At 49.6% G+C, this 144,179-nt stretch overlaps 1 protein-coding gene and 1 long non-coding RNA gene across 2 annotated transcripts; one reads left to right on the plus strand and one right to left on the minus strand.

The window, feature by feature from the left end:
* Positions 1-26,807: 26,807 nt before the first annotated feature.
* On the plus strand, positions 26,808-61,359 carry ctsz (cathepsin Z). The gene is made up of 6 exons (XM_086005194.1): positions 26,808-27,033; positions 52,872-53,035; positions 53,627-53,806; positions 55,170-55,320; positions 58,131-58,296; positions 60,961-61,359. Exons 1-6 carry the CDS (start codon positions 26,918-26,920, stop codon positions 61,072-61,074), a joined length of 891 nt encoding a protein of 296 aa, XP_085861320.1. The 5' UTR covers positions 26,808-26,917; the 3' UTR covers positions 61,075-61,359.
* Positions 61,360-83,515: 22,156 nt separating this feature from the next.
* LOC147108534 (uncharacterized) lies at positions 83,516-100,295 on the minus strand. Its single transcript, XR_015080722.1, has 2 exons — positions 99,887-100,295; positions 83,516-83,997 (listed from the first exon to the last, which is right to left on the minus strand). It is a non-coding gene; the product is annotated as an uncharacterized LOC147108534 (long non-coding RNA).
* Positions 100,296-144,179: the final 43,884 nt, after the last annotated feature.

The raw sequence follows: 144,179 nt of genomic DNA on the forward strand, positions 1-144,179 counted from the left end.
GAAAAGCAAAGGGGAGGAAGAAAGATGCAGCTACCTACTCCTGTGGATCGGAGAAAAAGGGAGAGACATTTTTAACACATGGTCTCTCACCGCGGTGTAAGATTTGCAAAATTTCTGCATCTCCCCGAAGGTTATTAATAAAAGGGACCCTGCATGGACATTTTAAATTAAAAAGGGTACCCAAGATGGCGTCCGTGCCGCATGGCAGAAAGCCTGTGGGATTCCAAAATGGATTCTGCAGCACAGACAGCTTGGGAGAAATCGAAACTAAGGATGCAGGTTTTCTGTGAAGAGAAACTTTGTATTTTGGAACGAGACAGGACTCTGAATTATGCATTAGACTGAATTGGAGACGGATCTAATTGCAGTTTAGGCCTATAGTTAAGGCCATCAAACAGTCTGCATACATTATCGGAAACAGATTAACACAGCCATCGAGGTTGGACAAGCCCATCAAGGAACTTTCAGGACAATACAAGTCAATTATCGGGCTGGTAGATGTGATTACTGGCCATCTAAAAACCGTTAGTATGAATTGCTACCATTATTTTAAACTAGCCCGCCAAGTTTAAGACAAAGAACTAACCTGATTTGGCGCGAAGATAAGGGTTTTCGACGAAGGTATAATTGAAGGCCCCGGGTAGCATTGAGTGGGGGCAGCTAGTTCGTTCATTCGGAGGAGGTCCGTAGAGTTCGTTAGTTGGTGTGCTGGTGCTGCTCCTCGGGCCCCTCGCCCTTGTGGCTGCCGCTCTTTCCCCGTCCCGCGCTTACCTCCTGGCCTTTGCCCGTGCCCTTTTCCCACTCCATCTGGAACTGCCCCGGCACCGGGTCGGGTGGACACGGACAGATTCAGGTCAGGCGAGGCGGGACACGACGAGAGGAGAAGGGAAAACCACCGAGGGGCAGACCAGCTGGAGGAGACCAAACGAGGGGAGGCTTCGAATCATCTGGTCTTCAGCCTCGGCCGACCTTCGAATATCTGCACACTAACTCAAACTGGCAGCTGTCGACGAAGAATCATCCCTGCAAGGTAAAGTACCCAAACAGAGACTTTGACTTTGGGGTACTCGAACCTGGACAACGCTCTTGCAGCACCCGGAGACCACGTGACGACGGCAGGCTCCAGAGAGCACCAAGAGCGAACCCCGAACACCACCGCTGTTTTGAATTGAGCAAACCCCGTTTTTGATTGGTGAGCATAGATTCTGACCCCTCATAGCTTAATCTAGTTAGTTATAAGGGGTGGGATAAGTATAAGGGGATTGTTAAGATAGTTGTTTTCCCTCGATGTGCCGTGTGTTCCCCATTCCCTGTATAAGTGCATTTGCCTGTAATGTTATAGTGGTAACTTCTTTTAAGACTGTATTAATTTTTCCTGTTCAATAAAATCTTGGTTTTTGCTTGCATCCAAACCACCTGTCTACTCGAGTTTTCTGTATCACTGCCTGTACCTAAGTCCGGTGTCTAGAACCCAGGGGCGTGGGAGCGATTCGAACCGCTCACAAACAGTCAGGGGCATAACTGACTGGGCGCACGTGCCACACCCGCCACCCCCTACAGAAATGGTGACCGTGGCAGGACACCGGCATCAGGGTTGTGATATGGTAGACAATGGTTCGGATGAGCGAACCGTTATGGAGGAAAGGATTTCTGATTATGTATTTAGCAAGGTGAATATCACTAAGAAGTGGATCACCGCTCTGTTAAAGGCTGGGCGTCCGGTAGATGCAGCAGCCAAGTGGACAGAGGGAAAGGAACACAAGAGGTCCTTAGAGAAGGCAGTTTGGCTGATGTGCTTTGAAAAGCAGATCCAGCTGCTGGACGGGCTCATTGCCGCACAGGCAATCGAGTTAAGGGAGTCAGCCCTGGAGATCCAGGATAAGGCTCTCGCAGGGGAAAAGTTGTTAGTAGCTTTGCAGGCTTTGAACCAAGAAAGAGTGCATCTAGTGAGAGAACACAAGGCCCAGTTGGAATACCTATGGTGCCAAGTCACCGAGGCCAAGGGAAATGAGTCACGGTTGCGGGAGAAAAACGCCCGCATGGCAAGGCAGGTTAGGGAACAGGAAGAGAAAGTGCAGGAGGTAAAAGCCGCTTACAAGCTAGCGAATGAACAGGGGTTTGAGGAGGCAGACCACGGCCCCTGTAAAGAGAGGATAGAAAATCTGAGTCGGGCCCTCCGGAAGGCAAAAGGCATGGTATGCCTCATAAGCCCAAGGGCAGGTCAGGCAGATTTTATGGGGAACGGGGGAGAACAGTTCCAATGTCACCGGTAGTGCCTAGGGATGACCCGGTTGAGAGAGAGGAGATCTCACGACCACCACCCATAGCGGCAAGTTTCAGCGAGGTTTGGCAGCAAGGGGGGGTGGAACCCAGAGTGGAGCCAGAGGTGGAGGTGGAGGTAGAGCAACCCCTGCCCGAAAAGTCGGAACTGGAACCGATGTGCCCAGCATAGCATCGGAGGTTCGGCCCACCCGCCAATGGCGAAGACGAGGGACCCCTCCAAAACCAGTTCGTATTACATAGAAACATAGAAGATAGGAGCAGGAGTAGGCCATTCGGCCCTTCGAGCCTGCTCCGCCATTCAATGAGATCATGGCTGATCATCCAAATTCAGTACCCTGTCCCTGCCTTCTCCCCATATCCCTTGATCCCTTTAGCCTATCCCTTGATCCCTTTAGCCTTAAGAAATATATCCAAATCTTTCTTGAATATATTTAATGAACTGGCCTCCACCGCCCTCTGTGGCAGAGAATTCCATAGGTTCACCACTCTCTGGGTGAAGAAATTCCTCCTCATTTCAGTCCTAAATGGCTTACCCCTTATCCTTAGACTATGACCCCTGGCTCTGGACTCCCCGGCCATCAGAAACATCCTTCCTGCATCTAGTCTGTCCAGGCCTGACAGAATTTTATAGGTTTTGATGAGAACCCCTCTCAATCTTCTAAACTCCAGTGAGTATAAGCCCAATCGACACAATCTCTCCTCATACGTCATTCCTGCCATCCCAGGTATCAGCCTGGTGAATCTTCGCTGCACTCCTTCCATGGCAAGAACGTCCTTCCTCAGGTAAGGCGACCAAAACTGCACACAATACTCAAGGTGCGGTCTCACCAAGGCCCTGTACAACTGTAGCAAGACATCTTTGTTCCTGTACTCGAACCCTCTTGCTACAAAGGCCAACATACCATTTGCCTTCTTAACCGCCTGCTGCACCTGCATGCTTACCTTCAGCGACTGGTGCACAAGAACACCCAGGTCTCTTTGCACTTCCCCTTCTCCCAATCTATTGCCATTCAAATAGTAATCTGCCTTCCTGTTTTTGCCACCAAAGTGGATAACCTCACATTTATCCACATTATAGTGCATTTGCCATGTTTCTGCCCAATCACCCAACCTGTCCAAATCGTACTGGAGTTTCACGACATCCTCCTCACAGCTTACCCTCCCACCCAGCTTTGTGTCATCTGCAAATTTGGAGATATTACATCCAATTCCCTCGTCCAGATCATTAATATATATTGTGAACAGCTGGGGTCCTAGGACCGATCCTTGCGGGACCCCACTAGTCACTGCCTGCCACTCGGAAAACGACCCGTTTATTCCAACTCTTTGCTTTCTGTCCGCCAACCAGTTCTCTATCCAAGTCAATACCTTGCCCCCAATCTCATGTGCCTTAATTTTGCACGCTAATCTCTTATGTGGGACCTTATGGAATGCCTTCTGAAAGTCCAAATACACCACATCCACTGGTTCTCCCTTATCTATTTTACCAGTTACATCCTCAAAAAATTCCAGTAGATTAGTCAAGCATGATTTAGCTTTTGTAAATCCATGTTGACTTTGTCTGATCCTGTCACTGCTTTCCAAGTGTTCTGCTATTACATCTTTTATAATAGACTCTAACATTTTCCCCACTATCGATGTCAGGCTATAATTCCCCGCTTTTTCTCAACCACCTTTTTTGAATAGTGGGGTAACATTAGCTACCCTCCAATCCATGGGTACTATTCCAGAGTCTATCGAGTTCTGGAAGATGACCAGCAATGCATCTACTATTTCTAGGGCCACTTCCTTAAGTACCCTGGGATGTAGATTATCAGGCCCTGGGGATTTATCGGCCTTCATTCTCATCAATTTTCCTAACACCATTTCCCTACAAATACTGATTTCTTTCAGTTCCACCCTTTCATCAGGCCCTATGTTCCCCGGCACCTCTGGGAGGTTATTTGTGTCCTCCTTTGTGAAGACAGAACCAAAGTATGAATTTAGTTGGTCTGCCATTTCTTTGTTTCCCATTATAAATTCCCCTGATTCTGACTGCAAGGGACCTACGCTTGACTTCACCAATCTTTTTCTCTTCACATATCTATAAAAGCTTTTACAGTCAATTTTTATGTTCCCTGCAAGCTTACTCTCATATTCTATTTTCCCTTTCTTAATTAATCCCTTTGTCCTCCTTTGTTGAATCCTAAACTGCTCCCAATCCTCAGGATTATTGCTTTTTCTGGTCAATTTATATGTCGTCTCCTTGGATATTATGCTATCCCTAATTTCCCTTGTTAGCCACGGCTGAGTCACCTTTTTTGTTTTATTTTTATGCCAAACTGGGATGAACAAATTCTGTAGCTCATCCATTCAGTCTTTGAATGTTTGCCATTGCCTATCCACCGTCAACCCTTTGAGTGCCATTCCCCAATCAATCCTACCCAACTCGCTCCTCAGACCATCGTAGTTTCCTTTATTTAAATTGAGGACCCTAGTCTCTGAGTCAACTACTTCATTCTCCATCTTAATGAAGAATTTGATCATATTATGATCGCTCCAACCCAAGGGGCCTCGTACAACAAGATTGCTAATTAATCCTTTCTCGTTACATAATACCCAGTCTAAGATGGCCTGATCTCTGGTTGGTTCTTCGACATATTGGTCCAGGAAACCATCCCGTAAACACTCCAGGAATTCCTCCTCCACAGTATTGTTACTAATTTGGTTGGCCCAATCTATATGTAGATTAAAGTCACCCATGATGACTGCTGTGCCCTTATTGCACGCTTCTTTAATTTCCCTTTTCATGCCATCCCCAACCTCCGCCTTACTGTTGGGAGGTCTATATACCACTCCCACTAATGTTTTTTTCCCCTTAGTATTTCTCAATTCTACCCATACAGATTCCACATCATCAGAGCTAATATCCTTCATTACAATTGTATTAATCCCTTCTTTAACCAGTAATGCTACCCCACCTCCCTTTCCTTTTTGCCTATCTTTCCTGAATATCGAATACCCCTGGATGTTGAGTTCCCAGTCTTGGCCATCCTTGAGCCACGTTTCCGTAATCCCAACCAAATCATATTCGTTTACCTCTATTTGCGCAGCCAATTCGTCCACCTTATTACAAATGCTCCTCGCATTAAGACACAAAGCCTTCAGGCTTGTTTTTTTAATGCTCTTAGACCTATTAGAATGATTATTTACTGTGGCCACGTTTGATTTAAACCGTTGATTTCTCTGACTGCTACTTTTGTTTTTCTCCTTCCTATCTTTTGCTTTTATCCTTGTTTCCCTTTCCTCTGTCTCCCTGCTCAGGTTCCCAACCCCCTGCCATTTTAGTTTAACACCCTTTAACACCCAACAGCTTAGAGTTATTGTCAACCATATCACGAAGCTTTCCGCCAAGGGAGACCCCTCGATCGACTTCAGGGAAATAGAGCAGACCACCAGCGTCAGCGACTGCGATGACGCTGAGAAGACCAAGATGCTGCTATTCTCCCTGGAGAGTAATCTCCGCCAATCCCTCTCTGAAGAGTGTAAGAGGGGACAGAGCGGTTACGAGGAGCTTAGAGACGCGGTTCTGGAGACCATGGGTATGGATGAGGGAAGTCCTTTCTCCCGCGTGGAGAAGACGGTACAGCTCTCAGGGGAGACCCCGCAGGCTTTTGCGGGCCGGTGTACCGGAAAGCCTGCCCGGGGATGCGGGACCGGGGATTCCTGAATGGGGATTCTCTGATGCATTGGCTCCGTTGCCTGGTGGCGAACAGCTTGCCACAGATCCGGGCCAAGGCAGAAGCCTGGTTCGACTCCAAAGATCCCCAGACCACAGAGATCATGGTAATTAGGCAGCTCACTCTGGCCTATAAAAACGGTAGGGGAGCTGATGCACACCCACCCAAGGGTAAGCTGCATGAGGTCGAACCCGGACTGGGTAGGAAAGAGTGGCACCAGGAAGGGAGTAACCCCCCCAGCACAAAGACCAATTGTTATGGGTGTGGGAAGGATGGCCACTGGCGGAAGGAGTGTAAGAACCCTTGGAAGGATGACAAGGGAAAGCATCCCACAGCCCCAGCCCAAAAGGTGGGGATAGGGACCCCTTCCGCAGAGGTCGAGTCGCTTTTGGACGCCATGAGGTCCTTGCTGACTGGCCAGGGGAGAGTAGCAGCCGCCACCGGTGCTCTCACCCCGTCAGCCCCATCCAACCCACAGCCGTGACTAGAGCCAGCGCAGCCTGTGTATCTGTGTTCGCTCCGATATGATGAGTGGAGGAGACCCATGTTGGAGATGGAGGTGGAAAAGGTAGCGGGGACCTATCTGTTGGACACGGGGGCATCGCGCACCGTGATCTACTCAGCTAACCCCACCACCTCACCTCTCTCCAGCCGGGTCCCATACAGTATGTAATGAAATCTGTTTGTCTTGATCTGTATTCGTTTTGCACTCATGTATATTACCCTCCCCCACTGTGTATAGTTTCACTTCCGCTTTCCCGACTAACCTGGGAGGTTCCAGGTCTTGGCTCTTGGCTCCGCCCCTGACTTCTCTTACATAAAGATCCCAGGATCTGTATGACTCATTCCTGTGAACCAGTCGGCGTGTTGAGATGTTAGCGCTGATCTTAGTGATTAAAAGCCAACTTGTTTAAGTCTATAACTTCTAGTTTTGTGGTTATTGAAGACCCATCAATTTTAATCACTAAAGAATATTAGGATGGATCGACTCCTAAAACCAGAGCGTCTGGACTTGGATCCACATTCTGCTGAAGCATCAAATCAATTTGGACACTGGCTCAAATGCTTCGAACTCTTCGCGGGGGCCTCATCCGCTAGCGAGGTAGATAAACTGAGTCTACTGACTACTCGCGTAAGTCATCGGATTTATTCGTTCATCCGGGACGCCACCTCTTACACGGAGGCCATCACTATCCTGAAGGCCCAATACCAGAGGCCGGTAAACGAAGTGTACGCCAGACAGCTGCTGGCTACATGCAGGCAGCGACCAGAGGAATCAATGGACGATTTCTTACAGGGCCTAAAGGACCTGGTCCGGGACTGTAACTGCAAGGCTGTGACGGCCAACGCGTACTCTGATGAATTGGTCCGCGATTCCTTCATCACGGGCCTCAAATCGAATTATATCCGGCAGAGACTGCTGGAGAAGGGGGTCCTGGACTTAAAAAAGGCAGTGGCCACTGCGCGATCGCTGGACGTGGCCCAGAGAAACTCTGACTCTTATTCTTCCGGCCATGCGGCCTTCACCGCCTCGTGCGCGCCGAGGGGGCCGCCATCTTGGAATCAGCCATCTTCCCCATCCAGGTCTCAGACCAGCTCTACGCCGCCGGAGTCCCCACACAGAAGTTTACCCAGGAGTCCTACTACAGCGGCAATGTCTCGAGGCCCGAAATGCTACTTCTGCGGCCAGGCCAAGCACCCCAGACAACGATGCCCAGCGAAGGACGCTACATGCTTCAAATGTAAGAAAAAGGGGCATTTTAGCAAAGTCTGCAGGGGGAATCCGATTTCCAACTCCGTCACCGCCATGTGCGTGCTGTGCGGGCCGCCATCTTGGGATCCGCCATCTTTTCCCGACTCAACGGCCGCCCAGGGCCCAACAGTGGCTTCGATCACGGTGGATCAATCCAGGCCACACCCGTTGACAAAATCCATGATGGACATACAGGTAAACGGGAATTTAACGAAATGTTTAATTGACTGTGGGAGTACTGAGAGTTTTATCCACCCTAGCCTGGTACGGCGGCACTCATTAACGGTAACCCCTACACGGAGCAGAATTGCTATGGCTGCTAAGCCCCACACTTCGGACATTTTGGGCTACTGTGTGGTAACACTGACTGTAAAAGGCACGGACTACAAGGATTTTAAACTCCTCGTGATGCCAGAACTCTGTGTTAATGTAATCTTGGGCCTGGACTTCCAGTGCCACCACGAAAGTGTCACGCTAGCATATGGCGGGTCCCAGCCGCCACTCACAGTCTGTGGCCTATCAACCTTAAAAATCAGCCCGCCCTCTTTATTCGCTAATCTCGCTCCGAACTGTAGGCCCATAGCGACCAAAAGTAGACGGTACAGTCTGGAAGACAGACACTTTATCAAGGCGGAAGTGGACAGACTCCTGCGGGAAGGCACTATTGAATGCAGTACCAGCCCGTGGCGTGCCCAAGTAGTCATAGTTAAAAATAGCGAAAAGAAACGGATGGTAATTGACTACAGCCAGACTGTTAATATTTATACCCAGCTGGACGCCTACCCTTTACCCCGCATATCAGAAATGGTCAACCAGATCGCGCAATACCGAGTCTTCTCGACTATCGACCTCAAATCCGCGTATCACCAGCTCCCCATTAGAACGGAGGACCGCCCATACACTGCCTTCGAGGCGAACGGGCGCCTCTACCATTTTCTCAGAGTGCCCTTCGGGGTAACAAATGGGGTCTCGGTCTTCCAACGTGAGATGGACCGCATGGTTGACGAGAATAAACTACAAGCTACCTACCCCTATCTGGACAATGTCACTATCTGCGGGCACAACCAGCAAGACCACGATCTAAATCTTGCGAGATTTTTTAAAACTGCCCTAAAGCTGAATCTAACCTACAATGAAGACAAATGTGTCTTCAACACAACCCGTCTCTGTATCCTCGGCTGTGTGGTGGAAGATGGGGTAATTGGACTGGACCCTGACCGATTACGCCCCCTAAAGGAACTGCCCCTGCCACACAATCCCAAAGCTTTACAAAGGTGCCTGGGATTTTTTTCGTATTATGCCCAATGGGTGCCCAATTACTCTGATAAGGCCCAACCCCTCATTAAATCGACATCCTTCCCACTATCAGCTGAAGCTCGGGAGGCTTTCACCAGTATTAAACAGGACATTGAAAGGGCTGCAGTGTGTGCAGTGGATGAATGCATTCCCTTTCAAGTCAAAAGCGATGCGTCAGACTTTGCCTTAGCTGCGACCCTCAATCAGGCTGGGAGACCTGTGGCCTTCTTCTCCCGAACCCTTCAGGGACCTGAAATCAGGCACTCTTCTGTCAAGAAGGAGGCACAGGCTATAGTGGAGGCAGTGCGGCACTGGAGACACTACCTAGCTGGCAAACGTTTCACCCTGCTCACCGACCAGCGGTCGGTGGTTTTCATGTTTAATAACAAAGGGGGAAAATCAAGAATGACAAAATACTCAGGTGGAGGATCGAACTATCCACATTCGACTATGATATTGTGTACAGGCCGGGAGCCCTTAATGAACCCCCAGACGCCCTATCGGGAATGTGTGCCAGCATTCATACGGACAAATTACAGGGTCTCCACAACGACCTCTGTCACCCAGGGGTCACCCGACTATACCATTTTATAAAGTCCCACAATCTGCCCCATTCCATCGAGGAGGTCAGGGCAATGACCAGAGCCTGCCGCATCTGTGCGGAATGCAAGCCTCGTTTCTACAGGCCTGACCGTGCATACCTTATCAAAGCCACACGGCCATTCGAGCGCCTAAGTCTGGACTTCAAGGGACCCCTTCCCTCTGCCAACCGTAACGTATACTTCCTCAATATCATTGATGAATATTCCCGCTTCCCCTTCGCCATTCCCTGCCCAGACATGACCAGTGCCACGGTCATCAAGTGTCTCTGTAATCTATTCTGCATGTTTGGCATGCCGAACTACATACACAGCGATAGGGGGACGTCATTCATGAGTGACGAGCTGCGCCAGTTCTTGCTCTCGAAGGGGATAGCCACCAGCAGAACCACTAGCTACAACCCCCGGGGTAATGGGCAAGTGGAAAGGGAGAATGCTACTGTTTGGAAGGCTGTCACGTTAGCCTTAAAGTCAAAAGGCCTTCCGACCTCCCGCTGGCAGGAAGTCCTCCCAGATGTGCTCCACTCCATAAGGTCTCTGTTATGTACTGCCACTAACGCTACCCCTCACGAAAAGATGTTCGTTTTCCCCCGGAAATCCACCTCGGGCATATCTCTACCCGCGTGGTTGACGTCTCCGAGGACAGTACTATTGCGGAAGCACGTGAGAGGCCATAAAACGGACCCCCTTGTGGAAAAGGTACAGCTCCTCCATGCAAACCCTCAGTACGCCTATATCGAATACTCTGACGGGCGAGAGGACACTGTTTCCATAAAAGACCTCGCTCCCTCGGGGAGCGGAGAGAACGATGGGGGACTACCCGATGAAGACCTACACTACAAAGAGACAGGACGCCCAGAGGTATCAATACCCAACTTTAACCTGGAGGACACTGCAGATAACCTGGAAGACACTGCGGAGGCCCGGACAGCGGAGGAACCAAAATCCACTCCCCTAGAGGCACCCCAACCGGCTTTGCGCCGATCACTGAGAACTGCAAAACCTCCTGACAGACTCACTTATACCAACTTTTAAGAAACATCACCCCGATGGACTAAATCTATAGAAGGGGTGAATGTAATGAAATCTGTTTGTCTTGATCCTGTATTCGTTTTGCACTCATGTATATTACCCTCCCCCACTGTGTATAGTTTCACTTCCTCTTTCCCGACTAACCTGGGAGGTTCCAGGTCTTGGCTCTTGGCTCCGCCCCTGACTTCTCTTACAAAAAGATCCCAGGATCTGTATGACTCATTCCTGTGAACCAGTCGGCGTGTTGAGATGTTAGCTCTGATCTTAGTGATTAAAAGCCAACTTGTTTAAGTCTATAACTTCTAGTTTTGTGGTTATTGAAGGCCCATCACAGTATATCGGGGTTCACGGGTAAGGAACAGGCTGGCTCAGTCTCCATCCTGCTCGACGTTCGGATAGGACCGCTCCGCTCCAAGTGGACGTGTGTCCTGATGAATTGGGGAGTGGAGGGTGGAAGAGGGGTCCTGGGGGCCGACTTTATCGTAGGTCACGGGATCCTGGTGGATTTGAGGAATCACTGCCTCTGGGGGGCAGGAAAAGTAAAGAACGGTGAGATCGTAGTTATCCCGGGTAAGGAAGGGAAGGGGACCCTCTGCACCATGAAGCCCAAAGAGGATTATAACCTCGGGCTCATGGTCAGCAACACCCCACCAGAGTTCCAAGCATTTGTGCAGGCCCACCTGGCCACATTTGCCACGCACAAACACGACTGCGGGAGGGTCACAGGGTTTGAGGTCAGAGTAGACGGGGGCCCCATGGCCCGACCACAGAAACAGTATAACTTCCCCAGGGAAGCAGAGCCGGATATGGAAGCAGCCATGTCCTCGTTAGTACAGCAGGGAGTTCTGAGGCCGATAGCCACCCATGTAAACTCTCCGTTGTGGCTGGTTAGAAAACCGGACAATTCCTGGAGGGTCACGGTGGACTATCGGGTGCTCAATAGTAACATCCCAGCCTGTGCACCCACAGTGGCAGCAGTTGCCGACCTGAAAGGGAGTATTCCAGCATCCGCGGCCACTTTCACGGTGCTGGATATTTCCAACGGGTTTTGGTCCATCCCTGTAAGGAGGGAGGATCAGTACAAGTTTGCCTTTACATTTAAAGGGCAACAGTACACGTGGAACTGCTTGCCTCAGGGCTTCCATAACAGCCCCAGCATCTTCCATCAGTGCATGGCAGACAGTTTGAAGGACTTTAGTCAGCCCGGACAGTTGGTACAATATGTGGATGACCTGCTCCTGTTCACTGATTCGAAAGAGGAGCATAGCCCGCTATTGGCCGAACTACTGGAGCTGTTAGGACAGAAGGGTTTCAAAGTGAATCCCAAGAAGGCGCAGATCGGCCAGCAGGAGGTGAAATTCCTCGGTCTGACCGTGCGCGCCGGAGAAAGGGCCGGAGGTAAGACCGTCCTGGTGAGAAAGGAGAAAAGACAGCCTCTAGAAGGTCCGTCCGGGGCAGCGGGCGAGCCTTCAGCACAGGTTTTAAAACAGGCGGCTAGTTATATCAACCAGTGCAAGCTGTTTCAGCCTGAAAGGGGAAAACAGCCAGTTGGGGTAAGGTCTGAGGATAGAGATCCTCAGCCTGCAGCACGAGCGAGTTCACAGACTACACAAGCAGGCGCTGTGGCTTGCTTGAAGGGAGGGGCCATCCAGCCCATCGATTGGGACACGCCCCCACTCTTCTGGGATCCAGACGAGGGGGAGGGACTTGAGGGCAAAAACCCCGCCCCTAACCCAGGTGTAGAGAGGGAGGGACCTGAGGTCGAAAACCCCGCCCCGGACCCAGCCATGGGACCCGGGGGCGGAGACTCTCAGCTCGCAGCAGCAGGCTGTGAAAAGTTACCTGCCCCCAGCACAGGTTCGGGAGGGGTCAAGCCCGGGGGAGCAGCAGTTCAGGTAAAAGGCCCAGCGGCCAAGACAGCCCCACCCGCCAAAGCCCCCAGAAGATCCCCGCGGACGCCCCAGCCGAGAAAGCCATGGTCACCAGCCCTCCAGTTCCCAAGGGCTGCCCCTCGAGCTAGGCAGAGGTCCTCAGCCAGCAGCCTCAGGCTGCGAGGGACCAACCGTGAAGGACGGTGCGGTCATGCCGGGGGTAGCGGCGAGCCGCAGTCCGACCAGGGATTAGCCTGGCCGCCCGGAGACGGGTGGCAGTTGTATATAATTTAGTCTAAGTTTAAGTTTTGAGTAAGGTGTAATTATTTAGCTTAAGTCTGGGTGTTTAGCTTAGGTTAAATAAGGTGATGGGTAGTTTATGTAAGTAGTCTGTTAAGAGTGTATATTTGGGTCAAGGTTGCGCGACCTGACCATGCCTCACCAAGCCAGAGAATCTCTTCGGGACCTGGCTGCATGTTTTTACATCTTTTTGCAGAAAGATTTTCGGGATGGAATGGATCGTGATCCTATTCGCCCTGATTGGGATGAGTGCGGAGAGGAGGGGCGACGTCCAGGACTCCCACCTCTATGGGTGTTCGGGAGACACGGCGCCCCTGGCGATCGACGGGAGCAGCGAACGGGATGCGGAGGAAACCGCCATCTACTTCCACAAGGGAAGGTGGCCAGGATGGTTGGGGTCCAATTCATCTCAGTACTCCAGCCAAACCGGATTCACGTATGGGGAAGCCTCCCTCCTGTGCCCCCGGGTACGAGTCGTTACTACGAGGGTCAGCGTCACCGTTGGAAAGCGAATATGTTTGACGTGTAAAGGACACATTCCACTGGATGGATGGTGGTGGCTCAGGAAGTTGAGCAAGGACATGAGGAACCCCGAAGTCGAGTGGGAGCGGTTGGGAAACAACACCCATCGGACAATTATCGGGACTCATGGAGGACTAAGCGTGTGTTGGGACAAATGGTGGGAACCGGACCAAGGGATTTATATCTGTATGCGGGGGTCAGAGACGGTCTGCCCCGCAGGCATATCCATTGTTTTCCACCAGCAGTGGCAAGACACCGGGGAGGGGATAAGGTGGGATACCAGCCTGAAGGTGTGTGCGGTCCCATACACCCAGATCCCAGACAATGCCACTGAGCTTGTGCCCTGCCCATGGCGCAGGCGGCGAGGTTCTCCAGGGAAGGTTGCCCCACCGCCACCAAGGGACCAGGGAATGGGTTGGTATTAGTACCCACCGATCAGGTGCTGTACCAGGGGGTACACTACGTGGTAGCCTCTGTGATTTTAAATCTCACGGAGGTACATTTACCGGAGTGGTGCCCCAAAGAAACAGAGCAGTTATACCAGGCCCTATTAAGGACATGTTCAAGAAGTTTTACGAGTTCGATTTTGCCCACGTGGACAAGACCGAACTCTACACCACACACCGAGAATTTTTCGGTAACCCAGGGAGACAAAGAAGGGGTGTATGGAATGATGTTTTTACTGTGTTTAATACTGGGTCCTCTGTCATCAACAGCTTGGATGACATAGAGCTGCAGGCCCAGATAAACGGTTTAAAAACACAATTAAAAAGGATATTACTGGATGAGAACAAGGTAGTGGGCTCGGAGTTGCATGAGGACCAGGCCATGACGGTCCATTTAAAGGAGATCATAGCCGAGTTGGTAAAGCACGCAAAGACGGTAAATGCTCTCATAAGGGAGGGCAGAAATGCTTCTGACCAGGCTGCGCAGAATGAAGTGTGCGTGTTATACGGGGCGTGGTTACTGGGCGAAGGCCGCAGTAATCTGGAGGATTTAAAACAGGGTTTAGTCCCCTCCTGGATTAGCAACAAGCACCTCGCAGCCCTCCACCCTTTTGAGAACGCATTGAGCCCGTGCCAACTCCGGCTAGCCTCCGAAGCCTATCCAGTCCCCGTGGATTGTGGGCGGTCCAACCACACAATCATGGGAGTAGTAGTTAGGATGCCGGTCATGGGTAGGGCAGCCCGACCCGCGCCGGTATACAGGGTTGAGAACATTGGAGTCATTCAAGGGGATGCACACATTCGTTTCACAGCGGTCCCGCCTTACGTCATTAAGTGGGAGCACGCTATGACAGGTATTGACCTCTCAGGGTGCCGGAGCCAGCGAGCACACATAATCCTGTGTCCCCAGCACTTGAATGCCTTTTCAAGACCACAGTGTGGGTTCAGAGCTGCTGACGCGAAGCCTATAAATTGTACCATGGAGGCAATGGCACAAGGCCATGTTCCCCCGCAGGTAGCATATATAGGGGGTGGGACATATTGTGTCACCACCGGCGCGTCCCACTACCAGCATGGACAGCATAGCTGGTGTCCGGTCAGTGACAGCAGTTTCTGTTTTAAACCCAGGGCAGAAGTTCAAGTGGCCCAGGAGCGAATTGTCCCCATTCCCGAACCCTCCACTGTTCGCCTCACTGTGAAGGAGAATTTTACGAACTTGCAAAAGTACATAGCGCACTTTGGCTATGAAATTCCCCCTCTCCCTGAACATTTGACCAAAATTCTAAAAGCCGTTATAGTTTCACAGAAACATTTTTACACTCTCGAGCAGAAAACAGTAGAGATAGGGACTAAGATATTGGATATTGTGACTCCACCCTGGTAGAACCTTTTCAATAATATAGAGGTCCCTTCGTGGATCAGACTGGCTTCCCACATTCTCATGGTTTGCCAGTTAGGGATAGTGCTGTATTTAGTTTGCATTCAGTGTAAGGGAAAAGGTCGGTGGTCAGAATTCCGAAACCAGAGCTTTTGGAAAGAACATTATGTAAAGGTGGAGGAAGATACGCCAGTTTAAGTCTTTTTCCCTGTATTTCAATTAAAGAATTGTTGTTTCTTTGTGTTTGTTTTTTTTATTGAAGGTTTTCTTTTATTGTCTGTGCTGCGACGCAGTTTAATAAAGATATGTGTACCAAGTGGTGCAGGGGTGTTAGACCCCCTCCATGCTTGGATGTGTGTGTAAAGTCTGTAATTTTACTCTCTGTATGCTGATGTACACTACATTTTCGCGGAATGGGAAGTGCATGTGTCGTGGGTATGTTAGATAGATAATTACAGGGGAAGATTGACTATGGAGGGTCAGAAAAATTTTGCTCACTTTAAAGTATGATACATCAAGCAAATTTTAGTATCACAGGGAGGACTGTAAGATTTGCAAAATTTCTGCATCTCCCCGAAGGTTATTATTAATAAAAGGGACCCTGCATGGACATTTTAAATTAAAAAGGGTACCCAAGATGGCATCCGTGCCGCATGGCAGAAAGCCTGTGGGATTCCAAAATGGATTCTGCAGCGCAGACAGCTTGGGAGAAATCGAAACTAAGGCTGCAGGTTTTCTGTGAAGAGAAACTTTGTGTTTTGGAACGAGACAGGACTCTGAATTATGCATTAGACTGAATTGGAGATGGATCTAATTGCAGTTTAGGCCTATAGTTAAGGCCATCAAACAGTCTGCATACATTATCGGAAACAGATTAACACAGCCATCGAGGTTGGACAAGCCCATCAAGGAACTTTCAGGACAATACAAGTCAATTATCGGGCCGGTAGATGCGATTACCGGCCATCTAAAAACCGTTAGTATGAATTGCTACCATTATTTTAAACTAGCCCGCCAAGTTTAAGACAAAGAACTAACCTGATTTGGCGCAAAGATAAGGGTTTTCGACAAAGGTATAATTGAAGGCCCCGGGTAGCATTGAGTGGGGGCAGCTAGCTCGTTCGTTCATTCGTAGGTCCGTAGAGTTCGTTAGTTGGTGTGCTGGTGCTGCTCCTCGGGCCCCTCGCCCTCGTGGCTGCCGCTCTTTCCCCGTCCCGTGCTTACCTCCTGGCCTTTGACCGTGCCCTTTTCCCACTCCATCTGGAACTGCCCCAGCACCGGGTCGGGCGGACACGGACAGATTCAGGCCAGGCGAGGTGGGACGCGACGAGAGGAGAAGGGAAAACCACCGAGGGGCAGACCAGCTGGAGGAGACCAAATGAGGGGAGTCTTCGAATCATCGGGCCTCCAGCCTCGGCCAACCTTCGAATATCTGCACACTAACTCAAACTGGCAGCTGTCAACGAAGAATCATCCCTGCAAGGTAAAGTACCCAAACAGAGACTTTTGACTTTGGGGTACTCGAACCTGGACAATGCCCTTGCAGCACCCGGAGACCACGTGACGACGGCAGGCTCCAGAGAGCACCAAGAGCGAACCCCAAACCCCACTGCTGTTTTGAGTTGAGCAAACCCCGTTTTTGATTGGTGAGCATAGATTCTGACCCCTCATAGCTTAATCTAGTTAGGTATAGGGGATGGGATAAGTATAAGGGGATTGTTAAGATAGTTGTTTTCCCTCGATGTGCCGTGTGTTCCCCATTCCCTGTATAAGTGCATTTGCCTGTAATGTTATAGTGGTAACTTCTTTTAAGAATGTATTAATTTTTCCTGTTCAATAAAATCTTGGTTTTTGCTTGCATCCAAACCACCTGTCTACTCGAGTTTTCTGTATTGCTGCCTGTACCTAAGTCCGGTGTCTAGAACCCAGGGGCATGGGAGCGATTCGAACCGCTCACAAACAGTCAGGGGCATAACTGACTGGGCGCACGCGCCACCCCCTACAGCGGATGAAGCAAAGGTACTGAAAAGTTATTTTGACCATTTTGAAACATATGTGATGCCCAAGACAAATACGATATTCGCTAGGTACAAGTTTCAGGAGAAAGTACAAGGAGCTAGTGAGTCATTTGAACAGTTCGTGACTGAGTTAAAACTGCTGGTAAATGACTGTGAATATGCAGAAGATAAAGATGAGATGGTCAGAGACTGCATCCTGTTTGGAATACATTCAGCTAAAGTGAGAGAGAAACTTTTGAATGTTGGGTCCGGGCTAACGCTGGACAAATCTATGGACATAGCTAGATCGCACGAGATAGCCCAAGCACAGTTGAAAACCATAACCTGTGCCACGAGCAGCTCGAGTGAACAGACAGTGCACGCAGTTAATAGACACACACCAAAGAACACCGCCCAGAGAGTGTGTTTCAGAACAGAAAGAACAGAGAGAGTTCTAAAAATGGGCGACACCGACATAAAACGCTTCAAAAACTGTGGATATTGTGGAAACAACTGGCATGGAGAAAAGGAGTACTGCCCTGCCAAAGGAAGGCAATGTGCTAAATGTGGTAAACAGAACCACTTTGCTAAAGTTTGCAGGACTGTTTTTGGAAAAAACAGTACACACAGTGAGTGACAGCCAAATGCCAGATAGAGAGCCAAATGCAGAGGAACTGTTTATTGATTCTGCGTCACAGAAAAAACAGATTTCAGAGACTGAGCAAGCCTTTGCTGATATTGAGATTGGAAAACAGGGCACAGAGCTTAGGTTTAAACTAGACACTGGAGCTCAGGTTAATGTAATTCCTCTGAGTGAATATCACAGCTTGAAGGATGAGTGTGAGCTACAGCCCACCTCATGCAGACTGACCAGCTATGGGGGTGAGCAGCTCATTGTAAAAGGCACATGCGTGATGAAATGCAAGTACAAAGAAAGCGACATGATGTTGGATTTTTACATTGTTGACACTCGAGCATCTCCAGTGCTAGGTCTAAAGGCATGTTTAGACATGGACTTCATCAAGCTAGTGCTATCATTGACAGCACCAGTTGAGAAGCAGACAATCATGGAGGAGTTTGCTGACGTTTTCAAAGGAATCGGACTATTCCCAGGTGAATGCATTATTCACCTTGACCCAGCAGCAACCCCTGTGGTTTGCCCACCGAGAAGGATACCCCTTGCTCTATGTAGTCACCTGAAGGAGGAGCTGCAGAGCATGGAGAATACAGAAATCATCGTCCAGGAAACAGAACCGACAGAGTGGGTCAACGCGTTAGTAGTGGTTGAGAAACTACGTACAGGCAAGCTCAGAGTCTGTCTCAACCCCAGAGATTTGAACAAGGCTATCGAATGCCCTCACTACCCTCTACCAACGCTAGATGACATCACACCCAAGCTAGTGGGAGCACGTTACTTCAGTGTAATGGACGCACGATCAGGATACTGGACTATCAAGCTCACGGAAGAGTCATCTAAGCTAACAATGTTCAACACACCATTTGGACGCTACCGATTTCTGCGTTTACCATTTGGTCTTATCTCAGCTCAGGATGAATTCCAGCGGAAGATCGACAAAACCTACGAAGGCCCCGACAGAGTAGTCGCAATCGTAGATGACATCCTCATCTATGGCAGGAATAGAGAGGAACATGACAGGAACCTCCGTGCGATGCTACAAAGATCACGGGAGAAAGGTATCCAGCTCAACCCCGAGAAAAGCATAATCGGATCCACCGAGATCAGTTATTTCGGGCATCGCCTCTCAACTGATGGCATTAAGCCGGAGCCAGAGAAAATCTCCGCCATCAAGAAGATGGAGCCGCCGAAGAACCGAGCAGAGCTAGAGACAGTACTAGGCATGGTTAACTACTTAGCCAAGTTTGCCCCGAGCCTCTCCGAAATCAACGCACCCATGCGTCAGTTGCTCAAACAATCCAATGAGTTCCTGTGGGACAAACAACATGACACAGCATTTCAGAAAATGAAAGACCTAATCACCAGAGAACCAGGACCAGTTCTTGCCTACTTCGACCCCAACAAAGAGCTCAGACTACAAGTGGACGCGTCAAAGTACGGACTAGGTGCAGCATTACTGCAAGAAGGAAAGCCCATCGGCTACGCTTACAGATCTCTCACAGACAGTGAAATCAACTATGTTCAAATCGAGAAAGAGCTATATGCAATTCTGTTTGGATGTAAGCATTTCCACCAGTACGTCTATGGCCGACAAGTCATTGTGGAATCCGACCACAAGCCCCTCGAGTCAATCATGAGGAAACCACTAGCCGCAGCCCCACCAAGGCTACAGAGAATGATCCTTCAGCTACAGAAGTACGACTTCACAATCATTCACCGTCCAGACAAAGACACTCCTGTCGCAGACACACTCTCCAGAAAGTCTTTTAGCTACCAGGACAGCAGCCTCAGTGAAGGCATGGATGTGCAGGTGCACATGGTGTACAACAACTTACCTGTGAGTGACTCAAAACTGAAGGAGATCCGAACAGCAACAGAGAAAGATGCACAACTCACACTGCTGAGCAAAGTCATACATAAAGGATGGCCTGAGGAAAGGAGGAAATGCCCTCAGAGCATATGTGAATTCTGGAACCACAGAGACGAACTGTCACAAATCAACGGAATCATCTTCAAAGGGGAGAAAATCATCATTCCTACCAGTCTCAGAGAAGAGATGTTGACAAAAATTCATGCTGGACATATGGGCATGGAAAAATGCAAACAAAGAGCACGTGACATTATGTTTTGGCCCGGAATGTGCAAACACATTGAGGACATTGTCGGAAAATGTTCCATTTGTCTAGAACGCCGCCCATCAAATGTCAAAGAGCCCATGATACCTCACTGTATCCCAGACAGGCCCTGACAGGTCACGGCAACGGATCTGTTCACATGGAACAACGAGGACTACATAGTGACTACAGTAGATTTTTTGAACTGGTCAAGCTTCACAGCACCACATCTGCAGCTGTGATCCACAAGGTAAAGGCAGCCTTTGCCAGGCATGGCATGGTAGAGACTTTAGTCTCAGACAATGGCCCCCAATACAAATCAAAAGAGTTCGATTCATTTGCCAAGGCATGGGATTTCACACGTCACGTCAAGCCCACATTACCCTCAAAGTAATGGCCTTGCTGAAAAAACTGTCCAGATTGCAAAAACACTCATGGACAAAGACAAAGCGGACAAAAGAGACCCCTACATCAGTCTCCTTGAGTACCGCAACACTCCGGTTGACAACTTCAAGTCACCAGCACAGCTGTTGATGAGCCACAGACTTCGCTCAATCCTTCCAAGCACCAACCAGCAGCTGCAGCCAGAGGTCGTCAGTTGCAAGCAAGTGCATGCAAAACGTGTACAGAGACAGCAACACCAAAAGAGATACTATGACAGGTCAGCTAGACTACTGCCGCCGCTGCACAATGGAGAATCTGTCAGAATCCAGGAGCATGACTACTGGAAGCCAGCAGTCATCATCCAGCCAGCTGACACTGAGCGATCGTATCACGTTCACACCCCAGAAGGACAGGTGTACCGCCGCAATCGCAGGCACCTCATGAACACCAAGGAACAACACCGTCATTCCGACGAGAGGATCAGTTCAACAGAGTGTGATGAACAGAGCAATAGACAAAACACATCATACTTACCTGAACCTAAACCTGAACCTGATTTGTTGACCGATTCAGGAGCATGCTCAGTTTCATACCACACAAGGTTGGGACGAGAGGTCAAGCCTAGAGTTATCCTTGACTTGTGAACTGTCAAAGGGTGTAGGCGGATTGCTGCCCTACAAAAAAACTGTACATCGTTATTGAAATGTTGAGATGTTTTCAGTGCTAGTTAAATGCTGAGTTTACTGATATGTTTATGCTACTGAGAACATTAGGTAGAAGAAAGGTTTAAAAGTAATGCATAACATTTTTCTTTAAAAGGGGATGTAACATTTGCATATTGAATTCTCATTGGCCTGCAGGCATCTGTAAGGAATACCTGTTATATTCACATGTGATCACATGCTGAGTTGTCATTGGCCTGCAGGCATCTGTAAGGACTGCTATTGTTTAGAAGACCCAGGCTAGGGGTCCTAACTCCATCTTGTCCCCACTGTGCTGTATGATTGAGATCACAGACCTGATGCTTCATAAAAGAGTTTAAACTGCAATACTCCGTTGTCCTGCAATTTATTATTTTTGTACAAAGTGTGCAAAACAAGACAACTGTGATTTCATCTGACTTGTATTCTATTGTTTTGGCGATAAGAGTTTCCATCAGTGTAACTTTGCTAGTGCTTGTTCCTGTCATTCCTCATTTCCTACGGAGTGTGGAAAAGCAAATAGAATGTTGCTTAAATCTGAGATTTGATTTCAGTAGGTCAAATCAGAAAGGTAGTAGCAATGTAACGTATCCCTCTTTTACTGAAGTCACTGATTCATGACAAAGCACCAGTCCACAGACACTGGCAGCTCTCTGGTACCTTGTCATTGGCCCATCTTTTCATGTGTGAACGCAGGCAGTTAGTGTTGTAGGCTGTTCAGTATTGGTGGGCATCACAGCCGAGCTCGGTCCTCACACCATGTGCACTTCACAGCGGATTCACAGATAGTTTTTGGTAGTGGGAGCCATGCTAATTGTTTCCTCTTCCTCTTATGCAGGGGCACTGAGGCCAATTGTAGTTCACCTACTACCAGCCCAGCTGCATACAGGGGCTCAAACATGTGACCTGGAATAAATGCTGGAAATACTCCGCAGATCAGGCAGCATCTGTGGAGAGAGAGACCGAGTTAATGTTTCAGATCGATGACCTTTCATCAGAACTGTATGGCTCAGTAACACACCAAAGGACTAATTTACCTGTTGAAACAACAGGAGGATCTCCCGCCATCAAATTTATCGCATTGGAAGATTTAGGTCCTGGTCGCAGCGACAAGAAGACAGAATCTGACAATTTCAAGAAGGAACAGAGCAGGAAGGTGAATTGCATTTCTACCATTTGAAGTACCAACAGGAAGAGGCCGAGTTTGATCATTAACAGAAGCATTATTTTGAAGAAGAGCAGGGAAGTTCTCCCCGGTGTCCTGGACAATATTTATCCCTAAACCAACTTCACTAAAACAGATTATCTGGTCATTATCACGTTGCGGTTTGTGGGATCTTGCTTTGTGCAAATTGGCTGCCTACATTAAGAACAGTGACTACACTTCAAAAGTACTTCAATGGCTGTAAAGTGCTTTGCAAAAACCTGAGGTTGTGAAATGCACTATAGAAATGCCAATCTTTCTTTCTTTCAGAAGTAGGGATATGGAGGAGGAGGGGATATGTGGAAGAGAGGGAGGGACAGCAACTTTCATTTAATATAACACCTTTATCATAGAAAAATGTTCCAAGGTGCTTCAGAGAGGCTTAATCAAAAATAGACGTCAAGAGGAGGGGGCGACCAAAAGCTTGATCAAAGAGGTGGGTTTTAAGGAGGAGAGTGAGGAGGACAGGTGGTAGGGTATAGGGAAGGAATTCTAGAGCGTGGGGTCTAAGTAATGGTGGGTCAAAGGGAGGGGGAGAGGGAGGGGTTGCACAAGAGGCCAGAGTCTGGGAAATGTAGATTTTGTGAGGGGTTGCAGCTCTGGAGGAGGTTACAGAGATAGGGAGGGGCGAGGCCATGAAATGATTTAAACACAAGGATCAGAATTTGAGGAGTTTGGGGACAGGGAGCCAGTGTAGGTCAGCGTGGATAGGAGTGGGGAATGAGCATGATTTGTGTGGGATAGAACTTGGGCAGCAAAGTTTTTGATGAGCTGAAGTTTATGGAGGATTGGGGACCAACCAGAAGAGCAATGGAGCAGTCAAGTCTGGAGATGACAAAGACAATGAAGGCAGATTTGAACTGTTACATACAGTAGGAATAGCAGTGATGTAGGTGTTAGGTGTCCTTACACATCTGCTACTGGTACCACGGGATCCTTTTGTCAGCCTGTGTCAAATGGTGCATTTTTTCAAACTCCTGTCCATCTTCCATCCGCCATGATATACTGTAGCTGTCAATTTGCTCAATCACTCTTTTGCCGCCATCTTTGATGGCCTTGGCTCCAGTAAAATTTTTACTCTCTTCTATCCTGGTTATTGCCCCTGGTATGGCCCCCAACTTCACTCCCTCATGTCCAATGAGCACAAACCTGAGCATATCTGGTGCACAACAGGTTGAGCCATCTGTCACCAGATCTGGCTGGACCACATCAAGCATCATCAGGCCTCAGTCTCCTCTACCAAAACCACCCACCACTCCATGTTCCTGGAGAACAATGCTAACTTCTGCAACAAACGTAAAACACTGAAGGTGCTAGAAATCTGGATTAAAAACAGAAAATGCTGGAAACACTCAGCAGGTCAGGCAGCATCTGTGAAGAGAGATCTTTCATCAGAACTAGAAGATGTTAGAGACGAACAGCTTTTAAGCAAGGACATTGCCAGGGAAAAGATGGGGGGGGGGTGGTGGCAAGGAAGAACAAAAGGGAAGGTCTGTGATAGGGTGTAGGGCAGCAGTGATTAAATGACAAAAGGGATGATGGTACAAGGCAAAAGGAGGTGATAATGGGACAAACATTGTAACAAAAAATGGGTCCAGAGGAGGTATAAATAGCAGAGGGAGGGAAGCATGGAATATCTGTCAAAGTGGAGAAGGATCCCGTGGCTTGGAAATGTGGCGGAAGAAAGTCCAGGGGTTGCGGCCCACCTCATCAGTCATGTACCGATAACGCCTGCTGCTTTTCTCTACTCTCAACCATCTTCTTAAACCCTCTCCCCCTGCCCCCTCCACCCTCACACATGGCAATTGCGAGAAGCTCCTGGATTTCTTTGTCACTAAAATTGAGACCACCTGTTCAACTGCTTCTGCTGTTTTCTCCCTTTCCCCTTGTTCACCAAGGTAAATCTCCCTGCAGACTCCCTCCTGCCCAGTCTCTCTCTCTAGTTTCTCTCCTATGTCGACTCATGCCTTGTTTGAGTTCCTCTTATCCATGAAACCACCCACCACTCCATGTTCCTGGAGAACAATGCTAACTCCTGCAACAAACGTAAAACACTGAGGATGCTAGAAATCTGGATTAAAAACAGAAAATGCTGGAAACACTCAGCAGGTCAGGCAGCATCTGTGGAGAGAGATCTTTCATCAGAACTGGAAGATGTTAGAGACGAACAGCTTTTAAGCAAGGACATTGCCAGGGAAAAGATGGGGGGGGGGGGCAAGGAAGAACAAAAGGGAAGTGTCATAAATCGCAACTTCTACAAGAAGTAACTCAGGAAGTACTACTGAACGGCCAGCTGAGGGCGCCGTCCAAGGAGTATAAATACTTGGGCATGGGCCCAACTTGACCAGAGACAATCTGGAAACAGGAAGCTAGTGACTACTAACTAGACCTCCATGTTTTGTTACAAGTTGATTAAAGCCTTGCTTTATGTACAACCAAGTGTGTAGTGAGTCTTTATTACGTCAGGAAGGTCTGCTCCCTTGACCCCTCACTGCCACTAAATTGATGACCACTCAACTTCTCCCTGCACCCCGTTAGTTGGCATTGTAAATGCTTTTCTCTCATCAGATACTATGCCCCTCCCTTTCAAAACTGCCATCATCTTCTCCCCTCCTCAAGAAACCCATGTTTAACCCCTCTGTTCTTGCAAAGTACCGCCCCATCTCCAAACTCCCTTTCCTTTTCAATGTCCTTGAACATGTTGTTGCCACCCAGATCCGTGCCCAGCATTCCACACAATTCCACGTTTGAACTTCTCCAATCAGGTTTCTGCCCCTGCCACAGTACTGAAATGGCCCTAATCAAAGTCACAACGGCATCCTGTCCCTCCTCCACTTCCTCGAACTCCCTCCAGCCTTTGGGATAGTCACCCGCACCATCCTCCTCCAACGCCTCTCCTCCATTATCCAGCTTAGTGGAATTGCCCTGGGTTGGTTCCACTCTTACCTATCTGATCATAGCCAGAGCATATCCAGCAATTGCTTCTGTTCCCACCCCCAATCTTCTTCTTCTCTTAGGCAGTCCCTCGGAACCGAGGATGACTTGCTTCCACATTAAAAATGAGTTCGCAGGTGACTGATGAGTCCAATGCGGGACCTACAGTCTCTGTCACAGGTGGGGCAGACGGTGGTTGAAGTGACAGGTGGGTGAGGTGCTTGGATTGCCATGCGCTCCTTGCGCTGCCTGCGCTTGGCTTCCGCTAGCTCCCGGCGAAGAGACCCGAGGTGTTCGGCGCCTTCTCGGATGCTTCTCCTCCACTTTGTGCGGTCTTGGGCCAGGGATTCCCAGGTGTCGATGGGGATGTTACACTTTTTCAAGGAGGCTTTGAGGGTGTCCTTGAAGCGTTTCCTCTGCCCACCTGGGGCTCTCTTGCCGTGCCGGAGTTCCGAGTAGAGTGCTTGTTTTCAATGCTCTTTTCATGGCCCCCATCCTCCACCCACTGTAAACTTTACATGAAGATAACTAAAGCCTGGATAAGAGTTTGGTGGATTGGGGGTGAGGTAAGGACAGAGGTGGGGTGGGCAGGGAGATTGCAGAGGTTGAAGTAGGTGATCTTGGTGGTATATACAAGATGGGGTTTGAAACTCAGCTCAGAGTTGAATAGGAGACTGAGGTTCTGGACTGTTAGGTTCAGCATAAGCAAGCAGTCAAGGAGGGGAATGGAGTTGAAGAGAAGATCATAGAGTTTTATGGTAGGAGCCAAATAAGATGTCATTACTCTTCTCAGTGACCGTCAACAGGATAGAATCACTGGGGCGGGTGAATCAGGATCTGTGGGCACAAATGCCCTCCCCCCCCCCAGCTCTTTATATGTGGTTGTGTCTGGGATAGCCAGCTGGTGATGGTATTGTAAACATGGTAAAGAACCAAAACACACATAATACGAGTCATTTTGCGAGGCTCCCAGGTGGACCCTTGTTAGACAAGGGCATGGGTCATGAAATTGCCCTATTGTGTTCGAGCTTCACCTCTGACATGCATTTCCATCTAGTGAGGCTCATTGCTGGACTCGGAGCTCACATGTAAATGCCAGCCATGGCTCAGCAGCAGCACTCTGCCCTCCGAGGCAGAGGATAGTGGCTTCAAGCCCTGCTCCAGGACTGGCGCACAGAACCTAGGCTGACACCCCAGCGCAGTACTGGGGGAGCGCCGTGTTATCGGAGGTGCCATCTTTCCGATGAGACGTTGAACCGCGGCCCGGTCTGCCCTCTCAGTTGGATGTAAAGGGTCCCAGGGCACTATTGGAAGAAGAGCGGGGGAGTTCTCCCCAGTGTCCTGGCCGATATTTTTCCCTCAGCCAACATCACTGAAACAGATTATGGTATATGTTCATTCAGCTCACTGCTGTTTGTGGGATCTTGCTGACAGCAATGTGGCGGCCACGTTTCCCTGTGTTACATTTCGAAAGTAAATCATTGACTGTGAATCGCTTTGGGACGTCTTGAGGAGTTTAAATGAGTCAGTACACCTAGTGTGGATTTTGCATTGTCACTCTCACATGACATTGTGGGGGAGGGGAGGGGGGATGAAGAATCAAATAATTTCATTCTCCTCCCACCTAAAACAAAACGCTAAGCACTTCTCTTTTCTCTTTCGGCCGGGCGGTTGTAATTGGTGCTCGCGGTGTCCTCGCCGCCAGGGTGTTGGGACCTGCCCAAGTTACTGAGCCTTCGGTTTCACCATGTCGCGCTCGCTGGTCGCCCTGTGCTTCCTGAGCTGTGCTTCGGCCGCCCTCCACTTCAGAGGCAGCCAGCCCTGCCACAAGACAGTGCCCGGCAGAATATTTCAAGGAGTCAGGTAAGCAGGAGAAGGGAAGTGGAGCCCGGGGATTAACCAGCAAGCTGGGATCTGCCTGCGCAGGGATTTCACCAGCCAGCCTTTTGGATGATGTTGTCGCCTTTTAATGTGAAAGCACAATCTGGGCTGGATGGGTCAGTAACTCTTCCCTCACCCTGCTAACCCCCTGGGTCAGAGAGAGTGAGAGTCCCGCTGCAATCTCACCCTTTAGTGTCCAGTTCCAATCTAGGGCGCGACTGATCGTTTAAAGCAGAGCTCCTGCATTCAATACCATCACTGACTTCCTACACATGACTTCCTGTTTGTTTTAATCGGGTTGTTTTTGTTCCTGGGACATGGTTTGTGGATTTATAAACATCCAGTGCGAAGCCCGAGTCTGGTGCAGGCTACAGCCGGCGCTGGGGTCGCTCTTCCTCTATTCTAAGATCTCCAGGGTAGGAGCACACTTTATGTAACGGGTTGTCCGGTCTCTTGGTTGTCGGGTCGGTGTGAGACCGATTCCCTTTGTATTGGACAGTGATTGTCCCCCCACCCCGCAAATAGCTATTGAACAGGAAGCTGTGAACGTTTAGTACCCAGGGGAGGAGGAAACAGGAACTTAAAAGGGTAATGTCAGGGGATTTCTGAGGGTGATTGACTCGCACTGAACTGGTTAAGGTCAGTGATAATCCAGCACACTCTGTCCTGACTGGCCTCCTTTGCTTCCCCTCCTTCAGCTTCAGGGGCAGAGCCTACATTCTGCATTCCCTACCCCCACGCTCCCCAATCTCCCATCTCCTTCAGAAGATCCCTCCGAACATACCTCTTTCATCATGAGTTTGGTCACCTCCCACTAACTCTCCTCCTGCCCCTGCTCGTAAGAACATAAGCATTAGGAGCAGGAGTGCCTGCTCCACCATTCAGTGAGATCATGGCTGATCTTCTACCTCAACTCCACCTTCCCACACTATCCCCATATCCCTTGATTCCCTTAATATCCAAAAATCTATCGATTTCTGTCTTGAATATACTCAACGACTGAGCATCCACAGCTCTCTGGGGTAGAGAATTCCAAAGATTCACAATCCTTTAAGTGAAGCCATTTGGCCCCTTGAGCCTGCTCCACCATTTAATAAGATCATGGCTGATCTAATCTTGGCCTCAACTCCACTTCCCTGCCCGCTCCCCATAATCCTTGACTCCCTTATCATTAAAAAATCTGTCTATCTCCACCTTAAATATATTCACTGACTCCGCCTCCACAGCTCTCTGGGGAAGAGAATTCCAAAGATTCACGACCCTCTTGAGAGAAAAAATTCCCCCTCATTTCCGATTTTAAAAGGGTGCCCCCTTATTCTGAAATTATGCCCCATAGTTCTAGATTCCCCCACGAGGGGAAACATCCTCTCTGCATCTACCCTGTCAAGCCCCTTCAGAATCTTATATGTTTCAATAAGATCCCCTCTCATTCTTCTAAACTCTAATGAGTATAGGCCCAACCTGCTCAACCTTTCTTCATAAGACAACCCCTTCATCTCCGGAATCAACCTCGTGAACCTTCTCTGAACTGCCTCCAATGCAAGTATATCCCTCCTTAAATAAGGAGACCAAAATTGTACGCAGTACTCCAGGTGTGGCCTCACCAACGCCCTGAACAGTTGTAACAGGACTTCCCTACTTTTATACTCCATTCCCTTTGCAATAAAGGCCAACATTCCATTTGCCTTCCTAATTACTTGCTGTACCTGCATGCTAACTTTTTGTGATTCATGTACAAGGACCCCCAGATCCCTCTGTACCTCAGCATTTTGTAATCTCTCCCCATTTAAATAATAATTTGCTTTTTATTTTTCCTACCAAAGTGGATAACCTCGCATTTTCCCACATTAAACTCCATCTGCCAGATTTTTGCCCACTCACTTAGCCTATCTATATCCCTTTAGAGATTCTTTGCGTCCTCCATACAATTTGCTTTCCCACCTATCTTTGTATCATCAGCAAATTTGGCTACATTACACTCAGTCCCTTCATCCAAGTCATTAATGTAGATTGTAAATAGTTGAGGCCCCAGCACTGATCCCTGCGGCACCCCACTAGTTACAGTTTGCCAATCTGAAAATGACCCATTTATCCCAACTCTCTGTTTTCTGTTAGTTAGCCAATCCTCTATCCATGCTAATATATTACCCCCAACCCTGTGAGCTCTTATCTTGTGTAGTAACCTTTTATGTGGCACCTTATCGAATGCCTTCTGGAAATCCAAATACATGACATCTACTGGTTCTCCTTTATCCACCCTGCTTGTTACATCCTCAAAGAACTCCAGAAAATTTGTCAAACGTGATTTCCCTTTCATAAAACCATGCTGACTCTACTTGACTATATTATGATTTTCTAAATGTCCTGCTATCACTTCCTTAATGATGGACTCTAGCATTTTCCCAATGACAGATGTTAGGCTAACTGGTCGATTGTTGCCTGCTTTCTGTCTCCCTCCTTTCTTAAATAGAGGCGTTACATTTGCGGTTTTCCAGTCCGCTGTGACCTCTCCAGAATCCAGGGAATTTTGGTTAATTACAGCCAATGCATCCACTATCTCTGCAGCCACCTCTTTTAAGACCCTAGGATGCAGGCCATCGGGTCCAGGGGACTTGTCCACCTTTAGTCCCATTAGTTTGCCTAGTACTTTCTCTCTAGTGATAGTGATTGTTTTAAGTTCCCCCCCCCCCCACCCCAATAGCCCTTTGGTTATCCATTATTGGGATGCTTTTAGTGTCTTCTACCGTGAAGACCGATACAAAATATTTGTTCAAAGTCTCTGCCATTTCCCTGTTTCCCATTATTAATTCCCCAGACTCATCCTCTAGGGGACCAATGTTTACTTTTGCTACTCTCTTCCTTTTTATATATCTGTAGAAGCTCTTACTGTCTGTTTTTATATTTCTTGCTAGCTTACTATTTCTTACTAAGCTATCTTCTCTCTATCATTTTTTTAGTCGTCCTTTGCTGGTTTTTAAAAATTTCCCAATCCTTTGGCCTTTCACTATTCTTTGCAACATTGTATGCTTTTGTTTTCAATTTGATACCATCCTTTACTTCCTTAGTTAGCCACGGATGGTTCATCCTTTTCTTAGAGTCTTTCTTTCTCACTGGAATATATCTTTGCTGAGAGTTGTGAAATATCTCCTTAAATGTTTGCCACTGCTTTTCTGCAGTCTTACCCTGTTACATATTTTCCCAGTCCACTTTAACCAAGTCGGCCTGCATACCTTTGTAATTACCTTTGTTTAAGTTCAGGACACTAGTTTGAGACCTAGCTTTCTCACCCTCAAACTGAATTTGAAATTCCACCATGCGATGATCACTCTTCCCAAGAGGATCCTTCACTTCGAAATCATTAATTAATCCAACCTCATTACACATTACCAGATCTAAAATAGTCTTCTCCCTGGTTGGTTCCACAACATATTGTTCCAAGAAACCATCCCTATACACTCTAAGAACTCTTCCTCAAATCTACCTTTGCCAATTTGCTTTGTCCAATCACTGTGAAAATTAAAATCTCCCATGATTATAGCGTACCTTTCTTACAAGCCTGTATTATTTCTTGATTTATTCTCTGTCCTACAGTGTGGCTACTGTTTGGGGGCCTGTAGACCACTACCACCAGTGACTTTTTACCCTTATTATTTCTTATCTCCACCCAAACTAATTCTACGTCTTGATCTTCTAGACCAATATCATTTCTCATTACTGCACTGATCTCATCCCTTATTAGCAGAGCTACACCACCTCCTTTTCCTTTCTGCCCATCCTTACGAAATGGCAAAAACCCCTGAATATTCAGTTCCCAGCCTTGGTCACCTTGCAACCAGTTCTCTGTAATGGCTATCAGATCATACCCATTTATTTCTATTTGTGCTGTCAACTCATCTATCTTGTTACAAATGCTGCATGAGTTCAGATATAGAGCTTCTAAGTTTGTCTTTTTACCATTTTTCCCTTCTCTGACCCCTCTTTCTGATGCACTCTTATGTGTATACGCTCTGTCCCTTCCTGTCACATTCTGATTATCATTACCCCTATCGCTACCCTGCACTTTTGCCTTCTCATTTTTCTTTGACTTTTTAAATTTCCGCTCACGTATCCCTCCCCCCCACTATTTAGTTTAAAGCCCCATCTACAGCCCTAGTTATTCGATTCGCCAGGACACTGGTCCCAGCCTGGTTCAAATGAAGCCCGTCCCGACGGAACAGTCATTGAGTATATTCAAGACAGACCAATAGATTTTTGAATATTAGAGGAATCAAGGGATATGGGGATAGTGCAGGAAAGAGGAGATGAGGTAGAAGATCAGCTATGATCTTATTGAATGGTGGAGCAGGCTCGAAGGGCCAAATGGCCGAATCCTGCTCCTATTTCTTATGTTCTTATGTGACTCACAGTGGGTCAGAGAAGCAGATGAGGTAACAGAAGGTCAGTAGTGGACAGTTTGGATTGGATAGATGAGGGACCAGTGGTCAGTGAATTAGAGAGCCTAATGCTGAAGAAAATAAAGATACTGGGCTGAATCAAAGTTAAACAAAGTGTCAAGGGACGAAAGGTAAGAATGGTTACAACAAAGTTGTGTTTACATAGTGCCTTCACAGATGAGAAAAATGTACACCAAGCACAAATGGGGGAGTTAGGAGAGGGGACCACAGGAACGGTTGAATAGATGGGTTTTGTGAAGGCTTTTAAAGGAGGAGAGAGAGGAAGTGAGGCAAAGTGGTTTAGAGAGGGAGTTGCAGAGAGCAGGGTTGAGACAGCTGAAGGATGAAGAGGCTACTGTAACAAAGAGATATCTCGCCTGGCCCTCGCTGCAAGTGCAGATAGGGATACAGAGGACAAGGTTGGCAAGGAGCCAGTGGGAGAAAGGCAAAACAAGGAAGGCATCTGTGAGCTGACAGGAATACTACACTCAGCTTCCTGATCGATAAGCGAGAAAGGAAGGGTTAGCATTAGAGGGTGTTGCTCGGAATGGAGAAGGGTTGAAGTGGAGTACCCCAGGGGGTCAGTGTTGAGAACTTTTGCTCTGGGTATGTTTAGATGATTTGAACTTGAGTATGGGGAGCACATTATTGAAACTTGCTGAAGACACTGAAATGAAGAGGGCTGTAAATGACTTCAGGAGGATATAAGACAGGTTAGTACCAGGCCAAACCAAATTGTTTGCAACCTCTGCATTCTATTTGACCCTGAGCTGAGTTTTGGACTCATGTCCTCTCCATCACAAAGACCACCTACTTCCACCTCCGTCTTCGCCCCTGCTGTAGCCCATCTGAGGCTGAAACCCTCATCCATTCTTTTGTTACCTCCAGACTCAACTATTCCATTACTCTCCCAGCCGGCATCCTAGCTTCCACCCTCCATAAACTTCAGCTCATCCAAACTCGGCTGCCCGTATCCTAACTCATACCAAGTCCCCATCACCCTTCACCCTGTGCTCGCTGACCTACATTGGCTCCTAGTCCACCAACGCTTCGATAAAAAAATTCCCATCCTGGCGTTCAAATTTCTGCAGGGCCTCACCCACCCTATCTCTGTAACCTCCTACAACCCTCAGAGATCTCTGCACTCCTCCAACTCTGGCCTCTTGTGCAGCCCCAATTCCTTTGCTCCACCATCAGTGGCCGTGCCTTCAGCTGCCAAGGCCCTAAGCTCTGGAATTCCCTTCTCAAAACTCCCCGCCTCTCTACCTCTCTTTCCTCATTTAAGACGCTCCTTAAAACCTACCTCTTTGGCCAAGCTTTGGGTCACATCTTCACGTGTGGCTCTGCTTCAACTTTTGTCAGATTACTGTCCTGTGAAGTGTCTTGGGACGTTTTACAACATTAAACTTTATATAAAGGCAAGTTGCTATTGTTGTAAAATGGGCAGGCTTGGGCTGATAAGTGGCAAGTAACATTCGTGCCACAGAAGTGCCAGGCAATGACTATCTCCAACAAGCGAGAGTCTAACCACCGCCCCTTGACATTCAATGACATCACCATCATCAAATCCCCTACCATCTGTTGTATCCGTGTGTTAATGAAGACCCGGAAAGCAGGAGTTGATTTAACAAGTGTTTACTGAACAAAGTCTGGAGGTGAACTAAACTATACAAGACGCTATACAGGCTTATATACCCGAGTGGTCACTACCGGTACTACAGTACACAGGGGCTTCAAAAAAACATGGTTCCTCTTAAAGGTACATACACCACAATTCCTCCCCTTTTAGATAAATAGTACATAATATTTTAAGTAATCATTAATTAACATTTTTACAAGAACAATAATCTGCACATTTGCTGAAGTTAATCAATTACAAATTCAGTCTCTCTGGAGGCATCCTGACTCGATCCGGATAACGCCTCGGTGGGGTAGTAGGTTTCGATGGTGTAGTAGGTTCTTTTGGCAAGGTCGATTCGGCTTGAATGCCAGTGTCGGGTTCATCTGGTTCCAGTATCACCAGATCGGAGGTAGATACTATGGGTATCTCTGCTACATCATTAGGCGTATAGAGTTGTGGTGTAGGTTGTCCCTTTTCAGATGACTCTATGATCTGGTCAGCATGGCGCCTTATTATGCTTTCTCCAATGTCCACGGTATACATCAGCGGTCCTAGTCGTGTGCAAATAGTTCCAGGCTGCCATTTCTCGGTACGGTAGTCCCGGGCCAAAACTTGTTGACCTATCTGGAAGGTTCTAGTTGGCCTTTCATTCATGCCTTGAAATTGCCGGTTCTCTACGTCCCTTCTGATGTTTGGCTTGATCAAATCCAGCCAGCATCTTAGTCTTCTATTGAAAAACATCATGGCGGGGGTTTGGTTTGTAACCACATGTGTTGCATTCCTGTATGCAAACAAGAAGTTATCTACCTTATGTTGTAGATTTATGTCTTCATTACCCATGGCCTTTATGGCCTTCTTGAAGGTCTGGACAAACCTTTCAGCTAATCCATTGGTGGCGGGATGGTATGGGGCGGACGTGTAGTGCTTAACCCCATTGTTTTTTAAGAACTTCCTGAATTCTTCGGATACAAATTGCGGTCCATTATCAGAACAGACCTGTTCAGGCAGCCCATTCCTGGCGAATATGGTCCTTAATACTGTGATGGTTTTTTCCGCGGTGGTGGAGGACATCTTTATTACCTCCGGCCACTTGGAGTGTGCATCAACCGCGATTAAGAACATTGGCCTAGAAATTCAGTTGGCTGCGCCAGCCGTTAGCGCCTTAGGAGGAGCAGATCTCGAGCGCTAGGCGCTTAGCGCCCGGGCGCAGCGCGATCTGCGCCTCGCCCCAACTTCAGTAGACATTTAGCGCCGGCGCAAAGTCTTTGCGCGCGCTCAGCTGCGCACGCAGATCATGACGTCATTTCGTCATGCAACGCCTTTTGTGCGCCCGGAACCGGAACTTCACTCGCGCCGCCCCATTGTGCGCCGGGCGGCCCTAACGACTGTTGAGTGGAACGGTACACAGCCGAGGCGGGCCGCGGGGAGCGCAAATTAAAGGGCACTTACCCTGCACTATAAAGAGCAGCCATTTTGCAGCATTCACTCTTGTGCAACGGATTTTTGGAGAGAGACCAAGGAAGAGAGCTTACTGCTTTGGCCCAACAGGTATTTTTGGCTTCAGGCCAGAGCTTAGCAATTCTCTTTGCCTTCATTGAGATCTCAGTGTTTGCCAGCATATTATGGGGGCTGCATTGGGTGCCAACGCTGAGTTTCAGCCTTATGTCGGAAGGGCTTACAGACGCCGTGAGAGAGTGGCAGCCCTGGCTAGACGCAGAGGGGGCAACAGGCGTCGCCAAGTGAGGCCTTACCCACCCAGGGTATACCGCCAGCAGTTCTCCTATCTCAACATGTCTGCCGCGCAGTGTGTTAGGAGGCTGCGATTCAGAAGGGAGGTGGTTGCAGACATCTGCCAGCTGCTTCACAGAGATCTGCGTCCACAGCTGATGCGCAGGACGTCTCTGTCGGTGGCAGTGAAGGTGACGGTGGCTCTCAACTTCTATGCCACCGGCTCCTTCCAATCCGCTGCTGGGGACATCGCTAACATCTCCCAGTTCGCCGTGCATTGCTGCATCCGCCAGGTGACCAATGCCCTTTTCAGAAGGAGACGTCAATTCATCTCCTTCCCCATGACCCTGGACAAGCAGCAGCAGCGTGCAGTGGGATTTGCAAGAATAGCGGGCTTCCCCATGGTGCAGGGCGCCATTGACTGCACGCATGTGGCTTTGCGGGCACCTCTGGAGCATGCCGAGGATTACCGCAACCAGAAGGGCTACCATTCCCTCAACGTACAGCTGGTGTGTGACCACAGGCAGCGCATCCTAGCTGTCAATGCCCGCTTTCCAGGCAGCAGCCACGATGCCTTTATCCTGCGACAGACAACTGTGGCTGACATGTTCCAGGCACAGCCTCACCCAAGAGGATGGTTTATCGGGGACAAAGGCTATCCTTTGTGTACCTGGCTCATGACCCCGCTCCGCGCGCCCACGACCCCTGCTGAAGAGGCATACAACGAGAGCCATCAAGCGAACAGGAACCTCATCGAACAAACAATCGGCGTCCTGAAGCAACGGTTCCGCTGTCTGGATCACTCCGGGGGAGCCCTCCAGTATTCGCAGGAGCGAGTCTCCCAATTCGTCGTCGTTTGCTGCATGCTGCACAACCTGGCTATCCACGGGACTCAGGCACTGCCACCTCACGTTGGACCACCACCTCAGGAGGAGGAGCAGGAGGAGCATGAGGAGGAGGAGTACCAGCCCAGGAGGGAGGCAGAAGGTCCAAGGGCCGCCCGTCGGCGGCTTATTGAACGTCACTTCTAGGCCCCCTGTCAGGGAATGGCTTGTGCCAATGAAAGAACATGATTGCAGCCGCTCCGCAAGCCCTCAGCCGGTTAAGGCAACAAACACTTCAAAGATCAAACATGGACAATGTGAATAAATAAAATTGTTTATTGTACAAACTCAGGGCCCTTCCCACATGAAAACCAAAAACACACGAAACCCCCAAAAAACACTCACACACATGACTCACTCCCACAACCTGGGGAGGATTAACAAAAGATGTAAACAAAAATGGCCTTCATCCTCGGCCTTCACAAAACACCCATTCCAAAAAACAAAACATTTGGACACACCCTCTACTTTGTGGCCCGCGAGGGCGATGCCTTCTGCAAACTTTGGCGGCCCCTGCACGCCCTGCTACTCCTCCTCAAAGTGAGGCCAGTGGCTGCTGCAAGGCTGGGGGAAGGCTCCTGAGGGGCACATGTCGTGATGGCAGATGCCCTTGGGGGTCGGCCTAGACGAGGTCTGGCCGTCGAGGGGCCGGCTGGTGAATGCTGCAGCTGAGGCTGGGCAGCATCAGTCGCTGCAGCAGCTCGTGGCAGCTCCACTGGGGGAGTGGCAGTGGCGGCTGGAGGAATGGGGGCAAGCTGGCGGATGGCAGGCGCTCGCTGGTCGCCTGAGACACTGGCACTCGCCCGGGCCAGCACTGCAACATGCGCAGCAATCTGCCGAGGGACAGACCGCTGTGCTGCTGCAGCGCGCCGGGTGCCCTGGCGATGCCTGGCTGACACAGCGAGTGTGGCAGCAGTGAGTGCCCGTGTTGCCCTGTTCTGTGACCGCATCAGAGCAGCCAGTGACTGCACGGCACCACTGATCACCTGGCCAGTCGCTGCCTGAGCTGCCCCAAATTCCGCCAAACTGGTGGCCTGTGAGGCCCCGAATTCGGTCACACTCCGAGCCAGGGACTCGATGGCCTCAGGCATCCGTGCCACTACCCCCATGAGCTCCGTGTGCCGGCGCTCCGAGTCCGCGGACATGTCCTCGAGGCGGCGCATCTCCTCGGCGTTGACCGTCTCCGGACTGGAGGCCGGACTCTCCCTCTGGGGAGAAGGCCGCCGAGCTGGCCGACCCTTCCTGCGTTGCTGGATGCCGCTGGGCCCAGCAATTGGACTCCCCTCCGACCCTTCCCCCCTCTGGGGAGAAGGCCGCTGAGCTTCCACCCCCCTCCCACGTTTCTGCAGGCCGCTGGTCCCAGGAGCTACACTCCCCTCCGACACTTCCCCCAGGCTCCCCTCCAGGGAAGACGTCTCCCCTACATTGGCATGGCTTGCCGCGGCTGAGGGTTCCCCTGATGGGCTGCCTTCCTCTTGCTCCTCCTCCTCCTCCTCTTCTGAGGGGCTATCACTGGCAACTTCAGGGACCTCCTCCTCACCATCTGAAAGCAGGAAGGCACAAGAGTAGCTTTAGAGTGAGGAGAGGGCATCAGCGAGGGATGCATGAGTGGTGGCATTCAGCGCATTGGTCGGACAGTGGCAAAGGATGTAGATCTGATGCGCAAGTGGGACGAGAGAGGTCCAAAAGGTGATGTCCTTACCATTGGTGCCCAGAACAGGGTCAGCATCTCCAGATGCAACGGGGCCAATCACCCGGGCACCCATGATGCGCTCCACGCGCTGTTGCAGCTCGTTGAGCGGCTGGATCTGGGGTCCGCCTCCCCCGGTCTCAGTCCGGCTCCTCTTATTATTGGCCAGCTTGGCCTGCAAGAGAAAGGACGGCCTCTAAGTACAGTGTGTAGCCCTGATCTTGTGTGCACTGCCTCCCATGGTGGAATAGCCTGGCCAGTGTGTAGCCCTGATCTTGTGTGCACTGCCTCCCATGGTCGAATAGCCTGGCCAGTGTGTTAAGTGCACAATGTGCAATTGATGTTCATGACTGTCCCATAGCTGCTGCATGAGGGCTGGCCATTAGGGCTTTCAGGTCCCTTTGCCCATAATGTGAGGTGCACATGCAAGGATGAGGAGGACACTGGAAAGGGTACTCACCCTGACAATCCTGGTGAGGTCATTTAGCTTTTTGCGGCATTGTACAGCGCTCCTGGGGACCTCACTGTTGGATGTCACCCTGGTGGCAACATGCCTCCAGGCTTTCCGGTAGACGCGGGCCGCCGGCTTCTTCCCATTGTCCGGAAACAAAATATGGCGTCTCTTCTCCACAGCACCAACCAGCACCCTCAGATCATGCTCTGAGAAGCGCTGCGCTCGTTCACGGGCCTTCTCCATCCTTTCAGGCGCTATTTGGGTCCAGCAGCAGTGTTCAGGCCTAGCTGGAGGGCTGCAGTGTCCAGGGCGTGGCAGCAGACCAACTCGACCCTTCCCCCTTAAGAGCTGGCCGGCGCCAGGGTGTCTGCTGTCAATCAAGAAATGGCCACACCTGCGCTGCGCCCGGCCTCGGCGGTATCGCTCAGCACCTCCGGCTTAGCGCCTAAAGAGAGCCGTGCATCGCCAGTTTTAGCGCTCGAACAAACTCTTAGGGCGAAGCTAATGAATATCGGCGAAGTGGCCTCGAATTTGCGCCGGGCGCAAACTTTAGCGGCCGCCCGACTTTACCGCCCCAAAAGTGGCTATAATGAATTTCTAGGCCATTGAGTCCATAAATGGACCAGCAAAGTCGATATGTACCCTTTGCCAGGGAGATGAGGGCCACTCCCATGGATGTAGAGGGGCTTGTGGTGGGGCGTTTTGGACCTTCTGGCATCCTAGACAGCTCTTGGTCATTTCTTCGATGTCTCCATCGATACCTGGCCACCACACAAATGCTCTGGCTAAGTTCTTCATTTTCACTCCACCCAGATGCCCCTCGTGAAGCTCCTTTAGCACTTTATCCTGGAGTTTGGGTGGAATCACCACTCTGGATCCACACATCAAGGTTCCTCGGCACACTGACAGCTGTTCTCTTCTTTGCGAGAATGCTGGTAACAGTGGTTCGCCATGTGCTGGCCATCCCTTCACCGTTAAATCGTAGACTCGTGAGAGAGTCGGGTCATTTCTCGTTTCCTTTTCAATGGTAGAATTTGTCACTAGTAGACATTCAACTATGGTCGAGTGGAACATTTCCACTGGGTCCACTGTAGGTGCCTCTTCTACCGTTGGCAACGGTAGACGCGATAAACCGTCAGCATTCCCATGCTGTTTTGTTCCTTTGTATTCTATGTCATATTGATGTGCCCCTAGGAAAAGGGACCACCTCTGTAGCCTTTGCGCTGTCATAATGGGAACGCCCTTTTTAGGGTTGAATATGGAGACGAGGGGTTGATGGTCAGTCAACAAGGTAAATTTTTGTCCGTGTAGGTAATGGTTGAATTTCTTCACCCCCCACACCAGGCTGAGTGCCTCCCTGTCGATCTGGGCACAGTTACGCTCAGCTGAGTTCAATGAGCGTGACGCAAAATCTATCGGCCGCTCCGAGCCATCAGGGAATTTATGCGATAATACCGCTCCCACGCCGTAAGGGGATGCATCGCACGCCAGTCTGATTGGCAGTGATGGGTTGTAATGAGCCAACACTTCCTTGGACGTGATCAAGCCTTTGCATTTATGGAAGGCACGTTTACAGTCTTCGCTCCATTTCCAAATTACTCCCGTTTGTAGCAGTGCGTTAAGAGGGTGCAGAACCGTTGACAAGTTCGGTAAAAATTTATGATAGTAATTTATTAATCCTAGGAACGACCTTAATTGTGAGACATTTTCAGGTGCTGGGGCTTTTACGACCGCTTCAATTTTTTCAGGTGATTTATGCAACCCTTCTTCGTTAATGACATGGCCACAATATGATATTTGTTTCTGGAAAAATTCGCACTTGGGGCGATTTGCTCGTAGGCCCCGTTCTCTCAGCCTCGTGAGCACCTGCTCCAAATTGGCATGGTGCTCGTTGTCATTTTCTCCTGTTAAAAGGATGTCGTCTAGGTAGCATTGAGTCCCTGGAATCCCTTGCAGTACTTGCTCCATAGCTCTTTGCCAGGTAGCTGGAGCTGATGCTACTCCGAAAACTAGCCGATTGTACTGATACAGGCCTTTGTGTGTGTTTATCGTGAGATACTTTTTAGAGGTCTCCTCAACCTCCATCTGTAGATATGCCTGTGCCAAGTCAATTTTGGTGAAACGTTTCCCTCCGGATAGTGAGGCGAAAATATCTTCTATCCTTGGAAGAGGATACTGTACCGTATGAAGAACCGGGTTTACAGTCACCTTGAAGTCCCCACAGATGCGAATTTTTCTCTGTTCTTCAGATTTATCATTATTCAACGTTTTCTTCATGACCGGGACGATGGGTATTGCCCACTCGCTCCAATCTACCTTGGATAACACGCCTGCTTTTTCCAAATTCTCCAGCTCTGCCTCGACTGCTGGACGAATTGCGTATGGCACCGGCCTTGCCTTAAAAAACTTGGGAATTGCCGCATCTTCTACTTTTATTGAGGCGGTGGCGCCTTTCAGGGTTCCTAGTTCCTGTTGAAACACTTCTTTGGCGTTAGCCAAGATTTCTTTTAATCGTCCAGGGATGATGTCATCATCATTTTTTTTCTTACTGGTCACCGTCAGTGCCTGAATGGAGTGCCAGTCCAAACGTATCTTTCTGATCCATTCACGTCCCAACAATGGTGGACCACCATCTTGCAGAACGTATAAATACAACTTCTGTATTTCCTTGCCGTTGTATACAACAGGCACCCTTATTTTCCCTCTGGGGTATACTTTCTGCCCCGTATATGTCTTCAAGATAATGGATGTGTCTTTCAAAGGTATATGCGGAAATAGCCGCTCGTAATCCCGTCGACTTATGACGGTCAGAGCTGATCCTGTATCTAGCTCCATTTTAACTGGGGACCCCGCTATTGTGAGGGTAACCCAAATGGTCTGGTAATCTTCTTTGGCAATTACATTATGTAATTTGAGACAGCTTAGTCTCTTGTTTCCGGAGTCGCTATCGCTCTTCTGGTCTTCAGAGCTACTGTCCGTCATCATTTGTACTTTCCTGTACTTTTCCTTATTGACCTTTTTACTGTCAGCGGATTTTTTTCCAGATCGGCATACACGTGCAATGTGTCCCATCTTTCCGCATTGCCTGCATGCTTTGTCCTTGAACCAGCAGTCCCTCTGGTCATGGGTGGATCTGCCGCAGCGATAACATCTCTCGAAACCCCGTGTCATTTCATGGGTGCCGAAGTCCTGTGGCTTTTGCTGTATCTCTGCAGCTCCTCTTGCTGCTGCTTCGTATGATACAGCCACACTGAAAGCCTTGTCCAGTGTCAAATCTTTCTCAGAAAGTAGTCTTTTCTGTGTTCCTTTGCTTAGGAGACCACAGATGAATTTGTCTCATAGAGAATCCGCCAGTCCTGCCCCGAATTGGCAGTGCTTAGACAGCTTTCGTAATTCAGTGAGGTAATCAGCGTTACTTTCATTCTTGTGCTGATTCCTCCTGAAGAATTTGAATCGTTCCGCTATCAGCAGCGGTGTTGGGTTTAAGTGCTCCTGTAGGGTATCAACAATCTCCTTAAAATTCTTGTCCATCGGTTTGGCTGGAGTGGTCAAGTTTCGTAACAGCCCGTATGTCCTTGCGCCCATCAGATTTAGAAGTACCGATGCCTTTTTATCATCCGCTACTTCATTCGCCTTGCAATATACCTCCACTCTTTCCACATATGTGGTCCAATCCTCTATATCACTATCGAAAGCAGTAATATTGCCAGTCTTAGGCATCCTGAAAGTCAAAAATGGCGCCTCCCGCGCTTTCTCTTCTTCCCTGTCGAGTCAAGATGGCGCCTCCCGCGCTTTCCACCGCTGCCGCTGCTGCCAACGCTGTTCTCCGCGGTTTTTTAATTACATATATATTTTTTAAACAGTTTCTCCGTCACTCCGTCGGACTCTCTGGGACTTTCCCCTCCCTTTGCTTGGTCCGAACGCCGACCTGCTTTGCAGCGCCGGCCGTGTCCTGAGTGCTCCACCCTCTGTCTTGGTTTGCTTCTGCCTTACGACTCGCTGACCGGCCCCGCTGCAGAGCTACCCAATCGAGCCGCAGCCCGCCGCCCAGGAAGGATTAGTGCAGTACCAGCCACCAGCCCATTTAGCTGGTGAAACCACAGTTTTTTGGGGGGTTTTTTTCTTCGACCTTCGTCTGAGGAATCGATCTCCTTGAGGTGCTGCCGAATTGCAGGTAAGTTCATTTCTAACTCGTCGCCACTGTTGTATCCGTGTGTTAATGAAGACCCGGAAAGCAGGAGTTGATTTAACAAGTGTTTACTGAACAAAGTCTGGAGGTGAACTAAACTATACAAGACACTATACAGGCTTATATACCCGAGTGGTTACTACCGGTACTACAGTACACAGGGGCTTCAAAAAAACATGGTTCCTCTTAAAGGTACATACACCACACCATCAACATCCTGGAGGTGACCATTGACCAGAAACTTACCTGGACCAGCCACATAAATACTGTGGCAACAAGAGCAGGTCAGAGGCTGGGAATTCTGCAGCGAGTGTCTCACCTCCTGACTCCCCAAAGCCTTTCTACCATCTACAAGGCACAAGTAAGGAGTGTGATGGAATGCTCTCCACTTGCCTGGATGAGAGCAGCTCCAACAACACTCAAGAAGCTCGACACCGTCCAGGACAAAGCAGCCCGCTTGCTTGACACCCCATCCACCACCTTAAACATTCACTCACTCCACCACTGGCGTACCATGGCTGCAGTGTGTACCATCTATAAGATGCACTGCAGCAACTCACCAAGGCTTCTTCGGCAGCACCTCCCAAACCCGTGACCTCTTCCACCTAGAAGGACAAGGGCAGCAGGCATATGGGAACACCACCACCTCCAAGTTCCCCTCCAAGTCACACACCATCCTGACTTAGAAGTATATCGCTGATCCTTCATCGTCGCTGGGTCAAAATCCTGGAACTCCCTCCCTAACAGCACTGTGAGAGTACCATCACCACATGGACTGCAGCAGTTCAAGAAGGCGGCTCACCACCACCTTCTCAAGGGTAATTAGGGATGGGCAATAAATGCTGGCCTTGCCAGCGACGTCCACATCCCATAAAAACAAATGTAAAAAAAAGACGGGTCTCAGATGCAACAGGAGGAATATGTGGTAATATATTATTGGAAAAAAACAAGGAGTGTAAACTTAGTGGAAAGAAGCTGAAGAGCATGGATGAACAGAGAGACAGACCTAGGGGTTCAAATGCATAACTCATGAAAGTGTGAGTATCGGCAGATAAAGTCATAAAGAAGGCCAGTGGCATTTTAGGTTTTGTGAACAGAGACAGAGAATGCCCGAGGAAAGAGGTAATGATAAATTTATACTAGGCAATGGTTAGGCCAGAGTTCGAGCTCTGTGTGCTGTTTTGGGTGTCCTGTTATAGAAAGGACATTAAAACCACAGGGAGCGTACAGCATCGATTCAGCAGGATGATGTCAGGGATGGGAAACTATAGTTATGAGCAGTGACTTGAGATACTGGGACTATTCCACTGGAGCAAAGAAGATTAAAAGGAGATTTAAAGGATTTTGATTGATGGGGAGAATAGGGAAAGACTCTTTCATCAGGTTGGGCAGTCAGTAATGAGGGACCATCAGTTGAAAATCATCAGAAAGAGAGGGATTAGGAGAAATCTCTATGCAGATTTATCAAGAGTGTGGAATACTTTCGCACAGGGAGGAATTGAGGCAAAGACCATTGCATCTTATGAACACTGACACCCCCCAGGGACCCCCTGCAAACACTGACACACTCCCAGGGACCCCCTGCAAACACTGACACCCCCCCAGAGACCCCCTGCAAACACTGACACCCCTCAGCGACCCCCTGCAAACACTGACACCCCTCAGAGACCCCCTGCAAACACTGACACCCCCCAGAAACCCCCTGTAAACACTGACACCCCCCAGAGACCCCCTGCAAACACTGACACCCCCCAGAGACCCCCTGCAAACACTGACACCCCCAGAGACCCCCTGCAAACACTGACACCCCCCAGAGACCCCCTGCAAACACTGACACACTCTGGGGGGGAAACTACCATTGACATAGAAACATAGAAAAATAGAAACAGGAGTAGGCCATTCGGCCCTTCGAGCCTGCTCCGCCATTCAATATGATCATGGCTGATCCTCTATCTCAATACCATATTCCCGCTCTCTCCCCATACCCCTTGATGCCTTTTGTGTCTAGAAATCTATCTATCTCCTTCTTAAATATATTCAGTGACTTGGCCTCCACAGCCTTCTGTGGTAGAGAATTCCACAGGTTCACCACCCTCAGTGAAGAAATTTCTCCTCATCTCAGTCCTAAATGTCCTACCCTGTATCCTGAGACTGTGACCCCTCATTCTAGACCCCCCAGCCAGGGGAAACATCCTCCCTGCATCCAATCTGTCTAGCCCTGTCAGAATTTTATACGTTTCAGTGAGATCCCCTCTCATTCTTCTAAACTCTAGTCATTCTTCTAAACTCTAGAAGACAGTCCAATAGACAGTATAAGTTAGTGAAAAGAAACAGCCCGATTGCAGGAAATGGCCCTGATTTTGCGGTAGGAATGACGGTGAGGCTATCAGCGTCACCATTATTAAGGAGTAAATCGGACAGAAACTTCTGGCGTCCGCGCATACGCAGTTAAACACGGAAATCAGGAAATTGCTGTCCTCCTGAAGCTTCGTCAAGAGTCTCAGTATTGAAACACATGCAACGGCATGAAGTTGCGGTACTTACCCACTAGATTCCCACTAAACGCGTCAGAAAAAGTTAGGGCTTGTCCATTCTAGTGTAAGTGAATTTGTAACGGCGTGATAAGCCTTAATTACTGTAAACAACTTCCCTGGCACTGAAAATTTACTTTTACAAGTGTGGAGTCTCATTGTTGGAGATTTTTTTTAATGTAATTTTTTTTTAAAACTTTGTTTCTTTTATCTCTCTCCCTTAATCCTGTCTTTCTTTCCCTCTGTTTATTTCGCTTTCTGTACCTGATTTTACATTAAATTAACTATTGTAACTGACACTTCCTGGTTCAGACTCTGCGTGTCTCAGTAAGGATTCTTCAATCTGATTGGTTAAGGAGATACACAGCTCCCAGCTCCCCTGTAGAGGGTGCTGTGCCGAAAGGGTTCCCTAATCGCAGCAAGTTCCAGTGCAAAAGCCCATAGCAAGCCTGTGGGCAAGTGTAAGTGTAACAGCTGGCGCTGTTTGTTCGCCGCTGACTGCAAAATCTGGGCCATTGTGTTTTATTTCTGTATAGACAGCAACAGAAATTAATTGCTGATGTTTAAAAAATTCAGAACTCTGTTGATCTCTGATTGAAAACCTGTTGCATAGGATTGGTTGGCAAGAAAACAGGAGAGCCATGTATGATTATAGAGAGATAAATCCCACAGGACAGTGAGTTGTTTACTTGGAGCTGTGTGCACTGAGGAAAGGTTAGAAACACCACTGAAGGGAACAAGAGGCGAGCCATGGGGATTGATGAGGTGGGGGGAGACTGTATGAGCTGAACGGTAAGGCAGGTTTTGGCTTGTGCCTAGGATCCGCTCAGTGGTAGTCTGCATGGACTGCCGTAGCTGCTCTTTGTTCTCGATCCTCAGCTTGGTTTGATGTGGTAATTGAGACTGGACCACGAGGGTAAATTTCCTCAGGGATTCTCCTGCTCCATCTCTTTAACATTGGTGGAAACCCCGACCAATCAGAAGGAGACGCCATGAGGAAATTCACCCCCACAGTTTCTGTAGTATGAATGACACCCGCTCCATTATTCAAATCTGATGACCAAATGAGCTGTTGTAAGAGAGTTCTGCAATTTTAATCTCCATATTTAATTCACTGCGATCTCTGGGCAAATCAAAAGAAAAGTCAGGTGTGAACACCAGGCTTGGGGACAGTTAGGGAAATGGAGAAGAAAAACGAAGAGGGAAGTTTCAGGTGGAGTGAGAGAGAGACTTGTGGTGCACAAACTATATATAGTTTCTCACTAAAGGAGCAGAGAGCAGCATGAAAGGTCTGGGAGTTAGCAGCAAGTCATTGTACAAAATTGGGCAGTTCTCCATGTGTTTTCTCATTTCTTAATATTGTCCAACATCCTGCCTTGGAAGAGCCATAATTTCCCCCAGTTGAACGTTAGGAAGGCCCAATCCATTATCCTTTGCCCCAGCTACAAACTCTACCCTTGCTACTGATTCCATCATCTTCGCCAACCATTGTCTCAGGCTGAGTCAAACTGTCCGTAACCTCGGTGTCCTGTTCGACCGCAAGCTGAGCTTCTGACCCCAGATTCTCTCCAGCACAAAGACTGCCTCCTTCCAGCTCTGAACCTCAGCCCATCTGCTGCTGAAACCCTCATCCATGTCCTTATCGCTATCAGACCCGACTATTCCAATGATCTCCTGGCCTGCCTCCCATCCACCACCCTCAGTAAACTTCAACTCATCCAAAGCTCTGCTACCTGTATCCTGACTTTCACCATCCCACTCGCCAATCAGCCCTGTCCTTGTTGATCTACTTTCTCACAAAGCCACAAATTTAAAATTCTCATTCTTGTGTTTAAATCCCTTCATGCCATTGCCCCCCTCCTTATCTTTGTAACCTTCCTCACTTTAGCCCTGAGATAGATAGATTTTTGGACTCTAGTGGAATCAAAGGACATGGGGATTGGGCGGGAAAGTGGAGTTGAGGTTGAAGATCAGCCATGATCTTACTGAATGGTGGAGCAGGCTCGAGGGGCCATATGGCCTACTCCTGCTCCTAATTCTTATGTTCTACAGCCCACCCCCAAACTCTCTGTTCCTCCAGCTCTGGCCTCTTGTGAATTCCCCACTCCCTTCACTCCACCATTGTGAACCATGCTTTCAGTTGTTTAGACCGGGGTTCTCAACCTTTTTACTTCTGAGGCCCCCCATCCCGCGTTATAAAAATTCCACGGACCCCCCCCCCCCCCGTAACATAACACAAGTATTTTTTTTCTGTATAAAAATGAGTTATACAATTAAACATATATATTTATTATTATTTTTGTTTTACTTTCTTAATGTGACTAATTAAGAAGAGAAATTCCAATCATATATTAACACCACCCCCTTTAATCGATAACTGGAAATTAGATGCATTTTATGTTTCCACTACTGTCACGTCAGAGACAAACTAACACAGGATAGGACCTGAACCAGGCCCCAAACCCCAGCATTACTGGCACCCACTGCAGTGAGTGGGTGTAAAGAGGAAGCTCTCCTTTAGAAACCTAGAAAAATAGGAGCAGGAGTAGGCAATTCGGCCCTTCGAGCCTGCTCCGCCATTCAATATGATTATGGCTGATCCTCTCTCAATACCATATTCCTGCTCTCTCCCCATACCCCTTGATGCATTTTGTGTCGAGAAATCTATCTCCTTCTTAAATATATTCAGTGACTTGGCCTCCACAGTCTTCTGTGGTAGAGAATTCCACAGGTTCACCACCCTCTGAGTGAAGAAATTTCTCCTCATCGTGACTCCATTGTTACTGCTGGTTATTTATTATTCACCGTCTGCAGCTCCTTACTGAACGAATTGAGGAAATCTGCTATCTTGTTGATGCTGCTGGTGATGACCTCAGTGCACTCCCTGTTGGCCCAGTCCTGGTGTATCTCTCTCTGTACCGATCGCCCTGCCCCATCATGTCTGAAGCACAAAAACATCTCCCGACCCGACCCCACCTGTAATCGCTGCGCTGATCAGCTTCACGTCGCCCGTCCAAAGCGCCGAATAACCAGACGTGCGAGTTAGGCAAGAATTATGTCAAGAGGGCGGTGGATTGAGACGTCGGACGAAAAGAGAGTTTCCATTGGTTAAACTTGAAGGAGAGCTTGGACTTTGGAGCAAAATCTGATTGGTTAATTGATTGACAAGAGGTTACATCTGGATTTTGATTGGCTTCATTGAAGAAGCAACAAGAAATATGATTGGTTTAACTTGGGTTAGCGCTAATTTGGCAGACCCCTTGAAACCTTCCCATGGACCCTCGGTTCAGAACTCCTGGTTTAGACTTCATGCTCTGGAATTTCTTCGCTAAACCCCCTCTGTCTCTCTAAATTCCTCTCCTTTAAGACCTTACATAAAACCCAAATCTGACCAAGCTATTGTTCAACCCTCCTAATTCCAATTATTTGGCTCAACATTCATTCTTTTGATTACACCTCTGAAGCATCTTGGGACTTGTTTCTACGTTAAAGGCGCTATTTCAATGCAAGTTATTTTTGCTTACAGGGAGCACAGTGAGGCTATTGAAATGGAGAGCTTATTAAAATACCCTGAACCATTTCACAATTAGGAAAATAGATACAAACGAATGGCTGACACTACAGTGACAACAATGCCATTTTTATTCATAACTGGGACTGTTTTCATGACAAGAGACTGCTTTAGGAAAGATGGACCTCATCATAACAAACCTGGAACTATGAGACTAGAGATAGGTACCATCAGCCATTTAGATGAGGAGAGGGCCAGAGGGACCTGGGAATGGGTATACATTGGACACTAAACACAATGGCAAAAATTCTTCCATGACTATAACAGAAAAAGGTCAGTCAGAGAAGGGTCAGGACCCAGAAGGATGAATGAAAGAAAGAGCTTTCATTTATATAGCGTCATTCATAGAAGATAGGAGCAGGAGTAGGCCATTCGGCCCCTCGAGCCTGTTCCGCCATTTAATGAGATCATGGCTGATCATCCAAATACAGTACCCTGTCCCTGCTTTCTCCCCATATCCCTTGATCCCTTTAACCTTAAGAAATATATCTAACTCCTTCTTGAATATATTTAATGAATTGGCCTCAACTGCCTTGTGTGGTAGAGAATTCCACAGGTTCACCACTCTCTGGGTGAAGAAATTCCTCCTCATCTCAGTCCTAAATGGCTTACCCCTTATCCTTAGACTGTGACCCCTGGTTCTGGACTCCCCGGCCATCGGGAACATCCTTCCTGCATCTAGTCTGTCTAGTCCTGTTAGAATTTTATAAGTTTCAATGAGATCCCCTTTCATTCTTCTAAACTCTAGCGAATATAAGCTTAATCGACCCAATCTCTCCTCATACATCATTCCTGCCATCCCAGGTATCAGCCTGGTGAATCTTCGCTGCACCCTCTCCATGGCAAGAACATCCTTCCTCAGATAAGGTGACCAAAACAGCACACAATACTCAAGGTGTGGTCTCACCAAGGCCCTGTACAACTGCAGCAAGACATCCTTGCTCCTGTACTTGAATCCTCTCGCTATGAAGGCCAACATACCATTTGCCTTCTTAACCGCCTGCTGCACCTGCATGCTTACCTTCAGCGACTGGTGCACAAGGACACCCAGGTCTCGTTGCACTTCCCTCTTTCCCAAACTATTGGCATTCAGATAATAATCTGTCTTCCTGTTTTTGCCACCGAAGTGAATAACCTCGCATTTATCCACATTATACTGCATTTGCCATGCATCTGCCCAATCCCCAACCTATCCAAATCATACTGCAGTTTCTCTGCATCCTCCTCACAGCACACATGCCCAGCCAGCTTTGTGTCGTCTGCAAACTTGGAGATATTACATCTAGTTCCCTCGTCTAGATCATTAATATATATTGTGAATAGCTGGGACCCTAGCACCGATCCCTGCGGTACCCCACTAGTCACTGCCTGCCACTCAGAAAAAGACCCGTTTATTCCAACTCTTTGCTTCCTGTCTGCCAACCAGTTCTCTATCCAAGACAGTACCTTACCCCCAATCCCGTGTGCTTTAACTTTGCACGCCAATCTCTTATGCGGGACCTTATCAAAAGCCTTCTGAAAGTCCAAATACACCACATCTCCCTTATCTATTCTACCAGTTACATCCTCAAAAAATTCCAGTAGATTAGTCAAGCATGATTTACCTTTTGTAAATCCATGTTGACTTTGTCTGATCCTGTCACTGTTTTCCAAGTGCTCTGCTATTACATCTTTTATAATGAACTCTAGTATTTTCCCCACTACCGATGTCAGGCTTACCGGTCTATAATTCCCCGTTTTCTCTCTACCACCTTTTTAAAATAGTGGGGTTACATTAGCTATCCTCCAATCCATGGGAACTGTTCCAGTGTCTATAGAATTTTGGAAGATGACCAGCAATGCATTTACTATTTCTAAGGTCACTTCCTTAAGTACCCTAGGATGTAGATTATCAGGCCCTGGGGATTTATCGGCCTTCAATCCCATCAATTTCCCTAACACCATTTCCCTATAAATACTGATTTCATTCAATTCCTCCCTCTCATTAGACCCTATGTTCCCCAAAATCTCTGGGAGGTTATTTGTGTCCTCCTTTGTGAAGACAGAACCAAAGTATGTATTTAATTGGTCTGCCATTTCTTTGTTCCCCATTATAATTTCCCCTGATTCTGACTGCAAGGGACCTAACGCTTGACATCACCAATCTTTTTTTCTTCACATATCTATAGAAGCTTTTACAGTCAGTTTTTATGTTCCCTGCAAGCTTACTCTCATAATCTATTTTCCCCCTCTTAATTAATCCCTTTGTCCTCCTTTGCTGAATCCTAAACTGCTCCCAATCCTCAGGTTTGCTGCTTTTTCTGGCCAAATCCCTAATTTCCCTTGTTAGCCACAATTAAGTCACCTTTTTTGTTTTATTTTTATGCCAAACAGGGATGAACAAATTCTGTAGTTCATCCATACGATCTTTAAATGTTTGCCATTGCCTATCCACCGTCAACCCTTTAAGTAACGTTCCCCAATCCATCCTGGCCAACTCGTGCCTCATATCATCGTAGTTTCCTTTATTTAAATTTAGGACCCTAGTCTCTGAGTCAACGACTTCACTCTCCATTTTAATGAAGAATTCTAACATATTATGATCGCTCCTCCCCAAGGGGCCTCGCACAACAAGATTGCTAATTAACCCTTTCTCATTACGTAATACCCAGTCTAAGATGGCCTGATCTCTAGTTGGTTCCTCGACATATTGGTCCAGGAAACCATCCCGTATACACTCTAGGAATTCCTCCTCCACAGTATTGTTACTAATTTGGTTAGCCCAATCTATAGCTAGATTAAAGTCACCCATGATAACTGCTGTGCCCTTATTGCACGCAGCTCTAATTTCCCATTTAGTGCCATCCCCAACCTCAGCATTACTGTTTGGGGGTCTGTACACAACTCCCACTAACGTTTTATGCCCCTTGGTATTTCTCAGCTCTGCCCATACAGATTCCACATCATCAGAGCTAATATCCTTCCTTACTATTGTGTTAATCTCCTCGTTAACCAGCAATGCTACCCCACCTCCTTTTCCTTTTTGCCTGTCCTTCCTGAATATTGAATACCCCTGGATGTTGAATTCCCAGACTTGGTCATCCTGGAGCCATGTCTCCGTAATCCCAATTATATCATATCCGTTTACATCTATTTGCGCAGCTAATTCATCCACCTTATTACAAATGCTCCTCGCATTAAGACACAAAGCCTTCAGGCTTGATGTTTTAACACTCAGTCCTTTTAGAATTATTATTTACTGTGGCCCTGTTTGATTTACACCCTTGATTTCTCTGCCTTCCACTTTTGCTTTTCTCCTTCCTGTCTTTTGGTTCCCCCACAAGCAGAAACATTTTCTCTACATCTACCCAATCAAGTTCCAAATCTTTCCCCATTAATGGAGCTACAGATCAACATTAAGAGGAAGTTCTAGACGGGTTTAAAAACAAACTCCAGGGGATCGATTTTCTATCCATCTATTTTAGAGAGACAAGGGGTGGCATTTGTGACAAACTTCTTAAGGTAGTCACTTATTGCTGAGGAAGTCCCACTAGATTGGAAAACAAGCTAACGTAATGCCCAGATTGAAAAACGTAGACTGATCGAATCCAGTCAACCACAGCTCCTTAAATTGTCCATTAATAGCTGATTAATTAATGGAATCAATTATCAGGGGCAAGTTTAAGGACAGTCCGTGTGATCATAAATAACAACTAATGCTGTTTGAGAAGGGCAGGAACCAACCTCCTCGATTTATTTTGAGGAAGTGACATCCCATGTGGACAATGTAAAACCATAAAATGTGGTTGACCTGAATTTCCAGTAAACCGTTGATGTTGCACACAATTGTTTTTTGCTAAACTTGAAAGTAGAGCGAATTCGAGGCAAAACCAGGTTGTGCTTTAGTAATCAGCTGAAGGAAAGGACTGGTAGTGTAGTAGTTACATTACAGGGCTGGGAGTTCAGAGCCTGCATTAATAATCCAGCAAATATGAGTTCCGATCCCTCTGTGGTAGTCTGAGAATTTGAATTCAGTTTTTAAAAATCTGTAAATAAAAAGCTGGCATCAGCAAAAGTGACCATGAAGCTGTCAGATTTTCGTAAAAACCCAACTGGTTCACTACTGTTGTGTAGAATGCCAGCGCATTTCACACTTCATCTAGAGCCATTGTCTGTTTCTTTACCTGTCCTATTACTATCTCGTCTCACCTTGAATATCTCTTAATGTCTCCTCTTTCATCCCCTCCCCCATTTCCCAGCCCCCAAACTGCCTTTTAATCTGTCATTTCCTGCCTTTTTTCTCAGTTCTGTAGAAGGGTTTCGACCTGAAAAATTGACTCTGTTTCTCTCTCCATGGATGTTGCCTGGCCTGCTGAGTTTTTCCAGCGTTTTCTGTTGTTATATAGATAAGGGATGTAGTGGATGTAGTGTATTTGGATTTTCAAAAAGCATTTGATAAGGTACCACACACGAGGTTGGACTGTTGACTTGAGAATCTATGTCCGTCCAGCCTCTGCTCTCTGATCCTGAGCATCATTTTCCAAACATTCGTTGGTCCCTTAAGATAATGTAGGAAATTCATTTATCTCCACTGATAATCCATTGCGGTAAAGATGGATCAAAGTATCTCTCAACAAAACTGCATTTGTTATCATGCGTTTTCTAGTTTAATGCTGTTGGATAAAGTCAGACTCAGACACTCTTGAAATTCCTGTTGTTTCACTTGTTCTTTTCCCCCAGGTCTTACCCACGACCCCATGAATACCTGGACATTACTGCTTTGCCAAAGGCATGGGACTGGCGCAATGTGAATGGCGCTAACTTCGTCAGCACCACCAGGAACCAACACATCCCCCAGTACTGTGGATCGTGCTGGGCCCACGGGAGCACCAGCGCTTTGGCAGGTACGATCTGATCTTCACTGAAATATCCTACAAGGCTCCCTGGTGAACTGGGTCATGTGCTAGAGGTACATTATGTGGCTCCTGCAGAACTGTAACCCAGCAAGAGTCAGTGCCACCATGGCAGGAGGTGAGAAAACTAGAAACAGACTTAATATCCTGAAGCATTGGGGGGGCACAGTGCAGGGAAAGCTGTCAGTCCCAGCATCCTTAACAGTGAGAGGAAGCTAATGGAAGTTACATTTGTGCATGGATCTAATGTAACCACGCATCAAGAAGGACAGTTACAATTATTACCCTCTGTGCCATGTACCACCCCCTTGCACACAAATCTTTGAAGGTAGCAGGACAAGTTTAAAATTAGAGCTAGGCCATTCAGGAGTATCAGGAAGTACTTTTCACACAAAGTGTAGTAGAAATCTAGAATGCCCTCCCTCATAGAGTTTTTCATTCCACCAGTCTGTTAGATTAGAACTCAGATCCAGAGGTGAAAGTCCAGTGTGATAAGCCGATGCCAGCTCCCAGTCCCCATGATAGCACCAGTTCTGCCACCCAGATTGTGACTGTCTAACAAACGGTTCCTTTTCTTTTCAGATCGGATCAATATTAAACGTAAAGGCGCCTGGCCATCTGCCTACCTGTCTGTGCAGAACGTCATTGACTGCGCTAATGCAGGTTCCTGTGAGGGCGGAGATCACAGCGGGGTGTGGGAATATGCTAATATACATGGCATTCCAGATGAGACCTGCAATAACTACCAGGCCAAGGACCAAGGTAAAGTTCTCACTGTGCTGTGTCCTTCACCCTGTATTACATTGATGGGAGTCAGGTGAGTGGTCCTAGAATACACTAGAAGCTGGTCATAGGGAAACCAATTTAAGGTACACTTCTATCTGAAGCACTTACATAGAGTTACATAGAATTTACAGCACAGAAACAGGCCATTCGGCCCAACTGGTCCATGCCGGTGTTTATGCTCCACACGAGCCTCCTCCCACCCCTCTTCATTTAACTGAGCAGGTCAGAGGCTAGGTATTTTGCGGCGAGTTTCTCATCTCCTGACTCCCCAAAGCCTTTCCACCATCTACAAGGCACAAGTAAGGAGTGTGATGGAATACTCTCCACTTGCCTGGATGAGTGTAGCCGCAACAACACTCAAGAAGCTCGACACCATCCAGGACAAAGCAGCCCGTTTGATTGGCACCCCATCCACCACCTTAAACATTCATTCCCTCCACCACCGGCATACCGTGGCTGCAGTGTGTACCATCTACAAGATGCACTGCAGCAACTCGCCAAGGCTTCTTCGGCAGCACCTCCCAAATCCGTGACCTCTTCCACCTAGAAGGACAAGGGCAGCAGGCGCATGGGAACAACCACCACCTCCAAGTTCCCCTCCAAGTTACACACCATCCTGACTTGGAAATATATCGCCGATCCTTCATCATCGCTGGGTCAAAATCCTGGAACTCCCTCCCTAACAGCACTGTGGGAGTACCTTCACCACACGGACTGCAGCGGTTCAAGAAGGCAGCTCACCACCACCTTCTCTCAAGGGCAATTAGGGATGGGCAATAAATGCTGGCCTTGACAGCAACGTCCAGATCCCATAAGTGAATTAAAAAAATCTCTATAAGCATAAAACTCTGTTCCTTTCTCCCTCATGCACTTATCTAGCTTCCCCTTAAATGCATCTAAGCTATTCACCTCAACTACTCCATGTGGTAGTGAATTCCACATTCTAACTGCTCTCTGGGTAAAGAGTTTTCTCTTGAATTTCCTATAGGATTTATTAGTGATGATCTTATATTTAATTTTGGTCTTTCCCCACAAGTGGAAACATCTTCTCTATGTCTACCCGATCAAACCCTTTCATAATGTTAAGGAGTACTATCGGCTCACACTCTCAGCCTTCTCTTTTCCAGAGAGCTTGTGTTTGGTTTGGCTGCTAGAGGTAATTCTGGGTTGTTAATCCATAGCGAGCAGTAAAGTTGCTTCACAGTTGTCAATTAGCCATTTCTATGACTGGGGACAATCAACATAAATGTCACATCAAAGAAACCCGCTTTGCAGAGCAGCATCTAAACGTTCAATCCCAGCTTTGACTCTTGCCCGTGTTTCCTTGCCCCGCCTTTAGATTGTTTGCTGTTTAACCAGTGTGGTACCTGCACGACCTTTAATGTCTGCCACATGATCAAGAATTACACACTCTGGAAGGTCGGTGACTATGGCAGCATCAGTGGGCGAGAGAAGATGATGGCGGAGATCTACGCCAATGGTCCAATCAGGTATGGTATTTGATCTGGTCCATCCCTCCCTGTAATGTTGTTCTTGTAGGGATGGTATAAAATGGGAGACTCAATGAATTAACAGGTGTGAAGGAATCTCGAGTATAACAATTGCTGGTCCACTTGTGGGAGTCTGAGCAAGGAGTTTCCAACCAGGCATTTACACTCATTGTGAGTAGACAATGAGGGCGGGCCTTCTTCGTGTGAGAGCGTTGACATTGAGAGTTGGCAGGCTATTCAACCACAAGGGACTGCACCCAAGCCTTATCCTGTCCTTGCTAAATCTCCACCCCCACGCACTTTCCAGCGATTGGGAGGAAGAAACCAGGTTGTTATTTTTTAACCCCCTCTCTAACCCATTACCACTGCACTGGTTGAGATCACCTAACTCAGCACAGACCAGAGATGGCTCCTCCTCCACCTAGTTGTCTACCATCTTTACCACTTGATTCGCTATTAAGCTACCCAATCAGATGACACTATGTTCATAGTGTGATATGTTAAAAGGAGAGGTGCATTCAGCCCAATGTTTTAAAAGTAGATAGCTGTACATTCACAGCTGTGTCTCGGACATCCCTTGTCGCTCTGTTTTATGATGTTAGAACTAGTGGTTACAGACTGTCTGGAGACATTTTTGTCTAGATCTTTTCTTCCTGTGACATCACAAATGGGAAAAGTTACCCACAATCCACTGACCCACACGGACAGTAAAGAGCTGGTGAAGCTCTCCCTGTGACACGAGGAGCCTCAATTTGAAGCTGCACATACAAGGCTGCTCCATAGAATGATACAGCAGAGAAGGAGGCCATTCGGCCCATCATGCCTGTGCCAGCTCTTCGGTAGAGCTCTCCAATTAGTCCCACTCCCCTGCTCTTTCCCCATAGCCCTGCAAATTTTTTCCCTTCAAGTATTTATTCAATTCCCTTTTGAAAGTTACTATTGAATCTGCTTCCACTACACTTTCACACAGTGCATTCCAGATCAAACCACTCACTGTGTGAAAAGTTGTTTCCTCATGTCGCCTCTGGCTCTTTTGCCAATCACCTTAAATCTGTGTCCTCTGGTAACAACCTTCATGTCAAAACAGTTTCTCCTTATTTACTCTATCAAAACCATTCATGTTTTGAACACCTCTATCAAACCTCCTTTTAATCTTCTCTGCTACAAGGAGAACAACCCCAGCTTCTCCAGTCTCACTACATAACTGAACTCCCTCATCCCTGGTACCATTCCAGTAAATCTTTTCTGCATCCTGTTCAAGGCCTTGACATCTTTCCTAAAGTGCGGTGCCCAGAATTGAACACAATATTCCAGTTGAGGCCTAACCAGTGTTTTATAAAGATTTAGCATAACTTCCTTGCTTTTGTACTCTATGCCTCTATTAATAAAGCCCAGAATCCCGTATGCTTTTTTAACAGTTTTCTCAACCTGTCCTGCCACCTTCCAACATTTGTGTACATACTCCCCCGGTTCTCTTTCTGTTCCTGCACCCCCTTTAAAATCGTATCATTTAGTTTATATTGCCTTTCCTCATTCTTCCTACCGAAATGTATCACTTCACATTTCTCAGTGTTAAATTTCATCTGCCATGTGTCTGTCCATTTCACCAGTCTGTCCTCCTGAAGTCTGAAGCTCCAATGACCGCTAAGGACATCTAGTGGCAGGGTCAGGAGCCTGCACCAAGCCTTCAGTCAAGTTACAGTGGGCGTGCCCAAACCAACATCTGCTACATTTCTGTTTTACTTGTGCTAACGATTAAAGTGTTCTGATCTGTTGTCATGGATCCCCTATTCACACTGTGATTTGTTTAGTATTGTTTGAAAGGATTTCAATATTACCAGAGCATTCCTTTACAAATGGCTTTTCAGACCTTTGCAACCCTATCTCAATTTAGCACTGATGCTATAATATCATTTAAATAATCATAAGTCCCTTGCCTTTTATTAAACCAGTGCAGTAGTGTTCCTGTGCCCGACAGAGACCTCAAAGTTGTTTGACTGTTCTGGCAGATGTTCACCATAACTCTGGGAGTCCCAGAATGGCTGTAAACTCCGACGGCACCAGGAGATGCTTGGTCCTGGCCTTTACACTAGATTTTTCCAGTGACCTACCCACCCCAAACTAGGTCACTAAAAGAGGGGACGAGGCCAAGGGCGGAGACTCCCTACACTGGCAGTGGCTACTTGCTCAGCCTCAAATTTGGAGGCTTGTACACTGAGTGAGATAAGGCTCCTGAAAGAAAGGAAGATTTTGCATTTATTCTGAGCCTTTCACCACCTCAAGATGTCCCAACACACTTCACACCCAGTGAAGTACTTCTGAAGTGTAGTCACTGTTGTAATGTAGGGAAACATAGCAGCCAATTTGCACACAGTAAGGTCCCACAAACCACTGTGATAAATGACCAGATAATTTGGTTTTTTTTTGGGTGATGTTAGTTGAGGGATAAATATTGGCCTGGCCACTGGGGAAATCTCCCCTCTTCTTCGAATAGTGCCGTGGGATCTTTTACATTCACCTGAGAGGGCAGACGGAGCCTCGGTTTAATGTCTCATCTGAAGAGCAGCACCTCCAAGAGTACAGCATTAATGTGTCAGCACAGATGTGCTCAAGTGTCTGGAATGTGGCTTGAACCTACAACCATTTGACTCAGAGGCGAGAGTCCTACCTCTAACCCAAGGCTGACACTCGAGGACCTTGTAACCTGCTGCCCGGTATGTGTACTGCTCTATCCTGTGCTTGTTTGAAAGTTGAGACTCAATCTCAGAGCTGGTTGTATTTGGTGAATGCTTTCATCTGATTCCTTGTAGTTGCGGTATTATGGCTACAGAGAAGTTGGACGCCTACACTGGAGGAGTGTATATGGAGTACCATACCGACTCTACCATAAACCATATCGTGTCAGTGGCAGGCTGGAGCGTAGATGAGAACGGAATTGAATACTGGATTGTGCGCAACTCCTGGGGTGACCCATGGGTAAGTGCTGCCCAGATTTGTCATCGTATTCCCAGGCTGTTCAGCAGTTTTGAGCTTTGTTGGTTGGCTTGGGTGGGGGTGTGAGGAAAGAGTATGGTAAAGGATGTTCTTTGAAGTCGGACATAAAGGAAAACTTCAGCTGTTTTATTCTGACTGAGGCTAACTCACCAATGCGTTTTACAGTGTCACTCACAGGTCATGGGGCACGGCTAAGTCCAGCAGCCCCAAGTTCAGGATGTGTAAAGTCAAGGGGCAAAATCACTCTGACTTCATCTACGTATGACCTTGATGTACCAGTATGTGGTGGATCCAAGCCTTCTGTGATTGGCAGACACCATTTGATACAGAGCCCGTAATCCCATCTCAATTTATTTATTTCCAAACCTTTTCCCCCCTCCTCCCCTGAAAGTGCTGACTCTTGTTGGGACATGGATTTTAATTAGTGCTCTCCAGTACTTCACCCCAAGTGGTGATTCTTCATGGGTGAGCTTTGTATAGTGAGTGTTACAGGTCATTAGTGATATTGATTGAGGGATAGACACTGGCCAAGACACCGGGGAGAACTCCCCTCCTCTCCTTCAAACAGTGCCATGGGATCTTTTACATCCACCTGAGAGGGCAGGCAGGGCCTTGAGTTAGCGTCTCATCCGAAAGACGGCACCTCCGACAGTACAGCACTGAAGTGTAAGCACAGATGTGTTCTGGAGTGGTGTTTAAACCCACAGCCATTTGATTTAGATGCAAGAGTCCAACCTCTGACCCAAGGGCCTTGTATCCTGCTGTGTAATTCTCTATCCTGTACCTGTTTGAAAGTTCAGACTCAATATCAGACTGCAGGGGGCCCGATTGTCACACGCACACTTTCCAGCAGGAGTCACTGAATTGTGGAGGAGTGGGAATCCTGAATGAACTCAACCCAGGGACATTGAGGCCAAATGCAGCACCAACACCCACCATTGCTGCAGGGAACAGCTACCTCGGCACAGACTGGGAATCAAACCTGGGAGCCTCCTGCTCTGTATGGCTCAGCTGCTCACTGACTTAGTGAGATGGTTTGTGCCAGAGAAGGAACCTGGTGCAGGGAGGGAGGGCTGCAGTCACTAGGCACACTGGAGGGAGAGTGAACCTCACAGTGGGTATGTCTCTTTGCCAATGTCCCTCAGAGGAGGTCCTGGAGCAAGTACTTGGTGTCGTGTAAGCCTGGCACACAACATTGGACTTTGACATCTACAACAGCAAGAGGCTGGCATATCACAGGTTGTCCTGTGTAGGTCCTTGCACCATACTGAGAGTGGATGGCTACTGTACAGCTCATGAGACTTGGCACAACAGCCACTGCAGGCCAGGTGTAAGAACACGTGATGATATATCCACAGGTGGGTGGCTACCGTGATTGGGCTCCAGAGGCAAGTATCTACTGTGGAAGCTCAGGATCTGCAGCTGGTGGAACCACCACATGTTGGGGTAGAGTGTGTATCCCTGCTGTGGTTAGGTTGGTGGCAAAGCATTCACAGATTTCATGGAGAGTTGTGTTGCTCACTGCCACCTGAGAGGACTTCCTAGTCCCTGCTGTCTATCTAGTGAGGCCTTAAAGCTACACTATTAACCAACAAGTTGGCTTCAAGATGACATGCCTGGCGATAGAAGATTGTGACTGAGCCAGATCTCTGGGGCAGGGTTGCTAATCCGATATCTGAACAAGGCAGGTCTCAGTACTCCAGGGCAATGTTAAGGATTAACCAGACAGACAGGCTCATTAATGGGACATGGATGCTGTCACTGGGGCTGGGATTCTTCCCACTCAGCTCCAGATAAAGATAACCCTGAAAGCCAGAGAGCTAATTCATGCCCTAATAAACGGCAAGCAGCTCTGGGCTGTGGGGTTTTAGCTGGGTAAATTCCTGCAGACACTCTCCACATACTTGGCTGAGGGGGAAGAAGGTGGATCCCCAAGCCTTGTTTTTTTCCAACCTGCACCGAGGACTTGGGTAGGTAGGGTGCATCCCTCTAGGGGGAGAGCATGCATTTCATATCGTGCCTACTCCGCCATTCAGTTAGAGCATGGCTGATCTGTATCTCAACTCCATTTACAAGCCTTTGCTCCATATCCCTTGCTCCCCTTACCGAAGAAAAATCTATTAATCTGTCTTGAAAATTTCAATTGTCCCCTATAATCGGCAGCCTTTTGGGGAACGAGTTCCAGAATTTTACTAACCTTTGTGTGAAAAAGTGCTTCCTGATTTCACTCCTGAATGGGCCAGCTTTAAGTTTTAAGATTATGCCCCCTTGTGCTGGATTCCCACACTAGAGGAAATAGTTTCTCCGTACCTAACCTGTTGAATCCCTTTATCATTTTAAACAGCGCGATCAGATCTCCCCTCAACCTTCTAAACTCAAGGTACTACCAGCCTAAGTTTATGCAACCTGTCCTCATAATTTAACCCTTTAACCCTCTACCCAGTCTGGATTTCTCAGTAGCTGGGCTTGGGAGATTTTTGAGCACAGTGATGGATTTCCACACGCGTCAGCCTTCAGCTATTAAAGAAAACGCTGCCTCAGCCAGCTGAGGATTAGGGGGGAGACGTCCCAAATCTTGTTTTTGTAAATGTAACTCATTCATGGAGAGACGACACCCGACATTAACTCTGTGGGTTACTGTTTCAGGGGGAAAAAGGTTGGCTGCGAATCGTCACTAGTGTCTACAAGGGAGGAAAAGGAAGCTTCTACAACCTAGCAATAGAGGACGACTGCGCCTATGGGGACCCCATCCTGCAGTAGTGTGCAGTAGTTTGACATGGTGCAGACAGCAAGTCTACTCTTTGTAGGAATGGAACTTGTAAAAATACATATATTTTTCAAGTGGTAATCAAAAATGTAAATCACTGAGGTATGCAAATGCGTTTACATACTGTGCTTCAGGACTGAGAGAGAACTGCATTGAGTGCAGAAGTGATTTTTTTTTAAACAAAGCTGGAACCTTGTAAAGGGAAACTGATGAGAGAATGATATTTGGTTCAAAGAGGCTAAAGCCGCAATATGAATTAAAACGCCCTTTGAAAATCACAGGCGTGGTTTTTCTTTTGGATCTGTGTCCATCTCACTTGTATTTATGCTCGATTCCTTGCAGAATAAACAAACTCTATTCCCGCACAACACTTCCAGTGTGTAATGATCAATAACATGTCATTCTATAGTGGACACTAGGTGGAGCCGTAGAGCTGTGTAGAGCTATATTTAGCTGTATGTATATAAGATTACACTACCCAGCTGTTTAGATATTATAACTACATTACCCATGAGGCACTAGGCTACCCACAAGGCAACAGTCAAGATGGCAGCCTGCACACAGGAGCACACATGCTGCATCTCTACAGATACTGTACCTAGAGAACGTGTACTGAATAAATGACTAGCTAGAAGCTAGCTGTGTTCATAATAAGAATGTCTATTTATTAATGAACATAAGATGGTACCAGGATTGGTCAAGATCTGCTGAAAATTGTGAAAAGCGACATGGAGAATTTGAAGCCACCAGAGCGTTTGAAACTCACAGGAAATATCGACTACAATTGGCAGACTCTTAAACAACAATTTGAACTCTACATTGCAGCCATCGGATTCGGTACGAAGCCAGACGCAAGGAAGATAGCGTTGCTGCTTACGGTTGCAGGCCCACAGACGATAGAGGTATTTTGTGGCGACACGCCACCACTGGACATAATCCGCTCATGGCGGCACGGACAGTTTAAGCAGACGCCCCCAGCCGGGGGCCCTCTCCTCCAGCAACTTGTTTCCCGCAGGGACAGGCTGCCGGAAGCACTTCCTGTCTGGGGAGTATTTAAGTGGTTGCGCGGGCTTTTCCAGTTCCTCTTTGCCATGAGGTTGATTAAAGCAGTTGTGTTTCACTAACTCTGGTCTCGACTCCCATGTTTGCCGCGGTATCTCAACACTGGTGACCCCGACGCTCAGGACGAATCCTAAGCTAGCATGGCGGATACAAACGCAGTCACGGTTAAACTACCGGACTTTTGGGAGAACCTGGCCGAAACCTGGTTTGTTCAAGCCGAGTCCAGATTCCGGCTGAAACACATTACAGTCGACGCCACGAAGTACGACTACCTCGTCGCCTCTCTCACCTACGCCACAGTCCCCAAGGTTTGGGCAGCGCTGCAGGAGCCACCAGCGGAAGGCAAGTACGAACATCTGAAGGCTGCGCTCCTTAAAAAATTTCAAACGTCCTCTTACCAGCGCAACTGTCAACTCCTCGACCTCCCCGGCCTTGGTGACGCTTCACCGTCGGATCTGCTTTCCCACATGCTGTCCCTCTCGGAAGACAAAAACACCGGCGCCCTCTTTTGCACGCTTTTCATTCAGCAGCTCCCCGCCAGCATCCGCCCGCTCATTGTGGAATCTGGCTCTACGGACCTGAATGAGATAGCCGAAAAGGCCGACCGGCTGCTCTCTGTGCAGTCCGCCCGTGACGTCGCGCCCGACCTCACGGCAACGACCACGCGGTCTTCCCGGCCCACTAGGCCCGACCGCCCTACCACTCCAGGTCACTGCTACTACCACACCCGTTTTGGTACTAGGGCTCAACGCTGCACGCCACCGTGCACTTTCAAACCCCCCCCCCGCACTGGCCCCCACGATGCCGCGGGGCAAAAGGGGCCTCTACTGTACGTCACCGACGACAGCACCAACCGCCAATTTCTGTGCGACACAGGGGCCCAGCACAGCATCACCCCCGCCTCCGCCCTCGAAATCCAATGCGGCGCACGGGGTATCACGCTGGCCGCAGCCAATGGCTCTGACATCCGCACATATGGCACCCGCATGGTCACGCTTGACCTCGCAGGCCGCCGCTACCGCTGGGATTTCCTCACAGCCAGGGTCCTCTGCCCACTCATCGGCGCCGACTTCTTACGCGCCCACGGCCTCCTTGTCGACATTCCGAGGCACCGCCTCGTCGACATCAACACTATGGCCCCCATCCCTGGCGCGTTTACCCCGGTCCGTTCGGCCGGCCTGACGACCTACTGCCTCGCCAGAGCCACGGACGACTACTCGGCACTTCTAGCCGAGTTTCCCGCCCTCACTAACCCGACCTTTTCGGCCAAAGCCGCCAAACACGGTGTGGAGCACTATATCCCCACCACCGGCCCCCCGGTTTCTGCCCACGCCCGCAGACTCAACCCGGCCAAGCTGGAAATCGCGCGGGCCGAGTTCACCACCATGGAACAACTCGGCATCATCCGCCGCTCCAGCAGCCCTTCAGCCTCGCCCCTCCACATCGCCCCCAAGCCCGGCGGAGGCTGGCGCCCTTGCGGGGACTACCGCTGCCTCAACGACGCCACCACCCCCGACCGATACCCGGTGCCACACATCCAGGACTTCTCGGCCCGACTGGCCGGACAAACCGTCTTTTCCAAGGTCGACCTGGTGCGCGGTTACCACCAAGTCCCCGTACACCCCGCGGACATCCCCAAAACGGCCGTCATCACCCCATTCGGCCTGTTTGAGTTCCTGAGGATGCCCTTCAGCCTCAAGAATGCAGCCCAGGCTTTCCAGCGCCTTATGGACTCAGTCCTCCGGGACCTGAACTTCCTATTCATCTATCTAGATGACATTCTCGTGGCCAGCTCCTCCCAACAGGAACACCTCAAACACATTCGCATCCTGTTCGGGCGCCTAGCCCCACACGGGCTCATCCTCAGCCCGGCGAAGTGCCAATTCGGCCTAACCGAGATCGATTTTCTCGGTCACCACATCACCCCTGCTGGGGCCGTCCCCCTGCCCAACAAGCTGCAGGCCGTCCAGCAATTCCCCCGCCCCAAAACCATCAAGGGCCTCCAGGAGTTCCTCGGGATGGTGAACTTCTACAACAGGTTCATCCCCAGCGCTGCAGCCCTCATGAAGCCCCTATACAACTCCCTCCGAGGTAAATCCGGCAAGATGGCCATAGCCTGGACCACTGACACGTCAGCCGCCTTCGACGCCACCAAAAACGCGCTCGCCGACGCCACCCTGCTCGCGCACCCGAGGGCCGATGCCCGGGTCGTGCTCACCACCGACGCCTCCGACCACGCGGTCAGAGCCGTGTTCGAGCAGTGGGTCAATGGCGCGTGGCAGCCACTTGCCTTCTACAGCCGGCAACTGCGCCCCCCGGAGGTCAAATACTCTACTTTCGACCGCGAGCTTCTCGCGCTCCACCTGTCGGTCCGCCATTTCAGGTTCCTCCTGGAGGGCCGCCCCTTCACCGCGTACGTGGACCACAAGCCGCTCACATACGCGATGGCCAAGCACACCGAACCCTGGTCTGCTAGGCAGCAACGCCAGCTCGCGGCCGTGTCCGAGTTTACTACGGACATCCAGCACGTCTCCGGTAGAGACAACGTTGTCGCTGACTGCCTTTCCCGTCCCGCCATCTGCGCAAATCACCTCGCGGTCGACTACGCGCAACTAGCAGCGGCCCAGCTCATTGACCCACACCTCCTCTCGGCGGCTACCAGCCTGCCAGGGCTACGCCTAGCCAAGGTCGCGCATGGGCCCGAAGCCACGGCAGTCACTTGCGACATCTCACTCGGCCAACCCAGGCCGGTCGTCCCTGCAACCTGGCGCTGCCGCATCTTTGACGCGCTACACGCGCTCTCCCATCCGGGTGCCCACGCATCCGTCAAACTGCTCTCCCAGCATTTCGTCTGGCGCGGCCTCAGCAAAGATGTTCAGACTTGGGCCACCTCCTGCCTCGCCTGCCAACGGGCTAAGGTACAGCTACACACAAAAGCACCCCTGGGAGACTTCGAGGTACCCAGCCGCCGCTTCGACCACGTACACGTCGACATCGTCGGTCCTCTGCCGCCATCGCAAGGCCAAACTTATCTCCTCACGATGGTCGACCGCTACACATGCTGGCCTGAGGCAGTGCCGCTGCCCTCCACCACCACAGCCGACATCGCCAGGGCGTTCGTTAACACCTGGGTCGCAAGGTTCGGCGTACCAGCCGACATAACCTCCGACAGAGGCGCCCAGTTCACCTCCGAACTCTGGACGGCCACAGCACGCAACCTCGGGGTGACGCTCCACCGAACCACGGCGTACCACCCGCAGGCCAATGGGCTGTGTGAACGCTTCCACAGGTCACTCAAGGCCTCACTCCGTGCCGGCCTGCAGGACAGTACCTGGACTGACCGCCTACCGTGGGTGCTACTAGGCCTACGCACCGTGGTCAAGGAAGACCTCCAGTCCTCGGCAGTGGAGTTAGTCTACGGACAACCGCTGCGCGCCCCAGGCGAATTCCTTCCGGAGGCTACCACGCCTTGGTCGGCCGAACAGCAGCAGCTCAACTCTTTCTCTTCCGCTCAACAGTTCGCCCCACTTCCGGTCAACCGACACGGCAAACTCGCACCTCACGTCCCGCCAAACTTACAGCAGGCACGCTTCGTCTTCGTGCGACACGACGCGCACCACGGACCCCTGCGACCCCCGTACGACGGACCGTACGAGGTACTACAAACCGGGGACAAGGTCTTCAAGCTGCGACTCGGCGACAGGGTCGACACAGTCTCCATCGACCGGCTCAAACCAGCACACACAGAACCAGGGGAACAGGTCCCCATGGCCCGACCTCCAACTAGAGGCCGTCCCGCCAGCAAGCCAGCACAGCCGGCGGCGAACCGCCCGGTCCCACCAACTAGACCGGCGACCACTCAGAGCCGCTCCGGCAGAACCATTAGACCACCGTCACGACTCGTCCACTCCTCCTAAGCGGATTCTGGGGGGAGCTCTGTGGCGACACGCCACCACTGGACATAATCCGCTCACGGCGGCACAGACAGTTTAAGCAGACGCTCCGAGCCGGGGGCCCGCTCCTCCAGCAACTTGTTTCCCGCAGGGACAGGCTGCCGGGAGCACTTCCTGTCTGGGGAGTATTTAAGTGGTTGCGCGGGCTTTTCCAGTTCCTCTTTGCCATGAGGTTGATTAAAGCAGTTGTGTTTCACTAACTCTGGTCTCAACTCCCACGTTTGCCGCGGTATCTGAACAATTTAATACATGTGGAGAACAGAGAAAAATTAGAAGATGTGCTAAAAAAATTTGATGCACATTGCTCTCCCAAAAAGAATGAGACGTATGAAAAATACATCTTCCGTTCTCGGACACAGCAACAAAATGAGACTTTTGATAGCTTTATAACTGATCTGAAACTGAAAGCACAGACATGTAATTTCTCTGAGCTGAAATCATCCATGATTCGTGACCAGATTGTGTTTGGTATTCATGATAAAAAAAGTCAGGGAACGTCTGTTGAGAGAAACCGAACTAAATTTGGAAAATGCAGTGAAAATATGCCAAGCCAGCGAGCTAGCTCGAAAGCACGCGAAGACTTTCAGTGAAATCAATAATGATGCGATTGTAATGAGTGATAATGCTGCTGTCAGTGCTGCGTCCTACAAGAGGAAGAAACATGGGCAGAACAGAAATGAAAAGCAATCGGAGGATGAAATTTTTAATTGTAAACGCTGTGGTTACAAACACCAGTTAAGACAATGCCCAGCTTGAAACTAGACACTGGGGCAAAAGCAAACTTAATCAGTATGAGTGACATAAAAAATATGAAAGAAAAGCCCAAAATACAGAAAAAGTCAGTACTACTGAAGAGCTATAATGGACAGAAAATAGATAGCTTAGGTGCAGACTTAAAGTGACAGTCAAAGACAAAGTGCATCATCTCATGTTTTCTGTTGTGGCTGAAAGACTTGATTCGATACTAGGTGACAAAGCTTGTGAAGACTTAGAACTGGTCAAGAGAGTCTACCGTATAAACTGTGCCATAAGCAGACCAGATGACTCAGGTGATGAAGCAGAGAGCCCATCAAGGATGAAAAGGCCAAAGGGTATCCATGTCTTCAAAAAGCCTAGTTTCTCCAAGAAGAAAGAAAAAGACTTTAAGGTCAAAGAGAAGCCAAAGGAAGAAAAGCACAAAGAGGAAAAACACAAGGAGAAAAAGTCCAAAGATATAACCGCAGCAGATGTTGTTAAGCAGTGGAAAGAGAAAAAGAAAAAGAAGAAGCCTGCACCAGAGCAGGAAGCAGTTCCGGTGGATACTCCTTCTTCCCTCAGGCCAATCTTTGGTGTTCCATTAGCCGAGGCTGCTGAGAGGACTATGCTGTATGATGGGATCCAGCTGCCAGCAGTTTTTCAAGAGTGCATTGACTACATTGAGAGTTATGGCATGAAGAGTGAAGGAAACACTGAAACCCTCTCCAAGCAAAGATCGCAAGGAGACCTCGATCTATACAAGAGCAGATCGATGACAATGCCGCAACTGCATCTTGTCATTCACCGCCAGAACAATATCATGAAGACACATCAGACTTACCCGTGTTGAGAAGATCCACACGTGAAGTAAAAAAACCTGATAGACTTAATCTTTGAGTACAATGTAAAGCTTTGAAAATGTGTTGACTGTTTTGAAAATGTTTATGTTTATAGAGCACTAACAAAAGTGTTACTGATATTATCTTTATTGTTTTCTTGAAAGTTGATTGATACTGATTTTGTTAAACCTCAAAGAAAGGAGGATGTAATGATCAATAACATGTCATTCTATAGTGGATACTAGGTGGAGCCATAGAGCTGTGTAGAGCTGTATATAGCTGTATGTATATAAGACTACACTACCCAGCTGTATAGATATTAAGACTACATTACCCACGAGGCACTAGGCTACCCACAAGGCAACAGTCAAGATGGCAGCCTGCACACAGGAGCACACATGCTGCATCTCTACAGATACTGTACCTAGAGAACGTGTACTGAATAAATGACTAGCTAGAAGCTAGCTGTGTTCATAATAAGAATGTCTATTTATTAATGAACATAAGACAGTGCACCAGAAGTATTGTAGTGAAAAATCTCTGCATGTTTCGCATGCAGTGCTATCTTGCATCACTTACTCACCAATAACCTGCTCACCGATGTTCAGTTTAGGTTCCACCAGGACCACTCGGCTCCAGACCTCATTACAGCCTTGGTCCAAACACAGACAAAAGAGCTGAATTCCAGAGGTGAGGTGAGAGTGACTGCCCTTGACATCAAGGCAGCATTTGACCGAGTGTGGCATCAAGGAGCCCTAGTAAAACTGAAGTCAATGGGAATCAGGTGGAAAACTCTCCACTGGCTGGAGTTATACCTAGCACAAAGGAAGATGGTTATGGTTGTTGGACGCCAATGATCTCAGCCCCAAGACATCATTGCAGGGGTTTCTCAGGGCAGTGTCCTAGGCCCAACCATCTTCAGCTGCTTCATCAATGACCTTCCCTTCATCATGAGGACAGAGTGGGGATGTTTGCTGATGATTGAACAGTGTTCAGTTCCATTGACAATTCCTCAGATAATGAAGCACTCCTGCATGCAAGCAGAAAGACCTGGACAACATTCAGGTTTGGTCTAATATGTGGCAAGTAACATTCACACTTCACAAGTGCAAGGTAATGACGGTCGCCAACAAGAGAGAGTCTAACCACCTCCCCTTGACATTCAATGGTGTTACCGTCGTCAAATCTCCACCATTAACATCCTGAGGGTCACCGCTGACCAGAAGTTTAACTGGACCAGTGTGTACCATCTACAAGGTACACTGCAGCAACTCGCCAAGGCTTCTTGGACCGCACCTCCCAAACCCGCGAGCTCTATGACCTAGAACAAGGGCAGCCGGCACATGGGAACACCACCACCACCAAGTTCCCCTCCAAGTCACACAACATCCTGACTTGGAAATTGTGGTGTATGTAACCTGTTCCACCTTAAGAGAACTTAAGCCTGTTCCACCTTAAGAGATGTACTACTTTCTCTGGCTGCTGTATACGTAATACCGGTGGTGACCACCGGTATATAAGCACTGTGTAGTAATATTGTATTTAGTATAGTCCTGACCTCCAACCAGTAAAGACCTGTTGAACTTTAATCTTGTAGTCTGTGCTAGTAATTACAACTAGAACACACAGACTTAACAGTGGCGACGAGTCCGATTCTTACCCTGCGGCAGTTTATATCCACGGCGGCTTCGTCCACAGAACGGACGTCGAAGAGAGGCTTCCACCCTCATCACCCTGCTGGAAGACACGTCGCGCGGCAGACATCGAGAAACCAGAGTGCAGAAGACATCCTGAACTCGAAGCCTCCATCAGCGGCTGTCAGCTATCTTCTTTCTACCTCGGTGGTGGGTAAGCCGGGCAGCGACGCGACCAGAAAGTCGGCCGCGTTGGCTGTACAGACGGGGAGGGAAGACGGAGGAATAAGGGCGGTGAGATCGATCGCGACCGGAGATAAGGGCCGGGCCGCATTCGGACCAAAAGGCGCAGCACGGGGACATTGATCGTGGCTGGTGATAAGGGCCGGGCCGCATTCGGGCTAAAAAGGCGCAGCGTCTGGTGCAACTGAAGGCGCGAGAGCCGCGGTGAAGCGGAGACAGCGTCGGGGGACGGGTGAAGACCGCCAAGCACGGGAAAACCGCCATTTTGTAGGCGGAGGACGAAGACAAGAGCGGGAAGCCGCCATCTTGGATAAAAATTAAAATAAATTAAATTGCAACGATGCCTAAACATGGGAACATTAATACCTTTGATAGCGACATCGAAGATTGGGCCATGTATGTAGAACGCATACAAAATTATTGTAAAGCAAATAAAATCCCAGACGAAGAGAAAGCACTCACATTATTAAACTTAATGGGTGCGAAGACATACGGGCAATTGAAACACCTTTTATCACCAGATGAACTGGCGGATAAGACGTTCGAGGAGATTGTTACTGTCCTAAAAAATCATCTAAACCCCACGCCGCTGATGCTAGCGGAATGATTTAAATTTTACAGCAGAAGGCAGCTGAAGGATGAAAGCAATGCTGAATATTTAATGGAATTGCGTAAGCTAGCAAAGTACTGTCAGTTTGGAACGAGACTGACAGAGGCGCTACGAGATAAATTTGTGTGTGGTTTATTAAAAGAAGATACACAAAAGCGACTGCTCGAGGAGAATGAGCTGACGCTTGAGAAAGCGGTCACTATGGCAGCAGCACACGAAGCCGCAGCGAGAGGCACGGCAGTAATGCAGCTACGGTCACCGGAACTCAGTACAAATAAATTGGGTTTGAGTACTGTAAAATGTTATTGTTGTGGAAAGACAACGCACGATCAGAACCAGTGTTGGTTTAAAAACCAAGAATGCAGAACGTGTGGCAGGCTTGGCCACATAGCTAAAGTATGCCGGTCAGGAAAGAAGACCAGCAACAAAAAGTCACCGCAAGGAAAATACATAAAGGTACACAAGGTGACAAAGAACAGTTCACCCGAACAGAAGTCAGATTCAGACGCTAGCAGTAATGAACTGGGTAGCTTAAGAGTACACAACGTTGGTAAGGATGCAGATCTCCAGACAATTTGGGTCACCCTTCAGATAGCAGGAGTCCAAGTAAAGATGGAATTGGACACTGGATCGGCATTGACGGTCATGAATAAGAAAGATTACAAAAGGTTATTCCAACATATTCCCCTACGGGATACGGAGGTTATATTGAAAACATACACGGGGCAAAGAGTGTACCCCATCGGAAAGATAGAGGTAAAAGTGGTCCACAAGGGCGAAGAAAGCCAAGTAATGGACTTATATGTGCTACCTGAAGGAGGTCCACCACTACTGGGACGGGAGTGGATTAGGAAAATGAATATGGACTGGCACTCCTTGAAGGCACTAACGGTAGATTCCGGGGAAACAGATGTCAAACCTAAACGATTGTCCAAAATATTGGATGATGCTAAAGAGGTGTTCCAGCAGGGACTGGGAACACTGAGAGGAATTACGGCAAACATCAAGGTTGATGAACATGCACACCCAAAAATTTTTAAAGCCAGACCGGTACCCTATGCAATACGACCTACTGTAGAAGCGGAACTGGAAGCGCTAGAACGTTCAGGTGTACTGTCTAAGGTAGATTGGAGTGAGTGGGCTACGCCCATTGTTCCCGTTATGAAACGTCCTGCGAGCAACAAGCCAGGAGAACCAGGGAAGGTTCGCATCTGTGGAGATTTCAAAATCACCGTTAATCCGGTGCTTCACACGGTGCAGTATCCGCTTCCGCGGATTGAGGATATTTTTGCTTCGTTGTCTGGCGGGAAACACTTCACCAAGATAGACCTGGCGCAGGCGTACTTGCAGATGGAGGTTGAAGAAGAGTCACGCCAATACCTCACGATCAACACGCATCGAGGTTTGTACCGGTACAATAGGCTGGTTTTTGGAGTGGCATCGGCTCCAGCAATTTGGCAGAGGGCCATGGAGCAGATATTACTGGGAATTCCAGGCACACAATGTTACCTGGACGATATTCTGATTACAGGTGATGGTGATGAAGAACACCTCGCAAACTTGGAACTGGTGCTCAACAGACTGAAAGAGTATGGACTTAGAGTTAATCGGCAGAAATGTGAGATCTTCCAGAAGCGGACCTCGTACTGTGGTCATGTCATTGACCGGGAGGGGCTTCATAAGTCTCCTGACAAGATAGAGGCAGTTGTAAAGGCTCCCGCTCCGGATAATGTCTCTCAGTTGAGGTCGTTTCTAGGATTGATTAACTATTACCATAAATTTCTACCAAATCTATCCACGGTACTGCACCCGCTAAACGCTCTTTTACAGAAGGGGGTACCATGGGAATGGAGCGAAAACTGTAAGAAGGCATTTCGCAAAAGCAAAGAATTGATCACCTCAGGAAGTGTTGGCTCACTTCAACCCGACACTGCCTATTTGGTTGGCTTGTGATGCTTCTCCATATGGTATTGGGGCAGTACTCTCACACAAGTTGCCAAATGGCACGGAAAGGCCAGTCGCGTTTGCATCCAGATCATTGACCTCCGCTGAGCGCAACTATGCGCAGATCGATAGGGAGGCTCTCAGACTTGTATGGGGAGTGAAGAAGTTTAATCATTACCTGCAGGGCCAAAAATTCACACTTCTGACAGACCATCAGCCGTTGGTATCCATTTTTAACCCTAAGAAGGGTGTTTCAGTGATGACAGCACAGCGTCTCCAGAGATGGTCCCTTTTCCTAGGGGCACATCAATATCAAATAGAATTCAAAGGTACGAAGCAGCATGGCAATGCTGATGGGCTGTTGCGTCTGCCACTACCTGAAGAAGAAGAAACGACGAAAGTTGACCCTGTTGAGTTATTTCATTCGACCATCATCGAGTGTTTACCAGTCACCAATGCAAGTATTGAAAGAGAAACCAGGAACGACCCGACACTGTCCAGAGTCTACGAGGTGACAGTGAAAGGATGGCCAACACGTGGTGATCCTCTGTTACCGGCATTCTCGGCAAGGCGAGACCAGCTGCCCGTCTGCCATGGTACTTTGATGTATGGGACAAGAATGATTATTCCTCCCAAGTTAAGGGAAAGAGTTCTAAAAGAACTGCATGAAGGTCATCTGGGGGGAGTTAAGATGAAAAGTCTTGCTAGGGCTTATGTATGGTGGCCGGGTATTGACCAACAGATAGAGGAGTTGACGAAAAGCTGCGCTGGGTGCCAAAAAGTGCAAAATGCACCTCCGATCGCACCACTACACCCATGGGAATGGCCTTCAGCCCCATGGCAACGCGTGCATATTGACTTTGCTGGTCCATTCATGGACCCCATGTTCCTAATTGCGGTGGACGCACATTCCAAATGGCTAGAAGTGATCAAGATGAATACCACTACTTCAGAAAAGACAATTGCGGTGTTAAGAACAATATTCGCAAGGAACGGCTTGCCAGAACAGATCTGTTCGGACAACGGACCACAGCTCGTGTCGGAAGAATTCCAAAAATTCTTAAAGAAGAATGGGGTGAAACATTATACCTCTGCCCCATATCATCCGGTGACAAACGGGTTGGCCGAGAGATTTGTCCAAACATTCAAAAAGGCAATAAAGGCCATGAACGATGATCAGATTCCGCTACAGCACAAGGTGGACAATTTCCTAATGGCATATCGAAACGCCGCTCATGCAGTGACTAACCAAAGTCCTGCCATGATGTTTTATAACAGAAGTTTGCGGTCCAGGTTGGACTTGTTAAAACCAAATGTGCGGAAGGAAGTGGAAAACAAACAGTTCCGGCATATTAATAACAAGACCACTCGAAGTTTCGACGTAGGACAACCAGTGTTGGCAAGGGGCTATGGAAACGAAAAATGGCAGTCCGGATCAATTCGGGCCAGACAAGGACCTCTGATGTACACAGTAGATATTGGTAACAATGTGATAAGGCGTCATGCGGATCAACTGGTAGAATCGAGAGCAAGGGTCGAACCCATGGTTGCGACAGAGACAACTGTGGAAGACGTTAATGAACCTGAAGCATCTACCTCGGCAGGGAATGTACCTGATGATGATAACACCCAATGCATGGGAGACCAACTAGAGGAGTCACCTCAGCAACAGGAATCAGAGACCACTGAAAGGCGTTATCCAAACCGAATCAGAAGGCCTCCTGAGAGACTGAACCTTTGAACTGTTTATACCTGAAGTTATATATGTTATTATGTTATGTTAAATGGGGATATGACTGTTAAGCTAAAAAGGGAGGATTGTGGTGTATGTAACCTGTTCCACCTTAAGAGAACTTAAGCCTGTTCCACCTTAAAAGATGTACTACTTTCTCTGGCTGCTGTATATGTAATACCGGTGGTGACCACCGGTATATAAGCACTGTGTAGTAATATTGTATTTAGTATAGTCCTGACCTCCAACCAGTAAAGACCTGTTGAACTTTAATCTTGTAGTCTGTGTTAGTAATTACAACTAGAACACACAGACTTAACAGAAATATATCACCATTCCTTCATTGTCGCTGGGTCAAAATCCTTGGACTCCTTAACTAACAGCACTCTGGGAGTACCTTTACCACACAGTCTGCAACAGTTCAAGAAGGTCTTGCCAGCGATGCTCACATCCTGAAAATGTTAAAAAACACAGATTTTGTAAATCTTCCAATTTACAAATGCTATAAAAGAGAATCTTATTTCAGATGATGTAATTAATCAAAGGTCAATTTGGTTATGTAGCTTGTGAGGGGTGGTGTGTGGGTCAGCTTCACCGCTGACTCCTGAGCGGTTCGAATCGCTCTCACTCCCTTGGTTCTAGACCTGGACTTATTTGGGGGTTGTAATGAAATTGCAGCAGACAACTGAATTTGATACAAGAACGTTGGTTTTTATTTGAGAAGGAAAAATATAATACAATAATCTTATCACTCAAAAAGGGGGGAACACTTCGGAACATACGAGGGAGAATAACAATAGACAGAATACTTCACCCCTCCCAATCCCACTACACTGACTAGGTTGGACTCCAGAGGGCCAGGAAAAATGCTCACCAAATGGAGGAATAGTTTGTAGAGTGGAAAAACTTGCAGATCTTCGGTTTCTTCCGAGTTGGTTTCTTGTTGGTCGCGGTGGCCCACTATTACCTAGTTGTTGGTAATATTGTTGGTTGTTTGTTTCTTGGGGCCCTTGGTTGCCACGATTCCTTTCCGTTCCCCTTCTGTTGTCCTTCCGTCGATTGATTGTCCCGAGGCTGATGTGTCTTTCGAATGAGCTGTGCCTCTGTCATTGTTCCGAAAAGACTGTCTGTCCAAATGAACTGTTCCTTCAATTCACTGACTGTCCAAATGACTGTCTGTGTATAAAAGCAGGCCTCAATTATACCGTTTGAGGCCTTGCTTATCTGCCCGCCAAATCAGTCTTGGTTCATTGTTAAATTTTGGGCGGGCTCGTTAACATCTATTGGTCCCATTTATTTAACTGGGTTCGGGATTGCTTCGAAATTGGTTTGAGTGTGTGAAGTGGTTTTGGATGTCTCTCTCTGAGTGGTTAAACTGTTGTTCGATTGTCTTCTGCTGTGGTCAGGGTCCCTTTTGTTGATCAGTGGCATGTACAGGAAACTTTGTGATATCCGGCACCGACGGGACCGAGCTGTTGCCGATCTATCAAAACTGCCAGACATACAAAGTTAATGTTGAAGCATACGGAGGTTTTCATCTCCGTATCTGACAACAAACACTGTTGCTTAGCAACAGCTTCTAAACAGTCGGCTGCAGCTGCAAGCGTCTCTAGCTGAAGCTGTTGCTATAGCTACAGACCTTGCAGTGCCTGACTGGGAAAAAAAGCAACGAGAACTAAAAAAACTTATAGAAAACGGCTCCTGATTTTTGCCGTTAGATCGAGTATTCCGGACATATAACCTCCGGATAAACCAAAGTTTCCTGTACTACATTATGCATATTCTTGATGGCTCTGTAATTTTGGCGGGAACTGTCCTTCCGTAGGCCTATTGTCATTTATGTGGAATGACTGAGACAGTCCAGAACATTCCCAGACAATCTGGCCTATGCCAATACCCAAACTGCTTGTTTTACAGAGGCCCATCCCAACTCCTTTGTCACAGCCTTGCACAGGCCTGGACATGTCCTTTTTAAAATAACCAAAATCCTGGGGTTTTAACTTTAAACCCCTTTTTGGCCCAATATTCGTTTAAAACAGTAATCTTCTTGGTTTGGGGGAATCTGTAGGATTTTTGTGAATCTTACACTCCCCCCTGTGATACTTTATCCACTATAGTATCATCCTGGGTGAGCAAAATTTCTGATCCCTGGGAGCCAACCTTCCCCTGTATTATCTAAACTAAAACCCAAAATCAAAACACTCTCCCGTTCCCTTTAGGTGTAGTGTTTAACAGATATACAAGGTACGAGAAATTCGATTACATTCACATCCAAGCACGGAGGGGTCCAAAACCCCTGCACCACTTGGAAAATTACACACACATAGGAAGAATAACAACATACGGTCAAGGTTTGTTTTATACCTGGTCATAGACTTTATTTTTATTTTTGTCCCATGCTCCCTCATGTTGAGAGCAGAGCATCCTGTCCCTTCCCTTGCATTTTGTGCATAGCAAGTAGAAGACTATACCGAGCTGGCAAACCACTAAAATGTGTGAAGCCATTCGAATCCAAGAAGGGACCTCTATATTTTCAAAAATATCCCACCAAGGTGGAACTACGATATCCAAGATCTTGGCCCCTATCTCGACTATATTCTGCTCTAATGTATAGAAATGTTTCTGTGAGATGACCACTGCTTTTAATAGGGCGGTAAGATGTTCGGGTAGAGGGGGAATTTCATAGCCGAAATGTGTTACGTAATCTTGCAGGTTGGTAATGTTTTCCCTGACAGTGAGGTGAACAGTTGAGGGTTCAGGGATGGGTACAATCCGTTCCTGGGCCACTTGAACTTCTGCCTCGGGTTTAAAACAGAAACTGCTGTCACTCACCGGACACCAGATGTGCTGCCCACGCCGGTAGTGGGGCGCACTTGTGGTGAAACAATATGTCCCACCCCCTATGAATGCTACCTGTGGGGAAACATGGCCTTGTGCCATTACCTCCATGGTACAGTTCACAGGTTGTGCGCCAGCAGTTTTAAACCCACACTGTGGTCTCGAATAGACGTTCAAGTGCTGGGGACACAGTATTATGTGTGCACCCCGGCTCCGGCACCCGGAGAGGTCAGTACCTGTCATAGCGTGCTCCCACTTTAGGACCTCTGCGAAACGGATGTGTGCACCCCCTTGAATGATCCCAGTGTTCTCCACCCTGTATACCGGTGCGGGTCGGGCTGTCCCACCCATGACCGGCATCCTCACTACTATCCCCATGATAGTATGGTTGGAATGTCCACAATCCACTGGGACAGGGTAGGCTTCAGAGGCTAGGCGGAGCTTCTGTAGGGGGTGGTGTGTGTGTCAGCTTCACCTCTGACTCCTTTGAGCGGTTCGAATCGCTCCCACTCCCTTGGTTCTACACCTGGACTTATTTGGGGGTTGTAATGAAATTGCAACAGACACCTGAGTTGGTGAACAGAACTTGGATTTTATTTGAGACAAGAAAATATACACAACACAATAAATCTTATCACTCTAAAAGGGGGGAACACTTCGGAATATGCGAGGAAGAATGACAATAGGCAAAAAAATACCTTACCCTCCCAATCCCACTATCCTAACTAGGTTGAATTCCAGAGGACCAGGAAATGCTCACCAAACGCAGGAATAGTTTGTAGAGTGGGAAAAACTTGCAGATCTTCAGTTTCTTCCAGGTTGGTTTCTTGTTGGTCGCGGTGGCCCAATATTACCTAGTTGTTAGTAATATTGTTGGTTGGTTGTTTCGTGGGGCCCTTGGTTGCTGCGATTCCTTCCGTTCTCCTTCTGTTGTCCCAAGGCTGATGTCTTTCGAATGAGCTGTGCCTTTTTCTGTGTCTGTCTGAACTGTACTGATCGAACTGATTGAACCCATCGAACAAACTGCTTTCTTGTGGAGACAGGTCTTTAGCTTATACTAAAAAAAAACTGCTAATCTTGTTAGATTTTTGGCTGACTCGTTAAGGACCACTTGATTGGTCCCATTTAGTTAACTGTTTCAGGATAGCTTCCTGAGTAGTTGAAGAAGTTGTGAAGTGGTTTTGAATGTCTCAAACAGTCTTTTAATCTTAGATTTCCTGTAAGGCCTTCAAATTCTGTGCAGGTTCTTTTATGCATGGGTTTTAATGGGCTTTGGGCTTTAGGTGAGGCTGGGGTTTTCATTGATTTATTGATTGAATGCAAATTCCCAGATAGGGGTTGAGTTTCGTTTATTGTTCCTCCCAGACAGTCTGGCTACTTTCGAATACACAAACTGTTCCTCTGCAGAGGTCAATCCCACATTCCTGTCGTAGCCTTTTCCTACAAGTCTGAACATGTCTTTTTAAACCAGCCAAATCTTCCTGGGATTTTGATTTAAATCCCTTTTGCCCAATAACTCTGAAACAGTCCAAAATCTCTTCCTTAATTTAACTCTGAAATTCTTCTGTTTGGCCCAACCACACATTTATCCCTTTTACAGATTTCTTCTATAATGTTCCAAAATCATTAAAAAAATAATGTTTTTCTTCTGTTCTGGGATTGTGCAGAAATTTTTGAACTTTACCCACCCCCCGTGATACTTTGTAACACTACAGTATCATGCAGGTGTGAGCAAAATTTCTGATCCTCGGGAGCCAACCTTCCCCTGCATTACCTAAACTAATAATACCCAAACAAAACACTCTCCCATTCTTTAAAAATGCAGTGTACATAAGTATACATAGGCAAAAATACAATTATTTACACACATCCAAGCATGGAGGGGGTCCAACACCCCTGCACCACTTGGTACTCATACATCTTTATTAAAAATAACAAATCAAAGCCTTTATTAAAAAATAACAAAAACACAAAAAAAAACAACAATCTTTATTCAGAAATACAAAAAAATTCAAACAGGTGTATCTCCCTCCACCTTAACATAATGTTCCTTCCAGGTCCTCTGGTTTTGGAATTCTAGTATTTGGCCTTTTCCCTTGCACTGAGTGCACACTAGGTACAATACTATTCCCAGCTGGCAAACCACGAGAATGTGGGAAGCCAGTCTAATCCACGAAGGGACCTCTATGTTTTCAAAAATATCCCACCAGGGTGGAACTACAATGTCCAATATCTTAGCCCCTATCTCTACTGTCTTCTGCTCTAATGTGTAGAAATGTTTCGGTGAGACTGTTACTGCTTTGAGTATTTTGGTAAGATGTTCTGGGAGAGGGGGGATTTTGTAGCCGAAATGCGCTACATACTTTTGCAGGTTGGTGGCATTTTCTTTTACACTGAGGTGAACAGTGGAGGGTTCAGGAATGGGGACAATTTGTTCCTGGGCCACTTGAACTTCTGCCTCGGGCTTAAAGCAGAAACTGCTGTCACTTACCGGACACCAGCTATGCTGTCCATGCTGGTAGTGGGGTGCACCTGTGGTGACACAATATGTCCCACCTCCTATATATGTTACCTGTGGGGGAACATGGTCTTGTGCCATTACCTCCATGGTACAGTTTATAGGTTTTGCGCCAGTAGCTTTAAACCCGTACTGTGGTTTTGAATAGGCGTTCAAGTGCAGGGGACACAGTATTATGTGTGCTCCCCGGCTCTGGCACCCTGAGAGGTCAGTACCTGTCATAGCGTGCTCCCACTTTATGACATAAGGTGGGACTGCTGTGAAACGAATGTGTGCACCCCCTTGAATTACTCCAATGTTCTCTACCCTGTATACCGGCGCGGGTCAGGCTGTCCCACCCATGACCGGCATGACCGGCATCCTCACTACTATCCCCATGATAGTGTGGTTAGAGTGCCCAGAATCTACTGGGACAGGGTAGGCCTCAGAAGCTAGCCGGAGTTGACACGGGCTCAATGCATTCTCAAATGGATGGAGGGCTGCGAGGTGCTTGTTGCTGATCCAGGAGGGGACTAAACCCTGTTTTAAATCCTCCAGGTTACTGCGGCCCTCGCCCAGCAACCATGCCCCCTACAGCACGCACACCTCGTTCTGTGCAGCCTGGTCAGAAGCATTCCTGTCCTCTGCAAGTCAGGCACACGTGTTTCCCCTCAATGACCCCAACCCATGTGGCCACCACCTGTATGCTGGGGCAGGAGAGGGAGGCCTCCCCGTAGGTGAACCCGGTCCGGCTGGAGTACCGGGTGGAGTTGGATCCCAACCACCCTGGCCATCTTCCCTCATGGGAATAGATGGCGGGCTCCTCCGCGCCTTGTTCGCTGCACCCAGCAGTCACAACCAGTGCTTTCTCTCCCGAGCACCCATAGATATGGGAGTCCTCCACGTCACCTCGCTTTCCAATGCTCATTCCTATCAGGGCGAGTAGGATTACGCCCCCCTTCATCCTGAAATCCTTTCTGCAAAGAGATACAAGAACATATAGCCAGGTCCCGAGGAGATTCTCTGGCTTGGTGAAGCATAGTCGAGTCTTGCGACTTTGACTTCATACAAACATTCTTAAAAATACTACTATTATATTAAAACTACCCATCACCTTGTTTAAACTTAAACTAAAGACCCAAACTTAACAATAACTAAAATTACATTACGCAAAACTATGTACATCCGCTGCCCGTCTCCGGGCGGCCAGGCTAATCCCTGTTCGGGCTGCGGCACACCGCTCCCTTTGGTGTGGTCGCACCGTCCTGTACTTTTGGTCCCTCACAGTCTGTGGCTGCTGGCTGGGGACCTCTGCCCTCAAACCGATCCCTCACTCGAGGGGCTGCCCTTTTTAAATGGGGAGCCGGTGACCACAGTTTCCTTGGCTAGGGCGTCCGTGGGGACCTTCTGGGGACTTTGGCGGGTGGGGTTTTTCTGGCTGGTTGTTCTTTAACCCGAGCCACTGCCCCCTCCGGTGCGGTCTGTGCACTTACCACTACCGCTGGCTGGGGATCTTCATCCTCAGGCTTTACCTCTCCTGAGCCTGGGCTAGGGGCAGGTAACTCTTCGCAGCCTGGTGCTGCAGGCTGATGGTCCTCGCCCTCAGGTCCCAAATCTGGGTCCGGGGCGGGGTCTTCGCCCTTGGGCCCCTCCTCAACTAAACCTGGGTCAGGGGCGGGGTCTTCGCCCTCAGGTCCCTCCTCATTTGGATCCCAGAAAAGTGGGGGAGTGTCCCAATCGGTGGGCGGGATGGCCCCTCCCCTTAAACAAGCCACAGCACCTGCCTGTGCATTCTGTGAGCTTGTTCCCGCTGCAGGCTGAGGATTTCTATCCTCAGACCTTACCCCAACTGACTGTTCTCTCTTCTCAGGCTTAAACAGCTTACACTGATTAACATAACTAGCAGCCTGTTTTAAAGTCTCGTCCGCTGCCCTGAACGGGCCTTCTATGGACTCCCCATTCTTTCTCCTTACCGGGATGGCCTTAAGGGCGGGATGGCTTGGACCTGCTTTAGGTCCGGGGCCAAAGCTACCCCCTGTGTGCCTCCCTTGTCCCGGATTGCGGCTACCGGGCCTGCTCTACCGGGATCCCAAGACTCTCCTTCCCTAGCCCTCTGCTCAGCTACCTCGTGGGTCTTTTGGTTACCCTCCCACGTGGTAGGGAGGGATCCTAAATCTATGGCCAAAGGTTTGGACCTTTCCCCAGCCTGCTCGTTCCCTGTGACTTCCATTAGGCTAAATGGGACCTTGTTAGACCGGGGTGGATTGGTCGGGTCTTCCGAATGGACCACCGTGCTGGAAGCTCCAGTGTCCACCGAATATCTCCCCTGCACCGTCTTCACCCGCATCTTAACACAGGGCCTGCTCCCCTCATCGTTTTCAAGGGGACACAGGTCGACAGGCTGCGCTGGCTCTAGTCAGGGCTGTGGGTTGAATGGGGCGGATGGGGTCAGAGCACCGGTAGCAGCTGCTACTCTCCCCTGGCCAGTCAATAGGAACCTCATGGTGTCCAGAAATGACTCGATCGCAGCGAGAGGGATTCCTGTCTCTGTCTTTTGGGCTGAGGCTGAGGAATTCTTTCCCTTGTTGTCCTTCCAAGGGTTTTTGCACTCCTTCCTTCAGTGTCCATCCTTCCCACACCCGTAACAATTAAGCTTCATGCTGGAAGGGTTATTCCCTTCCTGATGTCACTCCTTCCTACCCTGTCCGGGTTTTACCTCATGCACCTTCCCCTTGGGTGGGTGTGCATCGGTTCCCCTACCGTTCTTATAGGCTAGGGTCAACTGTCTGATCACCGTAAGCTCGGTGGTCAGGGGATTCCTGGGGTCGAACCAAACTTCCGCCTTGGCCCGGACCTGTGGCAAGCTGTTCGCCAACAAGCAACGGAGCCAGTGGGCCAATTGATCCCGGTTCAGGAATGCCCGGTTAGGTGCCCCAGGACAGGCGCTCCTATATACCGGCCATAACCTGTCCGCGAAAGCCTGCGGGGTTTCCCCTGCGAGCTGCACGGTCTTCTCCACACGGGAGAAAGGACTTCCCTCATTCATCCCCATGGCCTCCAGAACTTCATCCCTGAGCGCCTCATACCCGCTCTGCCCCCTCTTACACTCATCAGAGAGGAATTGGAGGAGCCTACTCTCCAAAGAGAATAGCAGCATTTTGGCTTGCTCAGCGTCATCGCACTCGTTGACGCAGGCTGCCTGCTCTACTTCCCTGAAGTGGACCAAGGGGTCCCCTTTTTCGGAGAGCTTTGGGATATGGCTCACCATAGCCCTAAGCTGTTGGGTGCTATAGTGTAATACGAACTGGTTTTGGAGGGGTCCCACGTCCTCGCCATTAACGAGTGGGCCGAACCTCCGATGCCGGGCTGGGCACATCGGTCCCGGTTCCGGCCTCTCTTGCGGGGGTTGTTCCACCTCCACTTCTACCCCTGACTCCACCCCCCCCCCGCGGCCAGACCTCGCTAAAACCTGGCGCTACGGGTGTTGGTCGTGGGACCTCCTGTTCCTCAACCGGGTCGTCCCTTGGCACTACCAGTGATGTCTGAACCGTTCTTCCCTCGTTCCCTATAAAATCCGCCTGGCCTGCCTTCGGGCTTATGAGGCACACCATGCCCTCTGCCTTCCTTAGGGCCAGGCTCAGATTCTCTATCTGTTCCTGGCAGAGGCCATGATCTGCATCTTCAAACCCCTGTGCGCTCGCTATCTTATAGGCTGCCTTTATGTCTCTTACTTTCTCCTCCTGCTCTCTTACTTGTCTTGCTAGGCGGGCGTTCTCCTCTTTCATTACCAGCTCATTTCCTTTTGCCTTGGTGACTTGACACCGAAAATATTCCTGTTTGTTCCTATGTTTCTCTACTATCTGTAGTCTTTCCTGACTTTGGGCCTGTAATTCCTGCAGTAATCCCACCCCTGCTATAGCCCTTGCTTGAGACAGTTTGGCTGCCTCCTGCAGCTCTTCTGTTAACATCTTAATGTGCTGATCTAAAAGCTGGATCTGTTGCAGGGTGCAGACCAACCAGATGGCCTTTTCCACCGACTTTTTATGATCCTTGCTCTCAGTCCATTTGGCTGCAGCATCCATGGGACGCTCAGCGCGCAACAGACTGGTCACCCATTTCTCGATGATATTCACCTTCTCAAATACATGAGGAAATCCTCTCCTCCATCTTATTTCCACAGCATCACATCCCTTTTGCCAAGCTCGTGCCACGGTCACCATTATGTAAGGGGTGGTGTGTGGGTCAGCTTCACCTCTGACTCCTGAGCGGTTCGAATCGCTCCCACTCCCTTGGTTCTAGACCTGGACTTATTTGGGAGTTGTAATGAAATTGCAGCAGACAACTGAATTTGATACAAGAGCGTTGGTTTTTATTTGAGAAGGAAAAATACAATACAATAATCTTATCACTCAAAAAGGGGGGAACACTTCGGAATATACGAGGGAGAATAACAATAGACAGAATACTTCACCCCTCCCAATCCCACTACACTAACTAGGTTGGACTCCAGAGGGCCAGGAAAAATGCTCACCAAACGTAGGAATAGTTTGTAGAGTGGAAAAGCTTGCAGATCTTCGGTTTCTTCCGAGTTGGTTTCTTGTTGGTCGCGGTGGCCCAATATTACCTAGCTGTTGGTAATATTGTTGGTTGTCTGTTTCTTGGGGCCCTTGGTTGCCGCGATTCCTTTCCGTTCTCCTTCTGTTGTCCTTCCGTCGATTGATTATCCCGAGGCTGATGTGTCTTTCGAATGAGCTGTGCCTCTGTCGTTGTTCCGAAACGACAGTCCGAATGAACTGTTCCTTCAATTCACTGACTGTCCGAATGACTGTCTGTGTGTAAAAGCAGGCCTCAATTATACCATCTGAGGCCTTGCTTATCTGCCTGCCAAATCAGTCTTGGTTCATTGTTAAATTTTGGGCGGGCTCGTTAACATCGATTGGTCCCGTTTATTTAACTGGCTTTTGTAGTGTATGTACCTTTAAGAGAGAACTACTTTTACAGCTCCTGTATACTGTAGTACCGGCAGTGACCACCCCTGTATATAGGCCTTGAGCATGCCTCTGTACTGCCAGTCTTGAGACTACCCTACTCCAGTAAACACCTGTTGATTGTTAAGTTACAGCCTCCGTGTAGTTATTGGAAAACATCATACTCTAAGAATCACGGATCCAACAGTGGCGACGAGGTCGATTCGAATCTACCTGCAACTCTGCATTTCCCTTCAAAGATTCACTCCGGGAGGGCGGTGGAAGAAAGTCGAGGCCAGAAGCACGGGCGTCAACAACGAGCAACCGCCCAGTCGTCCGGCAGAGAGTGAACATCGCAGGGGAGGCTGTTGAGAGCCGGGCTTGGTTCCCCAGCCACGACGATCCAGCAACAGACTGGCAACAGGTACAGCGCAGACCATTCCCGGACAGCGGCGGCTGGAGCCGACCGACGGCAGAGAAAAAGCCGAGCAACGTCGACGGGATAAGAGAGAGGGTGAAGCGCACAGGGCGCAGCCGGGAGTTGAAAACCGAGCGGCGTCGAGGAAAAACAAAAACAGAGAGAGAGAGGGTAAAGCAGCAGCCGGGTTCAGGACCGAGCGGCGGAAACGGGAAAGACGCACAGGAGAACGCGCAGAGCACAGCCAGGGCTCAAGGGCTGAACAGCGTCCGCGGGGAGAAGAAGGGAGAGCGCGGGAGACGCCATTGAGCCGCGGAGAAGAAGGGAGAGCGCGGGAGACGCCATTTTTAGAAGCCGCAGCGGAGAAGAAGGGCGAGCGCGGGAAGAAAGGAAAGCGCGGGAGACGCCATTTTGTGCCAGCGGAGAAGAAGGGAGAGCGCGGGAGACGCCATTTTTGACAGTTAAATCACACCCAGGGATGCCGAAGAGTGGCAGTATCTTTGCGTTTGACAATGAAGTCGAAGATTGGGCGACATATGTGGAACACATTGAGGTGTACTGCAGGGCGAATGAAGTGCCAGATGCTAGGAAAGCACTGATTTTGTTAAATTCCATGGGTGCAAAAACTTATGGCTTACTGCGAAACCTAATAACCCCAGAGAAGCCCGTGGATAAGAATTTCGGAAGCATAGTAGAAATCCTACAGGACCACTTAAACCCCACACCGCTGCTGATAGCAGAAAGATTTAAGTTCCACAAACGGAACCAGCATAAAGACGAAACTAATGCTGAGTACTTAACGGAACTGCGCAAGTTATCGAAACACTGCCAGTTTGGAGTGGGACTAGCAGATATGTTAAGGGACAAGTTTGTGTGTGGGCTTCAAAGTGAAGGAACCCAGAAACGGCTTCTATCAGAAAAGGATCTTACGCTGGACAAGGCTTTCAGCATGGCAGTATCACATGAAGCAGCCGCAAGGGGCGCTGCAGAGATACAACGGAGACCGCAAGAATATGGCACAAATGAAATGTCATATGGAGCAGGGAAGTGTTATCGCTGCGGCAGAACAACACATGACCAGAAGTGTTGTTGGTTCAAGGACCAAGTGTGCAGATAGTGTGGAAAAGCAGGACACATAGCAAGAGTCTGCAGGTCAGGGAAGAAAACCAACAGCAAGAAATCTCCACAGGAGAAGTACAAAAAGGTACATAATGTGATGGACAGTAGTTCAGACGAACAGAAAAGTGATACAGACTCCGGAAGCAAGGAACTGGGTTGTCTGAAACTACATAAGGTAACCAAAATGGAGGATCACCAGACTATCTGGGTCACACTCAAGATAGACGGAGTCCAAGTGAAAATGGAATTGGACACAGGATCAGCCCTAACAGTCATAAACCAAAGGGACTACAAGCGGCTATTTTCACATATACCCTTGAAAGCTACAGAGATTGTCTTGAAGATGTACATGGGGCAAAAAGTCTACCCCAAAGGAAAAATAAGGGTGAAAGTGATATACAAAGGCCAGGAAATACCTAAAATGGACCTATATGTATTGCCAGATGGGGGACCACCACTACTAGGACGTGAATGGATCTGGAAGATACAATTAGATTGGCATTCCATACAGGCACTGAAGGTTGAGGCCAAAAAGGATGACGACGTCACACCTGGACGACTGTCAAAAATGCTAACTGATGCAAAAGAAGTGTTCCGTGTTCCAGGAGGGACTCGGAACACTAAAAGGCATAACAGCAACGATTAAAATAGAGGAAAATGCAAGCCCAAAGTTTCTTAAGGCCAGACCAGTGCCTTATGCGATCCGACCAGCCATCGAAGCAGAGCTGGAAGGGTTGGAACGTTCAGGAGTACTGTCCAAAGTAGACTGGAGCGAATGGGCTACACCCATCGTTCCTGTAATGAAGAGGTCGTTGAGTAATACGCCTGGGGAACCAAAGAAGGTCCGCATCTGTGGGGATTTTAAGGTGACAGTGAACCCAGTCCTTCACACGGTACAATATCCGCTTCCACGGATTGAGGGTATTTTCGCCTCGCTATCTGGAGGTAAACGCTTCACCAAAATTGATCTAGCCCAGGCGTACTTGCAAATGGAGGTAGAAGAAGCCTCGAAACAATACCTCACGATCAACACTCATAAAGGTCTCTACCAATACAATCGGCTGGTGTTCAGGGTAGCATCGGCTCCGGCTATTTGGCAAAGGGCGATGGATCAAGTCCTGCAAGGGATTCCAGGGACCCAATGTTATTTGGACGACATCCTGGTCACGGGCGAAAATGACAGTGATCACCTCGCCAACCTGGAGAAGGTGCTCACTAGATTAAAGGAATATGGGCTACGAGCTAATCGCCACAAGTGCGAGTTTTTCCAGAAGCAGATCTCGTATTGTGGCCACGTTATTGATGAAGAGGGGTTACATAAGTCCCCTGAAAAGATTGAGGCAGTAGTCAAGGCTCCAGCACCGGAAAATGTGTCACAACTGAGGTCGTTCCTCGGGCTGGTGAACTACTACCATAAGTTCTTACCAAATTTGTCTACAGTATTACACCCACTGAACACCCTACTGCAAACGGGGGTACCATGGAAGTGGAATGACGAACGTAAACGAGCTTTCCAGAAGTGCAAAGAATTGATCACATCAAAAGACGTGTTGGCCCATTTCAACCCAGCACTACCAATTCGTTTGACATGTGATGCATCGTATTGGAGCGGTGCTGTCGCACAAATTCCCAGACGGCTCAGAGAGGCCAATAGCCTTTGCGTTACGATCACTAACCTCAGCCGAGCGTAACTACGCCCAGTTTGACAGGGAGGCCCTCAGCCTAGTGTGGGGAGTGAAAAAGTTCAACCAGTATCTGCACGGGCAGAAGTTCACCTTGCTGACTGACCACCAACCACTTGTCTCCATCTTTAATCCAAAGAAGGGCGTTCCAGTGATGACTGCGCAACGGCTACAAAGATGGTCCCTTTTTCTAGGGGCGAACCAATATGAAATCGAGTATAAGGGCACGAAACAGCATGGAAACGCTGATGGGCTATCACGCCTGCCACTGCCTACTGTGGAGGAAGCACCAGCAGTGGACCCTGTCGAAATATTTCATTCGTCTATAATTGAACGCTTGCCTGTAACTAATGCTGATACAGAGAAGGAGACCCGAAATGACCCGACACTGTCTCGGGTATATGACTTGACGGTGAAGGGATGGCCAACACATGGCGACTCACTGTTGCCAGCATTCTCATCCAGAAGAGAACAGCTGTCAGTATGCCAGGGGACCTTGATGTGTGGATCCCGAGTGGTAATTCCACCCAAGTTAAGGGAGAGAGTGCGCAATGAGCTTCACGAAGGCCATCTGGGAGGGGTGAAAATGAAAAGCCTTGCTAGGGCTTATGTGTGGTGGCCGGGGATCGATCAGCAAATCGAGGACCTGGCAAAGATCTGCTCAGGCTGCCAGAAGGTCCAAAATGCACCACCACATGCCCCTCTACACCCATGGGAGTGGCCCTCATCTCCATGGCAACGGGTGCATATTGATTTTGCTGGTCCATTCATGGACTCAATGTTTTTAATAGCCGTGGATGCGCACTCGAAATGGCCTGAGGTCATCAAAATGTCCTCCACCACCACGGAAAAAACTATTGCAGTCCTACGGACCATATTTGCCAGGAACGGCTTGCCAGAGCAGATTTGCTCTGATAACGGACCACAGTTTGTGTCCGAGGAGTTTCGAAGATTTATGAAGAGGAATGGGGTAAAGCATTACACATCCGCCCCGTATCATCCAGCCACAAATGGATTGGCTGAGAGGTTCGTGCAAACCTTTAAGAAAGCAGTAAGGGCCATGTGCGATGACGACATTCCACTGCAGCACAAGGTGGACAATTTCCTGTTAGCCGACAGAAATGCGGCACATGCAGTCACCAACCAGACCCCGGCCATGATGTTCTTTAACCGAAGGTTGAGATCGCGTATGGATTTGCTCAGGCCAAATGTACGAAGAGATGTTGAGAAAAAGCAATTCCAGCACATCAATGAGAAGCCGACAAGGAGCTTCAATGTAGGACAACCAGTCTTGGCCCATGACTACCGAACAGAGAAATGGCAACCCGGAATGATATGCACACGGCAGGGGCCACTAATGTACACAGTGGATGTTGGGGAGAACATTGTGAGACGCCACGTCGATCAGATCTTAGCGTCACAGGAACGAGTCAACCCCATGTCTCGCCCATACGTACCTGGTGATGAACCCGACATACCGGTAGCATGTACCCCAGAAACCGTAGCATCGGAAGCTGATGAACCAACCGACGACAGGGGGCCAGAATCGCCTCAGCACCAAGAGCAAGACACTCAGGAAAGGCGCTATCCAGAAAGGATCAGGAAGCCTCCCCAAAGACTGAATTTATAAATAGACTATTTTCAGTTAATGTTGCATGTTAAAAGTGTTAATTGTAATTAGTTGATATTTAATTGTTAAATGAATGTTATGGTACTGTTAATCTAAAAGTGGAGGAATTGTAGTGTATGTACCTTTAAGGGGAGAACTACTTTTTACAGCTCCTGTATACTGTAGTACTGGCAGTGACCACACCTGTATATAAACCCTGAGTAGGGATTTGTACTGTTAGTTTTAGAGTAACCCTCATCCAGTAAACACCGTTGATTGTTCCTCTGCAGTCTCTGTCTATTTATTGAAGGACACCATACATTAAGATTCACAGATTTAACAGAAAGTTTATTGTAATGCTCAAAATAGCAGGCATGGTTACTACATTGCAAACGGCATCTTTGTGTAATTGACCTCTATGGTGATGGCAAATAGTTATGGTTAATCGCCCGGTATAGACAGTTGCCCGCCATAAGCTTCGGCGCTCCAATGCCATAGGGTGATGCATCACACGCCAACCTAATTGGTAGTGCTGGGTTGAAATGAGCCAACACCTCTTTTGATGTGATCAATTCTTTGCTCTTCTGGAAAGCTCGTTTACATTCGTCATTCCACTTCCATGGTACTCCCGTTTGCAGTAGGGTGTTCAGTGGGTGTAGTACGGTAGACAAATTTGGCAAGAACTTATGGTAGTAGTTCACCAGCCCGAGGAACGACCTCAGTTGTGACACATTTTCCGGTGCTGGAGCCTTGACTACTGCCTCAATCTTTTCAGGGGACTTATGTAACCCCTCTTCATCAATAACGTGGCCACAATACGAGATCTGCTTCTGGAAAAACTCGCATTTGTAGCGATTAGCTCAGAGCCCATATTCCTTCAATCTAGTGAGCACCTGCTCCAGGTTGGCGAGGTGATCACTGTCATTTTCGCCCATGACCAGGATGTCATCCAAATAACATTGGGTCCCTGGAATCCCTTGCAGGACTTGATCCATTGCCCTTTGCCAAATAGCCGGAGCTGATGCTACCCCGATCACCAGCCAGTTGTATTGGTAGAGACCTTTATGAGTGTTGATCGTGAGGTATTGTTTCGAGGCTTCTTCTACCTCCATTTGCAGGTACGCCTGGGCCAGATCAATCTTAGTGAAGCATTTCCCTCCAGATAGCGAGGCGAAAATATCTTCAATCCGCGGAAGCAGATATTGTACCGTGTGAAGGACTGGGTTCACTGTCACCTTAAAGTCCCCACAGATGCGAACCTTCTTTGGTTCCCCAGGCGTATTACTCAATGACCTCTTCATTACAGGAACGATGGGTGTAGCCCACTCGCTCCAGTCCACTTTGGACAGTACTCCTGAACGTTCCAAACCTTCCAGCTCTGCTTCGACGGCTGGGCGGATCGCATAACGCATCGGTCTGGCCTTTAAAAACTTTGGGCTTGCATTTTCCTCTATTTTGATCGTCGCTGTTATGCCTTTTAGTGTTCCGAGTTCCTCCTGGAACACTTGTGCATCAGTTAGCATTTTTGACAGTCGTCCAGGTGTGACGTCGTCATCCTTTTTGGCATCTACAGTCAGTGCTTGTATGGAATGCCAATCTAGCTGTATCTTCCGGATCCATTCACGTCCTAGTAGTGGTGGTCCTCCATCTGGCAATACATACAGGTCCATTTTTGGTGTTTCCTTGCCGTTATATATAACGTTCACCCTTATTTTTCCTTTGGGGTAGACTTTTTGCCCCGTGTACGTCTTCAAGACGATCTCTGTATCTCTCAAGGGTATATGTGAGAATAGCCACTTGTAGTCCCTTCGGTTTATGACTGTTAGGGCTGATCCTGTGTCCAATTCCATTTTCACTTGGACTCCGGCTATCTTGAGCGTGACCCAGATAGTTTGGTGATCCTCTGTTTTGATCACATTATGTAGTTTCAGCCAACCCAGCTCCTTGCTTCCGGAGTCTGTATCCCTTTTCTGTTCGTCTGAACTACTCTCCGTCACCTTATGTACCTTCTTGTACTTCTCCTGTGGAGATTTCTTGCTGCTGGTTTTCTTTTCCGACCTGCAGACTCTTGCTATGTGTCCTACTTTTCCACACTGTCTGCACACTTGGTCCTTGAACCAGCAATCCTTATGGTCGTGTGTTGTTCTGCCGCAGCGATAGCACTTCACTGTTCCGTATGCCATTTCATTTGTGCCATATTCTTGTGGTCTCTGTTGTATCTCAGCCACGCCCCGTGCTGCTGCTTCGTGTGATACTGCAATGCTGAAAGCCTTGTCCAGCGTAAGATCCTTTTCTGATAGAAGCCGTTTCTGGGTTCCTTCACTTTGAAGCCCACACACGAACTTGTCCCTTAAAGTATCTGCTAGTCCCGTTCCAAACTGGCAGTGTTTCGATAGCTTGCGGAGTTCCGTTAAATACTCAGCATTACTTTCATCTTTATGCTGGTTCCTTTTGTGAAACTTAAATCTTTCTGCTATCAGCAGCGGTGTGGGGTTTAAGTGGTCCCGTAGGATTGACACTATGTTTTCAAAATTCTTTTCCGCTGGTTTCTCTGGGGTTACTAGGTTTCGTAGTAAGCCATACGTTTTTGCACCCATTGAATTCAACAATACCAGTGCTTTCCTGGCATCTGGCACTTCATTCGCCTTGCAGTACACTTCTATGCGTTCTACATGTGTCGCCCAATCTTCGACTTCATTGTCGAACGCTGTGACACTACCACTCTTCGGCATCCCTGGGTGTGGTTAGACTGGCTAAAAATGGCATCTCCCACGCTCTCCCTTCTTTCCGCTGGCTCAAAATGGCGTCTCCCACGCTCTCCCTACTTCTCCGCTGCGACTCAAAAATGGCGTCTCCTGCGCTCTCCCTTCTTCTCCGCTGCGGCTCAAAAATGGCGTCTCCCGCGCTCTCCCTTCTTCTCCGCTGCGGCTCAAATGGCGTCTCCCGCGCTTTCCTTTCTTCCCCCACGGACGCTGCTCAGCCCTTGAACCCCGGCCGCGCTCTGCGCATTTTCCTGCACGCCTCTCTCGTTGACGCCGCTCGGTCCTGAACCCCGGCTGCGCCCTGTGCGCTTTACCCTCTCTCTTACCCCGTCGACGCTGCTCGCCCTTTTTCTGTGCCGTCGGTCGGCTCCAGCCACCGCTGTCCAGGGAAGGGTCTGCGCCGTACCTGTTGCCAGCCCATTGCACTGGATCGTCATGACTGGAGAACCAAGGCCAGCTCTCCACAGCCTCCTCTGCGATGCTCAAGTCTTCTCTGGATGGTCGACGCCCGTATTTCTGGACTCGGCCTTCTAGTTGCAGGTAGGTTTGAATCCACTCGTCGCCAATGTTAAATCCGTGAATCTTGATGTATGGTGTCCTTCAATAAATAGACAGAGACTGCAGAGGAACAATCAATGGTGTTTACTGGATGAGGGTTACTCTAAAACTAACAGTACAAATCCCTACTCAGGGTTTATATACAGGTGTGGTCACTGCCGGTACTACAGTATACAGGAGCTGTAAAAAGTAGTTCTCCCCTTAAAGGTACATACACTACACATTCCACACCTTGTTAAAGTGTGAATACCTTCATTACTGAATCCTCTTTATTCACGGTTTTCAAAGTTCCGCTGATTTCAGGCAAAGGTAGGTTTTCAAGCAACTTCAATCAGTTCTTCTCACCTTATTTAAGTGCGATTATCTCAGTGATTAGATACTTGAGGTGGGGGCTGTATCTAGATATCGCATGTGCTGCAAAGTGCATTCCCCTCTCTAAGAAAGTTGTGAATAGTCTTTAGTGTTTTTCCAATTTCAAACCAATAAACTGGTTTATTATACATGAAGTACACGAATGAACAGTACATGGTTTGACAGTGAAAATGGTCAACTTCCTATTCTTCTCGGATTATGAAAAATAACCTTACCAAATCTCTAAGTGTGAGCCCACTTTCAAGTCAAGCTATTCCAAAGTGATACATTTTGGTAGGAAGAATTAGATGGGGCAGTATAAACTAAATTATATATTTTTAAACGGGAACAGAGAGACCTGGGGGTGTATGTACACAACTCTTTGAAGGTGGCAGGACAAGCTGAGAGACTGTTAAAAAAAAAATAAGGCTTTATTAATAGAAGCATGGACTACAAAAGAAAGGAAGTCATGCTAAATCTTTATAAAACGCTGGTTAGGCCTCAGCTGGAGTATTGTGTCCAATTCTGGGCACCACACTTTAGGAAGCATGTCAAGGCCTTAGTGAGGGTCCAGAAGATATTTACTAGCATGGTACCAGGGGTGAGGAACTTCAGTTATGTGGAGAGACTGGAGAATCTGGGTTTGTTCTCCTTAGAGCAGAGAAAGTTAAGAGGAGATTTGATAGAAGAGTTCAAAATCATGAATGGTTGAAGAGTAAATAAAGAGAAACTATTTCCAGTGGCAGAAGGGCCGGTAACCAGAGGACACAGATTTAAGGTGATTAGCAAAAGAACCAGAGGCGACATGAGGAAACATTCCTTTACACAGCGAGTTATGATGATCTGGAATGCACTGCCCGAAAGGGCGGTGGAAACAGATTCAACAGTAACTTTCAAAAGGGAATTGGATAAATACTTGAAGGGAAAAAATTTGCATGGCTTTGGGGAAAGAGCAGGGGAGTGGGACTAGTTGGATAGCTCTTTCAAAGAGCCGGCACAGGCACAATGGGCCGAATGGCATCCTTCTGTGCTGTATCATTCTCTGACTCTAAGAAAGCTAGCTGATCTTTGTTAAGTCTGTGTGTCCCAGTTATGCTTATTATAAATCACTGGACACAGACCACAAGAATAACTTTTAACAGGTTTTTACTATTCGGAGGTCAGGGCTGAACTGCCCAGCAAATCCCTACACAACGTTTATATACCAGTGTGGTCACCACCGGTATTACAGTATACAGCAGCCAAGAGAAAGTAGTACATCTCTTAAGGTAGTTCTCTTAAGGTGGAACAGGTTACATACACCACAATCCTCCCTTTTTAGCTTAACAGTTATATCCCCATTTAACATAACATAATAACATATAGATATATATATATACAACTTCATGCAAAACAGTTCAAAGATTCAGTCTCTGAGGAGGCCTCCTGATTCGAGTTGGATAACGCCTTTCAGGGGTCTCTGATTCTCGTTGCTGGGGTGACTCATCTAGTTGATCTCTTATGGATTGGACATCATCCTCAGGTACATTCACTTCTGAGGTAGATGCTTCAGGTTCACTAACTTCTTCCACGGTTGTCTCTGCCGTAACCCTGGGTTCGACCCTTGTTCTCGATTCTACCAGTTGGTCAGCATGACGCCGTATTACATTTTCACCAATATCTACCGTGTACATCAGGGGTCCTTGTCTGGCCCGAATTGTTCCAGATTGCCATTTCTCGTTTTTATAGTCCCGGGCTAACACTGGTTGTCCTATTTCGAAACTCCGAGTGGTCTTGTTATTTATATGCTGGAACTGTTTGTTTTCAACTTCCCTCCGCACATTTGGTTTTAACAAGTCCAACCTGGACCGCAACCTCCTGTTATAGAACATCATGGCAGGACTTTGGTTTGTCACTGCATGAGTGGCGTTTCGATATGCCAGTAGGAATTTGTCCACCTTGTGTTGTAGTGGAATCTGATCTTCGCTCATGGCCTTTATTGCTTTTTTGAACGTTTGTACAAATCTCTCGGCCAACCCGTTTGTAGCCGGATGATATGGGGCAGAGGTATAATGTTTCACCCCATTCTTCTTCATGAATTTCTGGAATTCTTCTGACACGAACTGCGGTCCGTTGTCTGAACATATTTGTTCTGGCAATCCATTTCTTGCAAATATCGTTCTTAGCACCGCGATCGTCTTTTCCGAGGTAGTGGTAGTCATCTTAATCACTTCTGGCCATTTAGAATGTGCGTCCACCGCAATTAAAAACATGGAGTCCATGAATGGACCAGCAAAGTCAATATGTACACGTTGCCATGGGGTTGAAGGCCATTCCCATGGATGCAGCGGTGCAATCGGAGGTGCATTTTGCACTTTTTGGCACCCTGAGCAGCTTTTTGTCAGATCCTCTATCTGTTGGTCGATACCCGGCCACCACACATAAGCCCCAGCAAGGCTTTTCATCTTGACTCCCACCAGATGACCTTCATGCAGTTCCTTTAGAACTCTCTCTCTTAACTTAGGAGGAATAATCACCCTTGTTCCATACATCAATGTTCCTTGACAGACGGACAGCTGTTCTCGTCTTGCTGAGAATGCCGGTAACAGTGGATCACCATGTGCTGGCCATCCCTTCACTGTCACTTCGTAGACCCGGGACAGTGTCGGGTCGTTCCTGGTTTCTCTTTCAATACTTGCATTGGTGACTGGTAAACATTCGATGATGGTTGAGTGAAATAACTCAACAGGGTCAACCGTCGGTGCCTCCTCCTCTGTAGGTAGTGGCAGGCACGACAGCCCATCAGCATTACCATGCTGCTTTGTACCTTTGAATTCGATCTGATATTGATGTGCCCCTAGGGAAAGGGACCATCTCTGGAGTCTCTGTGCTGTCATCACCGAAACACCCTTCTTAGGGTTAAAAATGGATACCAACGGCTGGTGGTCTGTCAGAAGCGTAAACTTTTGGCCCTGCAGGTAATGATTAAACTTCTTTACTCCCCACACAAGGCTGAGAGCCTCCCTATCTATCTGAGCATAGTTGCACTCAGCGGAGGTCAATGATCTGGATGCGAACGCAACTGGCCTCTCCAGGCCATTTGGCAACTTGTGTGAGAGTACTGCCCCAATACCATATGGAGAAGCATCACAAGCCAAACGAATAGGCAGCGTTGGGTTGAAGTGAGCCAACACTTCCTCTGAGGTGATCAATGCCTTGCTTTTGCGAAAGGCCCTCTTACAGTCCTCGCTCCACTTCCATGGTACTCCCTTCTGCAAAAGAGCGTTCAGCGGGTGCAGCACCGTGGATAAATTTGGCAGAAACTTATGGTAATAGTTAATCAACCCTAGGAACGACCTCAACTGCGATACATTATCCGGAGCGGGAGCCTTCACAACAGCTTCGATCTTGTCAGGAGACTTATGAAGCCCCTCCTGGTCAATGACATGACCACAGTACGAGATCCGCTTCTGAAAGAACTCACATTTCTGGCGATTAACTCGAAGTCCATATTCTTTCAATCTGGTGAGCACCAGTTCCAAATTTGTAAGGTGTTCCTCGTCATCATCTCCTGTAATCAGAATATCGTCCAGGTAACATTGTGTGCCTGGAATTCCCTGTAATACCTGCTCCATGGCCCTCTGCCAAATTGCTGGAGCCGATGCCACTCCAAAAACCAGTCTATTATACCGGTACAAGCCTCTATGCGTGTTGATCGTGAGATACTGGCGTGACTCTTCCTCAACTTCCATCTGTAAGTATGCCTGCGCCAGGTCTATCTTGGTGAAGTGTTTCCCACCAGACAACGAAGCGAAGATATCCTCAATCCGCGGAAGCAGATACTGCACCGTGTGAAGCACCGGATTAACAGTGATCTTGAAATCTCCACAGATGCGAACCTTCCCCGGTTCCCCTGGCTTGTTGCTCGATGAACGCTTCATGACGGGAACAATGGGCGTGGCCCACTCACTCCAGTCTACCTTAGACAGTACTCCTGAACGTTTTAGCCCTTCCAGCTCAGCTTCCACAACAGGTCGTATCGCATAAGGTACCGGTCTGGCTTTGAAAAATTTCGGGTTTGCATGTTCTTCAACCTTGATGTTTGCCGTAATTCCTCTCAGTGTTCCCAGTCCCTGTTGGAACACCTCTTTAGCATCGTCCAATATTCTGGACAATCGTTTAGGTTTGACATCTTTTTTACCGGAATCTACTGTTAGTGCTTTTAAGGAATGCCAGTCCATATTTATTTTCCTAATCCACTCCCGTCCCAGTAGTGGTGGACCTCCCTCAGGTAGCACATATAAGTCCATTCCTCGGCTTTCTTTGCCCTTGTGGACCACCTTTACCTCTATCTTCCCGATGGGGTATACTCTTTGCCCCGTGTATGTTTTCAATACAATCTCCGTATCCCGTAGGGGAATATGTGGGAATAACCTTTTGTAATCTTGCTTATTCATGACCGTCAATGCCGATCCAGTGTCCAATTCCATCTTCACTTGGACTCCTGCTATCTGAAGTGTGACCCAGATTGTTTGGAGGTCTGCTTCATTACCAACATTGTGTACTCTTAGACTACCCAGTTCATTACTGCTGGAGTCTGAATTTGACTTCTGTTCGTTCGAACTGTTCTCTGTCACCTTGTGTACCTTTCTGTACTTTTCCTGCGGTGACTTTTTGTTGCTGGTCTTCTTTCCTGACCGGCATACTTTAGCTATGTGACCAAGCCTGCCACATTTTCTGCATTCCTGATTTTTGAACCAGCACTGGTTCTGATCGTGCGTTGTCTTTCCACAACGATAACATTTTACTGTACCCAAGACCATTTGATTGGTGCTGAGTTCTGGTGACCGTAGCTGCATTTCCGCAGTGCCTCTCGCTGCGGCTTCGTGCGATGCTGCAATAGTGACAGCTTTATCAAGCGTAAGATCATTCTCCTCAAGCAGTCGCTTTTGTGTTCCTTCTTTTAACAATCCACACACAAATTTATCTCTCAGCAGATCTGCTAGTCCTATTCCAAACTGACAGTACTTTGATAGCTTACGCAGTTCAATTAAAAATTCAGCGTTGCTTTCGTCTTTCAGCTGCGTTCTTCTGTAAAATTTAAATCGTTCCGCTATCATCAGCGGCGTGGGGTTTAAATGATTTTTCAGGACAGTAACAATATTCGCGAAAGTCTGATCCGCCGGTTTATCTGGTGATAGAAGGTGCTTCAATAGCCCGTATGTCTTCGCACCCATTGAGCTTAATAAGGTTAGTGCTTTCTCATCATCTGGTACCTTATTTGCTTTACAATAAACTTCCATGCGTTCTACATACGTGGTCCAATCTTCGATATCGCTATCAAAGGTATTAATGTTCCCATGTTTAGGCATCCTTGCAAGTTTAAAAAATTTTCTTTTTCTCAAAATGGCGGCTTCCCGCGCTTGTCTTCTTCCCCCGCCTACTAAAATGGCGGCTTCCCACGCTTGGCGGTCTTTCCCGCGCTCGTCTTCTTCCCCCGCCGACGACAATGGCGGATTCCCGCGTTTGCCTTCTTCCCCCGCTGGCTGCAATGGCGATTGCCGTGCTGCTGCCGTTCTCGCCTCCCCAGCGGTTCTCAATTCCCCGACGCTGCTTTTACTTCCCCGCGGTTCCTGTGGGCATTCACACTTCCCCTGCTGTTGCGCCTCTCAGCCCCGCATGCAGCCCGGTCCTTTACACCGGCTGCGTTTGAGTTCTCCGCGGCTCTCGTGCCTTAAGTTGCCCCAGTTGCTGCGCCTCTCAGCCTCGATTGCAGCCCGGCCCTTTTCACCGGCCGTGGTCGAGTTCTCCGCCCTTTTTCCTCCGTTTTCCCTCCCCCACTCCACAGTCAACGCGGCCGACTTTCTGCTCGTGTCGCTGATCGGCTTACCCACCACCGTGGTAGAAGGGATGATCACTGCCTGTCGCTGATGGAGGGCTTCGTGGTCAGAATTTTTCTTTTTAACCCGGGTTCTCGATGCCTCCCGTGCGATGGTGCTCAGCAGGATGATGAGGGCGGATGCCTCTTCTCGACGCCCGTTCTGAGGACGAAGCTGCCTTGGATGTAAAACTGCCGCAGGGTAAGATCGGACTCGTCGCCACTGTTAAGTCTGTGTGTCCCAGCTATGCTTATTATAAATCACTGGACACAGACCACAAGAATAACTTTTAACAGGTCTTTACTATTCAGAGGTCAGGGCTGAACTGCCCAGCAAATCCCTACACAACGTTTATATACCGGTGTGGTCACCACCGGTATTACAGTATACAGCAGCCAAGAGAAAGTAGTACATCTCTTAAGGTAGTTCTCTTAAGGTGGAACAGGTTACATACACCACAATCTTTCTGTTTTTTGCTATTAGACCTCTTTGCCCAGTCTGTCTGAGAGACACACAAACTTCTCTGTCACCTGCCTTACTCTGTGCTGTTGGGATTTAGCTTGCTGAGCTGTTGATCACTGAAGGCCATGAACTGGACCCACCTTTAGAATTGTGGACAAACAACATGCCTCTCATTTTAATTCACCCACATAAGCTAGCAATCAACACCAAATGAAAACAATTCTCGTTCATAACCTTAAACAGCTAATGTCAGCAATTAAACATTTCAATGGAATGATTTCCTGGGGTTTTCCCATCATTTCAAAGCCACAGAAAAGGAGTATCAAAACTGGTATGTCTCAACTGTGACTCACTCTCAGGATAGCTAGTTAACACTCCTGATTACCAAGGCAACCAGCCTGGTTTCATTTCTGCTGCCTGAATGTTTGAGACAACTGGCTGATTTTAACATTACAGAATGATTATATATTTAGAAATCCAGTTCAGACATTATTACAATAGTATAATACAACTGTTCTTATAAAACTGTGCATCACTGACTTAATGTGAATAACACCAGGGGAGATGACCAAGGAAACTGTACTTAACCTATGACAGGCTGTTTGATCATGGCAGCCATTTTGTATTTTAAATCACATTTGGATGAGATTCACTCTTAAATTTAAAAAATAATTATCCGGTGGCATTTTAATTAAAAATGTATATTTTTAATAACTCTAGAGGGTACGTTGGCTATTGAAAAACTAAACAAAACATCTGCTAATTAATAACAAGCAGAGGATGGGGATTTCCACCAGAATTATTTCCCCGACACAATTTATATTTAGACAAAACCATGCCCAGATTAACAGCTGTTGCCACAGTCTGTTCCCCTTTCACTGGGAATTACTGCAACAGTTTATTGTTAGGTAGAATGCAGAAGTTAAACTCACCACGAAAGGTCACAGATGACACTGGATCATGTGAAGGCGAAGCACACACAACAGAGATTGATGCTGTTGCTCTCAGTAGGGTTGCCATTTGCCAACTCTCCAGAATTGTCCTGGAGTCTGCAGGAATTAAAGATTAAAACTCCTAGACACTGCTGCAAGCAACCCTGGGATAAAAATTATAGGGGCATTTTCCTTTGTACACTTTTCTTTATTAGTCATAAAAAATATTGGAGATGGTGGGGTGGGGGTGAGAAAAGGCTGTTTGTGCCATCCAATCAGGTAACGCAGAGTCAGCATTCACTGTACGGGCTCACGGAACATGAATGGGCAACTCGGCGAGGAGCCGGAGGGAGCCAGTGCCCACAGCAGCAAGGAGGAAAAGAAAGCTTGGGGATCTTTGTCTGCTATTTAAGGCTGATATTTCACTGTGAGGAACTGATCTGACCTTTTGTAGCCACTAAATGGAGAACAAAAAGTGACACGAACATCAGCAGCTGCAATCTGAGGCTTCCTTCAGGCAGCAGGAGCTGCTCCTGTGAATGAAGCAGTCCAGAGGGCTCATGGATAAGTTTCTCCCCTTTTATTCTAGGGGAGGTGTCAAATGCACCTGCACGCCAGTCAGTGGTGCTTAGGCGTCCTCCGAGACCGAAGTATCACTGTATAGACCGAGGTGCTCAGCGCATGACATGTACACTGGGCCTTAATTACTTTAAAGGAAACCAGAACACTCAGTGGGTACAGTCCGCCGCACCCAGTCACACAAAATAAATCTACTTACAGCGGAGGTCTTTTGGCCAGCGGCTTGAATGGACTAAAAGTGAAATTTCACCATTATGTGTCGTGTACAACATGGCAGTGTCAACCCATCCCCACGGGTTCTACAGAGCCAACCGCCTCTGTCACTGTGAGGGAGCTGCTGTACAACTGAAGGGACCACCACAGAGAACACTCGGCTCCAGGACAGGGTCTGTGTCTGTGATATCCCTACCCTGAGCTCGGGGACAGGGGTCTGTGTCTGTGATATCCCCACCCTGAGCTCCAGGACAGGGGTCTGTGTCTGTGATATCCCCACCCTGAGCTCGGAGACAGGGGTCTCTGTCTGTGCTATCCCCACCCTGAGCTCTGGGACAGGGGTCTGTGTCTGTGATATCCCCACCCTGAGCTCGGGGACAGGGGTCTGTGTCTGTGATATCCCCACCCTGAGCTCGGGGACAGGGGTCTGTGTCTGTGATATCCCCACCCTGAGCTCTGGGACAGGGGTCTGTGTCTGTGATATCCCACCCTGAGCTCGGAGACAGGGGTCTCTGTCTGTGCTATCCCCACCCTGAGCTCTGGGACAGGGGTCTGTGTCTGTGATATCCCCACCCTGAGCCTGGAGACAGGGGTCTGTGCCTGTGATATCCCCGCCCTGAGCTCGGGGACAGGGGTCTGTGTCTGTGATATCCCCACCCTGAGCTCGGGGACAGGGGTCTGTGTCTGTGATATCCCCACCCTGAGCTCGGGGGCAGGGGTCTGTGTCTGTGATATCCCCACCCTGAGCTCCGGGCCAGGGGTCTGTGTCTGTGATATCCACACCCTGAGCTCGGGGACAGGGGTCTGTGTCTGTGATATCCCCACCCTGAGCTCGGGGGCAGGGGTCTGTGTCTGTGATATCCACACCCTGAGCTCGGGGACAGGGGTCTGTGTCTGTGATATCCCCACCCTGAGCTCCGGGCCAGGGGTCTGTGTCTGTGATATCCCCACCCTGAGCCCGGAGACAGGGGTCTGTGTCTGTGATATCCCCACCCTGAGCCTGGAGACAGGGGTCTGTGCCTGTGATATCCCCGCCCTGAGCTCGGGGACAAGGGTCCGTGTCTGTGATATCCCCACCCTGAGCTCGGGGGCAGGGGTCTGTGTCTGTGATATCCCTACCCTGAGCCTGGAGACAGGGGTCTGTGTCTGTGATATCCCCACCCTGAGCTCGGGGACAGGGGTCTGTGTCTGTGATATCCCCACCCTGAGCTCCGGGCCAGGGGTCTGTGTCTGTGATATCCCTACACTGAGCCCGGAGACAGGGGTCTGTGTCTGTGATATCCCTACCCTGAGCTCGGGGACAGGGGTCTGTGTCTGTGATATCCCCACCCTGAGCTCTGGGACAGGGCCTGTGCCTGTGATATCCTAACCCTGAGCTCGGGGGCCAGGGGTCTGTGTCTGTGATATCCCCACCCTGAGATCTGGGACAGGGCCTGTGCCTGTGATATCCTAACCCTGAGCTCGGGGGCCAGGGGTCTGTGTCTGTGATATCCCCACCCTGAGTTCTGGGACAGGGGTCATAGAAACATAGAAGATAGAGCAGGAGTAGGCCATTCGGACCCTCGAGCCTGTTCCGCCATTTAATGAGATCATGGCTGATCATCCAAATTCAGTACCCTGTCCCTGCTTGCTCCCCATATCCCTTGATCCCTTTAGCATTAAGAAATATATCTAACTCCTTCAATATATTTAATAAGTTGGCCTCAACTGCCTTCTATGGTAGAGAATTCCACAGGTTCACCACTCTCTGGGTGAAGAAATTCCTCCTCATCTAAGTCCTAAATGGCTTACCCCTTATCCTTAGACTGTGACCCCTGGTTCTGGACTGCCCTGCCATTGGGAACATCCTTCCTGCATCTAGTCTGTCTAGTCCTGTTAGAATTTTATAAGTTTCAATGAGATCCCCTCTCATTCTTCTAAACTCTAGCGAATATAAGACTAATCGACCCAATCTCTCCTCATACATCATTCCTGCCATCCCAGGTATCAGTCTGGTGAATCTTCGCTGCACTCCCTCCATGGCAAGAACATCCTTCCTCAGATAAGGCGACCAAAACTGCACACAATACACAAATTGTGGTCTCACCAAGGCCCTGTACAACTGCAGCAAGACATCCTTGCTCCTGTACTCGAATCCTCTCGCCATGAAGGCCAACATACCATTTGCCTTCTTAACCGCCTGCTGCGCCTGCATTCTTACCTTCAGCGACTGGTGCACAAGGACACCCAGGTCTCGTTGCACTTCCCCTTTTTCCAATCTATTGCCGTTCAGATAATAATCTGCCTTCCTGTTTTTGCCACCAAAGAGGATAACCTCACATTTATCCACATTATACTGCATCTGCCATGCATCTACCCAATCACCCAACCTGTCCAAATCATACTGGAGTTTCTCTGCATCCTCCTCACAGCACACACGCCCACCCAGCTTTGTGTTGTCTGCGAACTTGGAGATATTACATCTAGTTCCCTCATCTAGATCATTAATATATATTGTGAATAGCTGGGGTCCTAGCACCGATCCCTGCTGTACCCCACTAGTCACTGCCTGCCACTCGGAAAAAGACCCGTTTATTCCAACCCTTTGCTTCCTGTCTGCCAACAAGTTCTCTATCCAAGTCAGTACCTTACCCCCAATCCCATGTGCTTTAACTTTGCATGCCAATCTCTTATGCGGGACCTTATCGAAGGACTTATGAAAGTCCAAATACACCACATCCACTGGTTCTCCCTTATCTATTCTACCAGTTACATCCTCAAAAAATTCTAGTAGATTATTCAAGCATGATGTACCTTTTGTAAATCCATGTTGGCTTTGTCTGATCCGGTCACTGTTTTCTAAGTGCTCTGCTATTACATCTTTTATAATGGACTCTAGCATTTTCCCCACAACCGATGTCAGGCTTATCAGTCTATAATTCCCCGTTTTCACTCTACCACCTTTTTTAAATAGTGGGGTGTAGGAGTCTACGTACTCCTAACAAAATATACTGAACTCGTAGAGGTTCAACAGAACAGGTTTAATTGTTGAGACCACATGTTGAACACAAAAATGGCATCAGAGACTACACCAAGTCCGACTGTCTTTCATCAGTCCACAGCTTAGACTGCCCCTCCCCCGCTCTGGGCTTAATGTTGCAGATCGAGTTTCTTAAAGGTGTGATCCTTCTTAAAGGCATGACGCCTGATTTATAGTCTACGGACCGAAAAGCGGATTGTGTCCTTTCTGTGATCGGTACGCCACACAGCCCCCCCCAGAATCCGCTAGTAGGGAGTGTACGAACCGGCATGGTGGCTTGATGGCACGGCCGGAACGGCTCTTGGCGGTTGGTGTCGGGAGCGGGGCGGTCGGACGCGTCGGGCTCTTAGGCGGTCTGCCCCGCGGTGGGGGTTGGCCCACTTGAACGGGTTCGTCGGGCTCTAGGTGCGCCAGCTTGAGCCGGTCGACCGACACCTTGTCAGTTCTGCCGCCCACTTGGAGGAGGAAGAACTTGTTCCCCGTCTGGAGTACCTTGTAGGGTCCGTCGTATGGGGGCCGTAGAGGTCCTCGGTGGGCGTCATGGCACACGAAAACAAATTTGGCCATGTGCAGGCTAGGTGGTACGCGGGTTGCTGGTTCACCGTGCCGGCCGGTGGGTACCGGAGCGAACTGTTGTACTTGGTTGGCGAAAGCGCGGCGTTGCTGGTCAGCCGACTAGGGGGTCGTGGCGGTGGGCAGGAACTCTCCGAGTACGCACAGCGGCTGGCCGTACACGAGTTCCGCCGCCGAGGCTTGCAGGTCTTCCTTGACCGCGGAGCATAGGCCAAGTAGCACCCACGGGAGGTGGTCGATCCAAGCCTCGTCCTCGAGGCTGGCGCGGAGGGACGCCTTCATGGACATGTGGAATCGCTCGCACAGTCTGTTGGCTTGGGGGTGGTAAGCCGTGGTGCGGTGAACGGCCACCCCGAGGTTTCGGGCGATGGCGGCCCACAGATCAGAGGTGAACTGCAGGCCTCTATCCGACGTCATGTCGGAGGGGACGCCGAACCGAGCGACCCAGATCCCGATGAACGCCCTCGCGATGTCGGCGGTGGTGATGGACATCAGTGGAATGGCCTCGGGCCAGCGGGTGGTACGGTCCACGATTGTCAGCAGGTGCGTGTGACCTTGTGATGGCGGCAGGGGGCCGACGAGGTCGATGTGGACGTGGTCAAACCTTCTTTCTGGCATGGTGAACTCCTCGAGTGGGGCTTTGACGTGCTGGTGGATTTTGGCACGCTGGCAAGTTATGCAGGATCTGGACCAGAGGCGCACATCTTTGCGCAGGCCGCGCCAGACAAATCGGTTGGCCACCAGTCTAGTGGACACGTGGGTGCCGGGGTGTGAGAGGCCGTGGACGATGTCGAACACCCGTTTTCGCCAGGACGCCGGGACTACGGGGCGGGGTTGCGCCAAGGAGGTGTCGCATTTGACTGTGACGGCGGACGGGCCGCAGGCGACGTCGGTCAGTCGCAGCCCTGGGAGGGTTGTGGGCGCGGAGAGCAGATCGGGGTTGGTGCGTTGCTCCACTGCCAGTTGAGCATAGTCCACTGCCAGGTGGGCGCCGTGGACGGCGGGGCGGGATAGGCAGTCGGCCACCACGTTGTCTCGACCGGAGACGTGCCGGATGTCCGTGGTGAATTTGGACACCGTGGCGAGCTGGCGTTGTTGCCTGGCTGACCACGGGTCCGCAGATTTTGCCATCGCGAATGTCAGGGGTTTGTGGTCGACAAACGCGGTGAAGGGGCGGCCCTCCAGAAGAAATCTAAAATGGCGGACTGCCAGGTACAGTGCGAGGAGCTCGCGGTCAAAGGCGCTGTATTTGGCCTCCGGGGGGCGCAGTTGGCGGCTGAAAAAGGCCAGAGGTTGCCAGGCCCCGTCGACCCACTGTTCGTACACGGCGCCGACCGCGTGGTCGGAGGCGTCCGTGGTGAGGGCCACCCTGGCGTTGGGCTGTGGGTGAGCGAGCATGGTGGCGTTGGCGAGCGCCTTTTTGGTCGAGTCGAAAGCGGTCAACATAGAAACATAGAAACATAGAAGATAGGAGCAGGAGTAGGCCATTCGGCCCTTCGAGCCTGCTCCGCCATTCAATGTGATCACGGCTGATCATCCAAATTCAGTACCCTGTCCCTCCCTTTTCCCCATATCCCTTGATCCCTTTAGCCTCAAGAAATATATCCAACTCTTTCTTGAATATATTTAATGAACTGGCCTCCACCGCCCTCTGTGGCAGAGAATTCCACAGGTTCACCACTCTCTGGGTGAAGAAATTCCTCCTCATTTCAGTCCTAAATGGCTTACCCCTTATCCTTAGACTATGACCCCTGGTTCTGGACTCCCCGGCCATCAGAAACATCCTTCCTGCATCTAGCCTGTCCAGACCTGACAGAATTTTATAGGTTTCGATGAGATCCCCTCTCAATCTTCTAAACTCCAGTGAGTATAAGCCCAATCGACACAATCTCTCCTCATACGTCATTCCTGCCATCCCAGGTATCAGCCTGGGGAATCTTCGCTGCACTCCCTCCATGGCAAGAACGTCCTTCCTCAGGTAAGGTGACCAAAACTGCACACAATACTCAAGGTGCGGTCTCACCAAGGCCCTGTACAACTGTAGCAAGACATCCTTGTTCCTGTACTCGAACCCTCTTGCTACGAAGGCCAACATACCATTTGCCTTCTTAACCGCCTGCTGCACCTGCATGCTTACCTTCAGCGACTGGTGCACAAGGACCCCCAGGTCTCTTTGCACTTCCCCTTCTCCCAATCTATTGCCATTCAAATAATAATCTGCCTTCCTGTTTTTGCCACCAAAGTGGATAACCTCACATTTATCCACATTATAGTGCATTTGCCATGTTTCTGCCCAATCACCCAACCTGTCCAAATCGTACTGGAGTTTCCCGACATCCTCCTCGCAGCTTACCCTCCCGCCCAGCTTTGTGTCGTCTGCAAATTTGGAGATATTACATCCAATTCCCTCGTCCAGATCATTAATATATATTGTGAACAGCTGGGGTCCTAGGACCGATCCTTGCGGTACCCCACTAGTCACTGCCTGCCACTCGGAAAACGACCCGTTTATTCCAACTCTTTGCTTTCTGTCCGCCAACCAGTTCTCTATCCAAGTCAATACCTTGCCCCAATCCCATGTGCCTTAATTTTGCACGCTAATCTCTTGTGTGGGACCTTATCGAAAGCCTTCTGAAAGTCCAAATACACCACATCCACTGGTTTTCCCTTATCTATTTTACCAGTTACATCCTCAAAAAATTCCAGTAGATTAGTCAAGCATGATTTACCTTTTGTAAATCCATGTTGACTTTGTCCGATCCTGTCACTGCTTTCCAAGTGCTCTGCTATTACATCTTTTATAATAGACTCTAGCATTTTCCCCACTACCGATGTCAGGCTTACCGGTCTATAATTCCCTGCTTTTTCTCTACCACCTTTTTTGAATAGTGGGGTAACATTAGCTACCCTCCAATCCATGGGTACCGTTCCAGAGTCTATCGAGTTCTGGAAGATGATCAGTAATGCATCTACTATCTCTAGGGCCACTTCCTTAAGTACCCTGGGATGTAGACCATCAGGCCCTGGGGATTTATCGGCCTTCAGTCCCATCAATTTTCCTAACACCATTTTCCTACAAATACTGATTTCTTTCAGTTCCTCGCTTTCATCTGACCCTATGTTCCCCGGCATCTCTGGGAGGTTATTTGTGTCCTCCTTTGTGAAGACAGAACCAAAGTGTGCATTTAGTTGGTCTGCCATTTCCTTGTTTCCCATTATAAATTCCCCTGATTCTGACTGTAAGGGACCTATGCTTGACTTCACTAATCTTTTTCTCTTCACATATTTATAAAAGCTTTAACAGTCAGTTTTTATGTTCCCGGCTAGCTTACTCTCATATTCTATTTTCCCTTTCTTAATTAATCCCTTTGTCCTCCTTTGTTGACTCCTAAACTGCTCCCAATCCTCAGGATTATTGCTTTTTATAGCCAATTTATATGTCCTCTCCTTGGATCTTATGCTATCCCTAATTTCCCTTGTTAGCCACGGTTGAGTCACCTTTTTTGTTTTATTTTTACGCCAAACTGGGATGAACAAATTCTGTAGCTCATCCATTTGGTCTTTGAATGTTTGCCATTGCCTATGCACCGTCAGCCCTTTGAGCGCCATTCCCCACTCATTCCTACCCAACTCGCTCCTCAGACCATCGTAGTTTCCTTTATTTAAATTGAGGACCCTTGTCTCTGAGTCAACTACTTCATTCTCCATCTTAATGAAGAATTCGATCATATTATGATCGCTCTGACCCAAGGGGCCTCGTACAACAAGATTGCTAATTAATCCTTTCTCGTTGCATAATACCCAGTCTAAGATGGCCTGATCTCTGGTTGGTTCCTCGACATATTGGTCCAGGAAACCATCCCGTAAACACTCCAGGAATTCCTCCTCCACAGTATTGTTACTAATTTGGTTGGCCCAATCTATATGTAGATTAAAGTCACCCATGATGACTGCTGTGCCCTTATTGCACGCTTCTTTAATTTCCTTTTTAATGCCATCCCCAACCTCCACCTTACTGTTTGGAGGTCTATATACCACTCCCACTAATGTTTTTTTCCCCTTAGTATTTCTCAATTCTACCCATACAGATTCCACATCATCAGAGCTAATATCCTTCATTACAATTGTATTAATCCCTTCTTTAACCAGTAATGCTACCCCACCTCCCTTTCCTTTTTGCCTATCTTTCCTGAATATCGAATACCCCTGGATGTTGAGTTCCCAGTCTTGGCCATCTTTGAGCCACGTTTCTGTAATCCCAACCAAATCGGATTCGTTTACCTCTATTTGCGCAGTCAATTCATCCACCTTATTACAAATGCTCCTCGCATTAAGACACAAAGCCTTCAGGCTTGTTTTTTTAACGCTCTTAAACTTATTAGAATTATTATTTACTGTGGCCCCGTTTGATTTAAATCGTTGATTTCTCTGACTGCCACATTTGTTTTTCTCCTTCCTATCTTTTGCTTTTATCCCTGTTTTCCTTTCCTCTGTCTCCCTGCTCAGGTTCCCAACCCCCTGCCATTTTAGTTTAAACCCCCCCGAACAGTGCTAGCAAACCTCCCCGCAAGGATATTTGTCCCGCTCTGGTTCAGGTGCAACCCGTCTGACTTGTACAAGTCCCACCTTTCCCAGAAGCAGGCCCAGTGATCCAGGAAACTAAAGCCCTCCCTCCTGCACCAACTCGAGTGTCCGCCAACCACTCGATCGCCATTCTGTCTTTCTTACCCCGGAGGGCTTCGTATAGGGGCCGCATGAGGGAGGCCGCTCCGGGAATGAAGCGGTTGTAAAAGTTGATCATCCCCAAGAACTCCTGGAGGCCTTTGATGGTGGTAGGCTGGGGGAACTGCTGGATGGCTTGCACCTTGGCGGGCAGGGGAATGGCTCCGTCCTGCGTGATGTGGTGGCCGAGGAATTCGATCCTGCTGAGGCCGAATTGGCACTTGGCTGGGCTGATGATGAGCCCGTGCTCACTGAGCCGCTGGAACAGGGTGCGGAGGTGCTCGATGTGTTCCTGCTTGGAGGAACTAGCTACCAGGATGTCATCCAGGTAGACAAAGAGGAACTTCAGGTCCCGGAGGACCGAGTCCATGAGCCGCTGGAAGGCCTGGGCCGCGTTTTTGAGGCCGAAGGGCATTCGGAGGAACTCGAATAGCCCAAAAGGGGTGATTATGGCTGTCTTGGGGACGTCCATGGGGTGGACTGGCACCTGATGGTAATCGCGCACCAGGTCGACTTTGGAGAAGACTGAGCGGCCGGCCAGTCTAGCCGAGAAGTCTTTAATGTGCGGTATGGGGTACCGATCCGGCGTGGTGACGTTGTTTAGGCGCCGGTAGTCCCCGCAGGGGCGCCATCCCCCATCGGGTTTGGTGACGATGTGGAGTGGGGAGGCCCAGGGGCTGTTGAAGCGGCGGATGATGCCGAGCTGTTCCATTGTGACGAACTCGGCCCGCGCGATCTCCAGCTTGGCCGGGTCCAGTCTGCGGGCATGGGCATACACCGGTGGGCCTGTGGTGGGGATGAAGTGTTCTACCCCATGCTTAGCAACTTTTGCGGAGAAGGTCAGGTTGGTGAGGACTGGGAACTCAGCCAGGAGTGCTGAGTAGTCGTCCGTTGAGCGGGCGTGGCACTGCCACGCCATTTCGGCGGGTTGTGGGGGGCCATGGCGCCCGGGATAGGTGACATGGTGTTCATGTCCACGAGGCGGCGCCGAGGCATGTCGACCAACAGGCCGTGGGCGCACAGGAAATCCGCACCGAGGAGCGGGGAGAGCACTTTGGCGGTGATAAACTCCCAGTGGTAGCGGCGGCCTGCGAGGTCGATGGTGACGGTGCGGGTGCTGTACGTCCGGATGTCGGTGCCGTTGGCGGCAGCCAGCGCAGGTCCGCGGCCGCCTCGCTGGATCTCGAGGGCGGACACTGGGATGATGCTGCGCTGCGCGCCCGTGTCGCATAGGAAACGGCATCCGGAGGCGCTGTCCGTAACGAACAGCAGCGCGCCTGCTTGCCCCACGGCCATCGTGTAGGCCGTTGTGGGGGCGGTTGGAAACATGCAGGGATGGCTGCAGCGGCGTGCCCATGCGCCGAACCGGGTATGGAAGTAGCAGTAGCCCTGGGTCGGAGGGCTTGGGGGACGTGGGGGCCTGGGGGGCCTCGTGGCCGAGCTGTGTGGCCGCGCGATAGAGGGTGGAGTGCGCGCCGACGCTGCGGAGGCCAGGTCGGGGGTGACGGCGTGGTTGGAGCCGGCGGACAGGAGCTTATCGGCTTCGTCGGCCAGGTCCTCGAGGTCCGTGAGGCTGGACGCCACGATCGCCGGGCGGATGCTGGGGGGTAGTTGGCGGATAAAGAGCGTGCGGAAGAGGGAGCCGGGCGGTTTCTCGTCGGTCAGAGCAAGCATGTGTGAGAGCAAGTCTGACGGCGTGGAGTCACCGAGGCCCAGGAGGTCGAGGAGGTGGCAGTTGCGCACGAATTGGGAGGCTGTGAGTTTTTTAAGGAGCGCGGCCTTGAGATGTGTGTACTTGCCTTCCTCCGAAGGGTTTTGTAGTGTTGTCCAGACTTTCATGATTGTGGAGCTGCCCAGGGAGGCGAGGAGGTAGTCGTACATTGTTGCATCGGCGGTGATGCCGTGGAGTCGGAATTGCGATTCGGCCTGAAGGAACCAGGCAGTGGCCAGGTTCTACCAGAACTCCGGCAGCTTCACAGAAACTGCGTTTGTGTCAGCCATGGTTATGCTTAGGAGTCGTCCTGAGCGTCGGGGTCACCAATGTAGGAGTCTACGTACTCCTAGCAACAAATACTGAACTCGTAGAGGTTCAACAGAACAGGTTTAATTGTTGAGACCACATGTTGAACACAAAAATGGCGTCAGAGACTACACCAAGTCCGACTGTCTTTCATCAGTCCACAGCTTAGACTGCCCCTCCCCTGCTCTGGGCTTAACTATGTTGCAGATCGAGTTTCTTAAAGGTGTGATCCTTCTTAAAGGCATGATGCCTGATTTATAGTCTACGGACCGAAAAGCGGATTGTGTCCTTCCTGTGATCGGTACGCCACAGGGGTTACATTAGCTACCCTCCAATCCATGGGAACTTTTACATAAATTTAAAACAGAAATAGACAGTTTCCTAGAAGTAAAGGGAATAAAGGGTTACGGGGAGCGGGCAGGAATTTGGACATGAGTCTAGGTTCGAATCGGTCATGGCCCTGTGGGTAGCGGAGTGGGCCCAGTGGCCGTGTAACCTGATCCTGCTCCTATTTCGTGTGTCTAATTCTGTTAGATGCAGGAGATGGTTCTGTGATAGTGGATTGGCAGTTAGGATCAGATCAGCCATGATCTTATTGAATGGCGGAGCAGGCTCGAGGGGCCGATTGGCCTACTCCTGCTCCTATTTCTTATGTTCTTATTTTCCAGAGTCTATAGAATTTTGGAAGATGACCAGCAATGCATCTACTATTTCTAGGGCCACTTCCTTAAGTACCCTAGTGCTGTATGTAGATTATCAGGCCCTGGGGATTTATCGGCCTTCAATGCCATCAATTTCCCTAACACCATTTCCCTACAAATACTGATTTCATTCAATTCCTCCCTCTCATTAGACCCTATGTTCCCCGACATCTCTGGAAGGTTATTTGTGTCCTCCTTTGTGAAGACAGAACCAAAGTATGTATTTACAGTAATTGGTCTGCCATTTCTTTGTTCCCCATTATAAATTCCCCTGATTCTGACTGCAAGGGACCTACGCTTGACTTCACCAATCTTTTTCTCTTCACATATCTATAAAAGATTTTACAGTCAGTTTTTATGTTCCCTGCAAGCTTACTCTCATATTCTATTTTCCCCATCTTAATTAATCCCTTTGTTCTCCTTTGCTGAATCCTAAACTGTTCCCAATCCTCAGGTTTGCTGCTTTTTCTGGCCAATTTATATGTCCTCTCCTTGGATCTTATGCTATCCCTAATTTCCCTTGTTAGCCACGGTTGAGTCACATTTTTTGCTTTATTTTTATGCCAAACAGGGATGAACAAATTCTGTAGTTCATCCATACGATCTTTAAATGTTTGCCATTGCCTATCCACCGTCAACCCTTTAAGTAACGTTCCCCAATCCATCCTGGCCAACTCGTGCCTCATATCATCGTAGTTTCCTTTATTTAAATTTAGGACCCTAGTCTCTGAGTCAACGACTTCACTCTCCATTTTAATGAAGAATTCTAACATATTATGATCGCTCCTCCCCAAGGGGCCTTGCTAATTAACCCTTTCTCATTACATAATACCCAGTCTAAGATGGCCTGATCTCTGGTTGGTTCCTCGACATAAGAAGCAAAGCACTGGGGTTCATTTCTAGAGGGATAGAATTGAAAAGCAGAGTAATTATGTTAAACTTGTATCGAACCACACTTGGGAGTACTGTGCACAGTACTGGTTGCCATATTATAAAAAGGATGTAGAGGCATTGGTGAAGGTGCAAAAAAGATTCACAAAGATGATACCAGAACTGAGAGTATATACTTAGCAGGAAAGACTGAACAGGCTGGGGCTCTTTTCACGAGATGGTTTGCGAGGGTAGACATAGACAAAATGTTTACACTCTAGGAATTCCTCCTCCACAGTATTGTTATTAATTTGGTTAGCCCAATCTATATGTAGATTAAAGTCACCCATGCTAACTGCTGTGACTTTATTGCACGCATCTCTAATTTCCCGTTTAATGCCATCCCCAACCTCAGCATTACTGTTTGGGGGTCTGTATACAACTCCCACTAATGTTTTCAGCCCCATGGTATGTCTCAGCTCAACCCATACAGATTCCACATCATCAGAGCTAATATCCTTCCTTACTATTGTGTTAATCTCCTCTTTAACCAGCAATGTTACCCCACCTCCTTTTCCTTTTTGCCTGTCCTTCCTGATTATTGAATACCCCTGGATGTTGAATTCCCAGCCTTGGTCAACCTGAAGCCATGTCTCCGTAATTCCAATTACATCATATCCGTTTACATCTATTTGCGCAGCTAATTCATCCACCTTATTACAAATGCTCCTCGCATTAAGACACAAAACCTTCAGGCTTGTTTTTTCAACACTCTTAGTCCTTTTAGAATTATTATTTACTGTAGCCCTTTTTGATTTACACCCTTGATTTCTCTGCCTTCCACTTTTGCTTTTCTCCTTCCTGTATTTTGTTTCTATCCTTGCTTCCCTTTCCTCTGTCTCCCTGCACAGGTTCCCAACCCCCTGCCATTTTAGTTTAAACCGTCCCCAACAGCACTAGCAAACACTCCCCCTAGGACATCAGTCCTGGTCCCGCCCAGGTGCAAACCATCCAGTTTGTACTGGTCCCACCTCCCCCTGAACCGGTTCCAATGTCCCAGGAATTTGAATCCCTCCGCCTTGCACCATTCCTCTAGCCACGTATTCATCTGAAATATCCTTCTATTGCTACTCTGACTAGCATGTGGCACTGGTAGCAATCCTGAGATTACTACCTTTGAGGTCCTATTTTTAAATTTACCTCCTAACTCCCTATATTCAGCTTTTAGGACCGCATCACATTTTTTACCTATATCGTTGGTACCAATATGCACCACGACCACTGGTTGTTCACCCTCCCCCTCCAGAATGCCCTGCAGCTGCCCCGAGACATCCTTGACCCTTGCACCAGTGAGGCAACATACCATCCTGGAGTCTCGTTTGCGGCCGCAGAATTGCCTATCTATTCCCCTTACAATTGAATCCCCTATCACTATAGCTCTCCCAGTCTTTTTCCTCCCGTCCTGTGCAGCAGAACCACCCATGGTGCCAGGAAGTTGGCTGCTGCTGCCTTCCCCCGATAAGCCATCTCCCTCAACAATATCCAAAGTGGTATATCTGTTTGAGAGGGGGATGGCCACAGGGGACCCCTGCACTACCTGCCTACGCCTACTACTCTGCCTGGTGGTCACCTATTCCCTTCCTGCCTTTGCAGCCTTTACCTGCAGTGTGACCAACTCCCTAAACGTGTTATCCACGATGTCCTCAGCATCACGAATGCTCCAGTATGTATCCATTCGCAGCTCCAGCACCACAATGCGGTCTGTCAGTAGCTGCAGCTGGATACACTTCCTGCACACATGGTCGTCAGGGACACAGGAAGTGTCCCTGATTTCTCACATAGCGCAGGAGGAGCATGCCACGGGGCCGAGCTGTCCTGCCATGACTTACCCTTTAATTAATTTAAATTAAATTAAAACAAATCAATACCACTAATTACACTACAATTAAATGATATACTCAAGGCCCTTGGTTATTAGCACTCCCCGATATACAACAGAGACATTAGAAACTATAAGCACAAAAATTTAAGACCTTCTAAATTTTATAAACTATTAAATTTAACTGTCAAACTATACAGTAGTACAAATACTCACCTGGCCGTACTCACCCAATAAGCTGCTTCCTCTTGCCCGTGTCATTTTTTGAATCGTGACGTGGCGCTGGAACGCCGCCGCCAGTCTGTGAGATTGATAAGCCTCTGTAAAAAAGCCAGCAAAAGTGAATTTAAGTACTCACTGAACCGCTACTCTCTGCTCCTGCCAACACCGGCCTCTGTAAAAACGCCCGTGAAACTGAATTTAAGTACTCACTGAAGCGCCGCTCTCCGCTCCTCCCGATATTGGCCTCTGTGATAGTCCCACCCTGAGCTCTAGGACAGGGGTCTGTATCTGTGATATCCCCACCCTGAGCTCTGGGACAGGGGCCTATGTCAGTGATATCCCCAGCCTGAACTCTGGGACAGGGGTCTGTGTCAGTGGTATACCCAACCTGTGTTCTGGGAAAGGGATCTGTCTGTGATAACCCCACCCTGAGCTCTGGGCCAGGGGCCTGTGCCTGTGATATCCCCACCCTTAGCTGCGGGACAGGGGCTTCTGTCTGTTATATCCCCACACTGAGCTCTGGGCCAGGGGTCTGTGTCTGTGATATTCCCACACTGAGCTCTGTGACAGGGGTCTGTGTCAGTGATATCCCCACCCTGAGCTCGGGCACAGGGGTCCGTGTCTGTGATATCCCCACCCAGAGCTCGGGGACAGGGGTCAGTGTCTGTGATATAACCCACCCTGAGCTCTGTGACAGGGGCCTGTGTCTGTGATATCCCCACCGTGAGCTCTGTGAAAGAGGTCTGTGTCTATGATATCCCCACCCTGAGCTCGGGGCCAGGGGTCTGTGCCTGTGATATCCCCATCCTGAGCTCTGCGCCAGAGGTCTGTCTGTGATATACCCACCCTAAGCTCCAGGGCAGGGGTCTGTGCCTGGTTTATCCCCAACCTGAGCTCTGGGACAGGGTCTGTGTCTGTGATATCCCCACCGTGAGCTCTGTGACAGGGGTCTGTGTCTGTGATATCCCTACCCTGAGCTCGGGGCCAGGGGTCTGTGTCTTTGATATCCCCACCCTTAGCTCTGTGACAGTGTCTGTGATATCACCACACTGAGCTCTGGGACAGGGGTCTGTGTCTGTGATATCCCCACCCTGAACTCGGGGACAGGGGTCTGTGTCTGTGATATACCCACCCTCAGCTCCGGGACAGGGGTCTGTGTCTGTGATCCCCACCCTGAGCTCTGTGACAGTGTCTGTGTCTGTGATATCCCCACCCGGAGCTCTGGGACAGGGGTCTGTGTCTGTGATATCCCTACACTGAGCTCTGGGACAGGGGTCTGTGTCTGTGATATCCCCACCCTGAGCTCTGGCACAGGGGTCTGTGCCTGCGATATCCTCACCCTGACCTCTGTGACCGGGTCTGTGCCTGTGATATCCCCACCCTGAGCGCTGGGACAGGGGTCTGGGTCTGTGATATCCCCACCCTGAGCTCCGGGACAGTGGTCTGTGTCTGTGATATCTGCACCCTGAGCTCTGGGCCAGGGATCTGTGTCTGTGATATTCCCACCCGGAGCTCGGGGCTAGGGGTCTGTGTCTGTGATATCCCCACACTGAGCGCTGGGACAGGCGTCTGTGTCTGTGATATCCCCACACTGAGCTCTGGGATAGGGGTCTGTGTCTGTGATATCCCCACACTGAGCTCTGGGATAGGGGTCTGTGTCTGTGATATTCCCACCCGGAGCTCGGGGCTAGGGGTCTGTGTCTGTGATATCCCCACACTGAGCTCTGGGATAGGGGTCTGTGTCTGTGATATTCCCACCCGGAGCTCGGGGCTAGGGGTCTGTGTCTGTGATATCCCCACACTGAGCTCTGGGATAGGGGTCTGTGTCTGTGATATCCCCACCCAGAGCTCGGGGCTAGGGGTCTGTGTCTGTGATATCCCCACCCTGAGTGCTGGGACAGGGGTCTGTGTCTGTGATATCCCCACACTGAGCTCTGGGATAGGGGTCTGTGTCAGTGATATTCCCACCCGGAGCTCGGGGCTAGGGGTCTGTGTCTGTGATATCCCCACACTGAGCTCTGGGATAGGGGTCTGTGTCTGTGATATTCCCACCCGGAGCTCGGGGATAGGGGTCTGTGTCTGTGATATTCCCACCCGGAGCTCGGGGCTAGGGGTCTGTGTCAGTGATATCCCCACCCTGAGCTCTGGGATAGGGGTCTGTGTCAGTGATATCCCCACCCTGAGCTCGGGGACTGATGCGCCATCAATTACTCAAAAGACTGAGGTTAAGCGAGTAACAACCAGGCTTTTATTAACTAAAGAATGAAGGTCTTGTCTCGAGTGGTCGACCCGTCCAGAATACCAAGGGACTGGGAGGTAGTCACTTATATACCTGGAATAGTGGGAGGAGTCAGCCGAGGCATGTCCAGACCTGTACCTAGTGGAATACACATACACATACAGACAGGTATAACAGTGGTTTGCCACATTCACCCCTTGTTTAAAAATGAGTCCGGCGGGGTGAAGTGTATTTAAAAGTTCGTGTATTGGGTCTCTCCGGAGGTCTTGTCTGCCGCTGTGATCGACGTGGCGACGGCAGGGGTGGTGGAGCTTCCGGCGTCGCGTCCCGTGTCGCGTCCCGTGTCGCGTCCCGTGTAGGCTGGGGCCCTGGAGTGTAGTCCTCGTGGGTGATGGTCCAAGGCGAGCCGGCTGCTGGGGTTGGATATCGGGTCGTGGGGGGGTGTTGTAATGGGTAGTGGGTTACAGCGGTCCCCGAGGGTGCGAGGTCTCGTATGGAGACTGTGTCCTCCCGCCCGTCCGGGTACGCAATGTAAGCGTACTGGGGGTTGGCGTGGAGGAGGTCGACCCTCTCGACCAGGGGGTCCATTTTATTGGCCCTCACGTGTCTTCTCAGTAGTACCGGCCCTGGGGACGTCAGCCATGGCGGTAACGATGTCCCCGATGTGGACTTCCTTGGGAAGACAAACATTTTCTCATGAGGGGTGGCATTGGTGGCAGTGCAGAGCAGTGACCGAATCGAGTGGAGCACATCGGGAGCACCTCCTGCCAGCGGGAGGCCGGTAGGCCCCTAGACTTTAAGGCTAGTAGGGCGGCCTTCCAAACTGTTGCATTCTCTCTTTCCACCTGTCCGTTCCCCCGGGGGTTGTAACTGGTGGTCCTGCTTGTGGCTATACCCCTAGCGAGCAGGTACTGGCGGAGTTCGTCGCTCATAAACGATGAGCCCCAGTCGCTATGGATATAGCTGGGGAAACCGAACAGGGTGAAGAGGCTGTTCAGAGATTTAATGACCGTGGCACTGGTCATGTCCGGGCAGGGGATAGCGAACGGGAAACGGGAGTACTCGTCAATGATGTTGAGGAAGTACACATTGCGGTCGGAGGAGGGGAGAGGCCCTTTAAAATCGACGCTCAGGCGTTCGAAAGGGCGAGTGGCTTTTATCAGGTGGGCTCTGTCTGGTCTATAAAAGTGCGGTTTGCACTCAGCGCAGACTTGGCAGTTCTTGGTCATGGTCCTGACCTCCTCGATGGAGTAAGGCAGGTTGCGGGCCTTGATGAAGTGGAAGAACCTGGTGACCCCCGGGTGGCAGAGGTCATTGTGGAGGGCCCTCAGCCTGTCGATCTGCGCGCTGGCGCAGGTGCCACGCGATAGGGCATCTGGGGGTTCATTGAGCTTCCCAGGCCGGTACAAGATCTCATAATTGTAGGTGGAAAGTCCGATTCTCCACCTCAAGATCTTATCATTTTTGATTTTGCCCCTCTGCTTGTTGTTGAACATAAAAGCAACTGAACGCTGGTCAGTGAGCAGGGTAAATCGTTTTCCGGCCAGGTAGTGCCTCCAATGACGCACAGCCTCCACAATAGCCTGGGCCTCCTTCTCGACCGCGGAGTGTCTGGTCTCCGGGCCCTGGAGGGTTCATGAGAAGACTGCCACAGGTCTCCCCGCCTGATTAAGGGTGGCGGCCAGAGCGAAGTCGGACGCATCGCTTTCCACCTGGAAGGGGATGGATTCGTCCACTGCGTGCATGGTGGCTTTGGCAATGTCCTCCTTGATACGGTGGAAGGCCAAGCGGGCCTCTGCCATCAGGGGAAAAGAGGTGGTTTTGATCAGCGGACGGGCTTTGTCTGCATAGTAGGGGACCCACTGAGCGTAGTAGGAAAAAAACCCTAGGCACCTCTTCAGAGCATTTAGGCAGTGGGGCAGTGGGAGTTCCATAAGGGGACGCATCCGGTCCGGGTCGGGACCGATGACCCCGTGTTCCACAACACAGCCAAGGATGGCGAGGCGGTCTGTGCGGAATATGCACTTCTCCTTGTTATATGTCAGGTTCAGGAGTTGGGCGGTGCGGAGGAATTTCTCGAGGTTTGCGTCATGGTCCTGCAAGTCATGGCCGCAGATGGTCACATTGTCTAGGTAAGGGAAAGTGGCCTGCAGCGCGTTTTGATCGACCATCCGGTCCATCTCCCTTTGGAAGACGGAGACCCCGTTGGTAACGCCGAAGGGAACCCTAAGGAAGTGATAGAGGCGGCCGTTTGCCTCAAAAGCAGTATACTGGCGGTCTTCAGGGCGGATGGGGAGCTGGTGGTACGCTGATTTCAGGTCAATGGTCGAAAAGACGCGGTACTGCGTGATCTGGTTGACCATGTCAGCTATGCGGGGGAGTGGGTAGGCGTCCAGCAGGGTGTAGCGGTTTATTGTTTGGCTGTAGTCGATGACCAGGCGTTGTTTCTCGCCGGTCTTAACGACCACAACCTGGGCTCGCCAGGGGCTGGAGCTGCCCTCAATAATCCCCTCCTTCAGGAGCCGCTCCACTTCAGTTTTGATGAAAACCCTGTCCTCGGCACTGTATCGCCTGCTCTTTGTGGCGATGGGCTTACAGTTGGGGGTGAGGTTAGCAAACAGTGGGGGGGGTGGGACTCTGAGTGTGGAGAGGTTGCATCTGGTGCGCGGCGGGCAATTTGGAGGCTGCTGGCTGCGGACTGTGAGTGGGGGGAGGGGGCCACCGTACGCCAGCGTAACGCTTTTGAGGTGGCACTGGAAATCCAACCCCAGTAGGACGGCAGCGCAGAGGTCGGGCAGGACCAGGAGTTTAAAATTATTGAACACAGTCCCATCTACTACTAGTGTCACCACGCAGTAGCCGCCAATGTCCGCTGACTGGGACTCGGAGGCCATAGAAATCCGCTGGTGCGCAGGCAGGACTGGGAGAGAGCAACGCCGCACCGTGTCGGGGTGGATGAAGCTCTCTGTGCTCCCGGAGTCAAAAAGGCAGTTTATTGCATGGCCGTTTACCTTAACGTCCATTTTGGACCGAGCTAGTTGGTGCGGTCTCGTTTGGTCCAGCGTAACAGAGGCCAGCGTAGGGGTCGGTGTGTCGCTGCGGGTATCAGATGGGGGGGGGGCTTGGCGGTCTGCTGCGTCCCGGCTGGTGTCCAAGATGGCGGCGTCCATGATTCCCATGTGGCTGGAGTTGTCCAAGATGGCTGCTGCTGCGGTGGTTCGCACATGGCTGGGGAGGCCCAAGATGGCGGCCCGCACGGCCCACACGCGGCGCTGTTGGGGGCCCAAGATGGCGGCTCGCACGGCCCACACGCGGCGCTGCTGGCGTTCGGGGTGGCTTTGGCCTTGCAGACGCTGGCGTAGTGTCCCTTTTTCCCGCAGCCCGAGCAGGTCGCATTCTTCGCCGGGCAGCGCGCTCTGGGGTGTTTGGCCTGGCCACAGAAGTAGCATTTCTGGCCTTGGGATACTGCTGTCTGGCTTTGGGACACTGCTGCGGTAGTTGGGCCATTGTTGGGCTGTGGCTGGGGTGGCACGGTGCTATGGGGCTGTCCTACCGTGTCCCAGGTTGTCGTTCCCCGCGGCGTCCACGGTGCAGAGGAGTAGGCTTCCATGTCCCGGTAGGCTGCGTCCAGCGTTAGTGCGATTTCGGAGGCTTTGTCGAGGGTGAGGTCACTCTGCTCCAGCAGTCGCTGTTGGGTGTAGTTGGACCTGTGGCCCACTACGAAGGCATCCCGGATCAGTTCCTCCGTGTACTTAGCGGGCGTTACCGCCTTACACCCACAGGCCCGGTCAAGCACGGACAGTGCTTGGAGGTATTCCTCAGTCGATTCCCCAGGTTGTTGCTTGCAACTCCCCAGAAGGTGCCTGGCGTATACTTAGTTCACAGGGCGCGTGTACTGGGTCTTGAGGAGCTGGAGGGCGGCTGTGTACGAGGTCGCGTCCCGGATGACTGAGTACACTCAGTGGTTCACCTTGGAGATCAGGACAGACAGTTTGTCCGCATCCGTTACGACCGCAGTGGAGGCAGTCAGGAATGTCTCGAAGCACGTGAGCCAGTGAGCAAACTTGGTGGAAGCGTCCGCTTCCCGACTGTCCAGGTCTAGGCATGCTGGTGTGAGGATCTTCTCCATTATAAAAAATTTAGTTAATAAAATTGATGCGCCATCAATTACTCAAAAGACTGAGGTTAAGCGAGTAACAACCAGGCTTTTATTAACTAAAGAATGAAGGTCTTGTCTCGAGTGGTCGACCCGTCCAGAATACTAAGGAACTGGGAGGTAGTCACTTATATACCTGGAATAGTGGGAGGAGTCAGCCGAGGCATGTCCAGACCTGTACCTAGTGGAATACACATACACATACAGACAGGTATAACAGTGGTTTACCACAGGGACAGGGGTCTGTTTCAGTGAAATCCCCACCCTGAGCTCGGGGACAGGGGTCTGTCTGTGATATCCACACCCTGAGCTCAGGCACAGGGGTCTGTGTTTGTGATATCCCCACCCTGAGCTCGGGGACAGGGGTCTGTTTCAGTGATATCCCCACCCTGAGCTCGGGGACAGGGGTCTGTTTCAGTGATATCCCCACCCTGAGCTCTGGGCCAGGAGTCTCTGTCTGTGATATCCCCACCCTGAGCTCAATGCTAGAGTCCGTGTCAGTGATATCCCCACTCTGAGCTCTGGGGCAGGAGTCTATCTGTGATATCCCCACCCTGAATTCTGGGAAAGGGGTCTGTCTGTGATAGCCGCACCCTGAGCTCCGGCACAGGGGTCTGTGTCTGTGACATCCCCACCCTGAGCTCCAGGACAGGGGACTGTGTTAGTGATATCCCCACCCTGAGCTTTGGCACAGGGGTCTGTGTCTGTGATATCCGCACCCTGAGCTCTGTGACCGGGTCTGTGCCTGTGATATCCCCACCCTGAGCGCTGGGCCAGGGATCTGTGTCTATGATATTCCCACCCGGAGCTCGGGGCCAGGGGTCTTTGTCAGTGTTATCCCCACCCTGAGCTCCGGGACAGGCGTCTGTGTCTGTGATATCCCCACCCTGAGCTCTGTGACAGTGATCTGTGTCTGTGATATTCCCAACCGGAGCTCAGGGACAGGGGTCTGTGTCTGTGACATCCCAACCCTGAGCTCGCAGCCAGGGGTCCGTGTCAGTGATATCCCCACCCTGAGATCGGAGACAGGGGTCTGTGGCTCTGATATCCCCACCTTGAGCTCTGGAACGGGGATCTGTCTCAGTGATAGCCCCACCCTTAGCTCGGGGACAGGGGTCTGTGTCTGTGATATCCCCATCCTGAGCTCTGGGACAGGGGTCTCTGTCTGTGATATCCCCACCCTGAGCTCTGGGACAGGGGCCTGTGTCAGTGATAGCCCCACCCTGAACTGGGGAACAGGGGTCTGTGTCTGTGATATCCCCATCCTGAGCTCTGCGCCAGAGGTCTGTCTGTGATATACCCACCCTAAGCTCCAGGGCAGGGGTCTGTGCCTGGTTTATCCCCAACCTGAGCTCTGGGACAGGGTCTGTGTCTGTGATATCCCCACCCTAAGCTCTGTGACAGGGTTCTGTGACTGTGTTATCCCCACCATGAGCTCTGTGACAGGGGTCTGTGTCTGTGATATCCCCACCCTGAGCTCTGTGACAGTGTCTGTGATATCACCACACTGAGCTCTGGGACAGGGGTCTGTGTCTGTGATATCCCCACCCTGAGCTCTGTGACAGTGTCTGTGTCTGTGATATACCCACCCTCCGCTCCGGGACAGGGGTCTGTGTCTGTGATCCCCACCCTGAGCTCTGTGACAGTGTCTGTGTCTGTGATATCCCCACCCGGAGCTCTGGGACAGGGGTCTGTGTCTGTGATATCCCCACACTGAGCGCTGGGACAGTGGTCTGTGTCTGTGATATCCACACCCTGAGCTCTGGGCCAGGGATCTGTGTCTGTGATATCCCCACCCTGAGCTCTGGGCCAGTAGTCTCTGTCTGTGATATCCCCACCCTGAGCTCTGTGACAGGGGTCTGTTTCAGTGATATCCCCACCCTGAGCTCGGGGACAGGGGTCCGTGTCTGTGATATCCCCACCCTGAGCTCGGGGACAGGAGTCTATCTGTGATATCCCCACCCTGAATTCTGGGAAAGGGGTTTGTCTGTGATATCCCCACCCTGAGCTCCGGCACAGGGGTCTGTGTCTGTGATATCCGCACCCTGAGCTCTGTGACTGGGTCTGTGCCTGTGATATCCCCACCCTGAACGCTGGGCCAGGGATCTGTGTCTATGATATTCCCACCCGGAGCTCGGGGCCAGGGGTCTGTGTCAGTGTTATCCCCACCCTGAGCTCCGGGACAGGCGTCTGTGTCTGTTATATCCCCACACTGAGCTCTGGCACAGTGGGCTGTGTCTGTGATACCACCACCCTGAGCTCGGGGACAGGGGTCTGTGTCTGTGATATCCCCACCCTGAGCTCTGTGACCGGGTCTGTGCCTGTGATATCTGTTAAGTCCGTGAATGATTGGGACACGGACTAGCAGGAGAGAAAACAAACTGATCTTTACTGGTGAAAGGCATAAACGAAACTAAACAACAGAGGCTCTCTAGCGCCTTTTATACAGGGGTGGTCACTGCCGGTACTGCAGTCTGAGACCAGTTATTCTCTTAAAGGTACATACACAACAATTCCTCCCCTTTTAGATAAACAGTACATAACATTCATTTAACAACTAATGATAATGAATTACAATCACAATTACTGTTGCTAGATACATTGGTTAAGTTTAAGCAATTATAAGTTCAGTCTTTGAGGAGGCTTCCTGATTCTGTCTGGATAACGCCTCTTTGGGGTATCAGGTTCTTCTGGCAATGTTGAGTCGGAATCAATGTCGTTGTTCGGTTCATCTGCTTCCAATATTACCGGTTCTGCGGTAGCTGCAATTGGAACGTCGATTTCATTACCAGGTGTATCAGATCGTGGTGTGGAGTTGACGTTTTCCAGTGACTCTAGAATCTGGTCAGCATGGCATCTTACAATGCTCTCCCCAACGTCCACGGTATACATGAGAGGTCCTTGTCGTGTACAAATCGTTCCTGGCTGCCATTTCTCAGTGCGGTAGTCCCGGGCCAAAACTGGTTGACATATCTTAAAACTCCTGGTCGACCTTTCATTCATATTCTGAAACTGCCTGTTCTCCACATCTCTTCGGACGTTTGGCTTAACCAAATCCAAGCGGCATCGTAGTCTTCGATTGAAGAACTTCATGGCTGGAGTTTGGTTGGTAACCGCATGTGTCGCATTCCGGTAGGCAAACAAGAAGTTGTCCACCTTGTGTTGTAGGGGTATATCTTCATTACACATTGCCTTGATAGCCTTCTTGAATGTTTGGACAAACCTCTCGGCCAATCCATTAGTGGCTGGATGATATGGGGCAGATGTGTAATGCTTAACACCATTGTTCTTTAAGAACCTCCGGAACTCTTCAGACACAAACTGTGGTCCATTGTCAGAGCAAATCTGTTCAGGCAGCCCATTCCTGGCGAATATGGTTAGTAAAACTGCGATAGTTTTCTCCGTGGTGGTTGAGGACATTTTTATTACCTCTGGCCACTTTGAATGTGCATCCACCGCAATTAAAAACATCGAGTCCATGAAGGGACCAGCAAAATCAATGTGCACCCTTTGCCATGGAGATGAGGGCCACTCCCATGGATGCAGGGGAGCTTGTGGTGGGGCGTTTTGGACCTTCTGGCATCCTACACAGCTCTTGGTCATCTCTTCGATTTCTCTATCGATTCCCGGCCACCACACAAACGCTCTGGCTAAGCTCTTCATTTTTACCCCACCCAGATGACCCTCATGAAGCTCATTGAGCACTCTATCCGTCAACTTAGGTGGAATTACTACTCTGGATCCACACATCAAGGTTCCTCTGCACACTGACAGCTGTTCTCTTCTCGGCGAGAATGCTGGCAGCAGTGGTTCTCCATGTGCTGGCCATCCCTTCACCGTTAAATCATAGACCCGTGATAGTGTAGGGTCATTCCGTGTTTCCTTTTCTATGTTTGCATTCATCACAGGGAGACATTCGACTATGGTCGAGTGGAATAACTCCATTGGATCCACTGCAAGGTCTTCTTCTTCCACCGTCGGCAACGGTAGACGTGACAATCCATCAGCATTTCCATGCTGTTTAGTTCCTTTGTACTCGATGTCATATTGGTGTGCCCCTAGGAAAAGGGACCATCTCTGCAGCCGTTGTGCTGTCATTATCGGTACGCCCTTCTGAGGGTTGAAAATGGAGACAAGAGGTTGATGATCGGTTAGTAGAGTAAATTTTTGACCGTGCAGATAGTGATTGAACTTCTTCACCCCCCACACTAGGCTGAGGGCCTCTCTGTCAATCTGGGCGTAGTTACGCTCGGCAGAAGTTAACGAGCGTGACGCAAAAGCTATCGGCCTCTCCGAACCATCAAGGAATTTATGTGACAGTACCGCCCCAATGCCGTAGGGAGACGCATCACACGCCAGCCTGATTGGCAGTGCTGGGTTGTAGTGAGCCAATACTTCCTTTGAAGAGATTAAGTCCTTCCTCTTCTGGAAAGCACGCTTACAATCATCGCTCCATTTCCATGCTACCCCCGTTCGTAGCAGGGCGTTCAGTGGGTGCAGAATTGTCGACAAATTCGGCAAAAACTTATGATAGTAATTCACCAACCCGAGGAATGACCTCAGCTGCGACACATTTTCAGGCGCTGGGGCCTTAACAACCGCTTCAATTTTGTCAGGGGACTTATGTAACCCCTCTTCATCAATCACGTGGCCACAATACGATATCTGTTTCTTTAAAAATTCGCACTTGGGGCGGTTGGCTCGCAGCCCATGTTCCCGTAGTCTAGTGAGCACCTGTTCTAGGTTGTTAAGGTGTTCACTGTCATCTTCACCTGTTACAAGGATGTCGTCCAAGTAACACTGAGTCCCCGGAATCCCTTGCAGGACTTGTTCCATCGCTCTTTGCCATATCGCCGGAGCCAATGCTACTCCGAATACCAATCAATGATACTGGTAAAGACCTTTGTGAGTGTTTATCGTGAGATACTTCCTAGAGGACTCTTCAACCTCCATCTGCAAATATGCTTGTGCTAGGTCAATTTTTGTAAAACGCTTCCCTCCAGACAGCGAGGCGAAGATGTCTTCTATCCTTGGAAGAGGATATTGTACTGTGCGAAGGACAGGGTTCACCGTCACCTTGAAATCCCCACAGATGCGAATCTTCCTTGGCTCTCCGGACTTATTGGTTAACGTTTTCTTCATGACAGGAACGATGGGTGTCACCCACTCGCTCCAGTCAACGTTAGACAACACGCCCGCCTTCTCCAGATTCTCCAGCTCCGCCTCGACGGCTGGGCGAATTGCATATGGTACCGGTCTCGCTTTGAAAAACTTGGGAACTGCATTCTCTTCTATTTTTATCGAGGCGGTTATGCCTTTAAGCGTGCCCAGTTCTTGTTACAATACCTCTTTGGCGTTAGCTAAGACTGTTGACAATCGTCCAGGAGTGACGTCTTCATCTTTTTTACCATCCACCGTCATTGCATGAATGGAATGCCAATCTAAGTTTATCTTCCTGATCCATTCCCGTCCCAATAACGGTGGCCCACCATTTGGCAGTATGTAGAGATACAATTTCTATATTTTCTTGCCATTGTATTCGACAGGCACCCTTATTTTTCCTCTGGGGTATACTTTTTGCCCCGTATACGTCGTCAAGACGATGGATGTCTCTCTCAAGGGTATGTGTGAAAATAGCCGCTCATAGTCTCGTCGATTCATGACGGTTAGCGCTGATCCTGTATCCAATTCCATTTTAACTTGGGACCCTGCTATCGTGAGAGTGACCCAAATGGTTCGGTGATCCTCTTTTGCGATTACATTGTGAAGTTTGAGACAGCTTAGTCTCCTGTTTCCGGATTCACTATCGCTCATCTGGTCTTCGGAACTACTGTCCGTCATCTTTTGTACTTTCTTGTACGGTTCCTTAGTAGCCTTTTTGTTGTCGCTGGTCTTCTTCCCAGACCTACAAATTCGTGCAATGTGTCCAATCTTCCCGCATTGTCTGCATATTTTGTCTTTGGACCAGCAGTCCTTCTGGTCATGGTTAGTTCTGCCGCAGCGCTAACATTTTGCAAATCCCCGTGTCATTTCGTGGGTGCCGTATTCCTGTGGTTTTTGTTGAATTTCTGCAGCTCCCCTGGCTGCTGCTTCATATGATACTGCCACGCTGAAAGCCTTATCTAGCATCAGCTCTTTTTCTGCAAGTAACTTCTTCTGTGTTCCTTCACTCAGGAGTCCACAGACAAATTTGTCCCGTAGGGTATCTGCCAGTCCTGCTCCGAACTGGCAGTGCTTTGATAGCTTGCGTAGTTCCGTAAGATACTCAGCATTGCTCTCATCTTTGTGCTGAGTTCTCCTGTGGAATTTAAATCTTTCTGCTATCAACAGCGGTGCAGGGTTTAAGTGCTCCTGTAGAACAGCAACAATTTCGTTAAAACTCTTCGCCTTCGGTTTAGCTGGAGTAATCAGGTCCCGCAATAGGCCGTACGTTCTAGCGCCCATTAAGTTTAACAATATCGATGCCTTTTTCCCCTCCGCTATATCGTTTGCCTCGAAATATACTTCGACTCTTTCCACATACGTGGTCCAGTCCTCTAATGTATTATCAAAAGCAGTGATACAGCCAGTCTTCGGCATCTTGCAAATCTAAAATGGCGCCTCCCGCGCTTTGCCTTCTTCTCCGATTTAACAAAATGGCGCCTCCCGCGCTTTTCCTTCTTCCCCGCTGTTGTTAGCGCTGCTTTCCATGGTTTCTTGCGCGTATTCTTTTTCTTTTATTATTTTCCCGTCGTGGAGCGGACCCTCTGGGACACATCCCTCCCTCTTCTGAGGTCCGAACGCTGCCCAGCTTCGAAACACCGACCGCGCCCTGTATGCTCCACCCTCTCTCTCTCTCCTTGATTCCCGACTCGCTGCCCGGCCCCGTTGAAAGGCCACCCGATCGAGCTTCAGCCCGCCGCAGCCCAGGAAGGATCAGAGCACTACCTGCCACCAGCCCGACTAGCTGGGAAACCACGGACCAAGGAACCCAGCCTGGCTCTGGACAGTCTCTCCTGCAAGTTTTGAAATCAATGATTGACGGTCGACGCCCGTTTCTCGAGTTTCAATAGCCTATTTTTTTTTTTCTTCTTTCTTCTGGCTCCGACCTTCAACAACGTCGTCGGAGCTGCTGCTGAGCTGCAGGTAAGTTCGTTTCTAACTCGTCGCCAATGTTAAGTCCGTGAATGATTGAGACACGGACTAGCAGGAGAGAAAACAAACTGATCTCTACTGGTGAAAGGCATAAACGAAACGAAACAACAGAGGCTCTCTAGCGCCTTTTATACAGGGGTGGTCACTGCCGGTACTGCAGTCTGAGGCCAGTTATTCTCTTAAAGGTACATACACAACAATATCCCCACCCTGAGCGCTGGGACAGGAGTCTGTGTCTGTGATATCCCCACCCTGAGCTCTGGGCCAGGGGTCTATGTCTGTGATATCCCCACCCTGAGCTCTGTGACAGGGATCTGTGTCTGTGATATTCCCACCCGGAGCTCGGGGCCAGGGGTCTGTGTCTGTGATATCACCGCCGCGAGCTCCGGGACAGGGGTCTGTGTCAGTGATATCCCCACCCTGAGCTCGGGGACAGGGTCTGTGTCTGTGATATCCCCACCCTGAGCTCGGGGCCAGGGGTCTGTGGCTCTGATATCCCCACCTTGAGCTCTGGAACGGGGATCTGTCTCAGTGATAGCCCCACCCTTAGCTCGGGGACAGGGGTCTGTGTCTGTGATATCCCCACCCTGAGCTCTGGGACAGGGGTCTCTGTCTGTGATATCCCCACCCTGAGCTCTGGGACAGGGGCCTGTGTCAGTGATATCCCCCACCCTGAGCTCCGGGACAGAAGTCTGTGTGAGTGATATCCCCACACTGAGCTCTGTGACAGGGGTCTATGTCTGTGATATTCCTACCCTGAGCTCTGTGACAGGGGTCTGTGTCTGTGATATCCCCACCCTGAGCTCGGGGACAGGGGTCTGTCTGTGATATCCCCACCCTGAGCTCGGGGACAGGGGTCTGTTTCTGTGATATCCCCACCCTGAGCTCTGGCACAGGGGTCCGTGTCTGTGATATCCCCACCCTGAGCTCGGGGCCAGGGTCCGTGTCAGTGATATCCCCACTCTGAGCTCTGGGACAGGAGTCTATCTGTGATATCCCCACCCTGAATTCTGGGAAAGGGGTCTGTCTGTGATAGCCCCACCCTGACCTCCGGGACTGGGGTCTGTGTCTGCGATATCCCCACCCTGAGCTCTGTGACCAGGTCTGTGCCTGTGATATCCCCACCCTGAGATCTGGGCCAGGGATCTGTGTCTGTGATATTTCCACCCGGAGCTCGGGGCCAGGGGTCTGTGTCTGTTATATCCCCACACTGAGTTCTGGCACAGGGGTCTGTGTCTCTGATATCCCCACCCTGAGCTCTGTGACTGGGTCTGTGTCTGTGATATCCCCACCCTTAGCTGTGGGACAGCGGCCTCTGTCAATTATATCCCCACACTGAGCTTTGGGCCAGGGGTCTGTGTCTGTGACGTGCCTGAACGACTATCGACCTGTCGCACTCACACCCAGCATAATGAAGTGTTTCGAGAGACTGGTCCTGGCTCACATCAAAGCCAGTGTTCCCACCTCTCTTGACCAACACCAGTTTGCCTATCGTGCAAACAGATCAACGGAGGATGCAATCACAACTGCTCTACACTCGGCACTGAATCACTTAGATGGTAAGGAGACCTACATCAGAATGCTGTTCATAGACTACAGCTCAGCATTCATCACTATCGTCCCCAACAAGCTGGCCACCAAACTCCAAACTCTTGGCCTGAACACTTCCCTCTGCAACTGGAGCCTGGACTTCCTAACAAACAGACCCCAGTCTGTCAAATTAGGTAACCACACCTCCCCCCCCCGACCCTGAACACGGGGGGCCCACAAGGATGTGTGCTGAGCCCCCTCCTCTACACCCTCTTCACCCATGACTGTGTGGCTGTTCATGGTTCCAACACCATCATCAAGTTTGCGGATGATACCACGGTAGTAGGCCAGATCACCAACAACGATGAGTCAGCCTACAGGGAGGAGGTCCAGCATCTCGTGAAGAGGTGTGCCGATAACAACCTGGCCCTTAACATCAAGAAAACCAAAGAAATCATTGTGGACTTCAGGAAGTCTAAAGACAGAAGTCACACCCCCATTCACATTAATGGAGCTGTGGTGGAAAGGGTGGACAGCTTTAAGTTCCTCGGAGTCCACATCACGGAAGACCTCTCCTGGTCCCTCAATACCTCCTCTCTGGTGAAGAAGGCCCAGCAGCGCCTATATTTCCTAAGGAGGCTGAAGGGATGTAATCTGTCACCCCTGATCCTCTCTAACTTTTACCGCTGCACAATAGAGAGCATCCTGACGAACTGTATCACAGTATGGTATGGCAGCTGTAGCTACTATGACCGGAAAGCCCTGCAGCGGGTAGTCAAAACTGCCCAACGCATTACCGGCACCCGGCTACCGACCATCGAGCACATATACCAGAAACGCTGTTTACGGAGGTCACGGTCCATCATCAAAGACCCTACCCACCCCAGCCACAGTCTGTTCGCCCTCCTGCCATCTGGGAGACGCTACAGATGCATTCGCACCCGTACGACCAGATTTAGGAACAGCTTCTTTCCCAGGGCTGTCTTCCTACTGAACTCCACAAATAAACTCTAAAGCCTGCACATCTGCCAATGCACTTTATTATGGTTATGTTTATGTTAATGTACTACAAGCCAAATGTATGTTGAATGTTTAAATGTCTTAATCTAAATGTACACTCTCGGGTGCCGCAAGCCTACATTTCGTTGTACTGCACTTGTTGATTTGATTTGATTTGATAAAAGTCGATTTGATTTGATTTGATTTGATTGGTTCCCACACTGAGCTCTGTGACAGGGGTCTGTGTCAGTGATATCCCCACCCTGAGCTCTGGCACAGGGGTCCGTGTCTGTGATATCCCCATCCTGAGCTCGGGGACAGCGGTCTGTGTCTGTAATATCCCCACCCAGAGCTCGGGGACAGGGTCTGTGTCTGTGATATCCCCACCCTGAGCTCTGGGACAGGGGTCTGTGCCTGTGATATCCCCACCCTGAGCTCTGGGACAGGGGTCTGTGTCAGTGATATCCCCACCCTGAGCTCTGGCACAGGGGTCTGTGTCTGTGATATCCCCACGCTGAATTCTAGGAAAGGGGTCTGTCTGTGATAGCCCACCCTGAGCTCTGTGACTGGATCTGTGCCTGTGATATCCCCACCCTGAGCTCTGGGCCAGGGGTCTGTTTCTGTGATATTCCAACCCGGAGCTCGGGGTCAGGGGTCTGTGTCTATGATATCCCCACCCTTGGCTGCGGGACAGGGGTCTGTGTCTGTGATATCCCCACACTGAGCTCTGGGCCAGGGGTCTGTGTCTGTGATATCCCCACCCTGAGCTCCAGGACAGGGGTCTGTGTCTGTGATATTCCCACCCTGAGCTCTGGGCCAGGAGTCTGTGTCTGTGATATCCCCACCCTGAGCTCTGGGCCAGGGGTCTCTGTCTGTGATATCCCCACCCTGAGCTCTGGGACAGGGACCTGTGTCAGTGATAGCCCCACCCTGAACTGGGGTACAGGGGTATGTGTCTGCGATATCCCCACCCTGAGCTCTGGGCCAGGAGTCTGTGTCTGTGATATCCCCACCCTGAGCTCTGGGCCAGGGGTCTCTGTCTGTGATATCCCCACCCTGAGCTCTGGGACAGGGACCTGTGTCAGTGATAGCCCCACCCTGAACTGGGGTACAGGGGTCTGTGTCTGTGATATTCCCACCCTGAGCTCTGGGCCAGGAGTCTGTGTCTGTGATATCCCCACCCTGAGCTCTGGGCCAGGGGTCTCTGTCTGTGATATCCCCACCCTGAGCTCTGGGACAGGGACCTGTGTCAGTGATAGCCCCACCCTGAACTGGGGTACAGGGGTCTGTGCCTGCGATATCCCCACCCTGAGCTCGGAGCCAGGAGTCTGTGTCTGTGATATTCCCACCCTGAGCTCTGGGCCAGGAGTCTGTGTCTGTGATATCCCCTCCCTGAGCTCTGGGCCAGGGGTCTCTGTCTGTGATATCCCCACCCTGAGCTCTGGGACAGGGACCTGTGTCAGTGATAGCCCCACCCTGAACTGGGGTACAGGGGTATGTGTCTGCGATATCTCCACCCTGAGCTCTGGGTCAGGGGTCTGTGTCTGTGCTATCCCCACCCTGAGCTCTGTGACCAGGTCTGTGTCAGTGATGCCCCACCCTGAGCTCGGGGACTGGTTTCTGTCTGCGATATCCCCATCCTCAGCTCGGGGCCAGGAGTCTGTGTCTGTGATATACCCACCCTGAGCTCGGGGCCAGGGGTCTGTGTCTGTGACGTCCCCACCCTGAGCTCCGTGACAGGGGTCTTTGTCTGTGATATCCCCACCCTAAGCTCGGGACCAGGGGTCTGTGTCTGTGATATCCCCACCCTGAGCTCGGGACCAGGGGTCTGTGTCTGTGACATCCCACCCTGAGCTCTGTGACAGGGGTCTGTGTCCGTGATATCCCCACCCTGAGCTCTGTGACAGGGGTCTGTGTCCGTGATATCCCCACCCTGAGCTCTGGGACAGGGGTCTGTGTGAGTGATATTCCACACCCTGAGCTCGGGGCCAGGGTCCGTGTCTGTTATATCGCCACCCTGAACTCTGGGACAGGAGTCTATCTGTGAGATCCCCACCCTGAATTCTGGGAAAGGGGTCTGTCTGTGATATCCCCACCCTGACCTCTGGGACAGGGGTCTGTGTCTGTGATATCCCCACCCTGAGCTCCGTGACAGGGGTCTGTGTCTGTGATATCCCCACCCTGAGCTCGGGGGCAGGTGTCTGTGTCTGTGATATCCCCACCCTGAGCTCTGGGCCAGGGATCTGTGTCTGTGATATTCCCACCCGGAGCTCGGGGCCAAGGGTCTGTGTCAATGATATCCCCACCCTGAGCTCCGGGACAGGGGTCTGAGTCTGTGATATCCCCACTCTGAGCTCGGGGACAGGGGTCTGTGTCTTGATATCCCCACTCTGAGCTCTGGCAGAGGGGTCCGTGTCTGTGATATCCCCACCCAGAGCTCTGCGCCAGAGGACTGTCTGTGATGTCCCCACCCCTAGCTCCAGGACAGGGGTCTGTGTCTGTGATATCCCCCCTTGAGCTGTGTGACAGGGATCTGTGTCTGTAATATCCCCACGCTGAGCTCTGGGACAGGGGTCGGTGTCTGTTATATCCCCACCCTGAGTTGCGGGTCAGGGGTCGGTGTCTGTGATATCTCCACATTGAGCTCTGGGACAGGGGTCTCTGTCTGTGATATCCCCACCCTGAGCTCTGGGAAAGGGGTCTGTGTCTGTGATATCCCCACCCTGAGCTCTGGCACATGGGTCTGTGTCTGTGATATCCCCACCCTGAGCTCTGGCACATGGGTCTGTGTCTGTGATATCCCCACCCTGAGCTCTGGCACAGGGGTCTGTGTCTGTGATATCCACACACTGAGCTCTGTGACAGGGGTCTGTGTCTGTGATATCCCCACCCTGAGCTCTGGGAAAGGGGTCTGTGTCTGTGATATCCCCACCCTGAGCTGCAGGACAGGGGTCTGTGTCTGTGATATCCCCACCCTGAGCTCGGGGCCAGGGGTCTGTGCCTGTGATATCCCCACCCTGACCTCCGGGACAGGGTCTGTGCCTGTGATATCCCCACCCTGAGCTTGGAGCCAGGAGTCTGTGTCTGGCATATCCCCACCCTGAGCTCCGTGACAGGGGTCTGTGTCTGTGCTATCTCCACCCTGAGCTCCGTGACAGGGGTCTGTGTCTGTGCTATCTCCACCCTGAGCTCTGGGTCAGGGGTCTGTGTCTGGCATATCCCCACACTGAGCTCCGTGACAGGGGTCTGTGTCTGTGATATCCCCACCCTGAGCTCGGGGCCAGGGGTCTGTGTCTGTGATATCCCCACCCTGAGCTCGGGGACAGGGATCTGTGTCTGTGATATCCCCACCCTGAGCTCCGTGACAGGGGTCTGTGTCTGTGATATCCCCACCCTGAGCTCGGGGCCAGGGTCCGTGTCTGTTATATCGCCACCCTGAACTCTGGGCCAGGGATCTGTGTCTGTGATATCCCCACCCTGACCTCCGGGACAGGGTCTGTGCCTGTGATATCCCCACCCTGATCTCTGGGACAGGGGTCTGTGTCTGTGATATCCCCACCCTGAGCTCTGGGACAGGGGTCTGTATCTGGGATATCCCCACCCTGAACTCGGGGACAGGGGTCTGTGTCAGTGATGCCCCACCCTGAGCTTGGGGACTGGTTTCTGTCTGCGATATCCCCACCCTCAGCTCGGGGCCAGGAGTCTGTGTCTGTGATATCCCCACCCTGAGCTCGGGGCCAGGGGTCTGTGTCTGTGACATCCCCACCCTGAGCTCTGTGACAGGTGTCTGTGTCAGTGATATCCCCACCCTGAGCTCGGGGACAGGGGTCTGTGTCTGTGATATCCCCAACCTGAGCTCTGTGACAGGGGTCTGTGTCCGTGATATCCCCACCCTGAGCTGGGGGGCAGGTGTCTGTGACTGTGATATCCCCACCCTGAACTCGGGCACAGGGGTCTGTGTCCGTGATATCCCCACCCTGAGCTCGGGGCCAGGGGTCTGTGTCAGTGATATCCCCACCCTGAGCTCTGGGACAGAAGTCTGTGTGAGTGATATTCCACACCCTGAGCTCGGGGCCAGGGTCCGTGTCTGTTATATCGCCACCCTGAACTCTGGGACAGGAATCTATCTGTGATATCCCCACCCTGAATTCTTGGAAAAGGGTCTGTCTGTGATGTCCCCACCCTGAGCTCTGGGACAGGAATCTATCTGTGATATCCCCACCCTGAATTCTTGGAAAAGGGTCTGTGCCAGTGATATCCCCACCCTGAGTTCCGTGATAGGGGTCTGTGTCCGTGATATCCCCACCCTGAGCTCTGTGACAGGGGTCTGTGTCTGTGATATCCCCACCCTGAGCTCGGGGCCAGGGTCTGTGTCTGTGATATCCCCACCCTGAGCTCTGTGACAGGGGTCTGTGTCTGTGATATCCCCACCCTGAGCTCGGGGCCAGGGGTCTGTGTCTGTGATATCCCCACCCTGAGCTGGGGGGCAGGTGTCTGTGTCAGTGATATCCCCACTCTGAACTCGGGCACAGGGGTCTGTGTCAGTGATATCCCCACCCTGAGCTCCGGGACATAAGTCTGTGTGAGTGATATTCCACACCCTGAGCTCGGGGCCAGGGTCCGTGTCTGTTATATCGCCACCCTGAACTCTGGGACAGGAATCTATCTGTGATATCCCCACCCTGAATTCTTGGAAAAGGGTCTGTGCCAGTGATATCCCCACCCTGAGCTCTGGGCCAGGGATCTGTGTCTGTGATATTCCCACCCGGAGCTCGGGGCCAAGGGTCTGTGTCAATGATATCCCCACCCTGAGCTCCGGGACAGGGGTCTGTGTCTGTGATATCCCCACCCTGAGTTCTGGGCCAGCGGTCTGTGTCTTGATATCCCCACTCTGAGCTCTGGCAGAGGGGTCTGTGTCTGTGATATACCCACCCTGAGCTCTGGGACAGGGGTCCGTGTCTGTGATATCCCCACCCAGAGCTCGGGGACAGGGGTCTGTGTCTGTGATATACCCACCCTGAGCTCTGGGACAGGGGTCCGTGTCTGTAATATCCCCACCCTGAGCTCCAGGACAGGGTCTGCATCTGTAATATCCCCACCCTGAGCTCCAGGACAGGGTCTGTGTCTGTGATATCCTCATCCTGAGCTCTGCGCCAGAGGACTGTCTGTGATGTCCCCACCCCTAGCTCCAGGACAGGGGTCTGTGTCTGTGATATCTCCACATTGAGCTCGGGGATAGGGGTCTGTGTCAGTGATATCCCCACCCTGAGCTCTTGGACAGGGGTCTGTGTCTGTGATATCCCCACCCTGAGCTCGGGGACAGGGATCTGTGTCTGTGATATTCCCACCCGGAGCTCGGGGCCAGGGGTCTGTGTCTGTTTATCCCCTCACTGAGCTCTGGCACAGGGGGCTGTGTCTGTGATATCCCCACCCTGAGCTCTGGGCCAGGGGTCTGTGTCTGTGATATCCCCACACTGAGCTCGGGGCCAGGAGTCTGTGTCTGTGATATCCCCACCCTGAGCTCGGGGCCAGGGGTCTGTGTCCGTGATATCCCCACCCTGAGCTCTGTGACAGGGGTCTTTGTCTGAGATATCCCCACCCTAAGCTTGGGGCCAGGGGTCTGTGTCTGAGATATCCCCACCCTAAGCTCGGGGCCAGGGGTCTGTGTGTGTGATATCCCCACCCTGAGCTGGGGGGCAGGTGTCTGTGTCTGTGATATCCCCACCCTGAACTCGGGCACAGGGGCCTGTGTCAGTGATATCCCCACCCTGAGCTCCGGGACAGAAGTCTGTGTGAGTGATATTCCACACCCTGAGCTCGGGGCCAGGGTCCGTGTCTGTTATATCGCCACCCTGAACTCTGGGACAGGAATCTATCTGTGATATCCCCACCCTGAATTCTTGGAAAAGGGTCTGTCTGTGATGTCCCCACCCTGAGCTCTGGGACAGGAATCTATCTGTGATATCCCCACCCTGAATTCTTGGAAAAGGGTCTGTGCCAGTGATATCCCCACCCTGAGCTCTGGGCCAGGGATCTGTGTCTGTGATATTCCCACCCGGAGCTCGGGGCCAAGGGTCTGTGTCAATGATATCCCCACCCTGAGCTCCGGGACAGGGGTCTGTGTCTGTGATATCCCCACCCTGAGTTCTGGGCCAGCGGTCTGTGTCTTGATATCCCCACTCTGAGCTCTGGCAGAGGGGTCCGTGTCTGTGATATCCCCACCCTGAATTATTGGAAAAGGGTCTGTGCCAGTGATATCCCCACCCTGAGCTCTGGGCCAGGGATCTGTGTCTGTGATATCCCCACCCAGAGCTCGGGGACAGGGGTCTGTTTCTGTAATATCCCCACCCTGAGCTCCAGGACAGGGGTCTGCGTCTGTGATATCCCCACCCTGAGCTCTGGCACAGGGGTCTGTGTCTGTGATATCCTCATCCTGAGCTCTGCGCCAGAGGACTGTCTGTGATGTCCCCACCCCTAGCTCCAGGACAGGGGTCTGTGTCTGTGATATCCCCCCTTGAGCTCTGTGACCGGGTCTGTGTCTGTGATATCCCCACCCTGAGTTGCGGGTCAGGGGTCTGTGTCTGTGATATCCCCACCCTGAGCTCAGGGCCAGGGGTCTGTGTGTATGATATCCCCACCCGGAGCTCTGTGACAGGGGTCTGTGTCCGTGATAGCCCCACCCTGAGCTCAGGGCCAGGGGTCTGTGTCAGTGATATCCCCACCCTGAGCTCTGGGACAGGGGTCTGTGTCAGTGATATCCCCACCCTGAACTCGGGGACAGGGGTCTGTGTCAGTGATATCCCCACCCTGAGCTCTGGGACAGGGGTCTGTGTCTGTGATATCCCCACCCTGAGCTCGGGGACAGGGGTCTGTCTGTGATATCCCCACCCTGAGCTGGGGGGCAGGTGTCTGTGTCTGTGATATCCCCACCCTGAGCTCCGGGACAGAAGTCTGTGTGAGTGATATTCCACACCCTGAGCTCGGGGCCAGGGTCCGTGTCTGTTATATCGCCACCCTGAACTCTGGGACAGGAATCTATCTGTGATATCCCCACCCTGAATTCTTGGAAAAGGGTCTGTCTGTGATATCCCGACCCTGAGCTCTGGGACAGGGGTCTGTGTTTGTGATATCCCCACCCTGAGCTCCGGAACAGGGGTCTGTGTCTGCGATATCCCCACCCTGAGCTCCAGGACAGGGGTCTCCGTCTGCGATATCCCCACCCTCAGCTCTGTGACCGGGTCTGTGCCTGTGATATCCCCACCCTGAGCTCTGGGCCAGGGGTCTGTGTCAATGATATCCCCACCCTGAGCTCTGGGCCAGGGGTCTGTGTCTGTGATATCCCCACCCTGAGCTCGGGGACAGGGGTCTGTGTCTGTGATATCCCCACCCTGAGCTCGGGGACAGCAGTCTGTGTCTGTGATATCCCCACCCTTTGCTCGGGGACAGGGGTCTGTGTCTGTGATATCCCCACCCTTGTATTGATTTCTTCGTGGGTTCAATGACGAGGCATTTATGAAAGAGAATGAGCTTTAATCTAAAGTCTGTTCAACTCTTTTATACAGCTTTTACAGGAGACATCAAGCTAGTGATGCAGCTTAAATGAAACTGAAACCAAACCCAAACTGCTTGTCTCTCACATGACCTCTGCTGGTCAGGCATAAGTAATCAATACCTGCAAACATGCTATTAAGGCATCATAATCGAACAGGCAAATACCATCTCTATTTGCTGATATCATTACATCTCCTTTCCTTAAAACAAAAGTATTTTACTTTTAACTAACAACATGTTTTCTTTGTATTAATCTGCATTTTAACTGTAACACTTAATGAACTTACATTATCATTATCATGATCAAGGTTTTTTAACCTTGCTTTGTGTGTTCACATGAAATATGTCAATACACTAGAACTTGAAGAAAGAATAAGATAACAGTACTTCCTTCTATAACAATAGTCCTTAAATTTGCTCAATGAGCCTCTCAGGAGGCTTCACGTGTCTTGAGGATTTTCTGATTGATTGTCCTTGAATCTGAGTTGTTGCCTCAGATGATGTGTTCTCAGCTGTGTGATCAGGTTGTTCAACAGTATCAGTCTCTTGACCTGCTGTGGCTGGTCCCATGAGAAAATCTCGACGATTTCTTCTCAGAACAGCACCCTCATCTGTCTGAATGGTGTATCATCTTGGTTGAACTTCACTCAGGACAGTTCCCTTCTGTGTCCATGTGTTTGTTTTGTCTTTCAACCTTACTTGGTCACCAGTGTGGAGTTCAGGTAGGTTTTGTGTTCCTCTGTCATAGTAATACTTTTGCTTTTCTTTCTGTTGCTCTTTGAACTTCCTCACTTTCTCCCCCTCTTTTGTTTTCAGGAGGTTCTCCGGGATGGGTAGGTTTGACCTTAGCATACGTCCCATAAGGAGTTGGGCTGGTGATATACCACACTCGAGTGGCGTTGTGTGGTATACAAGCATGCTCTGGTAGAAGTCAGTTCCACTGTCTTTTGCCTTGTACATCAGTCTTGTCACTGTCTGGACCGATTTTTCCACTAGTCCATTGGACTGTGGAAAATGAGGACTTGACGTTGTGTGGACAAAGTCCCACTCTTTGGCAAAGTGTCGGAAACTTGCATTGTAAAACTGAGGTCCGTTGTCTGTGAAGACCTCGCTTGCCACGCCATGTCTGGAGAATATGGATTTCATACATGTTATCACAGCATCTGCAGTGGTGGTGTACAGTCTACAAACCTCTGGATACAGGGAGTAATAGTCTGTGACTACAAGATAGTCCTTCCCTTGACATACGAATAGGTCAGCGCCTACCTTCTGGTAAGGTCTGTCTGGTGCTGGGTGTGGCTTTAGTGGTTCTACCGGATTGCTTGCTCGATATTTCAGACATATTGTGCAGTTTGACACCTCATTTGTCACATCTTGGTTGATTCGTGGCCAGTACATCACCTCTCGTGCTCTTTTCTTACACTTTTCGATTCCCAGATGTCCTCCATGGATCTTTTTTAACATCTCTTTTCTCAGACTCTTTGGGATAACTATTTTACTTCCTTTGTAGATGATGTCTTCGACCACTGACAGTTCCGCCCTGCAGTTCCAGTACTCTGCCATGTCAGGTGAGCAGTCTTGCTTCATGTTGGGCCATCCATCCAAGATGCTTTTTCTCAGTCGTCTCATTGTTTCATCTTTGTTTGTCTCAGTCTTTATGAGCTCCATTTTTGCATCTGCTATGGGCAGTGCACTTGTGATCATGTCCACGTAGGCGTTCACTTTGTCATCCATTGTGGTGTTTGCGGGCTCACTTGGGTCTACAGCTCTGGACAACGTGTCTGCTGTATACATCAGCTTACCTGGTGTGTACGCAACATTCAGTGTATAGCGTTGCAGCCTGATCATCATTCTTTGTATTCTAAGTGGACAGCTATTTAGTAGCTTTTGGAACAATGCAATCAAGGGCTTATGGTCAGTCTCTACACTGATTGCTTGTCCTGCCACAAACTGGGGAAATCTTTCACAGGCGTATGTGATGCTGAGCAGCTCCTTTTCTATTTGAGCATATCGCGTCTCCGCGTCTGTCATTGAGCGCGATGCATATGCAATAGGTTGCCAGTAGTCATATTGTTGCAGAAGAACGGCACCGAGCCCACTCTGTGATGCATCTGATGATATCTTGATGGGTCTCGCTGGGTCATAAAACCTCAGAACTGGTTCCTCTGTGAGCAGTTTCTTTAGATCGCTCCATGACTTCTCATGCTCATGATTCCATTCCCATTCTATGTTCTTTTCAGTTAGTCTTCTCAGTGGCGCCATCTTTTCTGAGAGGTTGGATATGAATTTCCCCATGTAGTTGATCATTCCATTAAACCTCTGCACGTCCTTTTTGCATTGTGGCTTTGGCATATTCTCAATGGCGGACACCTTTCTGGGATCTGGTCTGATGCCCTCACTGCTAAGGATATCTCACACGAATGTCAGTTCTGTCACCCCGAGCTGGCATTTCTCTCTATTCAGCTTCAGGTTTGTTTTCCTTGTTGCTTCCAGCACTTTTTTCAGTCTCTCGTCATGCTCAGTTCTCGTGGTTCCCCATACTATGATGTCATCCATTGATGTATCAACTCCCTCCAGGTGCTCATAGATCATATGGATAGTCTTGTGATACACTTCAGGAGCTGAGGCAATTCCAAATGGTAACCTTAGGAATCTGTATCTGCCAAATGGACTGTTGAACGTGCACAGTCTTGAACTTGCTTCGTCCAGCTTCATCTGCCAAAATCCTGATGATGCATCTAACTTGCTGAAATATTTTGCATTTGCAAACTGTGCCATGATTTCCTCACATGTAGGAAGCTTGAAGTGCTCTCTCTTTATTGCTCTGTTTAGATCTCTTGGATCCAGGCAAATTCTGAGCTTTCCATTCTTTTTGTCCACTACGACGAGGGAACTCACCCACTCAGTTGGCTCATCTATCTTCTGAATCACGTTCAGGCTTTCCATCCTGTCCAACTCTGCCTTCAGTTGCTTTTGAAGAGCAAACGGAACTTTTCTGCATGGATGTATGACCGGTGTCATACTTTTATCTACTCTGATCGTGTGTTCTCCTGGAATGCAGCCTAGACCCTTAAATAGGTCGTTGTACTCTTTCATGAGTTCATCATAGACTGTCTCTCCTTTGCTTTCCACAACGAGGACTCTCTTTACCAGGTTCAGTCTCTCACAGGCTTTTAAACCTAGTATGGCTTGCACGTCCTTTGGCACCACGATTAATGCTAGCGTGTGCTCTCTGTCCTTGTGTGTTACTTTGACAATGCATCTTCCTTTCACTGGTATATCAGTACCTGAGTATCCTGTCACTTTCACTTTGATTCCATGTATCTTTGGTCTGGGTTTAATTTTCTTAAAATCAGTCTCTGATATCACATTAACTTGTGCTCCAGTATCCAATTTAAATGGAATGTGTATGTCATTCACTTTTAGTGTCAACATCCAGTCTCTTTCTTCTTTTTTGTTTTCAGACACAACATCTACATAAAACTCCTCTATGTCGCTTTCATCTACTGCATGGACCTTGCTTTGTTGCACTTGGTTCTTGCAGCAACGGGCATAATGGTTGTTTTTGTTGCAACTATTGCATATTTTACCATATGCTGGACACTTTCTTGGTGGATGCTGTGTACCGCATTGACTACATGACTTTCGATTGTCCCTTTCATTTTCGTTCACTGGCCACGCCTCTTTTTTCACATTGGCGCTCTTTTTGTTAAACGGTTTGTATCCGTTCTTTCTCACTGCATCCACGTTGCAGCTATTGTCACTGAACAGCTCCTTTGCCTGCAACTTCACAGTCTCTGTAGCCCTACACAGTGCTATGGCTTTTCCCAGGTCTAGATCTTGCTCTCTTAGCAGCCTTTCCCTTAGACCATTATCTGGAATACCACACACCAGTCTGTCTTTTATCAGCGAGTCTGTCAGTCCCCCAAATTCACACGATTTGCTTCTGTTTCTCAGTTCAGTCACATACTGATCAATAGTATCACCCATTTTCTGTACACATGTGAAAAATCTGTGCCTCTCAAACGTCACGTTACGTTTAGGTATGCAGTAGGCCTCAAAGTGTTCCATTATTTTATCTAGCTTCATTTTGTCTCCATTAGCAGCGAATGTGAAGTTATTATACACCTCCAGCGCTTCATCACCCACGACATGTAAGAACAGTGACGATTTCCTTTCATTACTTTTCTCGTCAGCTCCGATTGCTGATAAATACAACCCCACACGTTGTTTGAACCTTCTCCAATTATCAGCCACATTACCTGTCAACTGAAGCGTCGCCGGTGGGTGTAAACCTTCCATTTTTCACTACGTTAGCTATTCTCCAATGGTAAGCAACGATGTTCTCTTTTGGCTTGCTAATTTGTGGAGAGCTGATATTAACTTCGGATTTTTTCTCTTCATCTCTTTCAATCACTTCTGACACCATGTATTGATTTCTTTGTGGGTTCAATGACGAGGCATTTATGAAAGAGAATGAGTTTTAATCTAAAGTCTGTTCAACTCTTTTATACAGCTTTTACAGGAGACATCAAGCTAGTGATGCATCTTAAATGAAGCTGAAACCAAACCCAAACTGCTTGTCTCTCACATGACTTCTGCTGGCCAGGCATAAGTAATCAATACCTGCAAACATGCTATTAAGGCATCATAATCGAACAGGCAAATACCATCTCTATTTGCTGATATCATTACAACCCTGAGCTCGGGGCCAGGGGTCTGTGTCTGTGATATACCCACCCTGAGCTCTGGGACAGGGGTCCGTGTCTGTGATATCCCCACCCAGAGCTCGGGGACAGGGGTCTGTGTCTGTGATATACCCACCCTGAGCTCTGGGACAGGGGTCCGTGTCTGTAATATCCCCACCCTGAGCTCCAGGACAGGGTCTGCATCTGTAATATCCCCACCCTGAGCTCCAGGACAGGGTCTGTGTCTGTGATATCCTCATCCTGAGCTCTGCGCCAGAGGACTGTCTATGATGTCCCCACCCCTAGCTCCAGGACAGGGGTCTGTGTCTGTGATATCCCCAGCCTGATCTCTGGGCCAGGGGTCTGTGTCTGTGATATCCCCACCTTGAGATCTGTGACAGTGATCTGTGTCTGTGATATCCCCACCCTGAGCTCTGGGACAAGGTCTGTGTCAGTGATATCCCCACCCTGAGCTCGGGGCAGGGGTCTGTGTCTGTGATATCCCCACCCTGAGCTCTGTGACCGGGTCTGTGTCTGTGATGTCCCCACCCCTAGCTCCAGGAGAGGGGTCTGTGTCTGTGATATCCCCACCCTGAGCTCGGGGACAGGGGTCTGTGTCAGTGATATCCCCACCCTGAGCTCGGGGACAGGTGTCTGTTTCTGTGATATTCCCACCCTGAGCTCTGGCACAGTGGTCTGTGTCTGAGATATCCGCACCCTGAGCTCGGGGCCAGGGTCCGTGTCTGTGATATCCCCATCCTGAGCTCTGGGACAGGGTCTGTGTCAGTGATATCCCCACCCTGAGCTCTGTGACTGGGTCCGTGTCTGTGATATCCCCACCCTTAGCTGCGGGACAGGGGTCTGTGTCTCTGATATCCCCACCCTGAGCTCTGGGACAGGGGTCTGTGTCTCTGATATCCCCACCCTGAGCTCTGGGACAGGGGTCTGTGTCTGTGATATCCCCATCCTGAGCTCGGGGCCAGGGGTCTGTGTCTGTTATATCCCCACCCTGAGCTCTGGGACAGGGGTCTGTGTCTGTGATATCCTCATCCTGAGCTCTGTGCCAGAGGTCTGTCTGTGATGTCCCCACCCCTAGCTCCAGGACAGGGGTCTGTGTCTGTGATATTGTTGAGATACCGCGGCAAACGTGGGAGTCGAGACCAGTGCTAGTAAAACACAACTGCTTTTATTCTACCTC

The sequence above is a fragment of the Somniosus microcephalus genome, chromosome 13 (genome assembly GCF_052327205.1).
Source record: "Somniosus microcephalus isolate GS21.2 chromosome 13, FLI_Smic_1.0, whole genome shotgun sequence".
Taxonomy (NCBI): domain Eukaryota; kingdom Metazoa; phylum Chordata; class Chondrichthyes; order Squaliformes; family Somniosidae; genus Somniosus; species Somniosus microcephalus.

Bases quoted from the DNA above. Each gene is read 5' to 3' on its own strand.
- ctsz (XM_086005194.1), top strand. From the start codon at position 26,918: ATGTCGCGCTCGCTGGTCGCCCTGTGCTTCCTGAGCTGTGCTTCGGCC. The intron at 55,321-58,130 runs GTATGGTATTTG...GATTCCTTGTAG, and splicing joins TACGCCAATGGTCCAATCAG to TTGCGGTATTATGGCTACAG. The intron at 58,297-60,960 runs GTAAGTGCTGCC...TTACTGTTTCAG, and splicing joins ACTCCTGGGGTGACCCATGG to GGGGAAAAAGGTTGGCTGCG.